This window comes from Rissa tridactyla, chromosome 1 (assembly GCF_028500815.1).
Source record: "Rissa tridactyla isolate bRisTri1 chromosome 1, bRisTri1.patW.cur.20221130, whole genome shotgun sequence".
NCBI classification, from domain to species: domain Eukaryota; kingdom Metazoa; phylum Chordata; class Aves; order Charadriiformes; family Laridae; genus Rissa; species Rissa tridactyla.
In genome coordinates, this window is record NC_071466.1 from 177,891,419 (window position 1) to 178,035,597 (window position 144,179).

At 40.6% G+C, this 144,179-nt stretch overlaps 1 protein-coding gene across 7 annotated transcripts; it reads left to right on the plus strand.

Moving 5' to 3' along the window:
* Positions 1–7,576: 7,576 nt before the first annotated feature.
* KCNC2 (potassium voltage-gated channel subfamily C member 2) lies at positions 7,577–110,184 on the plus strand. 7 transcript variants are annotated; one of them, XM_054216342.1, is made up of 4 exons: positions 7,577–8,209; positions 100,637–101,567; positions 103,980–104,147; positions 110,075–110,184. In XM_054216342.1, the coding sequence occupies exons 1-4, from the start codon at positions 7,577–7,579 to the stop codon at positions 110,182–110,184; spliced, it is 1,842 nt and encodes a 613-aa protein (XP_054072317.1). The 7 variants fall into 7 exon arrangements, with proteins under 7 accessions (XP_054072317.1, XP_054072344.1, XP_054072306.1 ...); XM_054216369.1 differs by lacking the exon at positions 110,075–110,184 and adding an exon at positions 108,935–108,996; XM_054216331.1 differs by lacking the exon at positions 110,075–110,184 and adding an exon at positions 108,095–108,231.
* Positions 110,185–144,179: the final 33,995 nt, after the last annotated feature.

Genomic DNA, 144,179 nt, shown 5'->3' on the forward strand with positions numbered 1-144,179 from the left:
CAGAAATGTTGGGAATAGCATTTCTCAAAATTTTCACAAGGCTTGCGCTCCTGTGCCAGGAAGCAGAAGCAAGGTCAGCGGAGCCTAGCTCATCTCTGCTGGCTCAGATAGCCGTGCTGTAAGAGAAGATACGTGGCTTGGGCATGTCCCCATTTTTCCATCTCTCTGTGCTTTCTGAGTACAAATGGAAAGATTTACCCCTTTTGAATGATAGATGCTTGTACCCAAGAGCTGAAACTAGTTTGGAGGTAATGCATTCATTTCCCTGTCCATAGGGACTCTGTAGGACTCTGTATGTTTGACTAGGTCATTCTGCCGTTCCAAGACTTTTTTTTTCTTTTTTTTCAGTCTCTGTAAATATATGGAGCACCTGGAAGAAGCTCAGTCCATGTATTTACATTCTACTTGAACTAAAGAGTAAACACCTGTTGAGGAGCTCGGTACTGTTCTCACTGTTTAATTAGTCTTCTTTACAAAGGCACTCTCTTGCGGCAGGCGACAGTCCCTCAGAAGCGGCATCGTGTGCTGGCAAGTTATGGATGCGAAAGACACATCACTGACCTTTAACTGGAATTGAAACAAATTTTCAGGGTAGATAAAAAATTCATTCCCACTATTTCAGCATTGGGCACTAAAAAAGAAAAAAAGTAAGTATGGACGGAACCCGAGGCAATGCCTCCTTTCATAAGCAGAATGTAATATTCTGTATCTCTTGAGAAAACGTGCATCCCACAAATGTGAATCAGCACCGACAAAGCTACTTGAATTACAGCTGAAGCAGGTGAGTAATCTTTCTTTCCACCATCTTGCATTGCTAATACCTCTGGCATTAGTAATCAGGGGAGGCAAAGAGCACTCCAGGGTCATGAATGAAAAAGGCAGTTGGCTAGAAGACTGTGGGATGGATGATGTTTGGGCAAAGGGCATGTGGGGTCCACTCCTGTTTTAAAGGAACAGTGCCCACTCTGGAATTGAAAGTGGAGGGTGACGGTTTCTAAGGGATTGCCCCCTGTCAGAGCGGGTGCTTCTGGGATTTTATGAGGCTGGTTGGAGGAGCTGATTGATTTGAGCAGCTCTGCTCACATTATACATGTAGCGTCATGGGCAAAGCATTCTTGAGTTGGGGAATTTTCCCTTGATTTATTGTCAACACAAATTTCTAAGCATGGATTGGTATCTTAAGAAAAAGAAAGCACAGACAATTTAAAAAAAACACTTACCGGAACACCTTTCCTCCCACTCCCTAGCCTTGGCTTCCCTTGTTTCCACCACCCTTTACACTCAGACCCTCCAAGCTTCTCTCCTGAGGCAATGGAGGAAGTTGGGGTCAGTTCATGAGGGCTTCTCTGCTGCTCTTCACTTCTGAGTGGGCTCTCCTCTCGTCCTTTGAGCTGCTCTGTGTTACTGCTCCAGCATTGTTCCTCCACAGGCTGCATTCCCTCTGGGATGTCCCTGCCCCACTGTGGGTCACCCATGGCCATGGTTCTTCAGGAATGTCCCTGCTCCAGCATGGGTTGCCCACAACCACAGTCCTTCAGAGGTACCTCCTCTGGCATGGAGCCCCTCCTCCCAAGAATGCGTCTCCAGCCGTGTCTCCTCCACTTTTCTAAACACGGCTTTTAACATGTCTTCTCGTTCCTCTGTTTCTCTTCCCATATCTCCTGTCCCTTGCAGCCACTGCCCCTTCCTTAACCACGCTGGAGGCATGCATCAGGGCTCCCGGCTGGCTGAGGCTTTGGAGGGCAAGAGGCTGCTCATGGCAGGTCGGAGCTGGCTGGAAATGGATGGGACTGGCATGAGGCAGCTCACGGATGCCTCCCCACAGGTCCTGTTGCCCAAACCCTGCTGTTTGCACCCAATACTCTTAGTGAATATGATTGCATTTGAAGGAATATGGTTTGCCACAGAGGCAATGCTAAGCAGGTTGCTGAACTTGCACATCCCAGCACTAAGGAGAGCTTTGGAGAACGGGGAAACGTGGAAAGAATTTGGGAGAGGAGGAGAAAAGACATGCGGAAAGATGTCTTCAGTGGAGCCGGGGATGTGGAACAGGACAGGCATGAGTTGCTCTCGGGGCAGGAATCTGAAGGGCTACCCCGTGGAAGGAGCACAGCTCCACCTCAGCCCCCAAAAAGAGTTGGCAGATTTTGCACTAGAACTGCCTGAATTTGGAAAAGACAAAGAAATGGTGTAGCTTGTGATACCGCATGCTTGTGAAGACGGACATTGCTTTGCAATCTTTTGAGCACCTGTGGGAGGACTGGAGAACCAAGAGGAGGACAAGAACATACAGGTTGGTGTGCTCCAAGAGTCTCAACCTACAGCAGAGGGAAACACGAGGATTTCTGAAGGAAAATGCAACCGCGTGACTCAGCTGAGACAGGAGCTGTGTGTGACACAGGGCTGCAGCTGGAGTTAACACACGGTAAAATGGTCCAGCCCCAGCTCTACAGTGATGTCGCTTCACATTCTCCTTCTCAACGCCCCTTTCTTTTGAAAAGAGAAACTTGAAGCCTAATTTAACGTAGATGAAACTGTACGCTTTACCCCCCTCTCCCCACCCTCATGGAAGGCCATAACTTAACCATGTAGCATGGGTTGTGCTGTGGATTAATAATTAGGCAATGCAATTAGCCCTCACCTGCTTTTTCTACTGTGTCATGTGTCTTCTCAGGAGATCCCAATCTTGGGTTCCCTAGTTTTTCTTTCCTTGGTAAATATAACGTACAAGGAACTTTTCCAGTTTTTCATTTTTTTTCGATGGGAGATACCACATTCCCCAGAATTTCACAAAGAACTGAAGATGTGGGGTGGGGGAAGGCAGATGAAGCACGCGTGGGGATGCAGCGCCTCATGCAGGACGCTCCTGCCTGCTACTTTGTGAGTGTAACAGTAGGCTGATTTCATGAGAACTTTCACATTTTGTCTATCTGTCTTGTCCAATCTTAGTTTTATTTATATTTTTCTACAGTAAGACCTTTCCTTAACAATTCTGTGTTATTGATCAAACGAAGCTTATATTTTAACTGCGCTAACGAAAACTGCAATCATGCTTTGGAATTTAAAAATAATTACAACTTTCTGCTGGCTTTGTTTCCAGCCTTGTCCAATTTAACTACATCATGGCTCCTTACAGTCATATTTCACAGGCATTTACTTAATCTATTAATTTTTTTTTTTCAATTTCAGAGTAAGATTCTGACTTATCATCAGTGTACTTCAGTATAATGTGGCTGTCGTGTTCTGCAAGATCTATAGTGAATTAGTACATGTAACTGTAAATAGTAGAGATGATTATAAATAATAAGGGAGAACAGAAAAATACGTGAAAGAAACAAGTAAAAGCTTAATAAAGTGTTAATGACAGTGGATTTTTAAAATAATTAGTTCATTTACTTAATCATCAACTAAGCTGATATAAATTGATGACATTTTGGCTGTGTTGCACTATCTTCAATTATAATTCTCCATTATAAAAATGATTTTTTAAATTTTTTTTTTTGTTTTCCCAATAACAACATCATATGAAAAATATGAAATGGTGACCTGCACTAGAAAAACTTGGTGGCTTCTGAAGCCTCTCACATCCTCCTCGGGAAGACAGATGGTGGCTGATCAGGTTAACCTTCCCAGGGACCCCTCAGTCAACAGGGACCGAGTTCCTCCAGAAGGTGATTAGAGCATGACTGTAACTGGGGGACACTACTTTTGTCCTCAGATTTGTTTTTCTTTTCCACAAGTCCTTCCTTTCATTTAGTCTTTTACTGTTAGGCAGCTGGTAACCCAATGACTTTGCATGGCAGTCCTCAAGCTTGCAAGAAGAACGATTGCTGCTGGTAAGTAAAATGTTCCTTTGGCTTGAGTTTCTGATAGCGGTCTTCACGTCTAATTTTATTGCTTTGTTGGTTAAAACAATAACGTAGGACCTTTCCTTTTGTAATACCTATCCAGCAGGGAAAATTGGTCGTGCATTGCTCAGTGTCACTCAGTTCCACAAAGAAACTTCCAAATCCTGAGCTACAGAAGTGTTTCCACTTAGCTTTTACATGAATGTGTTTGAGAGTACGTGTAAATAATTTTGGGTGTTTTTTTTTTCCATTTGCAGATGTATTTCATGGTAAGACTCACTGAGGAAGTGCATTTCTCTCTCTTATATATGTCTCATGCTTCCACTTTTATTGGAGGCACTGAGGAGTGAAAAAATTCAGGTCAGTCTCTTGTAGGGGGGAAATTAATTCATAAATGTTGCTACAGTTGCCTACGTAGAATATTGTCATTCAAGAAAATGTTGTCTCTGGAAAGTCAATGTCTAATATAATTTCATCCTTTATTGAGACGTCTGCCACATGCTGAAAATACAAGGAAGAGCGACACACAGAGAAATTAATAGCATTATATTTAGTAACAGACATGTTGTAGAGTATGGACATTTTGATGTGACTGAAGGACTGTTATATTCTGGAAGAGACCATTCCTTTTCTTACTAATTGGAAAAATTATTTCTGTGGCTTGTTTTTTCCATGCAATAAAAAACCCTGCGTGCTTAAGGAGTCTGAAGCGTAAACAGATTTCTCATGCCTTTTTCATGGTGCTGGCATTATGGGGTATGACTGTAAAGTTTTTTTGTTTATGAGATGCCATCCTTGTTACTCTTAGGCTTTTTAGGTTGGTGGGTGGGCTGCGTTTTTTTTTTTTCTGGGGGGGGGTGGATTTTAGGGGGGGTTGTGTTTGTTTTTGTTGATGCTTTGGTTTGGGTTTTTTTGTTTATGATGGTTTGTTTTGTTTTGTTTTGTTTTGTTTTTGTGGAGGAGAGTGCTTGTCCTGTGACTTGGGCACAGATGTGTGACTTGAGCAGACAGTGACAGTTCAGAGGGAAGTCCTGGTATTCTGTGATGATACCGTTTGTCTAGTGTTTTGGCAGCTACTGCCACCCCATGGTTTTCCATAATGGATGAATGCTGCAGAGCTTTAATACGTTGCATTTCTCCAGCAACCTCTCATAGGTCAGACAGAAGACAATGAATATTAATTTTGTCTTACTCCCTCCTTCTCTATGTCCCCTTTTTCAGAAAAATACCCTCTGCAAAGAAAAGCAAGTATGGCATGAGCTTTGGTTTAGGGTGGGTGAGTGCTTTCCACTGGATTTACAACTATGTAACTGAATATTAATTTTGGCTCCAGGGAGTTTTCACTAACTATATCTGCTTTAGCAGGATAAATTTTGCCTTTCTTTCTTTTCTCTCTCTCTCTCTTTTTTTTTTTTTTTTTTTTTTTTTAAGGAACTTCAAAACGTACATCTGGAGAAAGCTTTTGAAACCCATTTCTTAAAGTTGCTGCTGCTTTGGGAGCCTGTGTTTACATCATGGATGCCACATACAGACAGATCTGGGTTAAAGCAATCTGGTCAAAGCACAGTGTCCTCTGAGCATCGCTTCCAGCAGAGCTTTGCCCTCCCGATGCCAGCAAGTGCCCAGTCGAAGGCTCTGAGGGGACACTTCAGATACCATTATTCCACTCATTACCCTACTTCATGCCAGGGACTACCCTTGGTGTGGAGGAAGACTTGTCCTTTGAGGAAGTGGCAAGAGGGATCACCTCTCATTTTGTGTATCTTCTCCTTAGGGCTGGAAGATTCTTTCCCTTTGACCAACCCAGCTGAAACCAGGCATCAGTAAAAGAGGCTCTAGAAAATAACTCAGCTGGCTTGGAGACAGAGACTCTGGCACAAGCTTTGGGTTCCCTTATATATTACTGGGGTCTCCCAACTTCCATCCTCCCCTGCCGTCCCCAACCTCCAATGCATGAAGTGGACCAAGTATGACACCTACAGCACCATATCTATTTTTTCCAGCTGACACCAAAGTTGGACCCCCTCTCCTTGAACCCTCCAGCACCGCGCAAGCTGATGCTGCGGAGCCTGTACGACCCAGGTGCTGCAGTCACCGACCTGCCCGGTGAAGGACCCTCTCCGGGAGGCGGGGGGGGGCTGAGCAGCTCCTCTCCGCAGTCACCTGTAGCTCGGGGCTGATTTCCCTGCGTTCCTCCGCAGAAAAAATAGCTATTCTCAGCCCCGATCCCTTCCCGCGTCTTTTCCTTAAGTGAACCAAATTTACACGTAGCGGGAGCGGAGGTGGCGTTGCCTTTTTGAGATGGAGATGTGCTATTTGTTTTTGCTATCGCCTCCCTCCGCCCCACAGGGCTGGGAGCTGGGGGTCTGGGGGGGTGGGTGGGTGTCCGGAGGGAGGGCTCCCCTGCCCCCGCCCCGGGGAGGAGCTTCAGCCCCAAATGAGGTGCGTTTTCACCTTTGGGTTCGTCTTCCCGGCGAGGCGCTGGGATTCCGGCAGCACCGCTCCCCGAGGTGCCCCGACCCGCCGCCCATGGCTCTGCCCTCCGCCTGCCATGCTGGCTGGCAGCCCCCCTGTGGAAAAGCGGCGTCTCCCTCCTAAAATGAAGGCAGCGGGATCTCCGAGCGGGCGGCGGGAGCCGCTTTTACGCCTTTCGGGGAGTTGAGCACGGCAGGAGGTAAAACCTGAAGGCGAAAAAAAACCCACCCAAAACCCAACCAAACCAACAACCAAAAATCCCCCCCAACAACAAGTAGTTCTCGCCCGGCAGAGAGGCACCGAGAGCGGCCGGGAACCGGCGCCCGCCGCCGCGCACAACCGGAGCCCGCCGGGGAAGAGCGGAGCCGCTTTCTCTCCTCCGGCAAAGGTAGCGGAGGGGCGGCGGGGAGGAAGCGGGGGCTGCCGGGGTTGGGGCGGGGGTTGCGGGGGGAGCGTGGAGGAACCCACGGCATCCCGGCGCTGGGACCGCCGGCTCTTCCCCGAGATGCTCGCTGGGCTTCGCGATCTGCCTGAGAAAGTAGCGAGGCGAGCTCCGCACAGGCAGCTTTTCCAAGGGTGTGCCTGGGCTGCCGGGGGGCTTGGTATTTCTTCCCCAAAAAGCAATCCCTCCCTCCCAAAATAGAGGCGGGGGGAGGCGAAGGGGGAGGCAAGCCTCTGATCCTTCTGTTTCTTCCCCTCTCGTTAAGACGTTAGGATAATAAAAGATAGATGCCCATTAAATAATTAATCGCACACTTTCTATGCCATCAGCTCGGTTCAGGCAGCCCCGCGAGGGAGGAGGGGGGTGGGGACGGCGGCGGATCCGTACGCGGGAGAAGCAGCAGTGCCATTTCGGTAGCCTGCTTTCGGGGGCAGCGGGGAGAGAGCCTGGGGCTTTGCCCGGAGGGGAGGGAGGGGCAGGCGGGAGACCCCTCCACGGAGGGGCGCGGAGCCGGGGGCGGGGGGCGAGGCGGGCCGGGAGGGCTCTCCCGGTGGTGCGGGGTGTCGGGAGGTAGGGGGGGATGGAGGGGGCTGGGGTAGGCGGGGAATAGCCCCCCCCCACCTCCCCCCGGTGATGCTTGTGGGGGGGCTTCTCCTCGAGGTCTTCTTTCTGTTTGCGTTTAAGGCAGAAGCTCGTCCCCCACGGACCTGCCCGCGACCGGCTGTCCCCCCACCCCTCCCCCCTCCGCCCAACCATCCCCATCCCCGCTGCCGCCTCCCGCGCCCTCCCCAGTCATGTCCCACCCGGAGCGATGGGGAAGCTCGAGGACAACGAGAGGGTGATCCTCAACGTGGGGGGGACGCGGCACGAGACCTACCGCAGCACCCTGAAGACCCTGCCGGGGACCCGCCTGGCCCTGCTCGCCTGCGAGTCCCAGAGCGAGTCCCCGGGCGGCGAGGAGCCGCCGCCGCCGCCCCCCAACCCGCCGCCGCCGGCGGGCGGCTGCCCGGAGCCCGGCAGCGGCTGCAGCCCCCGGGGCAACGGCGGCGCCAGCGAATTTTTCTTCGACCGGCACCCGGGGGTCTTCGCCTATGTGCTCAACTACTACCGTACCGGCAAGCTGCACTGCCCCGCCGACGTCTGCGGGCCGCTCTTCGAGGAGGAGCTGGCCTTCTGGGGCATCGACGAGACCGACGTGGAGCCCTGCTGCTGGATGACCTACCGCCAGCACCGCGACGCCGAGGAGGCCCTCGACATCTTCGAGGCGCCCGACCTGCTGACGGGCGAGCCGCCCCTCGACGGCGACGACGACGAGCTGGCCGCCAAAAGGCTGGGCATCGAGGACGTGGGGGCGACCGCCGAGGGCAAGGGCGGGCGCTGGCGGCGGCTGCAGCCCCGCGTCTGGGCGCTCTTCGAGGACCCCTACTCCTCACGGGCCGCCAGGGTAAGCGCCGACGGACAGACGGCGCGCCCGCCCGGATGGCGGCTGGGGAGGCCGAGGGTCTGCTGGGGGGGCACACGCCATGGTCCCCCACCTGGGAGGCAGGAGTGCGGAGCATCATGGGAAGCTCGCCCTGCTCGGGGTGGGCATGCAGGGGCGATGCTGTGGTGGGCTGCTATGTGGGGGTGACGTCGGCCCCCGTGGGGCGGTGGTGCTTGTCCCCTCTGCAGGCAACATCAGGTGGTGAGGGGCTCCCGCTGTGCTGGCATCCCCCCATGGGGACATGGGGTGAGGTGGCCCTGAGGAGCCTGTGAGGGAGCCACGCTCGCCCCCCTGGCCTGGGTGGGGGTGCGGAGGTGCGCTCGCTGGGAGACCCTTCGTGTGTATGGGCAGGGACAGCCCCAGGTGTCCTCGTCCTTTCTGAGCACCTGCATGGAGGTATGTCTGGGAGGCCGTCATCCCTCCCCCATCTGTCAGAGGTCTCAGGTTTGGGGTGAGGGGGTGACAGCGATGCAGGAGAGCGACCTCAGCCCTTTGCCAGCTTCACTCTGTCTGCGCTGGGAGGTGATCCGGGTTCAACAAAGTAAGTGTGACAGGGGGTCACCCTAGCTCTTCCTCCATTGATTTCTCAGGGTGACCCTCGCTGGCTCTGTGACTAAGGGTATGGGCACAAGGCAGTAAATGATCATCCTAGGTTTCCCTTATTTAGATAGGGATTCTGGATTTTGATGCTGACTACTTTGTACGCTGATGATTTGGATTTTAGTTCTGTCTTTTAGTTGCTGTTGTCAGCGGCAATGCGGGTTGGCTTTCTAACCCAGGGCTTTGGAGCAAACAAATGTCTGTAATTCCTTTGAGAGAAATATACAGTGCTGCCTCAAATTTAACAACGAGAAAAGCAGCCACCAGCAAATCCTCCCTGCAATACAAGAAAAAAGAATTTAGATATTGGAAATGTTTGATTATAAAATGGTAATAGGTGTTTTCCAGCATATTTACCGGGGTTCCCATGAAGTATTCAGAGCTAAGCCTCATCCTACAGAAAGTGCAGTTGTGGTGGGTGTCATCTCCTGGTCAGTTCCACTGATTTCACTGCCAGTCTCATAGATGTGATTGTAAGTGCGTGGTTAAGTGACTTCCTGAATTGTACCCTGTGGCCTGATGCAGTTTCTGTGAAAGTTAGCAGCTCCTGTGAGCGTACTGAGGTAAGTTAAACAGAAAGTAAAAGTCCTCGTAGTTATTACTGTCACTTGCTGAGTGACAGCGTTGTTTCCGTTTTTGAAGGTTGCCCACTAATAGGTTTTCCCATGACACCTGGCTCCAGCTGATACTTGAAATATGGTTTTAATAAAGGAACGGTTCTGAAGAAAAACTACCAGAAGCGTCTATCTCTGCTCATCAATGACATACCCATGAGGCTGGCATCTTAGCTGTCTGAATCCTAAAGAAAATTTGTCTGTCAGTTACCCGACAAAACAGTCGTGTGCGTTGTGATTGCCCTGCAGGTTGTCTTTCACCTCCTGTTTGGTGGAAAGTTGCTGATAGCGTCCAATCTGTGGCTTTTACGATAGGGAATCTTTCCACTCCACTTTGCTGGGGAACTGAGGAGTGCGGAGTAAACGCTAAATGGAAGACAGCAGGAGAAATAGGAAGGTGGGCATGCTGATTGCAAATTGCGCCCTGGAATTGTAGCTGTCACTTGGGTTTTCAGTCCACTTGGGTCCACTCTTCGACTGAGCCTGTAGGCACTTGCTTTCCAAATTTTCCATCTGTGCTAGACCATCCTGAACTGTCAGTGGCTCCGGTAAAGATATTTCGAGTTTGGAAAATGAATGCCATAATTAACACTATAATAGAAAATTGCGACACGGCAATATTCATCTCTTCAAAGATAAGGTATTTACCTTTTTATACCTTAAAAACTGGTTTTGAACTCTATATCCTGATTTAAACCCCAGGCAGCCAGAGTAAGGCAGTGTCAGAGCAGTAACAACAGTGTCTAAATCAGTGTTTTCGTTTTCTTCAAGGCTGCTTCTTTCAGCTAGGGAGAGAATTTTGAGAATTGCTGGCAAGTTTTAAAGCATTAAGTAAATTTGTATTTAAGGACTAGCATGTACTTAGTAAGCACTCTTGAACACAGTAATTTAAGGTGATGGTAGCCTTGGTTTGGAACTGAAACATTACTGTCAATTCAATATTTTCCCACACCTGAAACAAAGACATTATTTTCTGAGTTTTCTGGCAAATACACTTTTGTTTTGTGTCAGCTGAAACGATGACTAACTCTAAAAACATTTGAGTGAAATCCTGGCCTTACTGAAATCAAGAGAAAACTCTGTGAACATCAATCTTTGCCTTATAGTGTTAGCTAATGACTCACACACCACTTAAATTACGGTGAGGCTGCTTAGTGGTAAACTTTCTTAATCGCTGTGGTAATTATTTTTTTAGCCTTGCCGCCTGATTTAACTTCAACAGTGTCTTTTCTGGGAAGTATGATGATGATAAAAATGGGATATTTTCTATTAATGAAATGGTACTTAATATTTGTGATTTTTCTTTATCCTAAACTGTGATCTCTAAAAATAGAAATTTATAGAAATTCAAATATAAGTTGCCATGGTAACCTATTGGGGGATAGTGCACGCACAAGATTATTCTAGCAAGACCATCCAGTGATGTTATATAAATAGTGGAACTAGTTTGATGACAAGAAGGTTTACTTTATTTGAGATTCTAAAAAAAATTTTCAACTTTTAGTATATGCAGTTTGATACTAGGATAGCGGCATCTACTAAACACGGTTTTTGTAAATATAAAATGTAATCCACGTACATACAATTGCTTTGAAACCTGCAATACTTTTCTGTGTTTCTCAAGTTCAAGAGTTACATCTGAATATTATTCCTGTTTTCATTTTATCGTTTTGGATTTCATAGACTGTAAAATGAAATTAAAGAGTACAGCGGTACTCCTTTCACTCCAGGCCTAATAGAGCAATCGTTCACAAACTGTTATTTGACAGAATGCTATTATGTAGACATGGAAAGATACTGGCATGAGATACTGTCATAGGAGGAGAAGCACTGGGCAACTACATCTTTCTGTGCGTTGGTTTAAGCATCTCAGAAACAGACACCTGACTCTTATCTGAATCAAACATGTATTGTGAGTTTTGCTAGTTAATACCTGTAAATGATTTTGATATCCTTTGTCAGCTCGTAAGTGCAAAATACTCATTATGCTTTGGTAAAGTGCAAAGATATATCTCAATAGTTTGTAAGAAAGTGCAAGAGGCGTAATAAGGCACTGAGTTTAAAAGAGTGTCTGCAGATGCCCAGCAGGACCTAGAATGTCAGCGCTAGTCTCATATACTATATTTCAAATTAATTAAGCTTTTAAGGCCTTTTACTTTTGAATAATAGTTGAAACATGATGCTGTTTAAAGAAGTAATTAATATTTGTCATTGATTTTTTTTTTTTCCCCCCCCTAAGGATTATGGATGACTCATGTACTTAGTGCAGGAACTTAGAAATGGCCCTGGGACTCACAAAGTTCATAGCTACATATCCTTGACTTTCCGAGAAGACACTAGATCAGTTGATGGTTCAGGGGACAGTGCCTGCAACGTTGGGTCACTCAGCAGCACGGGCATCAGAGTGGCCCAGGGCACCCTCGCCATTCTCAGCGGCTGAAGGCAAGTTACACAAACCCTTTGCCGTACGGTCTCTAGCTGTAGCAAAGATCGTAACTATGTGGTTTACAAGGGAAGGATAAAAACTAATTAGCAACTACTTGTAAAGTTTGCTGTAAGTATTCACTGAAATGCAAATAAAACCACAAAAGTCTTGCAGTCTAGGCATCAAGATACTTAGCCCCTTGCAAGTGTTCTTAAAAATACTGATCTTCATCATGACATGAGGAGCTGGATTTGAGCAGTGAGCGGTGTTGTTGGACGGAAATACGAAGTTCCCATCTGCTGCTTTACGTGAAGTTCCACTGTCAGAGACTCCTTTCAGTGTCCCGTAACATCTGCACCAGCTTCGAACAGTCGTGGGGCTGGCTGTAGGACGAATCAGCTGAAATGAGTGAGATGGGAGAGGGAGAAAATATGATTTCATAGATCCCCTCGAAAGACTTAAAGCTACAGAAATCATATCGGAGAGCATTTGTGTCACAGATAAGCCACCAAATAAAGACACAAGTTATGTTTTCTCCAGGTACCCAGATAATGTGTTGTGTACTCTGGTGAATGACTGGAGTGGGTTATATTTTTTGGTTATATTTTTCGGGCTTTGACTGTTTGTGATGCAAGACAGCTTTTATTTTTGGTGGAAGCGATGCTGCTGGGATAGCCTGAGATAACTGTGAATGGAGCAGTGAAGCGGTTAATCTCAGAATATAGGTTTGTAGATGAATAGCGAATAGCAAAGTTTATTTGCTTTCTTAACAAATAGAAAGGCCCCTTAATTTATAAGGGGTGTCTTTACTCTCTCTGTCTTTTATTCAACCAGGAAAGCAAGTATACTTTAGACTTCATCATGTAATAATTTTTGAGTTATGCAGATGTATTCTATCTGAAAATGATACAAAGCAAATAATAAAGGTTGATAAAGAAACTGCAAAGAGGGTATTGCTTTTGCCATGTTAGTAATCGAAGCACTGAATTTAAGTGGGGAAAAAAAGTCCATTAGATTAAATTGGTGAAAACTACTCATTCTGCTTGAAGCATTTAGCCTACAGGAGCTGTCGTTTTTAAAGAAACAGCAAGGTTTGTTCCTAATGACAAAAATCCTAATGCATGACTGTACAGATATTCATACGCTCTGTAGCTTCATGCGTACATGGGCTGACTAAATTGCATTGTAAGTAATTTCCTTCTGGCATGCTGGCTTTTAAAAGTCTTAATTGGAAACTGTAGTCTAATACATGACATATTCAACATATAAACTAGCGTGATCTACCTTAAATGTAGATAGTCTCTGGTGGTACTGACATATCGATGAGGTAAAATAAGCAAGATTGCTGCCTCCCGAACTTCTGCCTTTTCCTCTACAGCTGTTCTGCCTGATGCTGCTAGCGTTTCCATGGAAACAAGCCAGCTCTTGGCTTCCTCTTCCCATTGAAAACAGCCTTCTCGCTGTCACTTATTCATCTGGGAAAAGCATTCTGTCATGGCTCTGACATAAATGCCACAGAGATGATCGGTCCTATCATTTCAGAAATAGATGCTGCTACGTATGTGCACGTGCACGCAGCCAAATTAGGCTTCCAACGACTCTAAAATAATTTGGTTAATTGACTTGGGCTGAATTTGCTTTGGTGTAACTGGAAGTGGAAATCAGCTTAACGTACACAGCCCAAGATAGTAACGGTGTGAGAAGTATTTTTGGTTGAGAAATCTGGCAGACCACGTTCCCTCCCTTTATGTAGTTAATGTGCAAGGTACTATCTGTCACGTTTGTTTACGGTGGTAAAATTCTTAAATGGTTTACTTTGGGGGTGAGAACTTATCTTCAATTAAGATGGTGGTGAGAGGAATAGCTCTCAATTTCTGGTGAATATTGTATAGGTTTCAATGCTACCGTCAGGTGAGGTATCATGTTATCATGCCATTGCCACATGAAGCAGTCAGGACACGAAAAAAGCCACGGGAGAAAAATCATATCTTTGATGTCCCTATATTCTTAAAGTGTCTGGTACTTAGTCCAAGGTAAATGTATCAATAAATACCCTGCAAAGAAGTCAGCATTTTTGCTTGTTTTGGTGAATTTGTGTGGAGTCATTATCAAAGAAGTTCAGAACTCAGACTAATCCCAGACCCTTGATTAGTTTCCTTTGCTGTAGGAACTTTAAGGTGTTTTAAGGGAAGTTTGTGTAAAACTTTTTCTCCCTCAGTGATCAGTGGCAGAAAGTGACTGTTCTCTTCCTAAGAAGTTACCTTGCAATTGGGGTAGAAGGAGATCAGAGAAGAGGAAAGATATCCCTATATAATTTTTTAATTTTTGAATAGTGTCTTATGAAGTGCTGTCCAGTAGTTTTAAGATGGGAGAGACAAGTTCATCTCACTATGAAGTGCTGTTCATTTATTTCTCCAGAGGCTCTTCCTGCTCGTCCTGCGCTTCCGACTCTTGGCTCATCTTGGGGAAACATGGTTTCCTTCAGCTTCAACTGGAAAGAAAGGGTTTATGCTCTCTGTATTTAGCATCTGATGGGGATAGTATGTTCCTTTTCAACTCTCTTTACTAAACTCTTCTTTAGACCTCACTTTTGGCAATGTGATTTACATAAGCTTATCGATTCAGTGTAGAAACTTGTGGGGATTTCTCCGGTGTTTTTTTTTTAAATTGTTATTTTTTACTGCGACTAAAATAGGCAAATAAAATACATATGTGGTAATATTTGGAATATCAAACTATCAATTATCATTCTCCTTAGTATGTTTCTTATAGTGATACAGTTTCTTTACATACACTCATTCTTTCACAAGCATATACCCTTTCAGTATAAATTAGTAATTGCATAGGAATAAAAATTTGTTTTTAAAGCAATGCTAAGCAAGGCTATTCAAGAATTTTATGTGGAGACCAAATAGGGGAGATATGTCCACTCTTACTTACGTGTGCTGTTATTTCTCCTGGGGCAAGGGACGAAACATGAGGATACTTCACAGATCAAAAATAATTCAAAGTGGTGAACGCAATATGGGGTTGTGGAAATGTGTACAGACGTACTAATATAAACTCAGCATTGGTAATATTTATTAACATGATAAAAGGGATTTGAGTTGTAATGATGACCTCGTACATTTTCTTCCTTATCCTGCCATACACATGTATATGTTGTTACAAATAAATGGTAACGTTGTCAGAGAGAGATGTAAAAATAGCTGCAGAGAATGAACATGAAATCACACCTTTTTTTTTAATTCTACAAATGTGTTTAATTAACATCTTTGTTGGTACTTTATGATGACTAAAGCACTTTTGAAGGCAAAACTCCACTTCCATCTGTTAATCAGTAGTGTTAAAAATAGAATGCCATCTAATCACATGAAACACAATTTCTTGTGATTTGCTTTACAGAATTTTTGACTGAAGTGGTGACTTGAAGCTTAAAGACCAAATTATCCAATTATATATTATAACCATGTGTTGTTTCCTTCCCCCCCCGCTTGCCTTTAAGTTGAAGATTCTGAGATGGTGCTGTGGTTTTGGTCTTCTTACCAGTAGGTTAATTATGAGAGGGGTGTAATAATTCAGTCTTCTCTTATAACAGACAGCCTTTTGTAGTTTCTTAGTGTTTCTAGTTGAACCTTAGATATTGCGTCTTTGATGTGCTCCTGCAAAATGCTACAAACAGAGAACAATCTCTTACCCTAGTGCTAAATAATGTGGTAAAGTTCGTCTATATGCATTAAGTATACCACACTATATCGTCTAGTCTTATTTCTGAAATAAGTACAGTTTCTTAAGTGTTTACATTTTCATTAGTGTATAGCAGACAAATTTATTATTTTATTTTTTTTACTGTGCCTAGTCTTTGAAAAAGGGGAAGTATCCCTTAAAGTTTGTGGGTTTGGTTCTGGTGATTTGTAGAGTACTAGCTGTACGGCAGTAATCTTCCTTTTAACTGTTTAATGCTTATCCTAAGAGAAATAATTCTTCTTTAGGAATTACTTCCGCCACACTAAAATGCTTGCCTTGATAAAAGCACAAGGCTACTCCAGTTCTAGGGGGTAGTACGTGGGATTTCAGAGCAACGGAAATCTAGCGCTGAAACTCAATTGATGGCTGAGAAAATTCTTTTTCAGTGAATTGCACCAGAGAAGATGAAGTTCCGTAGGGTGAGAGAGGGGGCTGCGGAACAGTGCTGGGAAATGCTGCGTACGCGTTGTTGCGAGAACGAGGCGTGCGGGCTGAGTTCCTCAGGATTTTGCAAGGGCACGGAGTGAGGGCTTACCACCCCCAGCGGCATCCTGCTGGCGGGCGCTCTTAAGTAGAGGGAAGAATGATGTCTTCTAATCATATTTCTGTTGGCCTACTTCATTTCTCAGATCATAAACGTTCACAAAATATATTAGGTTTTTATCTGCTGTCTACTATAAGGTGGAGGGCAATCAAGTATGTAGTAATTAGTATTTTATATAAAGCCCATGCAATAACAGAATTCCTATTTTTTTTTTTTTTTAAAGTAGTGCTAAAAATTATTACAGGACAATGTAAAGGATGTTTTTAAAGTACACAAACGCATTGAGTTTAAACTTTCTTTAGTTCTTAGGTGATATCAAAGGAGATGTCCTCATGAGTCCTTATTTTTACATAGGTGTTCGAAAATTGTCTGTACTTTTCAAGCGAGCTGTCTGTTTTATCTTCTTCATTGGTACTTTGTAATCCTTTACTCATATGGATGGCAATTACTTCTAATAATTGGTTTCAGGAGTATCTTAATTTTCACAGGATAATGACTGTTAGGAGCTGAAAAAGTTGACATGCAGTGTTATGCAGCTTTTTTTTCTTTCTGACAGGAATTTTGCAAGTTTAATCCAGATATGGTTTGAAGAAGAACTTTATTTGTCTTCCTGGTTTCTGATCCCATTTGGGAAAGGAGTTCTCTTGCGTCTTCAGTTCTAGGTCTGATATCCACCTTCAGTTTTCTATTTGAATTTTTGGGTATAATTGCTGTGCAAGCACACCTGGATTTCATCTTGAACATTCTCGCATTAATCTGGGAATTTATTTAAACAAATTATAAAAAACTCAGTGGGAACTGAGTTTTGTTTCTCTACAGCTTCCTGAGGAGGGGAAGTGAGGAGGGAGGTGCTGATCTCTGCTCCCTGGGATCCAGGGATAGGACATGTGGGAATGGTTCAAAGCTGCACCAGGGGAGGTTTAGACTGGACATTAGGAAGCATTTCTTTACCAAGAGTGTGGTCAAACACCGCAACAGGCTTCCTAGAGAGGTGGTCGATGCCCCAAGCCTGTCAGTGTTTGAGGCATTTGGACAATGCCCTTAATGACATGGTTTAACCGTTGGTCAGCCCTGAGGTGGTCAGGCAGTCGGACTAGATGATCGCTATGATGATCCAAATGAAACAGTCTATTCTGTTCTAGATAAATAAGTTCTGGTCTTTCAACCTTCTTTTCCCTTACAATGGAAAATGAAGTCCTTTTACTTAATAATTATGTTGTTTCTTATTTTCATGGTTTAAAAAATAAAATGTATATAGTAAATGGCATATAATAAGTGACATCAACAGCTTTTGTTTGTGTAGGAATCAAGTGGAGTAGGATTTTGGCACAGGTATTGAATATCAGCTCTGCTGTATAACTCACTGTCTTTTCATTATCTAGTAATACTTTATGTTAAACAAATTGCTTTAAACACCTTAGGCATCTTCACCCTGTGGTAAGTAAGTTTTATTACTGGCTATATTCGAGGCTATTTGCATATAGTTTCGAATTTGAGGATTGAGACTTTTGACTGCAGGCCGGAGTTATTTTTCTGCTTGCCTAGGTGATACACCCGTGCAGCTTGGAGAAAGAAACGGCCATGTTCGTCATTTGTCTCCAAAACAGGCATGTGAAGCTGGTGTTGCAGTGACCCGTGAATGATCAACAAAATTGGTTTGATGCATTGCAGCTACAGGGTATCCTCAGTTAGTCATTGCGTGTTTAAAGTTGGTGCCTCGATAGCAGAACAAATGAGTCGGGGGAATTAAAAAGGAGAAAATATTTGACAAAAGAGAAAATTACATCTTGGTGAAAAATGAGCCGTTATGGACTGAAGCAAAGAATGTATTTTCAGTATTTTGGTTTATCACAACATAGCCAGCCAAACCTTAAAACTGGCAAAGGCATTTTGTGTTGCATGTTTGGGGTTTTTTTGAGTGATGTTCATTGCTTTAAGGCTGTAAGATGTTGGTTTTCTTTAAGCAGATAGACCTGCAGTTTATCCTTCTTGTTGCAGTTGCCACTTCCTTAATCTTAAGGCGAGAAGGGAGCTTTGATGTTTTCAAAATGCCTTCTCTAATGACTAGGTTTATCACGTTTTGGAAGTAGCTACTGTAGGCAGGTACAGTTTTGCAGCTGGTCTCCACCTCAGTCCAGAAGTCGTGACAGCTGCAAGTGTCTCCCAAAACTATCTCCGGAGGCTCTCGGAATTGGTTCTTAGTTATCTGTTTCTTCACTCTTCAGCTCCACAGCATTGCATTCAGTACCTTGCACTGTCACTGAGCCAATGACTGGCTATTGTAATAATACTTCTGAATCAATGCCTTTTCAATGCTTTTGTAATAAAATTAACCATTCTGCTATGGTTTGAAGTACAATGATAGCTATAGATGCCTCTCTACCGTTAATACTACCTTTAGTAGCCGTGTTAGCAGCTTTTCTTTGAAAGCGTGATGGCATGCATCACTTACTGAAATGAAAACCCATCAAAATTTCAATGATTTTGTATCCTCAACAATTTAAAGACATTTAAATTCAGTAGCAGAAATGTACCCATCAGTCTCAAGGGAAGTGCAGATGTAGCTCACGTTGGGTTTGTATTTCATTAGAGCAACCTACGTTCTGCTGCAATCCTGACAGATTCAGGAGATGAAGGCAATCCTCTTTGAAATAACGCCTACTTTTGTTCAAATATCAATAGCTAACTTTCTAAAATAGCGTGAGGAAAATTATTAAACTCCTGTCTTGTGCTGCTACCGTTTGTGTACTCCTTGAAGATAGAGATCAGGACGTGTGTATTAGTAATTATAATGAACAAACTTTGAAAATCCTACTTACTTTGTTTACTGGCATTGCAGTTTTAAAACAACAACTTAATCATTACAGTTTCCTAATCGTACTGGGAATAAAATGCAGCCTCCAGAAACCCAAGCCTTGTCTCTGGGTGGGAAAGTCGTGGCAATAGGGGAGGCTAAAGGAAAACGTATGACCTAAATTTTTCATTGCATTTCTACTGTTCAGATAAGTACAGTGTGACAACTGCGTGCACTGCAGAAGCAGGGGTGAAACGTGACTCTGAGGCAAGGGAGGAGAACGTTTGTGGTCCTAGTGCTTTCAAACGTCATCTGGAGTTTTTGTCCATATATATATATATATATATATATAAAAAATATGCATGCAAATATTCTTGTGTGTGTATTTATGTATGTATGTATATGCACACACATATACATACACACACACACACATTGTTTCTAAACAAATGTATATATTGGTGTTCCTAACCTGTAATTATTTCAGTGGATCTATGGTGGGAGTAAACTGGGACTGTGCAGTCATTTGGATTTATGCACTAATGAGTACAAGAGGAAATCCTCACAGTATATTGATAACTTTGTTGGCAGAGCAGAGTTGGAAGAGTGTATTCGGAGAAGGAGACGTATATCCCACACCTGAACAATACAGAAAAAACAAAACTTTGAATTCAGTAAGAAAACGTTCCTTTTGTGAATTGACTGAGGCAGCATCTCTGTGGGAGAAGACTCTTCAGTCACGTGACTAAAAATTGCTTTGCAGGACATGAACACAAGGAGACTGAATTAAGGTGGGGTCTGGCACAGATACAGTTTGTCGAAGTTTTTCCTCCAAAACTTACATTAGTATTTCTGAAATAAAAGTTTTCCAGAATTTAATACACCTGAAACAATGTAATTCTCCATCTTTCTCACAAATTGCTGAATGTTTGCGAAGACATTTGGCATTCGGCCTGTGCAGTTAAATTCTGGCACAACAGAGTAGAGAGTCTTAAAACGAGAAATATTGGTCAATCTTTACAGTTGGCTCTGCTACTGATTCAATCTGCAGTATATTGGAAAGATTGTTAAATATTTTCTGTGATGTCACATTGATTCTTGGTTGTGTTCTGTAGCTGCTTTTGAAGTGCAGATTGATGGTGAGGCTTAGCCACCAGATATGGGGGGAATGGTTGAGTTTGTGGGCTGTACTACTTCTAGGGGATACATTTTATCAGACTTTAAAAAAAAAAAAAAAAAGGGGGTGGGGGGGAAAGGTCAAGATCCCAAAGGAATACCCAGTGTGAGCAATAACTATGGTAGCACTTTTCTATTTTGTATTTCAGGAACTTTTGCATTGGTTAGTGAAAGCTAGTTGCTATTCTTTGCTGCTTTTTAATATGTTAATTAGTTGTGCTCATCTATATAGGTGATCAGTATTGGCTAAGCACACAGCAGTCTTGTAACTGAGTTACTGCAAATTTTGATAAGAGGTTTTTCCAAAGGAATGGGTAATACCTGTTCCTTAAGTCTGAAATAACCGGACCCACCTTTGTGTCCTGCTTCTCACATACAAGAACTCTAGTTGCGAGTTCTCCCTATAGAGATGAGTGAATCCTTCCTATATAGGTGAATGCATTTTCATGAGTAAGATGTTGTTTAACAGTTTATTGTGAAACGAAGCCAAACATTTTGCTAACTTGATCAGATGCCTGACTTTTTCTGTAAGGCGGGAGCCACGGAGAGCAGGAGCATTGCCATCAAAATCACTGAAGTGTTTTGAAGATGTGCCTTTACAGATGCCTGAGGGGCACCAACGATGTTAGTTCGATTCTTCCCTCTTCCCCCACAGACAGTCCCTCCCGGTTCAGCATTACATTACTTTTATGTATTGGGGAAGCTATGCTGTATTATCACAAGAAATTCATTAATAGTTTAACTGCTGTGTTTCTCTGCTGGAAAAAAACCAAACCATCTAGCTGTGTCTGGCCAAGATTTAAGGATGTGCTTGAAGCACGTGATAATGTCGGCTGAATTAATTCCAAAAGACGTCAGTTGACAAGTGTTAAGTCTGCTATGATTGTGGACAGGCAAGCAATTTCTTCATTCAGCTAATTGCTTTGGAACAAGGTGCAGGATAAACAAGTGAGCTCAGTTTCTTTTTCTACCTGAAGTGGGCATTGCCTAAAGCCTTGACAGGAGAAAGCTGCTTTTTTGGCATTTCTTCTGAGGCTTTTGAGGTTTGAAAAATTCTTTTCTGGTGTGTTAATAGCTGCATAAGGCAGGTCTGGGTTTCAGCGTGATTCCTCACACAGAGTAACGTCTGATCTTGAAACAACATATGAGATTTTATTTAGAATTGAATGCACGTTCCCAAGCAATAAACCAACTGTAAAGTGTTTGGCAAGAGAAAATTTATAGAATTATAGCTTTGTAAGTCTGCTGGATATGCTTTCTGTTCTGCATACCATGCTGGTGTTGTGCAAGGTTCTGAATTCGGCAAAGCTAGTTCTGACCCAGGAGTGTAGGACAGATCATGCTTCAAATTCACCATGTAACTTTGAAAAAACAAACCTTCCACTACAGGAGTTTAACATGAAAAGGTAGTTCTGTGCATTCCTAGTGGTAATTGCAAATTGTTGGCATGGGTGACTACTTGGGCCCTGAAAAAGCTGTGAGCTGGTAGCCATGATAATGAGCTGTGGTGCTTTTTAAACTGAATTAGGCACTAGATGTTAAGAAGGTGCTCCTTCGCTGTGGTGACATTTATTAGAGTGAAAACCCTAATATCTTTAAATATTTTCAGGACTTGCCAAGCTAAATACTCGCCCTGCTTTTTGTAAAGATTGGAGTTCATAGTGCAGTTCTTTCGAATCGAGGGTATTTGTGTTTAAAAGAAGGACACCGTGCTTCCTGCCATTAGTCTGGCAATCTCTGAATCGGGGAAGGATTTCCTAGAATATGCAGGGAATCCCGGACAAACTGAGCACTGTCAAATTGATAAGGTAAGTGTGCTAGAGGATTTGAGTGCTCCTATAAATACGAGACCAATATGAAAAAAATACATTAAGACCTTGAGGAGAGAGGATCTCAAAGGAATAATCTAATCGGGAGATGCTGAAGAAAAATGATATATTCGAAATGGCAATTGAATAAAAAGAAAGGCCAGGGAAGAGAAAATAGAAGGCCTGTTGGGGAGGGTTTTTTTTGTTTGAAGACCACAAAGTAAGGCTTGGGAAATTAGGGGCTGGTGTTGCCCTGAAATGTACGTTGTGTTGGTTATAGTTGCTTCTGGGTTTGTTTTTTTCTGCTGCCTAGGGAAGAAAAAATACATGTTAACAGTTTTGTATGGTGAAAATATTTGCATTTGTCACAGTCCTTGGGAATTCTTCAGCTGATTAGAATAAAGTATTGGTGGGGGGAAGGGAAAGGAGAAGGACAGGGAGAAGCCTCGATGCCCGTTTGTACAGAGCTATCCAGTCTTTTTAGGCATAATTATAAACTTGGTGGTTTACTTTTGAAAAGCAACATATAAAATATTTCAGTTTACCATGAATCTCTCTGGAGCTGTGTCTGAATGGCAAAAATTCAGTGTATGTCCGTAAGCTTCAGAATGTGATCCTGTACATGCATTTGCTTTTTATTTTTCTGGAGTCTGTAGTTCACAATCTTGACACTGTGCTTGTGCGTAACCTCTCTATCAAAAGCGGTGCTTGTTCAGCAGTATTTGTAGCTTTTTAGATAGGAGATTTTGACATTAAGTGCCTGGAAATATGTAACATATATGGCATTGAGGTGTAACTGTGTTAGACAAAACAGAGTTAAGTATATATACCCATATGTACCAATATTATGAATATAGGAATTATATATATATATATAAAATATATTATTTCATAGGAAAGTGAAAAATAGGTCATGTTAAAGAGAAGAGACTACAAACATAAGTGTTTAATATTTGAAATTCAGGAAAACCATGAAGTAGCATAGAGATTTTCTTTTTTCCTTTTATTTCTAGCTCATTAGTTTTTTTACGAAATAGCCTTGAATAGAATTATCCTAAGGGAGGCTATACTATACATTCTGAAATGACATACTCAAATTGAGGCTTTTTCGCCATCTCAAAACCTTCTTTAGGGCTGTTGTTGGAAGAACACAGGTACTGCGACAGTAAGAAAGTATGCTAATAAGGCTTTGAGGAACCTCAAATACCAAGTGATTCTTCTACTTTTTTTTAAACAAAGAGAATATTTTAAAGTTATTGGAGGCTAAGAAAAGTAGGTGAGCCGTAGTCCGTTGTGGGGTACTCTTCTGCAAAGGTTACGTTTATGTGAGATCAGCTAGTAGTAGGTTCTGTTCTTTTGGGAGAGAACCACAGCATACAGTGCCAAGGATGGCTAACATCTCGCTCTGCAGAGAAAGGGTGAAGACAACTCTAAATGGTCGGGTGGAACTTTTAAAAGACAATGCCAATTTTTTTTCTCCATTTCCTGGTGCAGGGACTCTCTTTCTTTTAATAAAGGAAAATATGAATGAAATAAAAGCTTAATAAACATGTTTCCCAAGCCCTTATTCTTCCTTTGATCTTATCTCATGCTTTTCTTTGGTCAAAAGGTAAAGTCTAGCAGAAACTGTTCAACAAACCCCTTTTTTAAAAAAAATTTCTCTGTAGAATGGAAAGGACTAATTTCTCTCTCAGCCGTTGTCTAGAATACAGGAATGTGATGAGAGTCCGAGGCTTGAGCTAATTCCTGATTTTCAGTGTCTTAAAAGTTATCCAAAGCTTTGTAGTACAGTCCTTTTAATTAGATTTTTTTTGTGTGTGTGTGGTAAACTTATATTATGGCACTAAAAATGTTTTTGTGGTATGTAGTGTTTACGATTTGTAATGTGTTTTTATGCTCACATCAACGAGGAATAGGTGGTTTGCTTCATCATTTACTTAACGTGCCTCTCTGTAATTCTCATGCTGGTTAAAGATGTCATGTTTGTAAGTCATCTAGAACCGAAAATCCTTTGCGTGGCTGTAGGAGTCTTACATTATTTTCAAGCGGAATTTCACAGGGAGCTGTTTCTGCTATGGATTAACACATGAAAAAGTGGAATCATTGTCCTTGACTGTGTCATCAATTTCCTGTCTTTAAAGATAGCACTGTTAATGCTATTAGCTAATGTTAGTTTGATATGACGAATAAGAGACAAAAATGAGCAGAAGAGCAAGTGACTTGAAAAAACATAAAATAGCGTGTTGCTTGACCTCTAGGATACATTTTTATTACTGAGTTTAGGAGACTTATTTTGTGTCCATTCAATTAAGATGAAGACTCAGAGAGGCAGAGGAAGAGCAATAAAAACTGAAAATGAAGCTTGGAGATTTGTGGTACCCCTTTTCCTGAATTATAAATGATGGAAATTAAAGTGTCAGACAGTCTTGATAAACTTCTTTGTCTGTGTTCGTAAACAGACCACTTTATGAAAATTGGAATTATTTTGGAACAAACAGGAAGAAATGGAACAACCAAACATAGGGAAATTGCTATGTGTGAATGCTGATTTTACCAACACCTTTCATCAGAGGTCCACTTTGGAATGTCTTATTGATAATTGTGTAGAAAGGAAAACTGTGCCTAGATATACACAGTCAGAGACAGTTCTAGTTCAGCAATAAATTTAGATTTTTCTTAACTTTTTTATTCAAGTATATGAATCATTATCATATTTTATATATACATTAATTCATAAATTTGTTAATTTTTGGAGCAAACTAATTTTCTTTTGGCCATTTCCTGTTTTTATCATTCACTTGTCTTTCCTCTTTATTTTTTTTCCTATTTATTTTTTCTTAGCACTTGAGGACTTCCTAAATTTAAGTAACCCATTGCTCCTCTGTAGAAAGATTGATCAGCAAGGCACCATTCCGTAAGTGTGGGTGGGTCTTTACATCTGTATAGCTAGTGGTGTATCTCATGAGCTTACATATCTGATCCTGCAAAACAGAATACGTGGGCAGAGTCCATACCTTTCTTGTTTTTCCCTTTTAGTGGGTAATGTTAAAAAAAAAAAAATATATAATCTCTATCGACTCACAGCTCAGCACTGTTGAATATAATGCACAATATTATTCTCTTCTCAAACATGGTTAGACTTGCAAACTTAAAACTGCAGGGAGAGCTGCCTCTACTTTTTTGTCCTATTTGCAGATCCATTATATCCCTATTACAAAATCCTCTGCACAATTTCTGCTTGAAAAGTTCTCAGATGTTGTGGTATATAATTTTTCAGCTCAGCAGTCAGGAGGTGCAATTCAGAGCACCTAAAATTAGGAATTTAAGTTCCCCATCATCTTAATAGTTAGAGATATAGGCCTAGATGATAAAAATAGCTGAGAGATGCATACATTTAGACAGCGTAAATCCCCTTTTGAGTGTTTTAAACATAATTCTGCTATACGTGTGACTGAAATAGGCCTTTGTGCTCTCTTATTTCATTGTGATACATTTGTTTTCACATAAGCTGTACTACTGAGAAATAAGCAATGTGAAAAGTGGAAAAAGAGTGAATCGTACTTATGGCCTAAATACAGACTTGGCACTGATTTAACTGAGTTGTTTGCTAAAGCTGATTTACCTAAATCAGCATAGCAAGCTTGTATGGCCACGGCTCGATTAGGTTAAGAGTGCCTAGTACACATTTAGCTTAGTTTGGCTTCCAAAACAATTTTCCCACACTTAACAGAATGCAGTAGAGGCTAGGTCTGATGTAAATAAGTCAATTTGCAAACCAGTTTAGTTAAACTGGTGCAATTTCTATGTGATATCTGTACAGGCCACTTGTGGTATTAAGGTGTTCAGATTCTTATGAGGTATTCTAGGAAACCACTGTTGTATGCCTAGAGCTATCGGTTTTGCTCCTGAATGCTTGATATGTCTGAAATATGCTTGCTTTCAGTATGCAATGCTTTTATTGAAATTAAAGTATTTGAGTGAAATCAGATTGAACTGAGACTCAGCTACTCAGACACTTGCTTCCGAGCCACTCGCTGCCTGCATTTAGTACTTTTCTGCTCCTACTTCTTGGCTTGGCCTCTTTCAGCGGTAAATCCTGTACAAGAACAGACTGTTGTTTCTATCTGTACACACGTATTTGATTTGTGCACGTTTTTGATTGCACGGCAGGAGCCCTGGTATCAGTTAGGGCGTCCCTAGTTGTTACTGCAATAGAGATAGTAATGAGTTCTCAATGCAATTCGCTGTCAAGTTTGTGACCTCATCAAAGTCAAGCGTAGTTTTAGAGAGCATGAATGTTGTGGGGTGTTTTTTGGGTTTGTTTTTTGGTTTTGTTTTTTTTTTTTAGAAAGTCAGTAAAATCATCTTAATTCCATTCTAGTGTGTCTTATTAATGTTAATGGAGAAGAACTGTGACAGCTGCCAGCATACCTTATTGCAATTTATAACATCACATAACGACCAAGTGATGGTTTTTTTTTCATTATTTACATTTGTCCTGAATTGCCTCCTTCTTTGACAGGCCACTCAAACACACGACAGAACTATTGCTTGCTCTTGGGACATGCTGTGGCTGCATGAGCCCTGGTGAGGCAGACCTCTCAGTCTGTTAGTTCAACATTAGTGATTTCTATTCCCCCCAGCACACCCCGGCTTCTGCCCTTCCAAGCTGGGGAGCAGAGGCTGGGATAGCACCGGAGGATCGACGTGAGGCTGGGACATCCTCAGAATCGGCAGAGAAATTCTTGTAGTACAAAGCGGGCTTGTGTTTTTTGCGGCGAGTTGCATGCAGAAGGATCCAAAGGGTGAAGTCTGTCTGTCCTCTGCTATGTGGGGCAGCGAGAGTAGAACTGAAGGAGCTGGGGTGGACAACTGCATGGATGGACCTGTGGAGGTCCATGCAGGTGCAGCCTTGTTTTTATCTTTCCGGCCTTTTTTGGTGATAGAATAAGAGGCACGCCAGAGCATCAGCAGCCTTAAAAGCTGTTTTTCTACATGAAACAATAGACGGCAATCACAATAAAAAGGGAGGCCAGCACGTTTTCACTTTAAAAGGTATGTAAATAGTCTCCTTTCAAAGGGAAAGTAAGAGGGGCTCAGCAGGAAGGCTCAGGCTGGGCTGCAGCAGGCACACACCTGCTCAGCAGCGCTGCAGTGATGTTCAAGTGGAGTCCTGCGTGTCTGTGCAGCGTCACGGGAGCTCTGTTTAGTTTCTTTTTACTTTATGAAGCTGGTCAGATTCCATAAGTTTAAATTCTAGTTTTGCTGTTTTAATTTTTGATAGAAGAAACTATTTGGACTGAATTTTGCCTATTTTCCTCCTCTTCATTAAACATCTTCCTTCTGCTGCTATACACCCCTATTCATTTTATGGAAATGAATGCCGCCCTCTCTGTTGAGTAGGGTAGGAGGTTATACGGTTGCAGCTTTTATATAATTTAATCAGTGTGTGTCTGCCCGCGGAACAGAAACCCCAAACCTAAAGATCTTTCTGTCATTCTATGTAATACACTCATACTTTCTTGGATCGGAAATATTTTCATACACGATATATAGCCTTTGAATGCAGAAATTATAGTGAAAGGCATCTGTTAGCACCCAGAATTATGGAATACTAAAATTCAGCATTTGGCAGTAACATCATCCTTATGTGTATATTTAAGATGCAAGATCGTAGTGCTGGGTGACACCGTTCACCTAGTCAGTGAGGGCTGTTGCTGCCTCCACAGTTTGTTCATCAGACTCCAACTCTAGACTTGCTGGTAGGTAGCTATTAGTTTGTCATGTCCTTATATTTCCTGGAAAACTTTGTAATTAATTCAGTAACTATAGATCAGGCAATCTGGTGTAATCAAAAGCAAGGATCCCAGTGTGGACTGTGAATTGCTTTCATTTGGGACTACTGTATTTTCTTTTGTGCTAAGAGTGTTTCCCTTTCTTTGGATTATATCTATTCTGCCTCTGTGGGAAGTGAAAATATTCTTGTAACTTTGAAAGTCGTTGAGGAGGATGTTATTTTTATAGGGTGTGTTTGAAAGAAGACAGATTCAGAGATTCAATGAAGGATAACATGGTGGTGCTGTAAAGACCGCCTTGCCTTCTTCATTGCATGCTAAGCTACCTTCTCAACGCTGCTGTGGGCATCACTGTGATTTGTATCCATCCAAGCCGACTTTTTGTTCAGGATGACTGATGTATGCATGTCGTGGTCTGAATGGACAGTTTACTGCAATGTAGGGTTCAGCAGTGGCAAAGAGGCTAGAGAAAATATAGACTTTCAAAGCCCAAGAACTGCCCTCCAAATATTACCAGAATAAACAAAGTGGTATGGAAAAACTGCTTCTGAAGGACAGCTGCCTGTTGCTGTTTTGTTTTTCCAGAAGCTGGAAGCCAACTCCATTTGCTCAACTGCAGTTAACTGGCTTCACCCATTTCAGAGGAAACTGTCTTCTAGTGCACTGCAGAGAGATTGATTGTTTGACTAAATGTCATTGGAAATGTCATAAATAGAAAAAAAACCCCTTGCTTTAAATTTCAAAGCAATAGGTCCTGGTAGTGTGACTCTAACCCAGTCATGCAATGTGAGGCTGCTGGGTATCGCTTCAATGTGGTTTTTTCGTACTTGTATTCTAATTTCCAGCAAATGAGAGAAGTTGTGAGAACCAGAAGTTTTGACACTTTACTGGCTGGTGGATGCTTATGTGGCGTGTTACCTCATACTGATGGATTTCTTTAATTAAGTTTGTTCCTAAATGTAGTAGGATTTATTACATTTTCAAATGTTTGTAGCTGCTGTAGGATCTGACTTAGCAGAGAAATTAATGTTTCATGATTTTTGACCTCTGAGGGCATACACACTTCCAAGGTTTGGCTGTTGCAGAGCTTAGGTTTAAATCTGGATCCAAAGTAATGTTTTGTTTCCTCTGGAGCTAGGCAAAGTAAACAATAATGTGAAGAAGCATGAACTTTCTCATTTACCTCAGTGACTGATGAAGCCAAGTTCTGACCATATGAGTGCCAACATCATTAACCCATTACGTGATGAACACATTAAAAAATTTTTTCTTATTTTTCTGGTTACTTATGTAATCTTGTAAAAAACAAAAAAAAACCAAACCAAAAAACTAAAACAACTCCGTTAACTTGAAAAGATTGTAGCTTAGGGACTAAGACTAAAACTAAATATTCAAATAGACTGATATCATAAAAGATAATTTTTTCATTAATTAGAAATGTGAAATTCTAACATTATGAAGACAATACTATAGAGCTTAAATGACTTTTGTGTTGTGGTGTGTAAGGTTTTGTGTTTTTTCTGTAAAACGTGGTCTCAGGGACAAAAGCTGTATGCTCAGCTGCAGTTGAGCAGCTGTATAAATATTTCTAAATGACTGTCTTTCAACAGTCCTGACACAAGCACAGAAAAAAATGTAAAATAAAAAAAATACCTGTTTGTATTAGCCTGGGCCCTAAACACACCACAGTATTCCTCCCTCCTGGTTTTACCCGAACCTCTGCCACTTGAGCTTTGCCAGTGCACTTCTGCTCTCCTCCTCCTGGTGCACCCCTTTCTGAGAGGCTCTCCAGTGGGCCCAGCAGCAGAGTCCCACCTCAGGGTGAGGCAGTGGATGTCATCCAGGGACAAGAACAGATGCTGCTGCTTTTCTTTCCAGGGTATTTGCATGAATGGGTGGGCCAGGCTCATTGCATCTTCCATGTGCTGCATCAATTCCTGTCGAGAATTATCTTCCCATTGGTCATCTTGATCAAGTTCTCAAGCGTTGCTAAACTGCTCTGAATTGATGACTGATAACAACATGTTTGGGGAAAGATGGAAAAATAAGGAAGAAGGTAATGACTTATTTTGATCAAGTCTTCTGGGTATGCAGGTATAGCTGTTTCCTTATAAGGTCTGTTCTTGTAAGCGTGCATTTGTTTTTATTATGGAACAAAGACAGAAAGATGTGGACTAATGGAGACAGTCCAGATCACCAAAGTAGTCAGAAATTTAGAAATGATGGCCTATGGGAAAGAATAAAGGACCCAAGGTTGTTTGTGTTAGGGAATAGGATAATGTAGAAAAATATAGGGGATTTCAAATAGGCTGCTACAAAGAAAAGAATAAGCTTTTCCAGTGTCCATACCAAAGAGACCAAAACCTAATAAGATTAAATTGGAGGTGGGAAGATTTATCATAGATTTAGTTTAGTTCAGTACTTTAGTTTGTCCAGAACAGATTCTGATGAGACTGAGCTACAGCCATAAGCATGAAACATCAAGCCTTACTTTGCTCCTGTTTCCTTGCATCTTTCCAAATTCTATGGAGTTGCAAGCAGTCTTTACGATTTAAAGTTCAACTTGTACTTCTGTAACTGGAGAGTTATAGATTAACAAGCAATTGCCTTGGATGAGATCATCCATACTTTATTCCCATCCACGCTTGTTTTATGTTTAATTGCAATACTACTTCGTAAGAGTTTTTAAAAGTGGTACAAATTTAGGAGATTCAGGAGATTATATATTTCTAGCCACAGAAATTTGGGAAATGTGTATTTGCCAGTAGATTGTGAACATAGACTTGTAGAACAAGAGACCTGTCTCAGATTATAGGTTAAGGTTTTCTGTAGTCCTGCTTAATTCTTTTTTTGCAGGCATTCTTACTCTGTGTTGTCATTGTATGTAGCTGCTAAAAGCACCAAGTGGCAAAAGTAGTTCCCTATGACAGGAGCGTTGGGAGCTAAGAGAATTGTTAAGTCAGGCAATGTAGACTGAAGCTATTTTGCAATCGTGCTTAAATCGCCGTGTAACAATAGCCATGATAGAGACCAGTAGCCCACCAGAAAGAGTTGGCTGGGAAGTTGGAAGATTTTTGCTCTACAGCCTCTATTTGCAGTCATGAATCTCTGCTCCACAGTTTCTGATCGTGAAGCAAGCGTTAGTTTTGGTTTTGTTTTGTTTTTTTTTTTTTTCACAAATAGACTCTGAAAGGTGATTAAGGAGATGCCAGATCCTACTGTATGGCCACATCAAATCCAGAGTCATCAGTTATGCTTTCTGTCACAGAAATCAAGATTTACAAGCCTCTTCTGCATAAGAGAAGATGCCAGACAATTTGTACCTCTGTATCTACACTCCATGCGAAAGACTTCTACTAGTTTATAAATAGTCCAATGCGGTATCTAAATAAGCACAGGGAAAATAGAAACATACATACTGTGTCCAAACCCTACCATTCTATGTGCTTGTGCCAAAAATACTTAATCTTTATTGAGAGGCCTATCTTTTTCTCATGGAAAATGGCAGCAAGACTTTACCTGAAACAAGATCTGAAAATAGGTTTTGAAAAACTTGAAAATAATAATAAAAAACTTCTGGAATACTCTCCAAAACCTTGAACCCAACCAGTTTTTATCTTCCATATATTTTATACTCATTCAGCTGTTTCTCCTGAATTTGTCATGAATTCTGATGATGTGCCTTTTCATGTTTGTGCTTGTGCAGATAAGTGCCTGTTCAATGCGCTTACATGCTTTTCTGAGTCAGGGCTGTAATATTTTCCAGTAGTGTGTGTGTTTCATATGTGGAAGTCCGTTCAAACGCATGAGAAGCAGCTGAAATGCTGGGCAGAATTTATTACTTGGCCAGTAATAATTTTGTCCAAACTGCAGCTTAGAGGCGGTATAGAAATTCTTCATAAATTTTGTTGTTGGATAATTCAGATGTGGGAAGGAGAAATAATGGGAAGGGGTAACATTTTTAAGGTGCTGAATTTTTTTTTTTATTAGCTATTAATTCTGAAACATCATTTTCAGTACAAGTCTCATTAAAAATTAGAAAAAAGGATAAGATGGGTTTAAATATTTTGATATTGAGCAAAAAAAAAAATAATCTTTCCCCTGGAAAAAAACAGGAAAATGTCCATTATGGACTGATCTATACTAACATTTAGTATTTCAGTGTGTTCCTCAAACTGAGAAGTCCATTATTTCTGTCGCTCAAGTGGCTGTCCCTGGTTAGACATTTAAGGCATTTTGGGGAAGTGATAAGAAAACAGGCAGAATTTGAAGCTCTCTGGAGGAGTCTTACAATAGCAGCATTAAAGGGCGAAACACCCTGGATGTCAAACACCCAAAGCAAAACTGACAGACTGCTCAGGTCGGAGAAGCTGGTGCCACATGCTCAGGCTGCCCGAGACGTGTCCCGGTCCGTCCGAGCCCTGTGCCCTCTGACAGCAGTTGTCTGGGGAAGGTTCATTAATTTCAGGATAATAGTTGTCCTGTGAGAGGAAAAATGGACGTCATGGTGCAGCATTTCAGCAGAAATAAAAGATGTGCAAAGAGTTAAAAAAGGAAACCAAAACCTGCTATGCTTGAAGGTCTTGATGAGTTCATTAAATCTCAGGCTCAAGTAGAGGCAAATTTAAAAAAAAATATAGGAGATGAGATTTGTAATACGAACATGAATATCTTCTATTAAAAACCTGTGTAGATAGAGGTAGTGAGTCTTTATGAACATTTGTTGGCTTTTTAACAGAGTTCATTGTGCAGAAATATGTCTCTTCTGCTCATTTTAAAGTTTGAACATTAGACTTAATTGATTCATAAGAAGGCGACATGGGTAATAGGCTGTTATTAATGTGCATAACTTACTAAGGTGAGCTTTGTTCTGCTGAATTAATAAGTGAATTGTAACAGAAATGGCCCGATTACCAGGAGAAACAGAACAGAATTTCTTTATAGACAAGGTATAAATAAATATTACCAATTTAGATTACTTTTAAATTTTATTGAAACAAAAAGAGCAAGTGGAGAAGAATGATAGAAGTTTCAATGTGTGAAATCGCAATGGTTAACTTCGTAGCAGCAACTATTCTGAACTGTAATGGAGTGTGACTGCATGCAGGCAAGGGAAGGACTTTTTTCTTAAAGGAAGAAAGAAGTATCATCCTTAGAAGCACACTGGGAAAAAACCAAAAAACCACTTTAAAAGGCGTCTCTGCCAAGGAAATCAGTTGCTTTTGCTCTGCTATTTGGAATGCCTACTCAAAATTTCTTCTTTTATGGTCCTGTGATTTGTGTTGTGATGCATCATTTTTACAATGTTAGTAAGATGGGCGTGTAAGTGTTGTTGTCCAGGTGATGTTGAGATGTTGTACGAGTGCGTAGGCTTGTCCCTGGCCCTGTGACTATCAGCTGTCCTGCAGGGGCCGAGTTACCTAGTGCCAGTGGTACCAGACTCCAGTGTCCAGTCCCACCTGGCTGGTGTGATGTCAACTTGCAGACCTGCGTGATTATTGCTCGTCTTCTAGAGAACATTGTAAACCTACTCACGTGAAGGAAGGGACTTTCCAATACATGGGAGAATTAGGAACTATGTCCTACATGCTCACTCTCTCTCTCTTTCTGCACGTAATAAGAAGGCTTTTGCACAGCACTCAGTTTTGACTTGGCTCCGTTGATGGACCTAATCAGTCCCAATCCCATTTGCAAGCTTTAAATGACTGTTTCGCTTTGAAAATTCAAAGTGAAATGAGAAATGCTGTTTCAATTAGATGTTAATTGCTGACCAAGATGAAAAAGTTATAAACTAGTCAGAAATTTAGACCAGGACTGTTTTTTGCAAAAGTAGTTACTGCAGGAAAATAAGTTTTTGAGGAGAAAAAGAATTTGTACTGCAGATATACAAGGAGCCCTTTGGCATGCTCATGACACAAAAGGTGTGTTGTATGAAGAAATAGCCACCAAAAAAAGTTCCCTAATTATATGCACTATTTTTCTAGTATTAACAGAATTTTTTCTGCAGTCCTCATGTGCACTACGCTCAGTGCTGTTTCCCAATCACTGTAGCGTGAGTTGAAATATGCGTTAACTCAGTTCAGCGATCTGTTTGACATGGTAATGAAGATGGACAGAGTCTGAGGTGAAGGCCTTTTGTGCAGGAACGTCAGCAGACACATATGCCCGCAGCGTAGGCTGGTTTTGTTAATAATATTTTTGCTCACAGGACTGTCAAGGTTAACTGTCTCCAGCAGATGTTTTACCAGGAGTGCTGAGTTCCTGATGCTGCTGGAAGGTTTTCATCTGAGAGACACAGCAGTGTGTTTCTCTGGCACTCATAAAGTTATAGAACAATTTCCTTTCAGATCAATGCTGCTAAAGGGAGAAAGAAATGCTAAAAATAATGAAAGCATGTATCTTGAATATTTGAGGTTAAAAAGTTCTTTGAATGATCAAAGCAGCAAATAATTTAATCAAAAAAAGGGGAAAAAAACCAACCTTGAAAATACCAAACCTGCCCTGGAGACTATGTGACTTGATATGCTGATTTCTCATATCAGCCCAGAGTTTGAGCAGTGCCGAGGTTATTTTGACAGCTGTGGAGAAATGGGCACCTTGGCTTCAGTGCAGTCATTCAGCTCGTGGTCTTCTGCCTGGGGCTTTGAAATGTGGGCTTTATGTCCTCTTTTCTTCACTGATTCCTCTGCCTTAGAAATTAATAATTGTCCAGGTAAATCTGGACACTGAATCCATTTGAATGTACAGTAGTGAGAGAGGTGAGGAGTGACCCACACAAGGACCTTTTGAACTGACTCTTCAAAATATGCATCATGAGGGGCTTTTTAGGGCAAGAAGAACCTCTTGATTGTGTTCCATGTTAAGGAGACTTATTTCTTCAGTGGAGGAAGGACTGTAGTACCTGTGGTGAGGAAAGAGGCACAAAGGATAGTTAGAAAATGCATGTATGTAGTTGAAAGGGCAAAGTGGGGCACCTCTGTTTTCCCTTCTGTCCATCCCAGGAGTAACAAGCAATTCCGGACAGGTTTATTAGGAGTAATAGACTCAATCTGCTTCATAGCATTTCTAGTACGATGATGAATTAGCTCTCTTTTTTGTTTGTTTGTTTGTTTTTTGTAGTAGAGATGATGTTTTGCTTTATACGTAATTTCAGCATGTGTCCAAGGTGGCCATTCTTTTGATTGTGACCTGTTGACATTAAAACTATTTAAAGAATACCAAGCAGTCTAATGGGCAAGCGGTAGAAGCGCTAGAGAAATCTTCCAATCCCAGGGAAACCAGGGCGGTCATCATGGGAATTGGTTATTTGAAGAAGCCTGCCAAGGTAAAGGCACTTCTAGCTTATCTAACTATTTGTGATAGAAAACAACTTGAAACAGTATTTTTTTTATGTTCGTCTCTCCTACATAAAAACTACTTGTCATGAAACAATAGAAACTAGAATAAGCTTTTAATAATTTTTCTGAACATCTGTTATATTTCAGACAGATAGAATAAGATGAAGAAAACAAAGAGAGATGTAAAAATGCATTTTTTAAAATTCACTCTGTGTTTATATCTATTTGGCTTTCTGTCAATAAAATATGTTTGTATGAATAACAGTTTTCTTACCCAGATTTTCAGTGACTTCAAAACAAATTGGCTGCTAATAATGGGAATGGAATTTGGCAAATGATTACCCCAGCTCGGCAATAGCATTTGTTAAATCTGTCTTCTTTTTCTTTTTGCTATAATATAATAGAGCTAGTAATCTGAATATATTTTCTCTTCAATGGAGAGTGATAACTACTATAATTATTAATGCAATGCCAGTCACTTAAACATGTGGTATTCAGTATGAATAATAGTCTTTCTTTTAGAACAATTTTCACTCCTACGGTAATAATTTCATTACTTACTTCATGTCATGTTATTATTAAATGCAGTATACCTAAATGCTCTTCAGAAAAGATATTGCTGACACTTTCAAATTAGTTTTAGGTCTAATTAAACTTCCACCATAACAGATCAGGCATTTGGGGATTTCCAAATTATTATTTTTTTTAATAGTAGATGAAGTGCCACTGGAACAGAGAGAGATAGAAATGCAAGTTGCTGTGACATGATATATTTGATCAATCACACGGAGCCTTTTTTCCTTGTGGAAATGTTAAATGCAGGGTGCCAAGTGTCTCAGGACACAAGTGAAAATGAAAACTGTGGCGTTTGAATGTGTCACTGGTCAGATGTGATGCCACAGAGGTTGATGAGGCAAATTAAGAACATCTGATGTGTTGAAGCCGATGGAAGTACTGGAGTAAAAGAGTAGGAGAAACCCTTTTTGTACATTTGCGATATTAATCACTGTCTTCAAGCCTAGAGCCTGTTAAATTTCCATTAGCAGGCAAGTAGTGTGATTAGGTCCAAACAGAGGAGTACTGAAGGCCTCCTGTTGACGTAGAGGTGAATGATCTTGATAGGCATTTTAAAATTAGTCTTAGGCTTGCGAAACATGACAAAAGAACACCACCCCCAGTGAAATTGCAGGACCGGTCACACTATGATTCGCATGTTTTATTTCTTTGTGTTCTGAATGCAGCATGCCTTCCTGATTTGTGGTAGTTGTATTTTTTAGCTCTGGATCAGACGTATATACTGAGAACAAATTTGCTTTTTTCAACACCGAAATGTTTGAGAAGGAAACATTTAAGGAGTGAAATTGTGCATCTAGCTGCATCCACGGCACTGGAGTTGAGAGAAGTGTGGACTGATTGTCTTTATCCTACATGCAATGAATAAAATTGCTGTCACGTGAGACTTCCTTTATTCCAAAAGAAGAATTAAATGATACTCTGGCTTCTTGTTGCTGTAGTTCTCCATGGCTCAGAGCTGTGGTTTTCAAAGGAGAAAAACTATGTGCCAAATTGTATTGCGTGCCAATAATGTTTCAACTTGTTAAACTGCTTTGCGAATCGTGGCTGACAGATGTGAATAGTCAAATATATCACCCATCCTGTAAATTGCTGTACACTGGTTTTAACGAATACTGGTGTAGCTCAGTGGAGCAACTTCTCTTTATACCACGATAGAAGCTCACTTCTTTTCATTACTGGATGCATCAGAAACCTGTTATTACTATTTCTTGATTTATTTCAGGATTTTTTTTTTCCCTCAGTAGTATTATGCTTTATTAAGTACCCTCAGCGTTGTATGTGAGAATTCCATGAGTGTATTTTTAATAAATATTCACATCCTTAGTTTTCTGCTTGTGGATCAGACATTGACAAGTACATGCTTCTTTTGACTATTCAGTGGAAAATTGGCTTGGGAGAATATTTTATTTCTGGGAGGGAAAATGAAATTATTGTTTTATATTACACCAAAATAAAGTGCATGAGAGACAGTTGATTAAGAGTTTGGCATGAGGTTCTGCTGGGCATATCTGGAAAGCTTTAGAAATTAATTTAATGTGGGATGGAAGCCAAAATGTAGTCTTGTTTATGGGACTGTGAACAATTCTAGGTTTCGTATCAACTTCGTGTTAAATGTCACTGTCACAGCTGATGGAAGTATTTCCTAGACCTGATTAGGATTTTGATTTCATGGTCTTTCTTCTTATTGTGATAGTTCTTTATACAATTTGATAATACAATAAGTCTTTTCCCATACTACTTATTTATTATTTTCTCCTAACTTATAGTTAGAAGTCTAAGCCACATTTCTCTTCATTTCTGTTGCATAACACAGCCCTATTTACGGTTCTGGCCCAGTCAAGAGCATGAAGGTGCTTCTAAGTCAGAGTTAAGCCAAAAGGCTTTGCTATTTAGGCTAGAAGAAGAGCTGAGGTGGTGGCATGCATAAAAAAGATAATAGGTCATCAGTGATACCAAGAAATTCCAGTAGAATGACAGAGGTAGGAATGGGCTTATGGAGACTGTGTAGCTCAAGCAAGACCATCTAGAGCTGGTTACTCAGCACTGCTTCCAGTTGGGTTTTGAATATCTCCAAGGATGGAGATTCCACAACCTCTCTGGGCAACCTGTGCCAGTGCTTGACCGTTCTTGCAGTAAACCATGTTTTTCTTGCATTTAAACATCATTTCCGGTATTCCGATTTGTGCCAGTTCCTCATGTCCTGTTCCTGGGCACGTCTGAGAAGAGTCTGGCTTCTGTCTTCTTTCTTTTTCACTGGTGCATGACTGAGCTGGGTCAGCCCCTAAACTTGGTTTGAATCATCATGATGTGCCTGCATCCAACTGTTTGTATGGAGAGGCTTAAAGCATTTAGGATACAGATCTTCCTAAGACTATATGGGAAAACAGTTTCTTACTATTCCACTTGTTGTCGTTTATTATTGTTACATTTTGATGAGTTTTCAGTATTTAAAATAAATTATCACTCATTTGGTTAAAAAAAGAAACAAACATTGACTGTACTGGAAGAAAGATGAATTTCTGGTTCAGAGGAAAGGCACCTTCTTACTGCAAATATTCTCTTCTGTTGTCTGCTAGAAGTCTTTAGCTCAGTAAATAAAATTAATATGCATTTATAAAACAATGTACTTCTACAGTGTCACTTTTGGCAGAAAAAACTGATAGCACAGAATGGCCCTTTAATAATGAGGGTCTAAATGACTGCATTTTCATTTAGAGGTAAATTTACTGTTAAAAACGTACAAGACAAGCAGCTGGTTTTATTTTCAGCCAGTGGGAGAGTGGTGTATTTTACTTTTCAGCAAGGAAGAAATACAGCACAGAAAAGAAAAAGTCCAGATGTTTACTTCACAATATGGGGAAGAAACTTATTAACCTTGCCTGCTGTGCCAAAGGGTGAGACCATTTTTCTCCCTTAAAATTTGTGTAGCCTTCATGGGTTCATAATTGCCTGCTCTCCGAACATCGCATGTGAAATCTCCTGTTTCACAGCGGCAAACATTTCAATAAATCTCCGTGAGCTGTGAGCACAGCACACTAGCGATAGAAACCTAGCTTGGATTAATAAGAAGTGTTTGTGTTTATAGTTTCTTCAGTGCTGAGACATTTCCCTGTTATGTAGACAATTTTAACAACAATCTGAAGCAGGCTGAACTCAGAGACTGCAAGTGGCTGTTGCCAAAGCTCATGTCTCTTGATGTCTTGTGTTTGGTGTCCTCTGTGACCTTCGGAAAATCGTATCATCCAGACAGCTTTTTTTTTTTTTTTGTGTGTGTGACATTATTAGCTCTACCACTACTTTTTTTAGGAACTTACTTTTAGGAACTTTATTGTTCCTAAACTGCTAAAACAGTGCTTGGAAGCTCATTTAGCTACCGCAGTGCTACTTGTGGCCTCAAACAATTCAGGATGTCTCAGCGCTTCCATTGTAAGTCGTGGTTTTCAGGATGTAACTATGCTAAATACGTTCTTTCTGCTCTGAAGTATGATCGACAAGGTATGTTAGCAACAAGATTTGATTTTAATTATTTTTTTTTTAATGGAAAACTCTTGAGAATGAGAGAGATTGGCTTTGGCCTGGGTTCAAAGTCTGTGTGCTTCTCATGGATCGCTGTGTTGCCTCGCCTCAGCCTTCCCAGCGTCGTCTCTCCTCTGGAAGGCTTTGCATTACGGTGAAAGGATAAAAGGCTGCTATGAGGGCTTTTCTCCTCTGAGTGCTTAGGTTAAGAGCAACAGCCTTAATTTGATTGGTACTAAATGCCAAATTTGAATCCAGTTTTGTGGAAAATAAACAGTTCTGTCATTATGAGATTTAAACAGAAGGTTTGCTGACTTGGCCAGTTCATGTTCTCTGCTAAAAGAAAAATATTTATTAATGAAATTGCTCTTCTCTACTCCAACAGCATCATGAATAAAATTCCTGTACTTTTTTTTTTTTTTTCCAGATAAATAGAAATCATGGCTTGATTATTACTTAAAGAGGAAAAAGGAAGTTAGGTAGAAGATCAGTTGCCAGTATCGTGGTCTGCTCATTTTAAGCCTGCAGTTTTGTGCAGAGGTATGGCGCTCTGTATAAATAATGTTTTGCTCCTCTAGTAGGACACACATGCCTTGAGGTGATTACTCCTTGAGAAGAACACATACACTTGGACTGTCCAAGAGTTAAGGCAATAGGACATTAGCTACTGCAGTGGTTATCCTGCGAGAAATCTGCAGGCTTTGCCTGTGGAGGATAAGTACAGTTCTTTTGGGAAGTAAAGATCCCCTCTCTTTAGCAGCTGTAGAATATATGACTAGATATCGTGGAGCACTGCCTTGGATTATAACCAATCTGATTGCTGAGCCTGAAAATCTCCTCCTTTATACTGCCCGGCGTTTGATTGTGCCTCTCTGTCAGGACTTTGGACTACAGCAAATCGCTCCTAAGGACAGAGGTACCAGAAGCAGATTGAAAGTTGTCCTTAGACTTCAAGATATGCACCCTTATGGCCAGTCAGGACTGGATGTGCCTGTGTGTATGTGCTCAGGGGAGAATGAAAGTTTTCTGCTTACAAAGAAATGTAAACAAAACTAGGCACTCCTTGAGTATCTGCTCATCTGGAAGATCTTTCATGAAGAGGACAGGCGAGAGTGGGAGTGCTCAAGGGCGTAATGCTCAGGAAGTGTGGGTGCAAGGAGAAAATTTATATCCTTGTCTTCCTTTCCTCGACCACTGTTTTTATGCATTTCAGCTCTTTTTTGGGCTCTGATGGCAAATCAGTGTCGATATAGGCAGGCTTTGCTGGAGCTAGGAGGACTCATGCTATCCAGCAACAAAGATGAAAAACTCATTTAAGGTAGAGCTTGGTAAATTTATGGATGAAACTGTGTGACAAAGTTGTTAGAAATTGAACCAACTAGTATGAGTCCATGGGTGTCTAGCTTGGTGGTATCCCCAAAGGAGATGTGGTTGGCATTGACAGCATCCATTTGTGCCATTTTTTGTATGAATCACAACCCATAGCTTACTGTGTTTGTCCCTTGACCTCCTGTTGTATCTCCTGTTTTCTCAGGAGATTTTAATTTTTTTTTTCTTGTTTTTGAAACATAAAAGAGTGGCTGCAAGGAGGTAGATAGGAGACACTGGTGGGATCTGATGATGCTATGAGATGTACCAGTGTGTCACTGATGGCGGATTTGTTGGTTATCATTTTAATTCCATTGCAGAATGGGGTCTGGGCCACTTCCTTGGAGCTTCAGGTCTCTTCTGTGACAAAAATGTAAGTTTTTTGCTTTGTGGGTGGGCATGTTTTGTTTTGTTTTAAATAGGGTGTGAGGCTTGTTAGCTGCAATTTGGGGGTCACTTCTTTAAAAAATAAAATAAAAATCTATTGGCTACTTGGCCTATGAGGGATTAGGCTTGATGACATTGGTAACGTGTTCTGTTCCTGTGAATGGGGGCTCAGCAAGTGACCCTGGCATTTTCAGCTTCTGAATTTTGATTTTTATGACCTAATTAACATTTTTAATATACTTCCTTATGAGTAGAGTATGTAATACAGAATATTGCTTTATGTAAATTGTTTTTTGAAAAATACCAAATAGAAAAATATATTATTCTTTTTAGTTATAAAAAAAGCAGCTTTCACTTGTAGGAAATATCTACAAAGATGATACGACAGGTACTTTTTCCATCAGTGTGGGTTATTTGTATTTTTCCTGTTGCACTTTTACCTTTTTATTTCAATGTATTTATCAGGCAGTAATAATTTTTGAAAGATGAAATATCTACCTTCGGTCTTGCATTTAAACAAAACAAAATATAAAAGCAACAGGCATCTGCTTCAACAGCTTTTTCATCAGCTACATTCTAGTTACTCATGAAACATATCCCTCAAAAAATGTTTTTAGTCCTGAGGTGGATCTCTCTCAAGAAGGTAAATCTCTATAAAATAAACTGATTTAATATTCAGTCCTTTTTAAACATTTGCAAATTTACTTTGTGCCAAGGTAGTGCACAAATATTGCACTTTCTCACTCAATAGCTCTTTTATTCAAACACATTAACAGATTTCTGTGTTTAATGAGAAATGGACTGGATGAGCATACGATCTGCTGGATCAAGCACTGGCTGGATGGACAGTCCCAAATAGTGGTGGTCAATGGAGTTAAATCCAGCTGGCGGCCGGTCACAAGTGGTGTCCCTCAGGGCTCAGTGTTGGGACCATTTCTGTTTAACATCTTTATTGATGACCTTGATAAGGACATAGAGTGTATCATCAGCAAGTTTGCAGATGACACCAAGTTAAGCGGGAGTGTTGATCTACATGAGGATAGGGAGGCTCTACAGAGAGACTTGGATAGATTGGACTGATGGGCCAACGTTAATGGTATGAGCTTCAACAGGGCCAAGTGCCAGGTCCTGCACTTGGGACACAACAGCCCCATGCATCGCTACAGGCTTGGGGAAGCGTGGCTGGAGAGCTGCCTGGCAGAAAAGGACCTGGGGGTTCTAATTGACAAGCGGCTGAACATGAGCCAGCAGTGTGCCCAGGTGGCCAAGAAAGCCAATGCCACCCTGGCTTGTATTAGAAATAGCGTGACCAGCAGAAGGAGGGAGGTGATTGTCCCCCTGTACTCAGCACTGGTGAGGCCGCACCTTGAGTATTGTGTCCAGTTCTGGGCACCTCAATACGAGAGAGATATCGAGGTGCTGGAGCGAGTGCAGAGGAGGGCAACGAAGCTGGTGAAGGGCCTCCAGAATAAACCTTATGAGGAGCGATTGAAGGAGCTGGGACTGTTTAGTTTGAGGAAGAGGAGGCTGAGGGGAGACCTCATCACTCTCTGCAACTACTTGAAAGGGCATTGTAGAGAGGTTGGTGCCGGTCTCTTCTCACAGGTAATTAGCGATAGAACAAGAGGGAATGGGTTCAAGCTGCAACAGGGTAGGTTTAGGCTGGACATTAGGTAAAAATTCTTCACAGAAAGAGTGGTCAGACACTGGAATAGGCTGCCCAGGGAGGTGGTGGAGTCACCATCCCTGAATGTGTTTAAGAGTCATTTAGATGTGGTGTTGGGGGATATGGTGTAGGGGAGAACTTTGTAGAGTGGGGTTGATGGTTGGACTCGATGATCCCAAGGGTCTTTTCCAACCTGAATGATTCTGTGATTCTCTTGCCACTACATAGGCTGCAGCTGTTATGAAGAGTTGACTTATGATTGCTTTTTCATGTACATCAGCGAAGGAATCATTTACCCAAATGGTATTTATCAATTTTCTGTGAGCTGTAAGAGTGTTTATCATATAAACACATTTTCTCTTTTCAAAAGACGTGAAAAAACTGCTTCAAAATTTTCTGAATGGAGCACTGGTCCAGGCTGTGTTTGCCATAGGAAGTAAATTCTGCTGTCTTCAGAAAGTTTGGAATATTACCTCATTACCTAGCATACTGTCTAACTTCCAACTGTAAAACTCCTGGAAACCGACATCTTTCACACTGTCAGAGATACAGGAGGCAGCGGGAAAGATGTCGGGCTCTTGGGCTGAACAAAAAGCATGCTGAGATCTGACCTGAATTCGCATGGGTTGTACATGCAAATGTCTTGAGAAGGGTCTTGAGGCTGGTCCTTCCTTGGGACAGAGACCAGGCTGGACATTGATAGGATGACCAGTTTATTGAAAGTACTTACCATATCTTGATATATTATATATGAATAGATATAGATGGTAAAGTGAGACTGTATTCCTTATACAATTGAAATTTTCGTCAGAAGTAAGATGAAGAAATTTAATTCTGTAAATTTTGCAGTCTAAAGGGTTGATAAACTTTTCTTCTCAGCTTGAATTTCCTCCCATTTTTTTTTTACATTACAATATTTATTCTCATTTAAAGAGATCCTTTCTTTAGTTTCATTTCGCTCTGCTGTCTGACACAAATTTTGCCTTTTTTTAGCACTGTTTCTGCCTGAATTGGAAAAAAGAGAAAATTCTCCAACCTTTTTGGCCTGTTTTCCATGTGATATAATGCCTTTTGTGAGAAGCATTGGAAAGGAACTTGGGTGCATAAAACTGTGAAATACATGAAAATCCTAAAAGCATCGTATAAAAAATTGAATGTCTAAATGTATAAAGCTCACACAGCATATCATCCTACTACATATTTAACAGTTTTTCCTGAGCGGTAGGCAGCTAGGGTTGGAAAGTTCATGAATATTTTATTCTGTGAGATAAAAAGTAACCATGTAGCAAACATACAAGACCTACATTTTTTATATTGTTTATTTCTTCTTTGTTGTTGTTTTGGTTTTCATATGGGTGAGTCAGCGTATCCTATCCTCTCCCACAAACCTTCTAGAATTATTCCCATCAATTTAGTAGTACTCATTGCTGAGGGCTGACCTCATCAGCTGGAGGTTCCCTGAGTGAAGAACTGAGCTAAGCAGCAGATCATGACTGTTTCTTTAGTCTTGGGTCAGTTTATGGGGGGGAAAAAAGGCAGGGGGGTTAGTTCTGAAATGGTAATGCGGAATGTCCAGTACTGTGTCCAGTTTTGCGCCACTCACCACAAAAAAGACATTGAGGTGCTGGAGCATGTCCGGAGAAGAGCAACAAAGCTGGTGAGGGGTCTGGAGCACAAGTCTTATGAGGAGTGGCTGAGGGAGCTGGGGTTGTTTGGCCTGGAGAAGAGGAGGCTGAGGGGAGACCTTATCACCCTCTACAACTACCTGAAAGGAGGTTGTAGAGAGGTGGGGGTTGGTCTCTTCTCCCAAGTAACAGGTGATAGGACAAGAGGAAACGGCCTCAAGTTGCGGCAGGGGTGGTTTAGATTGGATATTAGGAAAAATTTTTACACTGAAAGGGTTATTAAGCATTGGAACAGGCTGCCCAGGGAAGTGGTTGAGGCACCATCCCTGGAGGTATTTAAAAGATGGGTGGACATAGTGCTTAGAGATAGGGTTTAGTGATGTTTTTTGTCAGAAGTAGGTTGATGGTTGGACTAGGTGCTCTGAAAGGTCACTTCCAACCCAGGCAATTCTATGATTCTAATGTAAAAATTAGAATACAGTTTGAACCCTTTCTGCTGCTAGGAACTGTAATGTTCTGTAACCTTCTAAACTGAAGAGAAAAACAGAAACCTGGGATGTTGGCAAATGGGCTTTCTGACAGAGCAAGTAACTGAAGAGGAATCAGCCATCCTCTGTGACGTGTTTGTCCTAGTTCTGGTAGTGAGGCTGTTGTTCTGCTGGAGTGAAGATGTAAGAGAAATATGATTTATAGGTAGAAATAATACCTTTTCTTAGATCAGGAGGCATAGATGGGAGAAATGGGCTAGGCTTTGGCTGTATAAGCCCTTGTTCAGCTCAGAAAAAACGGAGATAGTACAGGTTGAAGGCAGTTGCTGTGAATGTAATTATGTAGATCATCTAGACAACTTGGAGAAAAGGATTCTTTTTACCTGTGGTGCAAAGCATGCTGTTGTGATGGATTATATTGTTTGATCTGGAGGAGGCAAGCCTTAGGCTGGTAAAACTTGCTAACATACAGATTTTCCTTCAAGTCTACTGGTGTGTTATGGGGAATGCATGATAATTTTTGTCTGGGCAATTATTTTGTCACCATGCTGGAATTTCTTTTACTGCTTGTTGACAGGCATCTGTTCGAATTATTATAATGCAGTTTTAAAGTACTGTTTTATGGCTTCCCCCCTGCCCCAAGGACTCTCGAGAACTGCTTTTGCCCTCTGCCCTTCATTGGTTTTTTTTTTATTTATTATTTTAAGTTTTTTTTAATTTTTTTTTTCATTCCCTCTCTCCCTCTTTCCCTCCCGCCCTCCCTCCTTCCTTAAATCTGCTTCGCTTACATCTCAATCTCATTTTTCTGTGTTAATCAGAGAGTTCTCTTTTCTGTGGCAAAACGTCAGGAAAGTTAACTGAACATGCCAGTACAAGTTCCCCAGATGTCATCACATGCATGGTATCTAGAACAGAAGTGGAGAAATGATCTTTATGCATTGTAGTTGGAGGCAGCGGAAAGGAAAGCCTTCAGCAGCTGCCAACATTTATTTAGTACAGATGCTGAAACTAGGCAATCATTCTGCAGCTGTACTTCTGAGGTGGCCAGGACATCTTCTGTGAAGGGCCAGCAACTGAATAACTGTCTCTTTTTTTTTAAAAATGGGAATGCTAGTGACTGGTAATCAAGTTCCAAAACGGTCCCTTGGAGCAGGAGACAGATGCAGTAGGACAGCCAAGAGCACCTGAGCAATTCATGGCTGGTGGGAAGGGACAGAAACCAATGGAAAAGAGTCAGTTTACACCAGCTGAAGATTTTTCATAAATCTGTGTTTTATTTCTGTAAATCCTGAAATGTGCAGTAGTATTCTAAGTGCGTTACCCCTGTAAATCAGAAGAAGGGATAAGGCAAAACACATAGAAAACATGTACAATATCCATATCTCCTCATTTGAAACTGAGGATTGGAATGCTATTTACTGTATGCTTAAGAAAAATTCAGGAGAGTTTGTGAATTGTGTGTAATAAAATGTGTCTAAAAAGAAGGCTGTACAAATGGGTCTGGGCTTGCCTCCCTTTGAAGGGACTTTTGCTTTGCAGATCTATCAATAAAGATGAGCATTGCACTTATGAAGATGTAAAGTTACTACATATTCTCATTTGCGCTTTTCCTTTACAGTTTTTTGTGTGCGTACCTTTTTTTTTTGAAAGGGTGGTCGTGAGGATTAAACGCTGTGACATAGCATCACAAGATGTACTGGAACTCCCCAAGTCCTCCTGCAGTTTTTCAAGTCCTGATGGCTTTTCTTTGTGCCCGTAAGCTTGAAACTATTGCGAATCTTCAAAGCCTTTAGGCTTTTCTCTCAGCATATGTTTGTACCAGTGGAGTACCACTGAGTATTCGCTCCTTCATTACATTCGTGCCCCCTCATCAACACCGGCTCTGAAGGTAAAGCAGATGGAATTTGTTTGCTTATGAATTATGCAAAATTATAGTTTATTAAGTTCCTGCATTTTAATAGACAAATGAGTTAATGGCTACGTGGGTGGGCTGGGTACTACACAGTGTGTAGCTCCGTAGATGGACTACAATTGCTTCAATTCGCTAACTATGCTTTCAAGTACACCTGTTCTCCATTGTGGTTTTCAGCTGGAAAATCTGCCATCTGGTTTGAACAAAAAAATGAATGGCTATAAATTTAGGTCAGAACACTTCCCGCCCCCCCACCCCCAGCTAAAAGAATGTACCTTTTTATGGAAGTCAATAAAAGAAACAACTATTTGTTGAGAAATATAAGGATAATTAGAAAGTAAAGAGTTTCATATTACGTGCTAATGGATGATGAAAGCTGAAAATGAGGGAAATGTGTGACGTGTATTGGCACCACTTTAAATTTTGCAGATTACATTTAATTAGGACCTGATTTGGCTTGAAATGGCTGTTTGTTTGTTGAAATTCCATTTTTTATGTTCTGAGGGACAGGCTATAAAGCTCCGATGATTCTTTTTTGATTTCAAGGGAATGAACCGGAAAATATTGGAAGCAGCAGATGACAGGTGTGTTATTTGGCCACTGCCAAACTTTATTTACACTTTTCACAGAGTGGAGATCGGCTTCTTATCTTACTTACTTTTATAGCTGGACAAAGTTTGATGTAAGATTCTTTAAAACAATCAAATTCCATTTTGGTTTTGAAAGACACTGCGCCAACCCAGTTTCATAATACTACCCCAAAAGCACAAGCAGCTATATTGCAGGGTATCTGGTAGTGTAGAAAAAGGCAATAATTAAGGTGGGAAAATTAATCATTTAAATTACTTAAAGTTTTCTTGTAAGTATGAAGAGTTAGTGGCCATGTAGGTGACTTACTAAAAAGAACCAATATGTAAAGAGAAATAGGAATAGTACGTATTAGCAAATTAATGTTCAACAGTTAATTAATTTTACAACTCCTCTTCTTGGTGTGGGAGGGTCAAAAACTAAGAAAATGAGCCAAAGTATGCCTTCTATACACTACTGCCAGTGCACTGACCTCAGCGTGATTGCAGAGCTGTAACAAATGCTGAAATGTGGCTGTGAGGAGGGAGCCTGAATGACAAACAGTTTCCTTCTCCGCTAAGGGCAAAGGCAGGTCCCCGTTCCTGCAGACATCAAAGACGACGTTACAGCTACCTGTGTGCTATCACCGGGATGGAGGTTATTATGACCAAAGGATACGAGCCGCAAAGAAGAATTATTTATCCATTTGTCATTCAGGTGTTACAAAATGCTTTAGGAAGATATTTAGGGCTAAGATGATGAGCTTTGCTTTGAAGTGAAATAAGGACTCTTACATGTTTGTTTTTTTTTTCCTGTGGGACTGGTAAGCTGTAGGGGGGGACAAGTAACAAGCATCTTGTTGGGGAAGAGTGATAACGCTGAGCCACTCTGGTGGCTTCCAAAATAGTCAAGGATATTTCTTCCCTAACTCTTAGGTCACTACATTCTGGTGATTACTGTTTCCTCTTGTTAGAGTGATTTTTTTTTTTTTTTTAGGTGTTGGTTTTGATTTTTGGTGGTTTGAAAACATTTTTTAATCCCCACCCCCCCCTTCAAAAGGGGAGTGTTTGGCTGCCAATACTGCGTGGTGCATAGATGATGGGCACTGGTGACAGCTGCTCACTCACGTTTGTCACCGTTATGTAAACCTCTGTCTGTCAGAAATGGGCACCGTCCGAATAAAAAAAGCAGAAGAGCTCTGCTGAATATCGACTGTTGGGCTGGGCTGAGCTATGGTGGGGCTTGGAAGGATTGTCTCGTCGTAGACTCAATGTCTTCCTTTTGCATTTGTTGCAGCCGTTGGCTTTCAGCCGAAATCGGTGTTCCGTGGCTGGGCGACGTGCGTGCCCCGCTTCTGGGACTGTGCTCCCCAGTAAACATTCAGCAGCGAAGAGCTAAACTAAATGATGTGAATTGTTTCAAATGTTGCCACTGACCGGGATGGCTTCTATATTGTGTTCGCTGTGAACGGCAGTGTGATATTTGGGAGAAAAGTTGAACTTGTCCAGCATTACAGCTCTAAAATTCTGCAGCCAACAGGCTTGGAAATCAGTAACGAAAGACTACTGTGGCCAGAATTGAAGGAAAAGAGTAATGGCTAATCTGAAATGGGACAAGAGAACTGTTGTCTGCTTTGCAATATAGTATTGTTTGGAAACGTTTCTCTGAAGATAGAGTATTTTTATCAAGTTAGTAAGAGATTATGTTTGAGAAAATTCCAGTTAGGTATATTAAAGAAACCTAATGACAGTTACAAATTGCTGTACAACCTCTTTGCTGTTCAGGTGCGTTTTTGCAAGTTTATCTCCTTATTTTTGTGTTACAGCTAAGTTAGCAGTAGTTTAAACCCAGCAGGGTAATATGCCACGTTGGCCAGTATACACTGATACTGTAGTGATCTCCAGCTGAGGCAGCTCCTACACCAGAAGGGATTTGTGTTGTTCACAGGCTTTATGTTGCTGTAACGTTCAAAATTTTCAGTCAGAATTATTGATAGAACGTGAGTCTTGATTTTAAAAAAAAAAGTTATTGAAAATTCCGTTTTTTTTAAAAATGCATTTCCTCATGTCCTGTAAATCAGAGTCATCACGGTGATGATGCCTGCCGCAACGCTGCTGCAGTGAGTGAAGAGGGCAGGAGAGCAGCGAGGACTAAAGGTTGCGTACTCTGGAGGTTTACCTCTCCGTGTTGGCAGTGACGCAATATGATAGATCCTGTTCTTGATCACAGGCCACTTAAAACGTGATTAGTGCATTTAGCCAAAACTTAAATATAAATAGAAAACAACCATCCACATAAAAATATTTGTTGTGTGAGATTTTTTCCCCTGGAGTAATAAATTAGCCACTAAGAGGTTTCATGCAGTTCTGTGATGTTTATTAGCTACTGTGCCACGCTGTACTTTAGAAAAAAAATTTACGCTTTTCAATTTTATGAAACAGTAGAAGAACATTTATTTGAACAGTTTGTGGCCAGACGTGACAGGTGCAGGAAACAGTTAAGTTTAATTTTTAGTGTGTTTTTAGCCTTACTTCATCAAATACCAGAATGCAAAATGTTATTCATTGCAGTTTACTCTTGGTCTCAGTTACCTGAGATGGCAGATTTTGCGTTAAGGAGTTTGGAAGCGCGAGGGCAGCAGTGCGAGGTCCGTAGAGTTGCTCCTCTGGAGTAGAACGGAACGAAAGTTTCATTATGGTGCACGCAATCAGGTAATTCCCAGTATCAATGCACAGCCCTTCCAATCTGTGTGCTGTGGTCAGTTCTGTACATGCACCAGCAAACAGCTACAGGTTTTTCCCCAAGCCTGGACTCCTCCTTAGCCTTCTCTCTGTTTTTTACAGTGACACGAAGTCTTCTCTGTTCGCTCCTGCATTGTTTCTGTTTTGTTGCCGAGCCTTTCTTCTGCTGCTTCTTAACCCACCTAGAAGATATAATTTTTCCATATTTTGCCTTCACTAGGAGGCAGAAGGCTAGAAGTCAGCTATGTTTTCTTTCACTACATTTTCTGTGGACCTCTTTTACTCTTTTCCAAACTCAAGAAATCAGCTTCAGGCATAAAGGCCACCTGTATTTTTGTCTCTTGGTGACTTGACTCTGACACTAACTGATCTACACCATCATATTGGGTGTGATGCATTTTTAAGTAATCTTGGCTGTTGTGTGTCTGTACTGTAATGCCTATGCTTTGCAGTCTCTTTAGTTGTACCTGGGGGGGGCTTAAGTTCATGCTCAGTCTCAAATGCTGTATTACCTTTGCTTACTTGGTTTGTTTCAAGGGATGTAGTCCTCTTATCTCGACATGAGAAAAGAGCCAAATTCCGAGTGGTTTTTCCCTGGTTGGCACTGTGTTTGTCCGCTTCATGGTGAACCTTCAACCAAAACATGAGCATGGCATTCAGACTTTGTAAGATCTCCATAAAGCGTCCAAAGTATTTCTAGCCTGTTCAAAGCCCTTTTCACTTGCTCTTCACAGGGGATTTAAGATAAAAAGGTGGAAGAAACAGCTGAAATAGATGTGTGAACCATTTGTGGTCTGCTAATGTAGTTGTCTGTCCTTGGGTGCCAAATATGCAAGTACCTTCACTCCAAGTGATTTTTGTCGCATTTATAGTTAGGAAAAAAATTGTATTTCCACTACTTTTCCAGTATTTAAAATGAATCCATAGTGTTTATTCTGTTCCAACACTTAACAGTGAAGCAGCACCTTCTTTTGTGTTGAGTTTATTTCTTTTCGTCTTACTCTTTTGCCTCTTAATTTTCACCTGTGAACTGATTTATAGGATTTGTTAAATCTTTCTGTAACATGGCACATTTGGTCTGATTCTAAGAATTTTTTTTAATTGTGCATTTGCTGCTGAGATAAAATAAGCAAGGGGAAAAATGGAAGACTGCTTTGCGGAAATGAACCTTATTACAGCTTTGAGGAAATGACACTGTAATTAAAGCTGAGACAGACATTTTATTCAAATCCCTTCTCTTCAGCTGTGCATAGCATATTGAAAATAATGTTGCAATAATTTATCATATTTAAACTCCTTAATGGACAGTTTGTGGAGAGAATTTGTACTTAATTCTGAGAGAGAAAATAGCATATTTCTGCTTCATATATTCAGACCTCTGTGAACTTTTGAACAAAGTAACTTGGAAAACTGTCTTTAAACTTCTATTTTGTGTCAAACTCCATGTATACTAGTTCCATGGATGTTCCTATGTGGTGGAATTCTGTCTTTTCCTCTTGAGAGTCAGAAAGTTGGAGTTTGGATTTTGACATTAATGCATTTGATGTTCTGTAATGATAAAGGATTTCTTTTTGTAAGAGGAGACATGGAAAGGGAACAAACAGGAAAAAAATTATAATATTGACACAATAGACTAGGTTTCAAGTTCTTACATTGCACCTGTGACTCTACTATCTGGAGACCTTCCGGATTTGGGAATTTGGAGGGGAAAAAAAGAAAAGAAAGAAAGATAAAAAGAGAATATAAGTAAATATGAGCATACTTGCTCTCATTTTTTCCCATCTCAGCCATGGTATGTATTATTGAGCTGGCAAAGTCATGAGATCAGACATTTTTGTTTAGTTTGCCAGCATGGGAATATTTGGAAAGAAGAGTTGTTGTCTTCTTTCTTTCCTTTGCAAGTCAGTTCTAGTAAGTCAGTTACGTGTCAATTCTCATAGCTTCTCCGTCCCTCTTTTAGAAATACCAATATATATTTTTCAATTAGAAAATAATAGACAGACAAAATATAAAATAGAAGGCTTGAAGATTCACCCAGACATGTTCCCGAATTAGGTCTTCCCCTTGTTCTGGCCAACAACACCTCAAATTATTTTTGTCTTTTCTCGTGGCAGCCTTCTTTTCATTTAACAAAGATGATAGTTTCTCTAAACACAGTGAGAATAAAAGAAACCCATAGCTGTAACCTGCAGTTATATCACCTGTTGTTTTTCATTACAAATCCCTTTCTCCAGTTGCTTACATCTTTGTCGAAATCACTTCATACCAGCATGTACTCATTTAATTTACAGTGCACAGAAGGGGAAGTTTATCAAGCAGATCTCTTTCCCTAGGAAAGGGGAACTGTATTTTTGAAAGGTTTATGCTTAAATGAGAAGAAAGTTATATGCATGAAAAATAGCAAATGTCTTCTATATGCAATAGTTGCAAAGATGCAAATATAAATCTTTGAATAATCTAGCTTTTTTTTTTTTTAAGAAATGTAAATTTTGTGACGGTAAGAGGTTGTTATTTTTAGATAGGAAAAGGAACAAATAGTATTTTCAATGTCCTTTGTTAGTGTTGGGTCAGGGTTCCCAACTATGGAATGCATGTAAGTACAGGTTATGAAACCCTCTTCAAAGTGGCTTGTAAGAGCTGCCTGAGCAGATAAGTGATATCTCATATTAAGTTTGAAAACCTTTGATACAAGCCACGTAGGCTGAACTAAAATCCTTTCAGGTGAGGAGAAGGGTGACTTTCAGCCCTCTCTTCTGAATCCATATAGAGGGTTTAATTCTGAGCTTTTGACTGTGAAAATTTGTGGAATATTGTCAAGCAGTGTAGGTAAAATAGGGGAATGACCTTTTTTTCCTGTGCTAAACTTTTTTTTTTTTCCTAAATGTATTTTTTGTTAGCAGAAGGAAAAAGGGCAAAAGAACCACTGCAAAATACTGCACAGCTAAAGATATCAACTATGAGGAACACTTTCCAAACAAATCTCCTCTCTACTTCAGATTTACACCACTCTTGCAAGAAGGGTCCTTTTCAAGGAGAGTTTCCACAGTGCACGTGTTGAGCTGGAGGGGAAGGCTGACCACATACCCGACTGGCAACTCTTAACAAGCTCAGATTGCGAAAGGGTAGCCTCTTGTCGTCATCGTGATCTGTATGAGGAAATTTGTTGTAGCTCAACAGGTTGTTCTAAAAAAGCCTATGCGTAGCAGCACATAACTTGTTTTCAGTTCTCAGCGTTGGAGATGCACTGAGATTTCTAAGATCGTTCTGAGATAACTATAAATAGCACTTTGCGCAAAGAAGGTCTATAATGCTTCAAAGGGATGCACAAAGCCTAGGGGGATGCTCAGACTGCTGTGTGTGACTGCAGAAGAAAGTCGTGAGGCTTGCACACTTCAGAAGTCAGGGCATGCAAAAGTTCAAGCAGCCCACGCAAATTCACCTCCCCCCTTTTGCTTGTTCATTACAGTGCATATAATTGCTCAATCAGTTTTATTTCTTCAGGACGTTTCCTTTAGCAGTTAAAAGATTTGATGATGTAAGTATGAATTAAGTTCTTAAATAATCTTTATTGGTATTGAGCTTTTTAGCCAAATAGAAATGCGAGCTTTTTAGCCAAATAGGAATGCAAGTGTTTTGTTTTATGGCTGCTGCTTTGCCTTTAAAATCCATGTCTCTTTTTACCATGACCTTGCCTATTAAAGATCTCTCTTGTCTATCAAAACAAGCCTCTGTTCTCAAATGCCTGTATGTCACATAATTCACTGGTGTTTTGGTCTATGGGTAACACTTTTACATGCTGTCATAGCTGAAAGAAAAATTACATATGAGCAGTAGCCTGTCTGCCAATATTTAAATAGAATCTATAAAAAAGATTTGATTTCCTACAGAGAATAAAGATATTTTTTTAAAAACATAGGGCTAAGTGATGGGGATGGAGTCTGAACTCCGCGTGTCAAGGGGTCCTCCACTCCCAACAAAATGACTCTGCTGTGGTGCGGATGCATACGAACTTAAACCCAGTGTAGTTTAAGCCCTCTCTGGAGCGTAGGAGGTGAGGTGGCAATATAGAAATTGGGACTGTTATAGGTTTAAGTTCATGAGTATCAGCTTTTTCTTTGTGTTACGGAGGCTGAGGTACACATAGCAGTTATGTCCAGCAATGGCTAATGCAATGTGTCATTTACCTTGTCTCACTTAGGCTCTAGCAAGGCTGCAATTAAGTCTTTGTATCATTGTTATTGTTGTTATTATTAAATAATAATAATCTGGTTTCCGTGTTTTCAGTGAGAACACCCAGCCTCATTTAATACACCAACCTTTTTCTTTGGTTTCAGTGCCATCAATCCACATGCAGAAGTGTTCTGGATTTGAAGACTGAGGTCGCTTTTCTCTAACAAAATAAAATTAGCCGTTATTAAATGTGACCTCAAAAAGAGGGAATGTACCACGCTGTCTTTATGCATATAGAGTCAGGTAGTTTCAATGTAACTGCTTCAAGTAGGTGCTTTTGGTTTTTGGACATTTCCATTTCTTGCAGAGTACTTCACGTAAAGTGATAGGCAATAAACTGGTTAAAAATATTACTGTAAAGAATTTCAAAAGGGTGAAATAGTCTAAACAAATTCATAATGACTGAATAGATTTTAGGCATAAGTGGCAGGTGAAATTCGATAGATTTGACATGTACTAATTGCCTCCAGCACTAGCTATTGCTGACTAACCAGTTAGTAAAGACATATACTAATGTCAAATCTGCAAATACAAGCTATATTAAAATCCTTGAATTTATTTATGTTCACGAACTCTTCTTTTCCCCTGCACACTGAGCCAATTTACTTCCAATGCCTTTATCATGGAATTGTCAGGTTTTGATGAGACTACTGCTCTTTCAGGCTCATATTTTTTTTTTTCATCAGATAATTCAGTGTTGTTTTTTTCCTGTCTCCCAAAACAGAGAAATGATAAAGTTAGTGATGAACTATAATGTTAACAGTGAATGAGAGATAAGGCAGAACATTTTGAAAATGCTGGAAATGATATTTTTGAAAAAGTATTTTAGAGGAAATGGCAAGCAAAGAAATTAGTCGGGCGTGGTCTTTATTTCCAGCTCTGTCAGAAGCTTTAGTAAATTTTTTAACCTTTTTGCCTGTCTTTGTTTCCACATCGGTAAAATGGCATGACAACGGTGTACAGGAAAGCTAAGCTAAGTCAAGGCTTCAAAGTGTTTAGAGACCTGTGGAGTTCTCAGATGGAAACAATTGCAACTTACTTCAGCATGAAAATTTACCTTATTTAAATTACTTGATTACCATGCTAATTAATTTTTTTTATCTAGAGCATAAGGCACAGTATTGGATTCCTCACATGTATCAGAATGATATCTTATTGAAAAATGGTGGAAAAGAGAGAAATTGATCTCATTCTCATGTCATATGAGAGAGACCAATTTGATAATCAGTTTTGTTTATTCCAGCTCTGAAATAGTTTTGAATTTCTGCTAGGAATGTGCAAGGACAATAATTCTCAGGCATTATCTAAAGAAAAGAAATGATCATAGCTTTTTCAAATAAGGCAAAATCTGAAAATAGTGATTACTTGAACTCAAAAAGTGTATTGGGAAACCCCTGAGCTCAACTAGATTGCACAGGTTTTTTGACGGATAGTCTGTCCCTTCCTGGCCATCCTACCTATTTGATTTTGGAAATGCTTTTAGAGTTCCCCAGAAGTCCTGTTTTTTGGCGGAGTAGAGAACTGAAATTCTTTGGAGGTACTGTTGTTGAGATGGTTGAAATTAAGTGTTTGGCTTTGAAATTTGAAACTGTTTTAATTTCATATTAGAGTGTGAGGTGGAAAGTGAATATCCTTCAATAGAACTGTCTTCAAGTAACTGTTTTATTGAAAAGGAACTTTATGTTTTAAAATATCCATCCTATTAAAACTGAGCATACTATTGTTTTTATTTACTCTGGATTAGAACATTAATTGTCCCATGGTGAAATAAGAGCCAGTCTGTGCAAATGAAACAAACAGCTAAAAATAAGTGAATAATGAATTAATGAGATGCATGTTACTTGCTAAACAGTCTCTAAGGGTTTATTGCCTTAGTAAAAAGAAAATGAAATGCTGTGTGTATATTCCTGGTGATGATGTGGAAAATCAGCCAGTAGGAAGATACTGTCTTTGCCATGAGTAACCTCCCAGGAAACAAATACAAAGGAGAAAACCTGGAGCCAAATCGGTTTTTCATCTAGGAAAAAATACTAAAAGTATCAGGATTAACTTTCTTATAATTAACTGATAAGCTTTTATTGCGTTAGGCAAATACTGTATATTTGAAAATTTTATCCCTAACATATGGTTTCTTATAGCTTCTAATTTTGCTACGCTAAGAAATACAGATCTGTAAAGCAGGCAAAAGGATGAAGTTATTTGAGATACAGATGGAAACTCTTTCAAAGTTTCTTTTCAAGTCTGCAAGAACCTGAGGCACCTGATTGCAAGGTGTAATATATGAGAGAGGAGTAAGCAACCTTTCAGAGCGCGGGCCTTCTGAACACAAAATCTTCATGTAGATTTCAAGAAGACGTAGTAACCAAATTGGTTACACCTTTTGATAATCTGCCTTTATACAAAAGAGGAAGGCTCCTCCATCCCTGGCAGTAACTTTGAATGAGTTTTAGGCTATATGATCCAAACCCCTTACAAAGTATAGAATAGGAATGAATCAGTACAGTGAATTGGCCCAGCCTCATGGCGATAAGCAGATTGTGCCAATCTTTTTATTTTTAAATGAGAAAAAAAGATGTAACTTTGAATGTCAGATGTAGGGGTTTCAGCCAGTAATCTCAGTCCTTCACGAAACATTCTTACATGAGTATAGTTTACTATATCTCAACATTGTCAACTCTTAAAGGGAAAAAAATGATCAAGTGTATCTGAGGCTTTTCCCTAGCCATTTATTTTATTAACATCTTACATGCTTTGCGTGTTGATTCTTACAGTTTTTGCATTGCAATTTCAAAAGCTATTTCAGTATACTGGCCAGATAAAGCAAGTGATTAATAGATGCAAAAAGCTGTCTTATCAGAGCTAAGTTGCTCACTGCAACTAAGACATAATCAAATAATGATTCGCAGTGTAAGTTATAGGCTAAAGATGGTGTTTGTGTAGCTCTCTGGCTTAATAAATGTGCAATATTTCATTGTCTGCGTTCCTTCAACTCTTAGAACTGTGGACATTTGTTTAATTTATGTAGAAAATAGTTGGACTAAATGATTTACTTTCCTCTTGCATCTTTAAAGCTAACTGTGCAAAAGAGGGAAATGTCTTAAAAGTTTATACTGGAAGAATTTGATTACCGTAAACCCCTGCATTAAAAATGTTTATTTCTGTCCTGTTTAGTAGAGACTTGAAAATCATGGACGTTTAATTTGGAGAAGAATCAAAACAAGTTAACTTCAAGTTGGCTTTTCAAAATGGGAATTTGAAAAGCTGTAGTTCCTGGAAAAAAAAAAAAAGAGTATTATTTGCACATAAAGATCTTTGTCTGACCAGAACGGTTTCTATTAGCTAGTAATATATGGTTTCTTATACTGGATTTCTTTTGAAAACAATTACTTCAGGGGAAAATCATGCAAGTTAAAATGCTTTGTAGAGACCTTTAGAATTATAGTTCTGAAGTGTACATGAAACCACACTGATTTTATATTGTGCTGCACTGAACTGTAGAAGACTATCCAGGCAGAAAGATTTGAAACACTATATGCACCAGCTAGTATGAATATGCACGGAAAGTTAGCTGAGTGATAATGTAAACTCATAGGCAGTTGCCTATAGCCACATTTTTTGATGTATCTCTAGAGAAATTCAGAAGTAATCCATCAGGGGAAGATTTTGAGCCTTCTCATTTTTTATTTTTTTTTTTGCTTTTTTTCCCCCACTGTTTAAACACCAAAATTTGAGAGGCAGGTATCTGGGTGACAGCTGTTGAAAATAGAATGCAAAAATTTATTATGAATGGGAGTGGGATTATTCTTAGCAATTTATGTCAGGTTTGTAAAACATCTTTCTCCCACTCATCCAGAACTATAACAGATTCACACTGAGCTTGAAAGACAAGTGCACTTTCAATTATCTATCTTTGTTTTTGTTCCTAATGGATTGAACAACACCGTGACCCTAACTCAATAAACAGGGGAATTGCCTGTGCTGGAGAACCAGTGATTTCACTGTGTTTCTATTAACTATTAAACCTGTAAAACCTTTCAGAAAGGACTTCCCCGAGAAAGTCCTCTGCTTACATTGAGTAGGGTCCCAATGGAGACCCATACAGGACCTGATTTAGTTGTGCTTAAACAGTAGGCCAAGCATGAACAGGCTTAGTATTAGAGTCTGTACTTAAGTGGAAAACAGCATTTAATCAGGTAGCCGGAAGTCTGAAGAACCTTACTGATTTTAGTCATGCTTCCTAGAAAACAAAATAAGCTGACTTTTGTCTGTAAGACCTTTTGATAGTTCATGTTTTACCCTCATTTCAACTTCCAGGAACTATCCCTGAAGCTCTACACTTGTTTATTTGGCAGAAGCAGGTATGTTCGTTGGAATATCACTTATCTAAACCTCTTGTAAATCTCTTCGTGATAGGGGTAGTGTGTTTTAATGATGATGATGCACATACACGCAGGTAGAAACATAATTTAGAAAAGCTGAAATTTCTCTTGTAGATTTTTAACTCCTCATTTCTCGTTTTACATGGCTTGTGGCTGGGGACTATGCAAAACTGCTTCCTGGAGTGATATAAATTGTCTAACATTCTGCGTGCGGGTCACTGGTATGTGTTAGTCTCTGTACATTGGCGGTTGCAATGCCAATCCCAGCCAGAAATATGAGAGTGACAGGGTAGTACAGATTTAGCATAAAGGTGGTGGAAATGGCCAATGAGTATACCATTCTTTTTGTCTAGCCTAATCCATCTGAACATTATTTGTCTGCATTTAGCTAGTGTCTGCACTCTTGTTGTAATTAGTGGAAGGAGTTACCGTAGGATAAGACAGATCAGTCTCCTGAGATGCTCATCTCTCTCCATAGACTATAGAAGAGTAATTCTACTTTTGGTTTCTCACCCAGCATATTCCTTTCCTGAAGTTAAGAATGGTGTTCAGCAAAAGTATTTGTGTTTGTCCTAACTTCCTGAACCAGATCTATATTCAAACAGCCAAGGGGATATATTAGCCCTACCTGGATTTATACTGTGAAAAATGTAAACATAGCGTATCTGCTTCCCTATTTTTGTTCTGATTTGAGCTCGGTTATTCTGGTACTTCAGGCTCTTTGACCCAGATCCATCCTGTCCCCCAGTGTACCCCTACCTGCAGGCCTATCCAGGCTAGAAGGTCAGTCACTCTGGTGTGTGAACGACTCCTGGAAGAACTTGACATGTTTTCCAGCTGAGGTGTAGAGTCTGTTCTTTCAAAATGAAGCCTATCCGCAGCAAGTAGGCTTTTTCCAGTTGCTTCTCAGCTGCCTGTTCTCCACACTAGTTGTCTGCGGGTCATTCCAGCCTCTGCTAACCCCCTTCGTCTTTGTTTAACACTATTTATTTGCTCTCTTCTCCTCTTGTAACTACATTGTTTACATAATGTACATTACAAATATTTTACAGATAATGGATGCTCCTAAGGTAACTGTAATGCTACTGCACTTCCTGGTACTGCAAAAAAACTACCAAAATCCTTGATTTTATTTGCTTTTATTGCCTTTTCTTGGATCAAGAGCCTTTCAGCAGGTTTACTTTTTTTTTTCTTTTTTTTTCCTCTTGGTGAGAACAAGAAACTCTTTTAAAATATATGAACATTAGGATCCTGGAGAAGCTGAAGTTACTGCAGCAGAGGAAAGAAGGGGTTTTGCATGCTGGGAGTATGATAATTACACTGTGGGGAAGATTTAAATAATTCTTCCTGGTGAGCTGGGTGGATGCCTCAGGCTATGTCAAGGCTGAACAATTTCTGCCTGAAGAAATCCTGGATCTGCCACATCCTCCCAGGACTCCCAGCTTTGCATGCCTGGCTTTCCTTCCTGGGGAAACCTTCTGGAGGAGGGAAGAGAGGGAAGTGTTGTGTATCCGAGTCATGACCACAGCACAGTTTCAGGACAAGTCAAAACAAATTCCTGGACCCATGAGCTCAGGAAAAACTCCCATCTCCAAGTTCAGCCACAGCTTTAATATGCAGGAGCCTTTTAATCAGGTGGAGAGGAATTCTTCTTTAATACACTATTAATCCTATAAACCAAACTAGATTATTTTTTTCTTCTGAAAAAAGTTTTAATTAGGATTTACTTTTATGAAACTTTTCTGAGGACTGATATTTAGCTGAACTGCAGTCTACTGAGAAAGGGGACAATTGAGTGCTCTCTTGAAGTCCCTTAAGCAAAAGTTAATTGTCTACACTTGATAAGGACAATAGGTGCTGGAGGGGAGATGCTGCCTGCAACCCTTATGGTAACAAACCTAAGATTGACTAGAACACAAGGAAGGTAACCCTTGGCTAAAGTTAGACTCAAAGTGAGAATCTGCCTGTGAGAATTGGAGCTTACAGCAAAAACACACGATGGTTGGGGATTTCTGCTAGCTAGAAAATCTTCCTAATAAGAAAACAAGGACTGGCAGGATAGCGCTACTTTTAGCAGGAATTCTGCTCCAAGGCTTGGACTTGGGCTATACGTGGAAGCTGTGACTTTCACTCTCTTTCTGTAGATTTTATTTTATTGAGCTGTAAATGTTACGTATGAATAACTATTTTAATGTTTCTGAGGCTGCCTACCATGCCAAATATTTAGTTCACCCTCAGATAAGGCTATAGACTATGTAAATTCCACAACACGGATTTATCACATCTAAATATCTAAACATTGATACTGAATTGAGAAGACCTGTTAAAAAGGTATGAATGCAGGCTTTATTATTTGCATTTCAGCTGCTTTTTTTCCTAAAACAACACTTAAAAGACAAATTTCGAGGAATTATTTCATTGAGGATTTATTAGCATCTATGTCCTTCTCTCTGCAGGCTTATCCAGTCTCGTGCCTTTTGAAAAATAATCAGCATTTTGGAGTAGAGTGTGAGTGCAAAAACAAGTACCAGTCAGAGGGCCTAAAAAGATGCAGGAATTGATGCAGCAGAAATATATATATAATTAATTTGGGAAGATACTTCAATGACAGTTTTACTCACAGCCTGTGAAAATGTCTGCTTTGGCTGTGTCGATGTTCCTGGTAGGAGGCATTAACAACATGAGGTTTCCATGGCCAACTGTTCTTTGGCCAGGGAGTTGAAAAATCACTAAGAAAATAAACAGGGTCTGAGTAACCTTATCTGAGTTTAGCGGCAATGTTTCTACTCCCTAGGCAAAATCCTGCAGGAATTAGCAAATAATTTCCTCCCCTCACCTCAGTCTAACACATGTGCTGTGGAAAAAGACAGGGCCATGAGCATTTCCATGTGTTAACAAGTATTTTCTGTTTCTTTTTGACAGAGCCATGCAGTTTATCCAACAAGAAACTAAGTTGGGTCTCTGACCTCCCACGTATATTTCCCCTCTTCAGTATGGCATAAGAGAGCAATAACTGACCTTCAGTCAATTATTTGCAGACTAATAAATGAATGTGGAAACCATTCCATGCTTACCTATTGATTTTGAGCGTTTCACCGTGAATTGTAATGCATAATGTCTGCATGTGTTCCTGTCTGCATTGGTCACGCGAAATGAATAAAGTTAAAAGTTTCAGTAAATTAATTCTTCAAACTGGTACTTTATTAAAATGTCTGTTGAATATTTTTTTTTTCTTTAAAGTCACATGAAGGAGAGACGCTTCCAGACAAAAGCTGGTTACTTCATGGGCTTTGGAGAAGTTCAGGATCAGCACTGAAGTTTATGGCACAGGACCCATGGCAAGTGAGGACTCGCAGAAAATTCACAAAAAAGCAAAAAAAAAAAAAAGTTGTAACCTTAGAGTAAAAATTGCACATGAGCGTCTCTTAGCAACACAGTCCATAAAAGTAAGGAAGCTAATGTTAATATCAGCACCCCAAGTGCCTATCACTCAGACGTCATGGCTGTATAGAGTAGTCCCGAGGGCAAATTAAAAGGCAAAATAGTTCCTGTCTTTATTACTTGGTGGCAGGAGAGTTGTGGAATTGCCCTCATTGTTGCGTTGGTTTGGTCCTGTCTGGAACACAGCAAGCCCCAGAAGGTCCATCTACTTGAAAATGAAAGGAAATGCTAATGCATCTGGTTTCTTTATCATCCATAGAATCCTCAGTTCCTTCTAGTAGGTACATTGCCTGGTGGCTACTGGTATTTGTATTGCATTTTCCTTTGAGGAGACAGAGAAGAACCTCTGCAGCTGATGAAGTTAAACCACCCTGGACCTAGATCACGCTTTGCCCTTTCCAGTGTTTCTGTGGGTGTGAGTTTTTCCCCTGAAGCCACTTCCAATTTATTCCTTCACGTCTCCTTCTTTTTGCACTTGTCTTTATGTACCTTTCACAAACACAAGACAACGTCTCCAGCAAAGCTTCCCACTTTTCCCAGCTTTTCTCTGTAGAACTGAGCACATCAAACAGTTTACGTGTTCCAGGACCATTATCTCATGCCCATCTGGGCTGCAATAGCTGAAGAAAATCTTCACTTTGGGCTGAGATGCCATGCCTCTAAGAATGCTTATTTGTCTCCGCTGTCTATGAAGGGAACCTAGATTTAGATGCCTACGGTACAGGCATCTACGTTTTATCGTTAATGCCTGCATAATGCTGCATATGCTAGTTGTCTTCTTTTGGGCTTCCATATAAATTAGCCCAATGATCCAAAGAAACTGGGGTATCAGCCATAAGAATAAAGGGTTAGAGTAGTTTTTCTGGATTTACTGTTCTAGTATCATTTGATTGGTGAGGTCTGACGGTGAAAAGGAAGTAACTGCTTGGCAGGACCTGTTGGTTAAATGCTCGTGTAAATGAGTTCTAGGAATTGGTTTCAGAATGAGCACAGAGAACCCAAATTATCATTTTTGTGTGTGTTAGCTGATTGAAACTGCAGGGAACGTTGTCCTTATCAATGAGTGAATGCTTGTGTGTGTGTATGTATATGCAAAAATCTATATAATACATATATTTAGAACACATAACTCATAATACTTTCATATATATTTTTTCATGTACGTATCTTTTAGAGGGAGAATCAACTACTGTGTAACTGTTTTATTTTCACATAATGCATGCAATCTACTGCCATTCTGCGTGACTAATAAATATTATGTACCTTTTAAGCATACAGCTACAGGGCTTAACAGATTAATTGCTGTAATGTAAAATGACTCCGCTGTCCCTGAAGATCATGCTCTGTCAAAATTGCAACTAATTAAGGCTCGTTGGCTATCCAAGTTGATGCAAGTAGGAATAACTATACACAAAGCTATATTTTTATAATGGATAAATTAAATAGCCTTTTCACTAAGCTTATTCAGAAATTTCTTACATGCTTTCATCAAATAGATAGTTGTATTCTTCATCTAAAATTTTGAAGCAATTAAGCCGTTACTGATTTCTTGGATTCAAATTATGTTCGAAACTCTCTGGGGCAGGGAGTTGTCGCTTCAATGTTTGCGAAATTCTGCTCTCATTGCAATTGAAGGCTTTGTTACTACTACAATTGAGTTAATAGCAGAAGATCGGAAACCTTTAATTGCATATATTTAGGATGTGCATTAAATAATGTATGGAGGGTTCAACTGTGTTTCTTCTGAATATGACAAATACTATCAGCGCTTTCTCAAAAATTGTCAGTTTCCTCTTTTTACTTCCACAGGTACTTCACTGACATGACATGTTAATTTGCATCTTCCTGTGTGATAGAAGGGGTTTAAAAACTGTAAGATTCATACATTTGCTTGTTTCTGAAGAAACGTCACTTTCATGCAGGCTTATTTTTCTTCCTTGTGTGAAACATTTCATAGTTATTAGGGAAATAGAAAACCCTTTTAAATGCAAGGAGAGTATATAATAAAAAAACCCAACCAACCAAAATGACTTAAAGTCTAGAAATCATTTAGGTAATGATCTACGTTTACATGTCTTTGTATTTGAATGAGTCCTCGTAGTTATGAAAAGAATTTGATGTTTAGATAGTTGAATAGTAGGTTCTGAAGTCTTCCGTACTGAGTCGGTGGCAATTCATAACTGTATTTAGAGGAACTGATAACTGCAGTATTTATGTGTATTTACAAGTCCTTATTGTCTGCTTAGCAGCAGTCAAATAGCAAAATGAACAGATGTTTATCCCAAGCTTCTTAAAAAGAGCTCAAGAAGAGGAGGAAATGACTTATTAAGCCCGACTAATGCTGTGTAAACTACCTCTCTCTTCAGCATAGATTCACATTTGCACGGTGAGGTGACGTGGTTCTTGTTAGGAATAAATATGCAAACCCGTTCCTTATTGCATCCTGGCTGTGGTACATTTACAGTGCTGGCCCTTGGCATAATCTCGGCGGTGTATGCCTGGTTTGGAGAGCTGCATGCATCTCTCTTATTTTCAGGCTTCCAGGTAACCTTTTCAGGTTATTTGGGGATATGGAAGGGGGAGGCAAAACTGGCTCCAGACTGATTGCTGTGGGGCTGCAGAGCGTCAGGAACCTTGCAGAAATGAATTGCTGCTGGTCTCAGCAACTCACACATTTTTTAAGGGACTCGGGGAAGGTTTTCCCACCCTCTTCAGCTCGGCCTCTACGGTCCAGGAGGCAAGGTGACTTTTGGGGACTGAGTCTCCTGACACATACCCCAGTCATTCTCTCCGGCTGGGTGACTTTTCCCAGCTGCTGATGCAGGCCTGTGATTAAAAGGCATTAGCTCAGAACGTATAGTTTGTTCTAGAGGTTTGTCTAATGCAATTTGTATAATGCATAATCATCCCTGTCTCGCTTATCTAATACGGGTGGAAAATAACTCAGGTTATGAAATTTGCAAGAGAGGCTTGTGACCGCAACATTTTGAAAATAAAAATGCTTGATGATTGTTTATGCTTTTGTTCTCCTTTATGCAAATTGGCTGATGATAAATGAATGCAGTATTTTTTTCTGTAGGCAAACTGAAAACATACAAGACATGAAATCCTCTACCCTGCGTAACTCTAGCTCCTCAGTAAACCTGGATGAATGTTTATAACTTTGGTTTCTTTTCTGCAGTTTTAGCGTGGAGAATGGCAGTAATTGTTACTGCTGAAATAAATCTGTCACTACCTAGTCATACCGCGTCAAATATACTGTTAAAGTTATGTTAGAACTACTGTGGATGTGGGTGCTTAGGTAGAAATTCCCCCCTCTACCTTTCAGTACATTTCACATCCAAGGAGCTCTGTCTCTGCACTGCCTCTCTGAATAATGCCACGACAGTGTCTTCCTCGGTTTGCTGGGTTTCTTCTGCCTTTATATTTTCTGGTACATCCCACCTCCTCCCTTGCTGAACAAGCCTTTAAATTCTGGGAAGTGCTGGGAATCAGGAAGCTCTCCAGCTCCCATGTGGCTAAGCTATGCTACGTGCTGTGGTGCGTGCCTCCTGCGCTCGCTGTGTGGCACTTGGACTGTAACTTCTGTGCCTGTCTGTCTCACTTCACAGAGCGGTGCTCTTGCTTCTGTCCTTTGATGTGGACACAAGCTTACCACCTGCAGGGTCTTTCACCAGATTTGCTGTTGCCTGTTGATCAAGGACTCCCTTGGTGACAATTTTTGATGCTGTCAAGCAAACAACAGCAACGGTGTGCTTGTATCTCTGGGACAATATAGGTAGATCATCAACAGGAATGCCAAACGCATCCTGTTTAAAAAAGCTGTGTTGTATCAAGTATTGACCATTTTTATCCATCTAGAGTAACAACTGGGTTGAAATGTGGTCAATGTTATGTCATTTTATAAAGAGTCTGTGTATAATTTCTGTCCTCACTTCCCTTGACAGTAACAAGAAAATCAGTGAAAATAAAGCTGGTTAATGCATTTGTCATGTATGCTATTCGGTGCTACTGATCGATGTGTATCATACAGATGCACTTTAACTGGCTGCGCTGAGATCAACTTCATCTTCTTGCAAACTGTTCTGTTCCACCCATGATGGTCTCCCATCTCATTTTTATGTAATAGGTGGTCTTGCTTCCTAATGTTTATGTTAATTTGTCCAAAACCTCACCAGGCCATAGTTGAAGCTCCCTGATCTTCAAAATCTTTTAAGAACTTGCACTTGTTCAAATTTTCAGTAAATCTAGCATGAGAAATAAGATTGTGTCATTAAGGGCTTTGGTGACGGGCAGAACACAAGAAGATGAAAGGGAGGGTGGACTGACTGTTGAAGTCCCACGGTAACGGGAACAGTTAGGATCCTTTTCAGGAGCACTGCCTTTGCCTTTGGAAGGTTTCTGATTTCTTAAGCTTTAACAGTACTGGAGATAAACACAATAGCCATTCAACTGTCAGGCCACTGGATGAGGCAGCGTTGTTTCATACTCCACTTGCTCCTGTGCACTGGATAAAACTCATACTGCAGATGGTGTTGCTGAATCTTTGGCAAAGTTCTGACTAACCATCCTCTTCCAGAAGTAATTCTTACAGGGAAAGGCCCATGATGCCACTAGTCGCTTATGTTGTCTGTTTTTCAGTTCCTTATCTGGTAGATACTGATTCCTCTGAACTTTCCAGGGAAGTTGTGGTAGAAGATGTGGGAAAAGAAGAGGTAAAAGGAGATAGATAGTAAGAAGAGCGTAGTCTTGTGAGGAGAAGAAAATAGTAGCTTTGTGACTACTATCTCTGGATGCATTATCTATACATTTGACTGTTTTGAAATAATATAAAGGGTATAGAGAAGCAAACCAATCACATTGCAAAAGCTGGACAATACAGAGACAGAAGGTTATACGAGATAACATCTACAGGAAGAAACAAGAAAAGCCATCAATCAGTTTCTGAATTAGCAATGTATTTTTCAGATCAAAATACTGATACTTTCATTAGAATCTAAGCGTTTTTTCTGCTTACTTGTGTGTGAATGTAAGTTAGAAGCAAAGTATTTTTAAACACCTTCCTCCAATTTTTCAACTACTGAGAAAGATCCTGTATTTCTTTTAAAGGACTATTTAAGTTATTTTCAAATGACAAGAGATAGAGTAGGGGAAAGAAGCTATAGCTATTTTTCCACTGAGGTTTTGGTAATTCTATTGAAGAAATCAGGCGGTGACACATGGAAAGGGAGCCCTGTATACAAATAAATCATTCTTGACATATCCCTTGGGCAGTTGGATTTCTTATGCTATGCAGTGCACTGGGATGTACTATTATTATTTCCCATGTGATTATATGTGTGCATATGCTGTCACTTTCCATTGCTGGAATAAGCTGTTTGAGCTGGATTGTTTCTGTGTTTAAATCTTCCCTCTTTATTCATCAAGGAAAAGTTGTTTTGATGCAAATTAAGGCCTTACTGAATTTGATTAGCAAGGAAAAATATAGTCTTTCTTTCTTCTGTCCCATCTCCAGTTGTACAGCTAAGGGAAGTCAACAACCTCTAAAGTGATACTGTAGATGCTGGGAAGTGGTATGAAGTAAAGTGGAAAAGGTGCCGCTTTAGCTGACCATTTCCAATTTGAAGGCTTCCAATTTGAATGTGTTGAGTGCTGGCAGCTAGCACTGAAACCCAAAGGAGCTGTGTGAGTGCTCATTCTCTCTCCACATCTAGACCTAAGGAAAGATGCCTTGCATGATGCACTGGGAAGATAACTGTCTTTTGTAAATCACCACGTGATGCCCTGTGTGATTTTCAGAGAGGTTTAGTTTGTGGCTTTCTGTCCTTCCATCTATGCCACTTAGAGCCTGGCAGTATGATGGTGGTGGTGCTTTCACTGTACTAAATCAGGACTAAGACCTCTGTGACTCTTGATCAAAATCATATGTGGTTCATCCTGGAGAGAAGAGTCTGATTACATTTGTTTGTTCATGCACCCTCCTCTCTCGTATCACTTTTGACAGTCATCATTTCTCACTGGCTGTAGGTGCTTGTTGTAGGGGCAAACAGTGTTTAGCATCTCTTGTCAGTACACAGAAAGTAACGTGCTCAATATTTTGCACAGGGAGTACTAATAATTCTATGGCAGATTGATTATTCCAGTAAACATTACCGAAATATGACTGTTTGTTTTTCTGTTGTTCACTGGGTGTTTCAGGATGTGCGTTGCTGTGGAAAGCCGTAGGGATTGTGCAGGTTGGCTGCAGTGAGAAAGGGGCAGGCTCCCCATGCAGCGACTCCTGGTGGCCCCGAGGCTTGCTGTATTATTTGCCACCCCTGACCGCTAAGGTGTGGGGTGGTGTCGTGGTTTTGAGAGGAGATTTCATCACCCAAATTCAGACATTTCATTAACCAACCACAGCCAAGGTTTTATCAGACAAAGCCATAGGTGTGATACCGGCCTGCTTTGTCACGAACCAGTCATTTCCCCTCCTGCGTTGCTGCTTTTGCTGTTTTGCCACAAAGCCTTGTGCAACCGTGCTGTGAATTGGATTTGGAAATGGATGACTTCAAAAGCATGTGAGCTAGGAAAATTTAAGCCAGAACTGCAGTGCTTCTTATGAAAGCACAGCCAAATTCAGAGAATAGTCTCCTGAGGAACCTTATGTAGTAAGTGAAGAGAGTGGTTCCTTGATAGTGCTCCTTTCGCAACAGAGGGAACTGGCTGGAAGTTGACTGGTGTTAACGTACCTTGTAGAATGACATTTTTGGAGGAGGCCTAACTCTGAATTGCCCTTCTTTGTAGATTTAAATATGGATTTTGTTTTAACAAGTCTTCCTATGCTCACAGAGTATGTAGGGTCATGTATTTTGTGCAAACCAAGTTATTATCAATGGCACAAATGCAAATTGGATTTTTTTTCTTGCAGTTACCCATTTTACATTCACTGGTGCCTGCTCTCTTTGTGCTTTATGAGAGGCTTATGAGAGGAAGTACTGCGGCTTAGAGCTATTTTGTGTTTCTCCTTTAGCAGCTCCCCATGCCTGAGACTTCTGAGATTTTCCTCTTCCCTTGGCACTTGTAATGGCTTTTTCTATCCACAATTAATAGTCACTGTGCTTTGGCTGCAGCTGCTTCGGAATTTCCTCACTGAGCCGGAGCTTTGGGCAGAGGAGCAGTGAGAAGCCGCAGCCTGAGGGGTTGCCTTCAAAACGCACCTAGCGCTTGACTGGTGTACTTCAATCGAGTTTACTTCAAAGTATCTCTGGCTGTTTCTAGCTGTGCGGGCGGTGTTAGTTATCCTGCTGTCAGATGTGCAGGCTGGATCCGACCCGTTCAAAACTCAGAAGGTTATTTCAGCCTTCTATTATTAAAGTGTTTAAAAATAAACCGTGGCTCTGAGCCGCTGTCCAAGGTGAGGGGATGGTGACGACGCCTTTCCCTGATGGAAGCACAGCGGAGAGCCCACGGATTCAGCTCTTCCCACGTTGTCAGAAGTGGGTGAAGAAAACTGAGTGGTTTCCTGTCTCTTTTCTTCCCCATAATCAATTATCAGACTTTTTGACATATTATGACATCAGTTGCTAGGAGGGAAGACTGCTTTTGACTGTATGCATTGCAGAGGGTACGTAGGATCTCCCTAGTAGGTGAAATTATGGGTCCATCCTGGTCAACGTTCATCAGTAACTTCAAATCAGACAGTAACATTTCTTCTGTCTTTCCTTTCTCTTAACCTTGGGATCTGTCCTAATATAGTAGAGGCAGAGAGAGAAAACTGTTTCACATAGAAAAGGTAACTGATTTAGGATTACAAGTATACCAGAACATATATGACAATTTTTCTTGGAAGTGCAGAATATGCATATACACATGTCTATGTACATATTGGTGATTTGAAATGATTTAGGATATGACGGTGTACATGCGGTCACTTCAAATGCATGTTATAGAATGTTCTACAGAGAGGATATGAGGAAAGAATAGAGGCATACCAGCACTTCTGAATGCTCACAATGGTATGCTGTGTTCCTGTTTTAACCCCTGTGGTTTTGTGTGTATCGATGCATTAACAAACAATTTAGAAGAAATTATTCAACTTTAAATATAATTCTACCAAATCCTTCTAAACAAAAAGGTGATTTTATTTTATGTCTAGCCTCAAACATGAGTCTTAAGGTGCATTATAGAAATGTATGTTTTGTATAACTCATTATTTCATTATTTCATAGTTTTATTATTTCATAATGAGTATCTCAGTGAGTCAACTGAAGTATGAAATTATGAAAAGCAACCAATGCAATACCAAAAAGAAAATGCACAATCAAAGCAAGTATTTAAACTTCTTCCTTTATTCTTTGTTTATATGGCAAATGGAGCAATAGATAAGTGATATATCCATAAAAGAGTCAAGTAGGATTGAAATCGTGTAAACACCATCTGTTGTCATTTGAAGCTCTCTCTAAATGGTATCTTGTATGTAACCTTCATAGTCAATGGCAGAAACATTTCCTTGCCTCCTTTTGATTTTTCTTTTTCATTTATGTTGTTCATCTAACTTCTTCAGTTTCAGTCCCTTACTGAAATGTATGTTCCCAGAACGGTGACTTCTCTGTCTCCGTGGTCTGTGTAAGGGATTCTGGTTACTGTCATGGTATCGTGCCCATGTCATGTCTATGCTGTAAAGCATCCAATGTGGAGTATAAACCTTACTGCTGAATTATAGTACTCAACTCAACCAATCTGAGGGCCAGACGGTAGCACGTCATGGGTATTCGTGTAGGCATTTTATGGGCTGAAGTGTGCCCCACGTCCTGTGTACTTTTTTCATGGGACATGCTTTTCACTCCCCGTGCCTCCAGACTGCTCATTGCTTGAACTTTCTAAGTGACAGTCACTCATGGATGGCTTGTCCTGTTAGTTAGATGTTACTGCTCCATGAGAGTGCCCCTTTTGCTGCAATTTTCCTTGTTCCTGGTTTTTCTGACCTTCTTTTACTCTTTGCAGCTCCCCGACCTACCAACCGTCCCTGTTTCATTGAGAAGACCTGCAAGGAGAGCATGGTTCTGGAGAGGACTGTGTAAAAACCAGGGATTTGCTGAATGTCAGGGGAACAGTTACTTTTCCCTCCCCTCCCTCCCCGCCCCGTATTTTAAGAAGGAGGTGCCTGAAGGTCAGGAGAAATAGCCTGTCTGACAACAAATAAATTTGCCCTTTTGCTCTGCAGAGGTGAAAAGGACTGAGGAGGTTCAGGGGGCTCTTTCTCTTGATCATCTTCTTAGCTTTGAACAGTGGAGTACAGAGACTCCTCAGCCCTCTTATTGAGTGGTGGCAGATGAAACAAGGGAAGGAATGCTGGTTTAGCATTACGTGATGAGTGTAAGAGGTGTAATGGATTTCTTCCTTTCCATTGTCTCCCTGCTGGTTTCGATGGTCAGTCAGTCAGCCACCTTCAACCCCACAAACCCTGAGAAAGGTGGGAATAGGATAGTAAAGGGTCTTAAAATGTAGTAGCTCTTCATGGGAAATGTTAGAGCTGAAAGTTTTTGATCTTCTTAGTTCATTTAGCATGCTCAAAAAGCCTTCTTGGTGTATAGTGTCTCAAAGGACAAGAACATGTTTGGCATATTTTCTGTTCCGCCGAGAGGAAGGCACCTAGCCTTCTAATGTCTATTGATTACTGTTAAATATTTGTTAGCAGGTAGAGACAATCTGTACAAGGGAGGTAAAGAAAAGCCTCCCTAGAAAGAGAAAGAAATGTCATGGAATTATGGTAAATCTATGGGAATTTTATTTTAAAGTTAACATGAAAATTAATGCCACTGAACTTATGAACTTTTCAACATCTGAAAGCAAAATTAAAAGTCATACCAACCAATGGTGCACCACTGCACTGCAAAAATATGCTCCCAAAATGAATTTGCTTCGAGTTCTCTACAGCCAGGCAGCATTATTGCGTTGCAAAATAAAAAGCACTGAACAGAAGCACTCTTGCTGTTATCTTCTGCCTGCTTTTTTTCCAATATTATTTCTAAGCACATTTTAGCACCATTAAAGATATAGATAATTAATCCCCATTTGTCACGTGAGGAGCAAGAAATGAAAGCCATAGCAGTTTAACTCACAAGTAAACCTGGCTGTCAAGACTCAGGCTGTTTTTTAACCTTATTATGTGAAGATCAGGGATGAAGGACAAGAAGAGTAAAGGAACTAAATACTTAAAGAATTCTGAGAACTCCCGAGGCATTAGTTCATAAGTCAGACATCCTTTCCCCTTGGGAGGCTTACCGACTGAATTAAATGAGAAAACAGAGTGCTTTCTTCCGTGGTGTACTCATACTTTTGAAACAATAAGAAAAGGACTTCATCAGGTACTGAATTTTGCTTCGATTTTCCTCTTTCAAGGCAAGCAGTATTTATTGTGGTTTTGTTTTGCGTTGCTTTGCTTTTTCTTGGATTGATAACTCCACAGAAAGATGCAGTTTGTGTATGTGTAGAGTAAGGCGGAAAGTATCACAAATCCTTTTTAATTGTATGAAAAACATCTAAATATTAGAGAAGTTAACTAATGCCTTTAAAGGCTGGCAAAAATATATTATTTTTACTCAAATTTTATTATTTGAATTCTCCTAATTCCTAATCGCTAATAATTTCTTAGCTTTGAAGTTTTAAATAGCTATCTACCATACAACGTTGGTTTCTTTTGAACTTTCATTATCGTCATTTTCTTCAATTTGTTCCAGAACAAAAAAGAGACTGTGGAGTCAAAAGGTGCACGTGCCAGGTAACAAGTCAAAATTCTCTTTCGTATGCTGTAAACATAGAGGTATAAATAGATGTAGTTATCAGCAATTCTGAAGGTCAGTATTTTGAAAAATAATTTTTTCAGTCCATAGGGACAATATTTCACCTAATGCCTATACCTGATGGTTATAAATCTGCTCATGTTAGTTTATATTGGTCTGCTATTTCTTACATAGGAAGAGTTCACCAAGCAATACAATAATAATCCATCTATTGCGGGTATATTAAAAAAGTTTTCCATTTGTGTGGGATTTTTTTGCCATTGTTAGTTCCATATAAAGTCCTACTTAACTGAAATAAGAAATGCAAAATACATCACAGTTAAATATATCTAGCTTAGGAAAATGTAGCAATGACAGCACATCAAGGAAATCGGAGGTTGATTGTGACTATTATTATTGACTCATTTATCAAATATTGTGAAGGGAAATATTAACATGCTACCTTAGTTGGTCTCAGTGTATCACAAGTATGTGTATATATTTTGAGAACCCTGTTCATAAAAACATTCAAAAGTGTGTTTTTTATGGGACTAGGGTATTGAGCTTTATGTTTTTCTCTGAATGAGTTTTTCTATGAAAACCTGAATAGCTTGGTTTCAGATACAGTAATTGTAATAGCAGCTATGTAGCGCTGTGTATTTTCAAAGAGTTGATATAATGGAGAAAACACAAAGAAGCTCTTTGAAAAGGGGAATATTTTTAGCTTTTTTCTTTTTCCTCATAAAAGTAATTTAATGGTCTATAGGTCCTTTTCTTATGTTTGAATTCAGTGGCATTTTACCTGGAGAACACAGGGGAGGATTAAGCTCTCTTAGTAGCCCAGTAGTCAAAGTGAGGAGTAACCAGATTAAACTGGGTTTGAGTAAACCAGAAAATGTGGTGGCAGTATTAGTCAGTTAGTTAGAGACGTTCTTCTGAAAAGTGACATAAATGACTAGCGAGGAAACTACACCTAGCTGTGGAGCCAGAGCGTGGGAAGGGAGGGAAACTACCACACTGACCTCCTCCAAGTAAACTCATTTGACCACATAAGGTATCTGTTTCTTAATTTTTAAAACATGCAAAGATGAAGAGGTGTGCTGTGATGATTTGCTAATGTTTGCAAAAATTGCAGTGTGGCCCAAGAAGAAAGTTTGTTATGTTGCAGTCACCCTTGCTGGGTGTCTGCAGCGGGTTGTCCCCTCTGAAGCTCCCACTCTCAGCCCTGAGGTCTTCTGAAAGGCTTCACACATGAGTGTGCACATTAAGACACCTTCCACGTTTCTAATGAAGGAATCGTTGCCTGAAAAGCCAGTCTTTCTGTTGGTGAGTCTCTGGGGAGACGTTCAAAACTCATGTTCTCTGAATCATGATGTCTGGTTTTGAACAGTAGCAAGCAAATCCAGGTTTGCCTCCGTTAAATAAAACTGTGCTAGTGTAACGGGAAATATCACCTGTCCCTGGGGTTATAAGCACTCTTTAAAACATACTACATAAAAGATGGTTTTCTCTTAAACTTTTCTTTGCACTGTTTCTCTAGAGGAAAATATTTCTTAATTTGTATTTAAAATACGAGGTTTTGTTCATTACAGTACTTTGTCACTCTAGTACAGAAGTTTGTTTGTAGGTTTTCTATTAACTGATTGTTTTTCTACCCCAGGTTGTATATCTGTGTTTTAAATAGAAAGGAGTAAGCAGCCAGTCATTCAACCAAATAGAGTGTATCTGAAGGTCAAATTAAGATAGCACATTTGTTTCATGACCTGATAAAATTGCAGTGTTATTCTTTTGATAAAAATTTCTTCTGATCCGGCTTAAACGATACATGGGAAAAAATTTATTTTAAAACCTACCCTTATATTACCATTCCCTTTAATGCCTGACTTGGCAAAATCCTTTCTTTTGACATAATTTTACAGCTACAAATGGCCTGAGATGCAACAAACAGAAACTATTCTGTTGTGCTTTGGGTTCTGAGACAAACATTTTAATTTGAAAGTAGAAAAAATGTAATGGACATTCAAGGACATCTAAAGAATGTGATACAGTCTGGTCATAATGAAATATTTCAGGGGGGAAATAATCTCACTTGGGATTTTCTTTTTTTTTTTCAGTGATATTTTAGAATGCTGTAAATGTTCAAAAATTCTAAATTTTCTCTTAAATGTAAAATGTCATATTCAACATTTCAGACTTTCCTCACATGATGTGAATTTTATATCTGTACTTCTCCTCCTCCTCTCCTCAAAATTAGGGTCAATTAAGCCTAACAGATCTAACCAGCATTGCTGTCACTATCAAATCTACTGCCTTATGAAATCAACTCTCTGTGTATGAAGTATCTGCAAGTTGTTTCGATGGTATTAGTATTCTGAGTGCATTAGGTATGAAGATGAGAGGCATCTGCTCAAATGTTGGTGTCCACACAGAAGTTCAGTCTCGCTGGTCTCCTTTCATAATCAGCGCAGGCAAATGCCCACTTTCATGTCCTGTGGTTCAGTTCTAAAGGAGACATCTTTATGGGTCAGATGAGTGCTACCTGAAAATTGCCTGACTCTCTCCAATGACTATAAAAAGAAGCTAGAAGGTAGGAATTCTGTGAGGACATGCTATAAATGTAAGAATGTGACTATTTTCTGGAGCACCAGTCAGCTTGAACAGAACTGAGCCCTTAAAATTCCCCAAATGGGGCTGTTCTGGGTAAGGAGAATATGCTCATCTCCTGATGCCCAGAAAATTATAAAGATAGACTAGGGTGTCAGCTGGTAATTTTGGGCACCCCCAAGCTCTGGTGACATATGAGGCGGCTTTTTTTGACCATGTTTTTGGTGGGTTTGGGGACTGTCACATGTGGTGTTTAAGACCTCTGAATTTGGCCTCGTGAACCTGGGAACCAAAAAAAAGTGGAGTCTTCTAGCTAAGAAGAAATAGAAAATGCAAAGGTACCAGTTCAGAAAAATGAGCAATTTTCACCACAAGCTTATTTCCCACTAACTTTGATGAGATTTTTTTAGTCCTACAATAACAAGATGTAGAAAACATCTTTTAATAAGACCTCTTTGAGATAACGTCCAGCTTGGTCAAGGATTTCGTAACACTTCCCATTCAAAGATGATGTGTGCATGACATTTACATTAAACAGCACATTTTCATAGTATTATACATGGTTTCAACTGCCCTATCTCAGCACTTAAGAAATATACATCAAAGAGTTTTAAATCCTACCAATCCTACCAGCTCTGTTTCCTTCTTTCTACTTAATTAAGTTAATCTTTCAAGGCAGGTTGACACATGTAGTCAATTGGTCACAGGGATTTTTAAGATCATATTTCATATTCTTCTAACAGGATAGTAACTGTGGTGAAATCTAGCTTGGGAAATTTTCTACCTGCACTGACAGTTTCTTCTTATTAAATTCAAAGTGCGTATATACTGATTGATTTCTGATTAAGTCCTTGTCTTCTGGAATGCTCCAGATAATTTATATAGACAGTTTCTTTTGCAGTCAAATATTAAGAGAGAATAATTCACTGTTACGTGCAATTATTAGCAGTAGTAGTGATTTGATCAGTAATATTGCCAGGATTTCAGACACTGGCAACATAAACTGCAATAAAAAGCTATTATAGTTCAGTTTGTTGTAATTTTCCTCACATTTAGCTGCTCTCAGGCATTATTAGTTGAGCTGTGAAATTTATAGTCAGCTAGAGTCACAAACAGCTACCTAGTATGGCGTGAAACCTACTTTTAGTGGCTGCTGGCATCTTGACTGGTGTGCTATTATGCTAAAAAAGTGGTATATAAACAGTTTACTGATGAAGAAAGAATCTTTAATTGGGAGTTTGACCAAGCCAACTAGATATTAAGGATAAGGTCATGTGCAGAAAATTGGTTCACTGACAAATGGCATGATCATCTGCAGAATGAAATCAGGGGCTTTGCATGACTGATTGCCAAAAGCGAGAATGCAGTAGGGGCTACAAGATAAAAGATTTAACGTCATCACAGTAAGATGGTGGTGGGTCAAATGCCACTCCTGACACACCGTTTTGAATCTGGGCTAACTTCTGAAATTGCTGAACCAGCTTGGGTTTCTGTTCCCCATGTTTTTCACTGCCGCAGAGCTATTTCTGCTCAACGCTTTCTGGAGGGCACATAGCTATCTGTGTGTTTATCACCACTTGTTCCTGCATCCCTGTAGGAGAAGCATCCAAGGGAGATGAGCCAGGGGAGGTGGGAGGGATTGTGACTAGGACTGTTTCCTGACCCTTGGCTTGCAGAACCACCATAAGCAAGCCTTCCAGCTGGCACCAGGGGAACAGCTAAGATGAAGGACAGATGTAGGACTGTTATGTTCGGTGGAATTAGTCCAGGCTTGCAGTTACTCAGGTGGCCTGTTGTTGACAATGGCATGGCTGTTGTTGCTATGAGAAACCGACCACACATTGGCAAGAGGGAAAGATCGCAGATTAAATATTTATGTCATGTTTATTTACCTTTTCATTAGGAATGCAAACAAATTAATTGCCTATGGCATGGTCAGGTTAAAGATAAGATGATGTGGTTTTTTATGGTTCCTAGCGAAAATATGGTCTCTCTCTAGATGTATTCTTAAAACGTCCTAAATAGAGGAACTATCATGCTTTGGAAGTTGCAAAGGAGCCAGTAGCAATGTCATATTTTCAGCTATGTATACTTGCCAGGGAGGGATCCTGTCTTCTAAACAGCAGCTCTTTCTCTCTGTCCTTTGTTGCCGAGTGTACAAGAACAATTCCCAAAGCTGTTGCCCTGACAGAAGGAAACACTTGTTTCATTTCATGTTTTCCAGCTATGGTAATTGCGATAAGCTCCTTCCTCACAAATTTTCCGTATTAACTCACCACCTGTGGACATGCCTATGCAATGGAACAAGCCTCTGATCTGATGTATGGGCAGTTAGTGGTCTGAGTCTAAACTACACATCGCATCCTAGTCTTTCTGTGAGAGGTGGGGTAGATGTTATGGAAATCTGTGTTTTGACTGTGGCATGAGTGACTGCCAAAACATGTGAGTGGTATTATGTTAAACTGGTGCTGATGATCCCAGTAAATGTTCTGCCCGTGCCCCATTTTTCCCAAACCAGGCTGTCTACCTGAGGAATCAGGATGCTCCTCCTAGAGGAAGCACCGTAAATAATCATCTGACTGAAGGTCAGCTCTAAGAAAATGAATTACAGTTATTTGTGGTGTTTTTCTAAGCTGCTGTGCTAAGAACAGCTCAGTTTGACTTGAGGGCCAGAGCTCATGGACTGCTGGTGACACCCAGGCTAGTCCGTTTAAAGGTGCACTGCAGCTCCCACTTGTAGACATGTTCCCTCAGGTAGACTGAATCCTATTTTTCTGTTTCATTCCAATATCTAGCCTTGTCCAAATTACATGTCTCGGAGAAATAGGAAATCTGAAGTGCTCTTTCAGTACTGCATCGTGGCAGCAAGCCTCTGAACTAAATCAAACTGCCCTATTTGTAGGTAGCTTATTTGAAAAAAAAAATTAACAGGATGGTGAATTGAAAAAAATGATTAGTTTTTCTGTATCAAGTATGTGAGCCTTCCTTTCCCTCCCTTCTAACCTGGGAATTCCTCCTGTCTCCTCTGTGAGCTAGTTAGCGCACGTACGATAAGCAGCTCTCAAATCTAGCCTGAGGTTTAAAGTAAATTCATGCTGAAGATCAAAATGAAGCTTCTAATCAGATGAATGCCATTAATTCAAAAAATTTCTGCTGGCATTTCATCGACTTGGGTTGCATCTAGGATAAGAATATTATCAGAGGTTGAATAAGGCTGTATTTACTTTTTCTCTTGTACTCAGCTACATTATTTGGTGTAATTATTAGTACTATTCTTAGAAATTAGGAGTCCCTTTATGAAACTCAAGGTTGGAAATAGCAACAACTGTTTTCAGTCTCCTATAGGTCATTCCAGCTGGTAATCTTATAAATGACAGTGCCATAGCCTTAGAGTGCTTTGAGGAGAGCCGGGTAAATTTTATTTTACCAGCCTTCTCCGTTACACCAACCTGTCCACATGTGCCATTTAGCAGAGCACACATCAAATAAATGTACACTCTCATGTACACTGTCGATGTTTTGAACTTCTTTTCAAGCTTACTTCTGAGGTGAGCATGTAAGAGAATATTAATTAATGATTCCAGACCAGCATCTTGCTGCACGTCTGCGTGTCTTACAAGCCTGCACTGGATACATTTGTTGGGCACCTATAAATTACACGAACCTTTCCAGATTTACTGTGAATAAAAGGAAGATCTTAAGGTCCCTGTCACGAGCCAAATCTTGGATCATGTAATAATGGATTTCAGAGTTTGTTTTAGTCTTTCTCCATAAATTTACTACACCGAGTAGCTGCAGAACAATACAGCAGCAGTCTGTGCACATTGAGTGAGCTTACACACACGCGGAGTCAGCATTAGATTACCAAAATCGATGTGTTTGTTCCTGGGTCAGCAAGATTCTGAAACACGTGCCCCATTGAAACCTCTGTGTCGTCACATTGACTTCAAAAGAATCGCACAGTCACTGTCTCCAACGGTCTGACATTGCCAGGCTTTGTCTAGGTTACTTTTTTTGGCTTGCTCTTCCATTTCGCCAGTTCTATGACATTGGGTTTGTTTATGGTCTCAAGTCTAATAGCATGAAACTCCATGGAGTCGTACGAAGTTATTCTGTTATTATACCAGCGCAGCTGCATTCATAATCAAGTCTTGTTTGGCAATGATCAGCCGCTGAAGGAGTACAAGCCGCTTATATTTTTGGAAGAGTGTTGCTAAAACCAGCTAGCACTGCAGGCAGCCTGGATCTGAATGAAGTGAGGGAAAGAGGTCTTCGCCTGCGCAGGCTGTTACTGCTCTGTCACATAGGTGGGTCCATGAGTGCCACACTAAGTCTTATCTAATGGCCTCCCTAGTGCATCTTGTAAATGCGCATTCGACTGATAAATATTCTTCTTCTGCTTTTGCATGTTGCTTGCCTTATTGCCTTCTATTATATTTAATGGGCCTAAATTTTCAGATGGTCTGCTTCTGATCTCCTTGTGCATCTGTTGATATATGTAAATCTTATATGACCATATTTTGCATGACCCAATTTTATGCATTGTCATTTCTGCAGCCAAAAAAACCCCAAATGATTTAATATTTGGCTCTATTTACACATAATTTTGGCTTATTTTGCTTTCATAAGGGAATTTTTTTACCTACCCTGTAATCTCTTCTTGGAAAGTACAAGAACCTCATGTGCCAAACCAGTTATGGCAATGTCACATTGTGGCCTTTTTTAGCCTCTTGCAATGTGTGTATTTCAATAGCACAGAACTGCGGAAAGCAAATATAGTCATGTTTTCACATAGTACTTCTATCAGATAAGTAAAATAAAATATGAAAAATACTTTAACTCAACCAGTACAGGTAGTGACTTTCTGTTTTCCTGTTCTGGTTCTAGGTTCTGGTTCTAGGGTGGGCACAGGCCTATCTACAAATGTACAAAAATCTTTCCAGGCCAGCTTTTTTCATCCTCAGTTTCTAACATCTGAGGATTTGGATCATTAGTCAATGGTAGATAAAAAGGGATTTAATAATAGTCATTCAATTACTTTTTCTGGTCATATCCAACATAATTTTTCATACATTTGAAATAAACTGTTAATGAATATGAAGCTGTGAAACTTAGATTTTCATAGTGTTGCTCATCACTTCATATCTCAAGCATTATTTCACTTGCTAGCCTGCTAGTAGTCAAAGTGTTTAATGAAATCCCTACAGGAGACATGAGGAATAAAACTTTTTTGTCTTTTAAACATAGGCCTCTACCCAGTGAGCAAAACTGCATCTCCGCTGGCCTGACACATACTTCAGTTGGGGACATAAGTGTCCTGTTGTGGTTTAACCCCAGCTGGCAACCAAGCACCACGCAGCCGCTCACTCAGAACCTAGAGAAAAGGAGGCTGAGGGGAGACCTTATTGCTCTCTACAGCTATGTGAAAGAAGGTTGTAGAGAGGTGGGGATTGGTCTCTTCTCCCAAGTAACAGGTGATAGGACAAGAGGAAACGGCCTCAAGTTGTGGCAGGCGTGGTTTAGATTGGATATTAGGAGAATTTTTTACACTGAAAGGGTTATTAAGCATTGGAACAGGCTGCCCAGGGAAGTGGTTGAGGCACCATCCCTGGAGGTATTTAAAAGACAGGTAGACGTAGTGCTTAGAGATATAGTTTAGTGATGTTTTTTGTCAGAAGTAGGTTGATGGTTGGACTAGGTGCTCTGGAAGGTCCCTTCCAACCTCGGCAATTCTGTGATTCTACATGTTCCCAGGCTATAGTGTGTATCTGTACCCCAGAATGCCTGTTGAGATTCTACTGAAATTTTATGACTGAAATCTGAAAAAATTGAATAGATAAATTACTATTTTTATTTCAGAGACCCTCCCATCTTAGCACTCCAACTATCTGTACCTGAAGGATTACCTACTCGTTTACTTTATGAATAACCTACAGTGAACTTATGAACAAGAAAGGCCCCAGGATAAGGAGACTAACATAATAGCAGCTGTTCAAAAAGCCCTCTTAATATTGGTATTGATTTAACCCCATGTAACACAGAGAATTTTCTGAACCCCAGAAAATTTTTAACGGTTGGGCCAAAAAAGGAAGATATAACTGGCAGTGCGGGTAACTGTAAGAACTGCACCAGGACATTATATAATAATAAAAAAACCCCAGTAATTAAATGTTAATCAAGTGAAAAAATTTCCAGAAAGCTATGACAGCAAGGCATGAGTTGTGGAAGCACTAGCATAAAGTTTGCTATATATCCCATACAGAAACGGAGATAAAAGCCCAGGAGTGTCAGATGAAACAGTGTGTACAAACTGAGATTTCTACTGGTTTTATTTTCCATAAAGCTAAAGAGCTTTGTCAGATTCCCACATTCATGTTTCCTACAGGGAGCCTAGGCAAACAGCCCTTGCCGGACTAGCCCTATGTTCTGCTTATCTCTCCTTCTATCAAGTATTCTCAGTTCCCACTGCAGGAGGCGCTTAGTATTTCACAGGATTGAGCCTGAAAAACTCCATATATTTGGCTCTGGTTGAGCTCCAGCCACTCTTTTTATTACTTTTTTTTTTTTTTTTGATAGAAATAGTATTGGTGCCGGCTGTGCAAAATGAAAAAAAACCAACCCACCCTTGCTTTGTCTCGTTGTGTGTCTGATTTCTTCTGTAGAGAAGCTCTTGTATTCACTGAGTGCGTGGCCAGGCCATTTGTCTGAAGGCCAGTTTTTGTTCTGGGTTGGCAGTGTAGTATTTTTGTAAGCTTCCCCCCCTGCTATCACTGCAGCTGCACCTGGCAAGAGGAAGCAACCCACAATCTAAAAAGCTCATCAGAACAATAATGTCTGCTTCTCTCTTGACAGGTTAATTAATTGCATGCCATTATATTTTGTGTGTGGTTTTGGATGGTTTTGATACTTTTCCTTAAAGTGCGTTTCCCAGTAGGGTCTGTAAAGACTGGTGCATTGTCTGCCCGTCCGTCACTTCAGATGGCGCTTGATGCAGAAAGAAGAGATGGAGAGGAAAAGAAAGAGAGAGTATGTTGGGGTGTTACAGTTAGAAAATGTTATCCACTAGGAACTGGGATAAAATCGTGGGTATGGCTGACTGGAAAACAAAAAATTTGGTTTCTTGAAAATTTGGGGGTTGTAAGTCTGTTGCATAGCCCTTTGGAAGGCAAAGAAAGGTGGACTCCACATCAGTCCAAGGCTGTATTTTAGGGCACACACTGACTCCTTAGAGACTTTAACATGGTCTATTCACCTCCTCTGTCAGCATCCTAACCCCCAGCTACCGGCTGTTTTGGTGGGAAGCCTCTTTAATGGGAGGGAGACAGGGGAGAGCAGAAATTAAATTATCTCCTGGAGATACTGGGATTTCTAATGAAAATTTCGCGAACAGTTTTTCTGTGAATAACTGCAGCTTTTCACCTCTTGGATTGCATTCTTTTAGAAATTAAAGTAGCAGCATGCAAATGATGTGCTAGAACTAAGGGAGTTGACCAGACATTATGATTTTTCAAACTGGAACATTTCCAGAGGTTGTATAACACCTCTTTATGTCCTCCCACCCAGAAATATATTGAGACTTACGGGATGAAGAAGTTTGACAGTTTTCAGTGTTCTTGGAAGAGCCACTGCCACAGAAAGTTTTAAAAGACATAAGTGCCATATTCATGTATCAAGACTATCTTGGATAAACAGAGTAACATATCAATGTCCTCATTCTGCATATAGGAAGATATTATTAGAAATGTGTTATTCATATGCAAGTGTGTAGGTTTGGAGGGCATCTGTCATATGGTCTGAGACATGAGCTTTGTCTCCATGCAGGAATTTGCCAATGAAAGTGCCATGGACTATGTGGTCCTTCCAAATGCTCTCAGTAATGTGCAAATGTTCCGGAATTGCTAATGACTGTTATCGGTCACTGCTTTAGTGTACTGCTGTATGTGGTAGCAGCGCAGAAAGTGTGCCCTGGCATCGAGGGTTCGGCTTCACATGAATGCAACAAGTGAATGTGGGCATATTTGTACCAAGGGAAGAAAAACAAACAAAACCAAAGCACAATGGACTTACCCAAACACCCTAACTTATAACTGGATGTCAATTACTGTATAGGAATTTTTCATTCCATCTAGCAATGACAAAGAAATGAGGTCTGAAGGTCTGGGCAGCAACCAGACTCCCTGCAACATGTAGGAGACAGGTTATTTCTATCTGAACTTCCATGACTTTCATCTCTGTTGTATATGACAAGCTAGAAACAGTCCTTTTTTTTGGCACTGGGACATCTAGGGCAGTGTTGTGGCCTGGAAGCTGCCCACCCTTGCCATGGTGAGATGGAATTGAGCTCAGTATCAGGAAGCACTACAGGCACCTGGGATCCAAAATCCCAGAGCACACAATATAGATGGTATCATGGATCATCCTGGAGTACTTGAGCTGGCTGGATGAAAAATACACTGTACAGGTGAGTTTATTATTAATTTTAATTTAGCAAGTAATATCTCTTTTCATTGTTTTCCTCTAGAGAAAAGGTGAACTGGATTTGTAGACAGTAGTCTCTACCGCAGTTGTGAAATAAGATGACTGAAGTTTCTTGCAATGCTAAAAATCCCCTGTGTAGCCATATTCTTCCACTTGTTGAGTGGACACGCTGCTCCCAACCTTGCTACCTTGAGTCCTGCAGCACACCCATCCCACATTCCCTGTCTTTCCCTAGGGACCAAACTCATAAGTGCACTGTGAGATATGCACCAAAGGTCTGGGAAGCCTGCCATAGGCAGGCTTGACAGAACTGGGTTTTCAGAGAATTGGGTTTGTTCAGCCTTCAGAAAAGAAGGCTTAGGGGACACCTTATCACTATGTTCCAGTATTTAAAGATTGGCTACAGAAAAGAAGGAGACTCCCTTTTTACAAGGAGTCACATGGAAATGACGAGAGGTAATGGGTACAAGTTATTCCTGGGGAGATTCCGATTGGACACAATAGGAAAAATTTTCACAGTGCGAACAATCAGCCATTGGAATAAACTCCCCAGGAAAGTGCTAGATTCCCCAATATTGGACACTTTTAAGATTCAGCTGGACAGGGTGCTGGACCATCTTGTCTAGACCGTGTTTTTGCCAAGAAAAGTTGGACCAAATCCTTGAGGTCCCTTCCGACCTGGTATTCTATGACTCTATGAAGTATAAGCAATCTGTATTTGAACTGAAAATAGCATATATTATAAACATAGCATTGTAGTGGTGCATATCCTTTACTAAAGGAAGAAGCCGCCTTTTATTCCTGAAATGGGACAGAAAGAAGACCTCTCTCTGCCATGTCCTGCAAACCAGAAAGAATTCTCTGGTGCATTTAAGTTAGCTTCTGTTTCCCCCAGCCTTTCAGGTTTGTCAGTCTCTTAATGTGTCTCTGCTCTTGCTTGGCAAAGCAATCCTACACACTGCAAGGGATAACTTTATATTAGACTGTTTTAGTGATCAGCATCTCTCCTAGAAACTTCAGTCCAACAACACCCCCCCTCAAAAAAACCCCAAACCACTGACCCCTGTTTGAATAAAGGTTGATGTTTTAATGCAGTTGTTATAATTCTGAACATCTTAAGGGACAGAGAGTCTCAATGGTTAAGAATCATTTGTGAGTAACAGTGATTTTGTTAGGAATTAGGAGGCTGTAGAGAACACAGTCACCACTAGCATCCTGGTAATTTTTTGGTTTTGTTTTCAGTTTCCCCAAGAGTTACCAGGGCAGATTTCATTAGACGCCAAGGAAATGGGCTTTCATTCAAATCCTGAAGAAGCAAACCATCTGTAAAATTCGTGATGAAATGGCTTATCTTCATATTCTACATCTTGAACTGCAGAATGGTAAGAGAAGGGTGAGTAGGTGAACTGATGAAAAAGAGCTGAAGAAAAAAGGTGAAAATGAAGGCTGAGCCTGACACTAGACTTCTCTGCTTGTATGCTGTTAAATAAAGTTGTTTTTCTTGGCATGCATCATTTTGTCGATGTTGTATGACTGTCAGTGATATGTAAACAAAGAGAATTTATTACCCTTCAAATCAGGACTGCAAAGCCCTAAATACAAAAACACAGAGTTCCCCAAAGCCCAGTTTGCTACTTCATAAATGCCACCAGTGACCAATGTCTGTTGGTGTGTCACATGCATATTTCAGCAGCGACAACACTTGTAAATCCATGTACAAGGTCTTGTTTAAGAGAAGTATGCAGACAGACATAACCAGTCTTGAAAGGAATGCACCAGCAGTAAATATCCCATGTGGACCTTAAACTGGAAATGGAAACTGCAAAATGTGCCCCCATGCAGCATTGCGTGTGCCCTGGTTTGGGGTTGAGCGGAGCCACCTTCCTTTTCAGTGAGAGAGGAACCTTCTCTTACTTGTTGCTGTGGCAACCAGGGACAGCTGACCCTGTTGTTTACCCCATGGAGGGGTCACCCCAGTGGGGAGGAGGGGACAGGTCAGGTGACCCAAAATGACCAGCAGGGTGTTCCATCCCATCTGCCACGCTGGGATGGAACTGTATAAAAGTTGTATAGGAGTATATAAAAGGAGTACAAAAGCTGAGGGATTAAAGGAGTCAGGATGGCTCCTCTTCTTCAGCTCTACTCCGATGGTTGCTTCTTCAATGTCTCTTTCTTCAGTGACTGACATCTGAGAAGGACCCTGTCAGTTTGTCTACCTTGGATCCCGGTCAGCGTGTTCCAGTTCCCATTTGTCACTGAGTCCAGTCTGGAACTTTTCCAGTGCCTGCCGGTGACATCTTCCTAGGAACTTGATCCGGATTTGTACATATTTTTATATATTGTATCTATTTCATTATTTCCTTTTCATTTTATTATTAGTATGTCATTAAACTAGTTTAGTTTTTTTTCTAAACTCACAAATCTCTTTATCTCTCTTCTTCCTCTCCTTGGACCGACGGGTGGAGGAGAGCCTCTGTCGTCTCGTCATTGGCCAACCCAGCCCAAATCAGGACAGCGTGCCACTCCTTTTGCAGATTCCATTCACAAACAGTCTCTAAGAAGCATAGTCCTCCTGGTAGCTGCAGCAGTGGCAATTCATTCCCCTGGAGTTCCCACTCTGTGCGTAATCACCAGCAAGATCTCAAGTCATGTCGAAGAACCCCTTTACTGCGTGATTTCCTGGCTCTGGTCTTCACCACAGAAACTCCCTCTAGAGAATCGTGTTCCCTTGATGCAAAGTTTCCTCTGCATGCTACAAACATTGCCTTTCATTGCTTTGAGGATCATTATAAAGATACCAGCCCAAATTGTAACCAGTCTAGAATTACTTTCCTTCAGGTAGCCTGAAATCCTAGTTGCAGGGGCAAGAACAGCCTCTGTAAACTCAATGGCACTTTGATTCTGACATATAAGTGATAATATAAATGTTGATATTGCTGGCTGCTTTACTGCAGATGAATTTTAGCCATCCAAGACATCCAAATGTTTATGCTAAGATTATGTTTCTTCCCACACCCCTTTGTGCGGAGAATTTAATCAAAAAGATCCTGGAATGGGTCCACTGTGTATATTCTACTATTGATTTTTCGTAAGTAAGCTATTAGTGTAAGTTAAAAAATAAATAAATGGGGTTTAGAATCACAAGGGAAAGGATATTTATTTTCTGACTAACTGTTATACCTCTGAAAGAGAGGTAGTTGTTCTACAAAGCAAAAGTGCAGCAGACAGACGGTAGCTTTCCCTGGCAAGTTGGGAAGGCTGCTTCTGAAGCCTGCTGGGTTGGGATGAACACTCTTGTCCATCTCAGCACCTGGTTCTGAAGATATATTGGCTATGGTGAACCAACAGGTTTGACACAGGAATTCATTCCTCAGTTCTCCTGAGGTCACAAGGCAAGTCCCACATGATTCCCCTCTGCTGCTCGCAACCTCCCGCTTGTTGGTAACAAGCTCTTGGATAAAGAAGTCTTCAGCAGGATGATGGTCTGTGCACAACATCCCTGGTATTTGTCATTGTGCTAATTAGTCCTACCCTGAGTATAACGATTAGTGTCAGTCTCTAGGGCAAACTGGTGATAAATCTCTAAGGAATGTTTAAGCTAAATAATGTTGGCAATGCAGATGCTTTTAAATAATAGGAATGCATTTGAAATGGTGCTGTATGCGGCTTCAATGCTAATGCTTGAAATGGCAATAGCTTAGAACATAATCTGTGTATTAAATAAATGTGTAAATTGGATTTGGAAATATTCATGGGGACAGAGGGCTGGAGGAGGCTCTTGGGTCTTTCAGTCCAATTCTCTGTTATCACAGGCCCTATATCATATAATCCCTCTCAGAAACTTGCGTAATCTTTTTCATATGCTTAAACATGCGTCTCTCAGGATCTAGAGGAGGGACTTGAACTATCTTTCATCTCAGTTCAAGTGTCTGCTTTGAACAGGGCAGGGATGAAATCTGAATGTCACAGTTGTCTGAGTATCCTAATAACTGTCGTACTGGTGGCTTTTCTCTTTCTTATGTTCCTTTTCTCAGTTCTATTGAACTGTCATTTCTGCATCCCTGGAGACAGGGAATTTTGATCTATCAAAAACTGCAAGTAAGCTACATATAGTTTTTTACCTATCTTTAGGAAAACCTTCAACAAGATTCTGGGCAACTTGTTGACCAATGCAATTTTTTTTTGCACCATGGAGTCAAAAGATGTATCTGAAAAAACAATGTGTATGTATGAACTAGTGTCGTCTGGGGTGACATGCTCAGTTCCTGAGAGTCCGGATAAGCCTAGCCGACTACTGTTGCAATGAATAATTCACTGTCTCTAAATTTAGCTTTGATCTATGTGATTGTGTTGTGAGCTTGAAACATACTCACATACATCATGCACAGGAGCTTTAACCGCCTTCCCCTTCCTCCTTTCATAAAAACGCCCTTCTGACCTCAAACTGTTCTCTTAAGTGCATCACTCTTTCAGCTGTACCAGTGTTAGGGTGCAGAGTTCATAAATTTAGGTACCTCAAAGACTTTTTTAAGACCTTTACAGACTTTTCAGAGGCTTCTGTGAGATCATGGAGGAATTCCAAGGACACCGTCTTGTCTGACCTAGGAAGAGGTTAAAGCTGAGATAGTGATTTTATTGTATAGACTATCCAGTGATTTGCCTATGGAGAAGCATAAGCTTTTCTCTAAAGAGGAACTGTTTTAATTTTATTAGATGGTAGATTTGTTTAATTAAGGTCAGCATTTATCCTATGCTCTCTACCACTTTGCTGGCATCTAGCTGATGTGGGGGAGGAAGCCTTCAGCCTCAAAATGAGGCCAGGTTTGGAGGAAGAAATAATATCTTTCATTAGACCATTAATTTGGTTCGAAAAAGCAGATGAGTTTGCAGGCATGTGTGTCCTTCATATTCAAATATAAAAGTCATAGAAACCACACAGGGAGAGCATACTGGCATAAAAATCCTGATAAGGTGATGAGTGGAAGTGGAAAAGATACTTCACAGTGGCTGGACCAAGTAACCATGGTTCCTGGTACCAGCATTGGAGCAGAAGGAAGGCAAAGGTGCTTTTGGAGAGGGGAAACAGGGAGGTGGTTGTGGTTTATGTCAGAGAAGAAGGGCTTGAAGATCCTCCAGAAATGTGGAGGGAGGTAGAAAGATACAGAGATTGAGACTAGGAGGAAAATAGGGTTGGCTGAGCAAATGGGCTGGGACAAAGAGCCAGGGACAGCCTGTAAAGTGAAGGCTGAGGCTGGAGGAGGACCCTGAAAGAGGGGAGGCACATCAGCTCTGGAGAGAGAGCTGCGTATGAAAATAAGGAGTGATTGGAGATACAGGACACGGATATAAAAATCAAGTTAAGAACAGGTTGCTCGGAAGAAGAGAGGAGGAAAGTCTGGGATCCAAGTGTAAACCTGAGGAGTAGTGATGGGGTTCAGAAAAGGAGTGAAGGACAGGGAAGAGACAATACCATGGCAGGGGCACACTGGAGTCTGAAAAGGAGAATGGAGCAAGCTATGGGCACATGGGTGAAAAAAAGATCTGTGCTCCCTAGAAGCTTTTCATGTCAGAACCAGGGAGCTTGAGATCGCCAAGTCTCGTCACTGTGTGCTCTACATGAGTCATAAACTACTCCCGTTGTTGGCTACCCTGCAAGTGTAAATGGCAGAGGAGTTTTGTCCACTGGATTGCAGTTGTGACAGTGCCTGTAAGAAGCCATACGATGAAGTTTCTGGGTTCATAATTTGCTTTTATTAAATCTAGATTACTCCACAGAATCTGCTGCATTGGAAGCTCATCATTAAGACCACCATACCAAGCAACTGAGATTTAGACAATACCATAGTTTGGGTAGCCTATTCATTGTGGTTTTGCTTTCCTGTAACTGATTTGCAATCATGAAACAAGGGTACCAGTTAATATCAACCGTGTTGTATTACTGTGGTGTAGGTATGAAAAATTAAACCAGTGCTGCTTAATTAGTATAAGGAAGAAAGAGCTTCCAGTTAAAAGAGACCTGGTAATCAGCTGTTTGAAGGCTCTGCCTACACTTTTGAATATCTTGGAGATGGCTCTGTCCCTTCAATTTTTAAGAAGTAGTTTGGCAATTTCTATTCTAGCTCTTGCAGTAGAAGTCTTATTATGTTGTACAGGAAAGACACAGGCCTGGAAAAGTTATAAGTAATTCCAGTATGTTTTGGTTAGGTTTGGGATGGCAAAACAACGTTAGATGGTTTGGTTATAAGGTTATAAGGCTTCTCTGGTGAAAGATAAGATGGGCTCTATTACATATCTTAATGGATGTCAAGCCTCAAAGTATTAAAGTTTTCTAAGTTCACCCAAGTGTAATTCTGAATTAGACCATCAGATTTGTTTTGAGTGAGAGAAAAAGTAGACAAGTGAGCCCGAGTGCTTAAGTGAGACAGAGATGATAGGGATGAAAATGTTTCTGTAATTTTAATGGATTTGAGATTTATGTACTAGGCAAACTACAGTATAATAGAATTTTCATGAATTTGTCTTCTTAAGAATTTGTCTCTTTTCTCCATTTGTCTGTATGGGTATGAAAGTCTATTAATAATAAATAACATTATACTGAAGATTTTTTTTCCAGTTTTGACCCATTGAGCCAAGTGAAATCTTTTCATGATAAATCAAGTGCAGAAAGATACTGCTGGTGTTGTACTTGCCAGGTCCCAGAGCCTAATCTCTGCTGTAATGGTGTGAATGGTAGGTAGCCTAGGGAAGGGAAACAAAGCGTGCAGAGAGGCTAATTCAACTCAGCATGGAGATTTGGGATTGGCTAAAATGGGTGCTTCAAAAATCTGCCTTCTTCAACCCCCCAAAGATTTTAGTTTCTTTTTGGAATATGTTCGTAGCAATAGGAAGCCTCTAAATGTCTGATACAAGACCCAGAATATGTACTGAGAATTCTCACTGTTTTCCTCACCTTTGCCTTGACTCCAGGAAGAACATCCTTTGCATTCTTGCAGCCTCCAGAAATATTTTGCCTGTTTCAGTGCATAGATTTATACCGATGTTTAATGAATGAGCAGCTGTGGTTTGCTTATCAGGCTGTGTAACCATGCAGACCTTTACAGTAAAGCCAGGTCAAAGTGAACCTTGCTGATGCTTTTTTAAAAACTGATAGCTAGAATATAAATGTGAAGTCTAGTGAAAAAAAATAAATCAGCACAGCTGGCTGTAAAACCTAAAACATTGCTGGGATAGTCACAGCTCAGGAAGATCACAAGTAAAACAAGCTTGATAAATTCAAGTGGATGGGAAAAGGAAGCTTTTGGAGGCAGCTTAATTGCTTTTCAGGCAGTTCTGCTGAGTCTTCAGGAGTGAAAAACAGGTGGTGGGATGTATGTTGTGTGCCAGTGTGACATGTGTGACAGCCACTCAATGGGACAACAAAGTCAGATGATTTTGATTTCCCTAGTGGGAAACCATGCTGGTCATTTAGGAAATAAATCTTTCTTGGACATAAGGCAACCAGGGACGAGTACAAGGGAATGGCAGCAGATCAGTTCTGTCCTGGGAACCCCCACTGCATGAAGTGTAGCACTGCCACAGAAACACAATGTCACATCTGGCCTGTATCAGGAATGGCGTGGCCAGCAGGACTAGGGAAGTGGTCGTCCCCCTGTACTCGGCACTGGTGAGGCCCCACCTCGAGTACTGTGTCCAGTTTTGGGCCCCTTCCTTACTACAAGAAAGACATTGAGGTGCTGGAGTGGGTCCAGAGAAGGGCAACGAAGCTGGTGAAGGGTCTAGAGAACAAGTCTTATGAGGAGTAGCTGAGGGAGCTGGGGTTGTTTAGCCTGGAGAAAAGGAGGCTGAGGGGAGACCTTATCACTCTCTACAACTACCTGAAAGGAGGTTGTAGCGAGGTGGGGGTTGGTCTCTTCTCCCAGGTAACAAGTGATAGGATGAGAGGAAATGGCCTCAAGTTCTGCCAGGGGAGGTTTAGGATGGATATTAGGAATAATTTCTTCACGGAAGGGGTTATCAAACAGTGGAACAGGCTGCCCAGGGAAGCGGTTGAGTAACCGTCCCTGAAGGTATTTAAAAAACATGTAGATGTAGTGCTGAGGGACATGGTTTAGTGGAGAACTTGCCAGTGCTAGGTTAATAGTTGGACATGGTGGTCTGAAAGGTCTTTTCCAACCTAAATGATTCTATGATCTTTCCAGTTGCTCAGCAGAGACAAAATTTTCCATGCTGAGCAGCAGAACGTGTGTCTATATCAGAGTAGGTTTGTAAATCAGTTTTGAATCCTTTGGGAAGATATACGTCACTTAAATGCAATTAAAATGCAGCAAAATTTGTAACTCTGGTTTTCTTTATGGTCTGCTTTAAAATGTAGATGTGCCTAAGATTTGTTGAGTCAGATATGTTAAACTGGTTAAGCTGGTGTCAGACTGCTGATTTACCTGACAGCTGAGTTAGAGCGACTTAATTGTGGACCTGGATTTCTGAATATGAAAAGAGGCATTCATAACCTTTTTATTTGTGCTCCAGCTGGTACAGAAAGACAACTGCTTTGTAAAACTATAACAAATGGGAAAAGAATGAGCAAGCAAGAGAACATTTGTGTTCCCACTACTACGTACAGATGGTAGCCAGTCTGAACTGTGAATACTCCAGCACTATAAATCTATGCATAGCATATTACTTATAGGCTGTTCTTAAACAGTATATCAATGAAAGTATATTGATATATAGATTTTTTCATTCGAATATGACTATGCACAGAATCATAGCAGCAGAATGTTAACCATTAAACTGAATGTGAAACAACGTTAGCAGGAGAGAGTACAAATGAGGAGGAACTGTGCTGGGTATTTGAAAACAGGAGACTTATTTTTCACAGGATGAAAACTAAAATACTGGCCAGAACTCTACCTACTGTGGCTTGATGTTTGAGAAGTTATAATGGCTATAGCTTCTCAGTTAGGATGCCATGGTTGGGCTATTAAATCTTTCTGTAAACATTTAGAAAAGAGTTTAATGCTGACATTCCACCTTATCTCCCAAAAGGAGGATGAGTTACAGACTCTTAGAGACAATATATTGGTCTTCTTTTAGTGCCTGATACTTCATATATCATACTTTTGGTTTTCCCTTGAAGATTTATTTAAAATTATGTGTGTGTATCCATTCCTTAATCTTTGGAGAATGATAATGAGAGATTATGATTTATGAGTGTTGAAGCAAACTGATAGCGTATTTGCCTTGAGTTTATATTTCAAATGCCAGTAGTTTGGTTAGTAGCTTCTGGTGGTATTTGGTTTCTCACTCAGTATACCCAGATGCAATGCACCGAAAATGCATAAAAACAGCACAAAAACATATGTGACTCTTCCTTTTTTTTTCTTCTTCTTTTTTTTTTTTTTTTTTTCCTGTGAAATGATTATTTTCCAAGGGAGCTTATAGCTAAGGAAGAATAGCAACTTTGAGGAACAGACTCATAAAGAGACTCGTGATCTGTTTGGTGAGATATTTGGGTTTGTGTAAAATGAACGTTAATGTTTAAATTTCACCCCAGAGAACATTAAACCATACAGAGAGGTAAGGTCATCACAAGAGCTCATTCTGAAATCACATTATGATTTTAGCAGTCTCCTGATTGATAGCATGACAAAATTAAACAGAGGAAAAAAGAAATCTATCATGTTAAAACAAGAAATGAGGACAATCTGTCAAATCTAAATCCTGAGACAACTCTCTTTAAAGCTGGAAGTGGTATCTAATTCTGTGATTTCATTCCAACGTTAGTTGCTACTCATTAGAGTGAAGCATGCCATGTACTTTACAAATACAGTTTCTTTTTCTCCTTAAGTCGAGTCATAGTTTCATTGAATGCCCAAATCCCTCAAATTTATTGCAATTTTTATGGGATTTTTTTTTCAGACTTTGGTTTTATATGACTAAGCAGTTATAAAACTAGATTAAAAAATCAGCATTGCAAGTTAATTGTGACTGACTGGAAACACTACGTGACATTGGCTTTATTCCCTGTTTGATTGAGTCTCAGTCTTGCAGAACCAGAGGGATTCCATAAAGTAACTAGGTGTTTGAATTCCTGGAAGAATAAAAAAGTCTTGTGGAGAATATTACGGGGCAAATTTATGGAAGATTTACAGGAACAAAACCCCTACTTTCCTGAACCTTGACAGAAAAAAAAGTCAGTATCAGATTATAATGTTTATGATGGGAATATTTAATTTTGCTATAATCACTTATAACTGTATTATTCTAAGAAATAGTGTTGATCAATGAGTCTTAGAGTGCATATGAAGAAAAACTGTAAAATACCATTTTGTAATGAATATATCTGACTAAATTTTTGCAGTCAATGATATTGTATACATTTAATGCATAGAATAGCTCATTTATGTGGTCAGAGGGTTAGTAGAAGAAGGAAACTGAATCAGTTATTTTTTCAAATTCTTTGTATCATATTCTGAACTATGAAAAGATGAAGCTTAAACTAAGAAATGTGAACAATGGAAATAATTTGTAAATCTCCAAGTACGGAAGTTTATTTTTGATTTTTCAAAATGAGTATGATATTAAGAAAAAAAAATACTGCTTCCCTTTCAAGTATTTTGTTATCCAACAGAAAAGTGACACTGTTTTGAGGGTTCTGTTCAGCACAAATGCTCTGGTGGGAAAGCAAAGAACTGATGACTCTGGAAACTCCCCCACTCATGTTTTGGTCAGGAAAAGTTAAGAGTCATTCAGTAAACTCTTCTCTTTTGTAATGAAAGTAGGATTTTAGTTTGAATAGCAGACAAGCTGTCAAAGCTGGTTTAAGAAGTAAAACGCAATCTCATTTCTGTGCCCATCTCCCTGTAGTTGTATTTTTATTCTAAGTGTGATGGGAAGGATTATTGGGTTTTTTAAAAATAGTTTTAAATTCCAGCAACATGCAGGTATCAAGTTTCATAATGTGCCTGTGAAGATATTTGTTTAAAGTAACATTGTCGACTTTTTTCTTTAAAGGCAATTCTGTACCTGCATCAGAGAATATTAAATGTTGTATTTCCAAGGGCTTATCAAATATTCATTAGTTTTCTTTTTCTGTAGTCAAGTGTGTCAAGGGCAAGCCTTCTAAGTCCTGGAATGAAACGCTAATGAACTAACGGAACCTTAAAAGCTGCTGTTGAATACTCATGTTAGAAAATATACATTACACAGTGGGGGGAGTTGAAGGAGGAGGTGTTGAGCTTCAGCCCCAGAACAAGTTGTATCTAGATAGGATACAGACTCTTCCTGGGAAAATACTGAAATGTTGTGAGAGATTTTATTCAAAACAACTTTGAAACAATAAGTAAGGGTGACTGTGACTACCCACAATTAACCGTGCATTAACTTCTTCACTGACTATGATCCGTCCCTCTTGGAATACTAAATAATATGTAGAAATAGCCAGTTACAAGGGCGCGGGATGGACAGACAAAGCATATCTTGAATATGGAGTAGTACGAGTCTGATTTTATGAATATGAATAGCACACCTGAGTGTGAGGATCAGTTTCTGTTGCTGTTTTATTTGGGCTGTGTCTAAGCTGATAAACCTGAGAATGACTGAAGTCAGGCCCTGGCTCCATCACAGGACAACATCAAGTTGTGCAACCAGTCCCACGCCTGGGTTTGTGTTGGAGAGGAATCTTGGGCAGGCTTGAGCCAAAGCATCCTCTTACCAAGTGCCTTTTCCTACTGTGAAATCCAGACATGGCCTACGAGACTGTTGTCAGGTCATTTGCAGGTTTTTAAAGTGACCTTAATTTCTTCAAGGTGCTTTAGGAGCGATATGCGAGGTAAAACATGGCATTGGATGCACATAAGTTCTGATAATTCACAGACTGCTCAATTTGCAGTTCTAGAATTGGTTGTACTTTTTGAAATTGCTTTAAACTCTAGCAACTCAGTTCCCCATGGGACACTGAATTCAAAATAGGAATCATTAAATTTTCTATTTCCAACAAGTTATCTGCAGGCATCTGATATTCACTTTAGATTTATGTGCTTCATCAAAAATCAAGTTGTAGATGATTAATCCACTTACTGTGAACATTAGTAGGACTCAGCAACAGTGCTTGGCTGGTGATCCCATCAACTGCAGAAGCTGGGAGCTGGAATCTGTACCAACATTGCCTGAAATGTGATGCCGACGCACATGAACAAAATTGGGTGCACACTGCCTTCAAAATGTGAGCAGAGGGAATCAGCAGCCTACTGAGAGCTTTAACTACTTAATGAGGAATGTTCTGCATGCTGTGTGTTACATACTGAACATTTTCGTAACTTTTAACTGCTCTCTTCTGGCAAAAATGGACTTAACTTTTTATTCATTCAACTTGTATTAATTTCAATTCTGAAGAAGGCTGGTTTGGTGGCCCTGGAGTGTCTATACAACCATTCTGTCATGTAGAACTAAGTGTTGTCCCTCAGGGGGAAAAGAGAAAACCTAAATGAAGAAAGATAGCTTTATCTGGTCCATTGAAACAAACAAGAAACAACTATTTTTTTTTAAGCTTTTGAGAAATGAGAAAAGGATCCTGATAATTTTGGTCTTATTTGAAGATTTTTCTTCAATGTTTTCCCAAAGAATTTCAAGCCATGTGCTTGGTCCACAATCTTTGGTTTAAAAAAAGGGGTCAGTGAAGCTGTTCAGCTGTGTAACAAGGCTGAATTTGTCTTGCAGCTAGTCAAAACCTAAGTTTTCATAACTTCTTGCAGTGAAAGGTTGCTAATGTTTCAAACAAAAAATTGTCTCTTCATGTGACCTTCCTAAAATGATCATAAGGCTAACTCCTTTTAGATTTATGTGTTTCATAAAAAAATCCCAACCAAACCCCAAAAAGCTTGGCCCAATTAATGCCCAATTATTGTGGACAGTAGCAGGACTAAGGAAGAGAACTTTGTTGATCCCATCCACTGGAGAATCTGGGAGTTTGGATCTGTACCGACTTTGTCTGAAACGTGGTGCTTGCCCACATGAACAAAAATGGATGTGTTTTTAGGTGGTCATTGCCTTCAAAATGAGACAAGATGGAATTGTGATGAAGCAGAAGGATAGCATAAAGTGAGGGTAGCACATGACTTAATTTCATCTCTATCATGACAACCGTTTGTGAAAAACGTGCTAGAGTCTGGTCAATCCATTGCCTAGTATTATGTAATATAATATTAAGGAAGTATCTTTCTTAATGTAAAGTAAATCCCTAAGCATTTTTTCTTTGACTGATAAAATGTTCCTTCTTGCATGGGCCATTGTATTTTCTTCTTGCATGTTCTCTGAACCCTCTGACTATTACAGTAACGTTGTAGGTCTTCTTATGTATGAGGTTTCATCATGCTAGGTGATGTGCAAGCTCTGTCCAGAATGTCCTGATCCAATGAGTTTACAGTTTAAAACAAAACTCAACAAGAGATAAAAGGAATGAGTGTCTTTGCTCAAAATCAGTGATGTATATGCTATTGTGTGCACGGCAAAATGTGTATATCTCATTGTTTTACATTGCTATGAATGGAAATTGCAGGATTATCAAGAAATTTGTCACCAGATTAATGTTTTTTTCTTGCCTTTGTTTGCTCTAACCTCCGAAAGATGATTTCTTTAGGATAACAGAGTAGGATACTCAGGGAATTTTGGAAATGACTGAATGTTTTTTTTCCTTTAAGGGTAATAAAGCGCTGTTGAATGTAGGTGCACAGTTAAAAATTTAGATCTGCTTTGCCGAGTGCCAAGTGCACTGTGGCCTTTCACAGTGTCGGAGTGGAACAAAACAGTAATAAATAGCTTGTCAGGCCATTCTACCTCTAGTTAATCCCTTGGTATTTGCCATTTTTTTAGAAAGGATCTGAACCAGAATGGATTCCCTTTCTGAAATACAGCCCAGAAACAGGTGCTAATTATTTACGTACTATTAGATTCAGTGCACTGTGAAATGCACATTTAATCCTTATTACATCTAAGTTGTTGGTGAATTTTAGTTTGGCTAGGTTGAATGTAATTTTCTGTTCTTTTCAGGCAGAAAATATTCACAGTTGCCTGAAATCACCAAAGTGTTGCTATTAAAGAGGTTGCCCAATATTTTATCTATTAAAAGTTCTCATCCAGGTTGCAAAATGCAGTGCTGATTTAGCTGCAGTGATCCTCGGCCTCCACAGATTTGTTTGTTTTTTTCCCTCCTTCACTGTGTAGAAAGATGCTGGAGGATGCTCTAGGACATTCTAGGAGCATCCCAAGAGTCATTCTTAGCCCACTGGTGGCTTAGAGTCTGATAAATTCTCTGTCCATGTTACAGAGAGGTTTTCCAAAGATTTGCTGAGATTAATTCACTTAGGTAATATAAATCTGGTCGGATTTGCTGACTTCAGGTGTCTCACACAAGGCCGAGGCTTTTTGGTGTATGTTGGTGTCAGGTGCCAGGAAGAAATGAGCTATGAACGTCTAGCAGCAATTTTGTAGTTAAGGCAAAAGCAGAAAAGCCTGTTCGGTAAAAATCAGCCAGCCAGTGTAAGATTGTTTGCTTAGCTCATGACCAGAAGTTCAGACCGGATGATAAGTGTTCAGTGCAGTCCCTGAGTCAGTCCTTTCTGAAAGATAACAGATTTAGAACATTTGTAATTGTGGGGCTTGCTGTAATAACTTTGTTTCATTGATTGAAGAAAGGAAGCCATAAACAAGATGCACATATCAGATATAGGTAGACATATGGGTTTTTTTTGATAGACAGATATATCTTGTGAGTCTGAATATAATAAATTTGCCAGGCCTGCATTGCAAATTTATACTTGTTTCTCAGAAAAAAAAGCAATTCTCTCTACTGGTTGTAGAGACAACGTTTTGTTGTCTAACTAATGTTCTTGGTTAGAAAAATGCAACCATTCAGTATTGTACCAGCCCAAATGATCTCCAGTGGCACACAATACTCAGTCAGTGTGATAATACTAAACTCGATCATACCCAAAGTACACAAAATCAGTTTTGCTGCAATGTTGCAGCTTGGATTAAAGTGACAGAAGGGAGGAATTCTTGCTTATGGCTGCTGTTCTGTCTCCCTTGTAACTAGATTTTTTCAGTGAGATTCAAGGTTTTGGTGTTGCAACGTATCAGCATCCTGCTGCCACGTTTTCTCTTGACTGTTCCACTGGGACCCGGACTGTAAGCTGCCTTTTCCAGTAGGCTGGTTGTAGAGGATATGATATTTTTTTCTTCTTGCTGGGCTGCTTCAAGGTATTCAGTTTCAGGTTGGGGATTAACATAAAAAGAGCCATTCCCTGAGTGACTTGTAAGTAGTATTTAGGGAAACATAAAATATATTAGGTTTATTTACTGAAATAAATAATATTAAAAAGGATGAAGAGCATTCCTCTTGCTATTTGGTTTACTAGCAAGTGACAGTTTAAAATTATAAAAATCGAAAGGCAAAAAGAGTTAGTAATTTGCTGCCATTTTGAAAGAAATATGTTTCTTTCTTGATATTATGCAATGGTACAATTTCAAGATAGGCACTAGATATTTTCAAAAACCTCCTTAGACATCTTTTTGCCTCTTTGGGCCTCTAGCACCTTAGAAAATTTTCAAGTCTTCAGAGAGTTTTTTTCAGGATAATACTGGCTATAAAATGTCTATTAAGCTGAAAATCCAGAATAACAAACACATTGATAACATGTTACAAACCCCAGCTCAGGGAGGCATTTAAGCACATCATCTATTCATGTACTATGCCGTTGCCGTTGGAGTGCTATCATGGTGGTAATGTATGGTCGCTTAAAAGTAGCTAACCATTGTAGCAAAGGAGCAACTACCCTCAAAACACCTTTTCACTTGGCATGTTTTACTGAGCGTAAGAAAGTTTATTACCCCTTCCAGCTCTTTGGCTTGGTGTTAATTTTTATGAGATCGTGTCCTGGACGTTCTGTTTTATTCAATGCTTGACAGTGATGAATGAGTCGCAGATCAGGCAGTAAATGTTTTTTATGTCTTTAACAATCCTCCATGAGGGCTGTCTCCACGTTATTTAGCTGTATTTTATCTGTTCATGTGCCCCTACCAGAACTGGATTTGTGTTTCCTTATTTGTTCATATTGTCCTGGATTTGTAACTTTGGTAGCAGGATTGTGGATCCTAACACACCGGCCAAGCTCTGCCACTGCAGTGAGAGAGGTTCAGCTAGGTTTACTCTGAGTCCTCCCTGAGAGTACGAGTGATTGATGACTGCAAACTAAAGAGGTGGTTCAACCAACTCCACCTGTAACACGGAAGGCATTTTCTGCCAGTGAATATCCTGTGTTTGTCAGCCATTGAAAATCCAAAGGAAACCTGATGTTTGGATCTGTTCCTAGGACCATCTGAGGTGCCCTTCAGGCCAGATGTGAACCATAATCTCAAGACCATTAGGGTCAGCCTTGTTTTCCACTATGTGAGAGGTGGACAGCCTTAAATTTTGCTGTGGTTGGGTATGGGGGCTGTTTTTAGGGTCCCTTCACAACCAAATGGAATTCAGATGATTTAGCGAGGATTTAAGAATTCATTGCCACTTTCTGGATGAGTTGTACCCTGTCATGGTGTCCATCACCAAGGATTTTCCTGCTCCCAGACTCCTGGCCTACATGTGAGAGCTGTCTGCTGCTCTCCTGTGGCCTAGATGCAAAGTTTTATCCATACAAATTTGTGAATCATTTGGGGATGATCAGTAAAAGATGTATAATGATCACTGACGCTGTTAGTATTAGCATGAGGAGCTGTGTGGTTCTGATGTCTCTTTTCCCTCTTTTTGTTTCAGTTCATCGCCTTTGCCTCTTTATTCTTCATCCTAGTTTCAATCACAACCTTTTGCCTGGAAACGCATGAGGCTTTCAATACTATTATAAACAAAACTGAGCAGGTTGTCAATGGGACAGAAACTGTGCTACAGTATGAAATTGAGACAGATCCTGCCCTGACATATGTGGAAGGAGTCTGCGTGGTGTGGTTTACATTTGAATTTTTAGTACGTGTTGTTTTTTCCCCCAACAAACTCGAATTCATCAAAAACCTCTTGAATATCATTGACTTTGTGGCCATTCTGCCGTTTTACCTGGAAGTGGGCCTGAGCGGGCTCTCCTCCAAAGCTGCTAAGGACGTGCTTGGATTCCTCAGGGTGGTAAGGTTCGTGAGGATCCTGCGAATCTTCAAGCTCACCCGGCACTTTGTGGGACTCCGCGTGCTGGGCCACACTCTGCGAGCCAGCACCAACGAATTTTTGCTGCTGATAATATTCCTGGCACTCGGTGTTTTGATATTTGCCACCATGATCTACTACGCAGAGAGGGTGGGAGCCCAGCCTAATGACCCATCAGCGAGTGAGCACACGCAGTTCAAAAATATCCCTATCGGCTTCTGGTGGGCTGTAGTCACCATGACCACCCTGGGATATGGGGATATGTATCCACGAACTTGGTCAGGCATGCTGGTGGGAGCCCTGTGTGCCCTGGCGGGGGTGCTCACCATAGCCATGCCCGTGCCTGTGATTGTTAACAATTTTGGGATGTACTATTCCCTGGCCATGGCAAAGCAGAAACTGCCGAGGAAACGGAAGAAGCACATCCCTCCTGCTCCTCAAGCCAGCTCACCCACCTTCTGCAAGACAGACTTGAACATGGCCTGCAATAGCACACAGGGGGACATCTGCCTGGGCAAGGACAACCAGCTGATGGAGCACAATAGATCATCAGGTAGGACCCCAATAGAAATGCATGTCCTCTGAAAACACTTTATAGACCAGTATGTTTGGTAGGGGTCAGAAAGCAGCCAGTCTTTCTGCCAGGAGAAGACATAGCTCCCACCCTTCTCCCCTCCAGTGTTTGCGTGTGTCAGTCTCATAGAGGACAAAATAGTTATAGCGATGTTCCCAAACCTCTATGTAGCTGGTCTATACAGTTTTGCTTGCTCTGTTGAGAATGCTTTCCTGCTGATGATATCAACCTTTTCTTTTGCCTGTTGTTTGTTGCGTCGTATGGATGTTTCTTGTTTTTCTGCATGACTGTGACTATTTGAGCAGCCACCGTGTCCCACCCTGTTGGACTCCATGGTGTTTTGCCTCAGTGTCTGTCTCTTGTGTCAGCTTTGCCTGTGCCACATCGTGGCCTGTTAAGCAAGATCCTACAAAGAAGTAGTCATTTAAAAGGAGCAGGTGCTTTACATCAAAAGCCCAGCACTCAAAGGAAATAAGAAGAAACTCTCTTTCTAGCTTTCTTTCCATTTGGCATTCTGCTTCCCTGGCTAGAAGAACCTCCTTTGTCTGTGTTAGATGAGACATTGCATGATATTTACTATTAATTGAATGCTAGTAGTATAGCTGATGTAAAGTTTGTCAAGAAAAATGAAAATGACAGCCCTTAGCTACATCGTCATTATAGTGTTGATTTTTATGATTTATATTATCTCACTTGTTAGAGTTCCAAATGATGGATAAAGAGTATTTTGTGCTAATCGCTGTGAAAATGCATATCAAATGACAGCCTCTGCCCCTCCAAACCACTGCCCCATATTCCGTATCTCTTCAAATTAAAGAGTAAATATATATCTCTCAGTATAATTAACACAACTTTTTTAGCAGCAAGGATTTTTTTGGTTGTTTTTTGAATGTTTTTATTCTTGAACCAAGCACAATCCGATTACGAAGCTCACATACCAGTCATTAGAGGCCTGTTTGACAGCTGCTAAAGAATAGTAAGAGCAAAACCACTCATGACTGGTGTCACTTAGTAGTTGAAATTTAGTATTTAAAAAGAAGAGTCTGGAAAATCGGTCTCTGAACAATATCCATCTTTGGTCTGTTGCTCTGTTACTGAATGGCATTTATGTTCAAAGAAACTCGGTTTCAGTCTCCGAGTAAGTGTTCACAGACAAAGTTAACACAGCTTTTTGAACATCCGAAATATATTTAAGAGGATGGAAACCCTTGAAAGGACTCACACTGAGGGTGGAATATAGTTAGTTTTACAGTGCTTTGACTGATACCCGCTTTCAGACAACATCTTTAAAGTGTTAATGATAACAGCTTTTTCATGCCATCAGGGCCTACTAAAGGTATTCTGGAATGGAGGACGCTCAGTGTGATCAGAGCAAAGAGACACTTCTCTGTGTCTGCAGCTTTATTTACAAGGTGCTATAGTCCTTGAAGTTAGAGAGAAAGCAGATATGCAAAAAGGACACATTTTAAAGTATTAACTTTCTCTTCAGTAGTGCCACCGCTCACATTGTGCACTGTAGCTTTATTTCTGGTAGAGAATGCTATTAGAGTCACTAGGAATTCTGTGCGAAACTTCAAGGCTGGAATATAGCCCTTTGCACTACCCATTCAGAAAAACCCATGCTCAGGTTTAAATGCAAGTCAGTAACATGCCATTACCTGTTATGTACTGTATTGAGCAGAGATTTTTTTTTCTTGAAGTGTGGCGTGAATCTGAAATAGTAGGTAATTTTAAAAGAGAGTCCTTTGGGAGTGCCAAATCAGGAGAGGTGAGTTTTTCTGTTTGACAAAATAAACTACACAGACCAAAGACAGCATTTAATGTTGGGTACTTATGATGACCGGCAGTGCAAGTGTGATGAGTATAGAAATGAAAGCTAAGTAAGTGTGTTACTAAACAGATTTGAGTGCCAAATATTGGAAATTTAACCCTTCTGGGGGAGGGGTTGCACTAAAAATATGCTAAACAACATATTCTAAGCAAAAATGACTAACACAACTTCTTCTTTACCAAAAAGAATAGCCACAGTAGTAAATGCTTGTTTGAAATATCCAAGGCTGACTGTACTCTGAAAAGTTAAAATCTATAATAGGCTGAGCCTTGATTTGATTATTTCTTATTTCGTGTTAGTTTAGTAGAACTTTATATGGGATTTTAAAGAACAGGAAAAGTCAAAAGATCATTTGTTCTCGAATAAAATAAAAAAAAAAACCAATCGCTTTTGGCCATTTTGTACTCATTAATGGTGAATTGCATTCTTGTTTTCTTCTAATGATTTACCTTATAACTATTTTTGAGTGATGGGAATATCCGGCATTCAGCATAAGCTCTTTGTGATGTCTCATTTCCTCATTCATTATTGTCTGTAAATGGGCATGGTGCTTTAACCAGTGTTATCAGGTGAAGACAGTGCAGGAAGTGAGCAGCCACTCTCACCTGGTGAAAGGCTCCCTCCCATCAGACGCTCTAGTACCAGAGACAAAAACAGAAGAGGGGGAACATGTTTCCTACTGACAACAGGTGATTACACGTGTGCTACTGATGGAGGGATCAGGAAAGGTATGGACTTCTTTCATTAGATCATAAAAGATTACTCAGCAATGTGCTTGTGAAAAGCAAGCTTAGAGTAAAATGTTGTGCACAATGCTCTAAGAGGAAAGACTGTACTCACAATGTATCTTTTTTCTTTATTCCTAGTCATTCTTTTCTTGTTTTCCTTTTAGAAACACTCATCTCCTTTAATCTTCACAAAATGTGCTTGATGTTGGACCCTCATTTCACTTTTGTCTTCATTTGTCTGTTACCTTTAATGGAAAAGCCTGCAAGTCAGACCTCGCTCATCCAACCACTCATCACTCAATACCATTTGTCATTCTAAAAGACAAATTAATTATTTAATAACTTTCATCTGCACTTAATAACTTAGCAAAAATTACAGCTAAATAAATTACACTTAAAAGGTTGAAATGTCAGAAGTAAGCAACATCTTTGTTCTGAACACAACAAAGCACATCATATGAGATGCTATTTAGATTTTATTTCAAGGAAAATTTGAGTTCATAATGCCACAAAATGCTTCCTCTTTGAAGCACACCGCTTATACTAAAAGGTGACTGTCTACCCCAACCAGAATTCAACTAAATAACACAATAAACAATGTTTGATCTTGCAAGGTGCTAAAAATGCCTTTCTAGTTATTCAGCCTCTTCAAATCTGATTACTCACTGTTCGGTAGGATGGGGTTCCCCAGGCAGAGTTTGCAAAACCTTCTGTCATTTTCTGTATCACCCAGGTGACTAAAGGTGGGGCTGTCCCATCAGGCCACAGCTGGCTGTGGCTGGAAGCCTAGCCTCAGGGTATAGACCCCAAATCAGCAATGCCAGCGGTAGTCTTGCTGTTTCCTTAGATTAGAATTGCTTTGGTTTCTTGGCAAATTGTTATCATTCCAACAGGTTTCATGTTCCTGAGTGCTGATGTGCAGTTGTTCACCTCAGAGTTCATCTGCAGTAGCCATATGGCACTGGACAAACATTTTTGGCTGAGATTTTTCTGGTTCTTGTGTTTGTTTTTTTTTAAACTTGCTTTGTGCACAGCAAACGTGGCTATTCCAGCAAGCCATAGACGCTAAAGAACTTCTCTTGGATTATTCTGCAAATGCTTGTTTTACATTTCAAAAGGATGAGATCAGTAGGTTGAACCTGTGAAGGCAGATATGCAACCAGAGTTTGATGTGTATGGTATTTGTAAAGAGTACGATTGTCTCTGTGTTTTACATATTCCTATATATAATGTTTAGACTAAATGGGACTTCATTGCAAACATGTTTTTGCACGGATTTAGGGCATTTTCCACTGTGTGTATATTTCTCACTGTCTTCTCAACAACTGGGATTATTTACAATATCTCTCATGGTAAGGGTCCAGTCTTTAGAGGAGGTCAGGAACACCTGAATAAGGCAGATTGCCATGGCATCTTGCAAGATAAGGTTCTTGACTTTTAGAAATGTTAGTATAAACATTTGAGTGCTGTTCATTTGTCAGCAACTGTAATTGGAACAGATCAGAAATAATAAAAGAAGTTACCCATTAGCTACTAAAGATGTATTCATATAACAGTAAAACATATTTTGTAGTGAGACCGCATGAATATTTTCATTTCAAAATCCAGATTCAAGAGAAAATTTTTCCATAGTTTTTGCTAGAAAATGGGGCTTGAGTTCAGAACTGACAGTTCTGCTCTTTGATTGGTTCTGATGATAACCTTAGTCTAGGCTGAAATGTTTTGGCCACTGGCTTTGAAGTTTATTTTGTATAGAGCAGGGAAGTTAGCTCATAAGCAGAAAACATCCTCAAGTAGCATCCAAATGGTTTTGAATACTTGGATTTAATTCACACATCAAGTCTATTGCTTTTTCATTTTATTTTTTCCCTTTCTTTCTTTTGGTACATCCTTCTTGTTTGGTTCGTTCCTGCGTTGGTTCTTGGTTGCGTTCAATGATTGTTTATTCTGAGCTTTTTTCCATTAGCATCTTATCTCCATCTCTAAGGTGATACCGATTCAGAGCTGATCCAAACCCCACTGAAATACACAGAAAGCACTGATTGTGGATCATGCTTCTATCTCTATTCATCTTGTGTGGTTTTCATTTTTGAGGAGTTCCTGTTTTCTTTATCATCTTTACTATCTTCCTCTATCAGTTCTTTGCTTTTATCATTAGAAAAGTATCAGGAAAAATATTTTTAAGAAATAGTTTCCTAGTTTCTGTGTAAAAAAAAAAAAAAAAAAAAAAAAAAAAAGCTACCTGATTCTGATTCTTTTGATTTTTTTTGGTAAGCTTTATGTTTACAGGGGAGGTTAAATATTCACACTAGCAGTGTGCTTCCCTTCTATTCCCCTCTCAAACATGATTCTTTCTAATCTTTGTAAATACTGATAGAAACTCAGAAACTGGAGGCTGTTTTTGAAATGTATCAGAAGTCTGTGACGCATCACAGTCTACCCTGCCCTTGCAATCTGGAGATAACATTGTACAAACTTTTAGCAGACGTGAGGTTATACATTTGCTGTAAGTACAGTTTTACAGTATGCAATTCTCAGTAGGTAAGAAATATGTTAATTGTTGTTAGGGGACAACCTAAGATACGATTTTTCCTGAAGATGTTAACAACCGTCTGTTAGCTGTCTGTTATCTGGAGATCTGGAATTTGAGCCACTAACTGTTTCAATAAGAAACAAAAATGTCTGGTGACATCCTATGTAATGTTTAGCTGTATTGTCGTTGACATTTTATAGTTTCTATGGGAAAAGTCTCAGTATTTCCCTGTAAGCAATTTATACCTGAGTGTCTTAACCTGCCAAATGCTTAGACACATACTTGTCTTCAAGAAGATAGGTAGTGCCATTGAAATGAATGGGGCTTCTCGTGCTTGCGGTGAAGCACGTATCTATGTACTTGAGAAGCGAGGTCCTGTCTGGCTTCATCTTTGTTGTATTTCCTTTCCGATACCTCTCTCCAGACCGATGGGCTGATCCTTTTCTTCATAAGTGGGATTATTCAGGTGGTATTGAAAATACTTGAGCATGAAGATAGTGAGGCAGTGAATGGCAAGGCTTTCCCGACATTTTACAGCGTAGCATCTACACGGTGAGAACAATCTAGATGTAGCAAAAAGTCGGTAGCTAGAGCCCACAGTGTATGTGAACAAAAATGTCTGCAAGTGCAATGTTCCCTCCAAATTGTGAAGCATTATGTGGTTGCCTTGTTTAATGATTAATTATTTACTATTTGCTTATGTGGATTAATACCGTTTATTTCATTTGAGTCAGCTGGAGAATGAGCACAAATATGCTGTTTTAAATCTGCCAATCGGAAGGCATTTGCAAATACATCAAACTCTGCTCTCTTATTATACTTTAATATTAGACACAAAGTCTTAGGGTTAATATTTCTGAAGATGGAACTTCTTTCCCACAGTATCATTCAGTCCTCTGCAGAAGTGATTTACAGATACTGTGTACAGTTTTATTTGTGTTTTGTATTATTTATTTATTTTTAAAGAAAAATCATCCTTTATTATTCATTTTAAGGGTTTAGCAGAGATTATATAATTCTACCAGGTTTTATAGTCTGTCTTAATGGGGTTTTAATTATGGTTAGCCAGGTAGCTCAACCAGTAACCCTGTTGGGGTCCTTTATCTTGCACACTGTGCAACCCTGCTGAAGCCAGAAGAGCGGCACTGAGCACAAGATGGGATGTGGAAGAGCAGATCAGACCTCTTGTGTGATGGTCTGTTTAATTTTCTGGGGAAGAATAGCTGCATTAATTTGTAACTAATTTTATTTATTAATATATTTTGTTAGTAATGTGTCTCAGCATTGAGTTCTTTTGCAGGCAGATTCCCTCTGAGTCCCAGATAGCTCTTTGGATTACATTACATTGTATTGTTTGTCTTTGTCTATTTTCTTGGCTGAATTCAACTGATGTCTGTGCATTTTCTCATACAAGGCTACGAAAAATCTCGAAGCTTAAACAACATAGCTGGCTTGACAGGCAATGCTCTGCGACTGTCTCCAGTAACATCACCCTACAGCTCACCTTGTCCTCTAAGGCGCTCTCGGTCTCCCATCCCTTCCATCTTGTAAACCAGATGGCATCAATCGGCTACATAGTATTAATTCAAATACTGTTTACCACATATGGGAAATAAATGTAGCATTAACTATAGGCTCCACAAATATGGTATAACTCCTGCATGATATAACTGTCAGTAGTAAGAAATGCCCCTTGGGTAGCTGAAGATTTCTATCTTGGTTACCTAAGGTAGCGCTTCTCCTTTTATCTACGATATTGTCCTACTTTCCTGTGGCAATAAAAGGACAGGTAGTGGATGCCGTTGGCCAGTATATTCAATAAATAAGTGTATTTTCAGGGAGATCTACTTAAAATAACGTGCTTCCAACTAATTATCAGTCACTCCATTGAACCTCCATTTCTTGTGACTCTAATCCATTCTGAAGATGTCTGGAATCGTGTCTTGGTTGCGCACAATGTGACTTGGGTCTGCTCATTTGCATGGACCATCCTGTCTCCATCACCTGACAAGCAGTGTTGCCGATTGTGGAGACCACAGAAGGCTCTGGATGTGTGTTCTCGCATTGTACCATCCTGCTGAAATGAAAGCACTGATAAACCGGTCTGCATGTGGGATTGTTTTTCTTTGTTTAACATTTTCCTTTATTTTTTAATGATCTACTTGTTTATAAATGGCTTTACTTTGTGATTAACTTACTTTGGTACTGGATTGCTGTATCAGAGTTCTGAATGTCTCCGGTTGTTTGCACACAGATAACTGCAAAGAGGTTGTCATTACTGGTTACACGCAAGCAGAAGCCAGATCTCTTTCTTAATGGCTTGGGGAAGGCACAAAACATGCAAGAAAGGTAAACGCCATCCAGACTTGCAATTTTAAGCTAGCAAGTGCTGCTTGGTACTGTAGTCATTTCTCTACTCCAGGGTTCTTCAACATTTTCAGAGGCTGAGTACCAAGTAAAATTGAGACCATTATTGGGGGCTTTTTTGTACCACTGTAAGAGGGTTTTAGTTTTCAAGTTGGGTTTTTGACCAGCCTTATACCTCTGGCTCATGAGCTTCAAAAATTTCCTCAGTCAATGTTTTCTGAGGTGCTTTGTCCTATATGTTGTTTGTCTGTCTGTTTTGCAACCTGTCTACTGTATTCTCCATCTGTCTCCATAAAGCACAGAGATACTGTTAAAATGCCCCCCTCTTTTAAGGTTAACTAAGGATGTTTTTCTCCTTTTCTCTTTTTTTCATATGGACTATACTGATGTGTATAGATACAAATATATGTATTTTTCAAGTGCAAGTTAGTATCATCTAGACTAATTCACATGAGCACTCTGAAGATTTTTTGAGTGGGGTTTAGTAGTGGCTTTACAGTACTGACCGGTTGCCTATTGCATCAATCTTCCTCCTAGCAACCAGCGTTCATTACAGTTTTGAAACTGTATCTCCTCTAGTGGCTTTTTCATTCAATATTAACCTCTGTTTATGCAACAGGACAAATGCAATGGCAGATTTTATGTTCTGGGCTGGTGAGGAAAAATTACCCTAAACTGCAGAGTTTTAGGACTACACGGGGAAGACCGTAACAACCCAAATCTTAAGGGATCCTTGAGATTGTTGAATAATCCCTGATTGTCATGTTTTATTTTTTGTTAGGAAAAGAAATATAACTTATTGTTGATCATGTGACATGTTCTTCTGTATATAGCCTAGCCCAATAGCATGACCTGCATGTCAGAGTTCTTGTACAATAATGTATTTATCAAAGTATACATTTCTGATATTTAGAGATGTACATTGATTTAGTTTTGGTAAAATATTGTCAATAGAGAGATTAACTGCAAACAGCTTTTAGCAAAGGAATTAATATTATATCTGGTGCTGCTGTTATATTAACTACAGTGTTGTACAGAATTTATCATGGATTTTTGACTGCTGAAAAAGGGACAATGGAATTTAGCCATACCAAGGACTGTACTGGAAAGAGACTGCTGCTGCTGAATGGGCCCTGATAAACAACTCACGCCTTGAGGAGGTCACTGAGACTTTACACGGGAAGTAGAGCTTGTTAAAGAAGATTAAAGACTGCTCGTAATTACTGCTGCCAGAGGAAGGGGTGACTAGTCACTGTTGATGAGTCAGCTGTAAATAAAACATGTGTGCATGGAATATCAGTTTTTATCTATATCAAGGAAAGCTGAATTCAAGTCATCATTGCTAAGGCTCCATGCAAAGACCCACACCCCTGTGTGTATTATTCCTGGTTCCTGCAGTAAATTGTGCTGTGGATCATACAAAGACACACACTTAATAATGATAGTGATGTAAACTGCATCTGTCTTGACTTCTGTCATAATAATGGTATATTTTGCAAAGGTCACCAATACGAACAGAGTAGGTTTGCATAAGTCCTTGCTTTCTCAGTTTGCCATGACCTATATTTGTATGAATTCTAGTGTACATGCCAAGTCTTAAATTTACTTTTCACTTTGATAATAGAAATATGACTGCAGACAAACATCACTGACTTTGTTCACAGCACACAGTCTTCTTTCATTGTTACCTCAAAGTATAAGTATTATGAAAAATAAAATTCTGGCAGCAAGACTATTTTGGGTTTGTTTTGTGTTTTTTGTTTTTTTTTTTTTTAATTCAGTGTTGCAAACCCAACATCAATAAGTATAAAAGTTGTATTAAAATTATATCCTACAAATGTATATTTTACATAAAAGAGATATTCTTTGATCAGTTACTTTCTGTGATTTTTGTGGTAAATGGATCTAGTCTATTCTATGTTTATGAGGCATTGTAGTGCTACGATGTGGTAATTATGTTCTTTCCATCCTATTCAGTGGGAAATTCTCCAGAATCTGTTTTGTCACCCTGGTGTCCCAATTGTAGGGACCTGTCCCAGTTGTGAAACTCTGTATCGTGGAACTTCTGTGAACATGTCAAGGTGCATGCACAATCCTGGTGAAAACCAGTGGAAATGTAATACCTGAATTGGAGAATAAAAGGCAAAAGACCTGGGGAGGAATTTGGAACATATCTTCTGAAGTGGCTCATGCGCTTTCTTTAGCTGTATCGGTCCCCTGCCTGCCACTGGCCATCCCAATTCTCAAACCAGTTTTCTGGGGTTCTTGAGGAGCTAATTCAAAGAGTAGCATGAGCTGGGTTCCAAAGAAATTTAAAATCTTCCTTCTTGTTAATGACCCCACGCCTTGTGTGGAAGTTGTGATTGGGCTAGATATTATCAGAGTCAAGGCAGTTTTATTGCATCCTCGTGTGAAGTCACCCTAAAAAGGAGGTGATAAATGGTTACTTAAAACTTCTAATCCAATACTGTATTTGAGGCAACCAGTGAAATCCCTGAATACGAACGGAGTGTCTGAGAGGGGTGAGGGAGCTAGTACAGCTGTACACATGATCTGAGAGACTATTACCACAGTATTTTGGAAAAGGTGCTGGAATGTAAGAAAGATTCCAGAAAACAGGATCAAGAGGTGTTCAAGTTTTGGAAAATGTGTTATAGAGACATACCACGAAAGCTCAATGTGCTGAGTTTGCCCAAAGGTTAAGAATTGACTGGACTGTGACCTGTGAGCAGTACCCACGTGAGGAAGAGGTGTGGTGGTTAGCCAGGACAAGGCTCACAGCCAGCTCCAGTCAGGCAGCTCTGATGTCTGCCCCCAGGCACCAGTGAGGAGCCCCAGGTGGGATGCAGACAAGGTGGTGAATTGTGTTGGGCAAGACCGTAGAAAACACTGACAGCCAGATGGTGCCTGATATCTTCTACTGTCTCTGGATGATAAGGAGCTTAAACCTGGATGGACCTCCACTGACACAGGACCTTGAGTCCAGAATATCCTGACTGCAGCTACTTGGTTTTCCCCTAGAGAAGCAAGCCCATGTTTAAATGTTTTCTTTTAAAACACACCTGGAAGACAAGCTGATGGTGAGTCCGCTGACTATTCGTGTGTCTTGGGACTACAACCCAAATCTGACTGTTCTAAGAGGAAGTGTTGGCTCAACCAGCAGCCCTCAAAGACTGCCCCCCGTTCATCCCCTGCTTCTGGGCTCAAGAAGGAGTGAGTGGGACGTAGGCCACCAACATTTGTCTTTCTCACACTGAGGAAGGCTTTGAACCTAGACTTTGCTCTTCAGTGTAATGCAGTTCTTATGTCTCAGATACTATGTAAAGGATGGACAGCACATTTGCATTCACTTCTTTTGGCCATCCTTCAAAAATAAGTAGGTACAACGATCTTTTGTAAAGGGAGTCCTCAATGTGATGTGCTGATGCAGAGCAGATCTATCCAGGCCTCCAGAGGCCTTCAGCCCTGCAGGAGGAAGACTTTTGCTGGAGAAAGGAGTTCTAGGTCAAGCAGGAGGATGTTGTGTGTGTATGGGTATCCAGTGGATCAAATACTCACCAAGGGGCAGCTGAGGGAATTTCTGGGCCTGCTTTAGGAGGCCAAAAACTCATTTAATCCTTGTATAAGTAAGACTTGAGGGTTAGAAGTCAAAACTAGGTAGAGTTAAACAAGCAATGGGTTTAGAAGTAATGCACCCATTAAGATAATTTACAAGCTGTTGCTTGTTTGACTTTTAAAGTTGTAAAATCAAAATGTCCAAAATTAGCATCTTTTTGAAAGATAAGCCAGTGCAACAGCAGGGTTGGTGCAGAGGTCAAAAGCTGTGACGTATTTTGCAGATGAGCAGATTATGGGACCTTCAGATTTTGAACACAGTTATTGTTCTTATGGGGCCTCATTCAGCATGGAGAAAACATTGCATTCCAGCAAACATTGAGACACTGTATTACGAGTGTTATAGGTGCGTACTGTAAACTGGTTCCAGAATTGCTGAGAAGCATGCGGCTAATGATAATTAATATTATGCTGTGTGTTGGGGGCTTTTTCATGTGTGAAACAATTACCATTCCTAAAATTCCTCTTACAAAAGATCCAGATTAAATTAAAACTGTTAAAAACTGTGGAAGCCTCTGTTCAGATGGGTTACAGAAAACTAGAGGGGGAAGGGACCAATCTGACATGAGCAAACTTGCCAACATATTTAATGTGAAGAGATGAATTTTAAGAGTCATGAATGAATTAAACTATATGAAAGAGGAGGGCATTTTATCATCAGAATAAATCACGCCGAAGTCAGATAAAGGAAATTGGAATGGAAAACTGCTACTAGATAGAGAAAATGAATATATTAATATGCTGTATTACAAGCAGTGGCTTGAACAATTCCATAATAGAGCCTTTGAATACTAACCGAGTGAGAAGAAATTACCAAAAAAACTGCAAAGGTCTCTATCAAGTTAAAGTTATAGGAAATATTAATATTTTCATAATACATTATTTTCCCCTAGGAAATACTTGTCATTTATTTAATTTCTAAAGAGACAAGTTATTTTAAATAATGTTGGTTTTTAAAGTCGAAACTTGGCTCATGAGCAGATACTGAGATCTTAGTGTTGGGTGTTGGGTACCTAGCTGGTGTGCCATAACCAGCATTTCCCTCTGAACTGAATCATAGAATTGTAGGGGTTGGAAGGGACCTTCATAGATCATCTAGTCCAACCCCCTGCCAAAGTAGGTTCACCTAGAGCAGGCTGGACAGGAATGCATCTAGATGGGTTTTGAATATCTCCAGAGAAGGAGACTCCACAACCTCCCTGGGCAGCCTGAATATCCCTGGGACATGTTGAAATGGCAGAGGTGTCTGATTCCTGGTCCTAGAGATGCAGGTCTGTCACACGCCGGCTCCATGGGAGCTCCGAGGTGGGCTCCAGCCAGGTGTGAGCAGTGCAGAGCTCCTGGCTCCACGGCACAGCCTGTGGAAGCACCCCGAGCTGCGGTCAATATGTGCCTTCTCATTGCCTTCTGCCAAAATACTCGTGCTTCTTCCACCCTCTGCAACCTCCTCCCCAAAACCCAGCCTTCTGTCGCTTGCATTTTTCTCTCATGAGCATGTTGATGAACAGCTGACAGATTTCAGATTCATACTTTCACAGCTTTGCATTCACAGATGGCAATATTCTAGCATATTTAAAAAAAAGAAATCGGAGGTGGACACTTTTTGAAAATTTGGCACCAAAATGTTATGCCTTTCATTTAACATCTCCTGTATTATTTTCACGTGGAAGACTAGAGATCAGTTTAAAACCAGGGCCACAGATAGGTCATACCGAAGCTTTCAGGATGTCTTCATTTTATATTCTGTATCTGGTTAGAGCATCACTGCATTTTACTATCACATGAGGCTCTCCGTTTTCGCTGCAGATGGGATTTGGAGATAAGATGCTAGGGCAAGTCAGAGAGTACTATTTTAAGTTAAATGCTTTCTCTGTAGAATGGTTGTGCCTCCTATAGGACTGTAAATATGAATTGTAATATGAAGAAAAAGCTACTGCTTGGGAAATACTGAGGCTGTAATAGATGGCTGTAATCCATCTTTGTCTTGCAGAATGGTACAGGCACCCTTTCTTTAAAACATGGAAAGCAGACGATTTCATGACAGCCTCCTCAGACCTGCATAAGATAATGAACTACCAAAATAAGAAAGTGGAAGGTGTTTCCTTTGACCTTAAGATAGCTTATTTGCAAAAGCAGCAAGATCAGATTTATTTAAGAAGCTTCGCCTTTGCAGTGAAACAATGCAAAACTCCATCAATCTGAAGAATAGTAAACCGTAGCCACATTATCCTATTAGGCTGATGCTAAATATAGAATGGATTTTCAGTTTCTTACAGGGATTTCCTTGCTTTGTGACTAAATACAGCACCAGGGTTTTGTGAAAATCTTATTTTCTTCATGCTTATGACTGTTAGTACAATGCAGTGTTTGGCGCACTGAAAGTCTTAAAACGATGCCATTTTTTAGTAGTACTTTTTGCATTTTGCCGGCATGAAAAATCAGGTTTCTTCTGAACTGAAACAGTGGAGAGGGGAGTAGAGGGAGCACTGAAGGACACGGTTTTCTTGAACTCTTGAGGGAATCCGCTGCATGTAACTGCGACCACACAGAAATAAAAATAGGCAGCTTTCCCTATGTCAGTGTCTTGACATTGACTGTAACTTTTCCAGTTCTGAAACTCCTCTTCATAGTTTTGGTTGGAAATGACAGCAATAAAATTTATTTAGTTACTGCTGTTTATATCCTCTGCTTAACCCTTGGTAAGTTTGCTTAAAATCTGTGAATAATGGAGCAATTATAGAGCTTAACAGCACTAGGACTGAGCTCAGAGAAGAACTTACGTGTGAACTTAATAGGTCCATCTGTAATTATTGAAGAGTTTTCTCGGTAGAGGACATTACCTGAACAAGATCCCAGTGTGAAATGGCCTCACCGAAATTAATGGCAAAACTGTCCTTGGCTTACTTAAGCAAGACAAGGTCTCAGGAGGCAACTGGACATTTCCAGGACATTTATCACCAACATCTTAGTATTCAAACATATTTCAGCTGAAATAATAACAGTAGTAGTAATAATAATAGTAATAGTGATGATGATGATGTGATTTATTGCGGTGGTCACTGATTCTGGTTTGAGTACAAGTATCCATAAGGATATGCAGCTGCAGCTTTTATCTGTGCCCCATTCCCCTTTTCTCCATCCTCCACCGGCTGTTGCAGCTGCAGCAGAAGGGCCCGTGCAAGTGCCGGGGGCTTCACATTGAAACTGGAAGGTCCAGCCTCCCCACCGGTGCAGGGGTGAGGAGTAGAAGGCGATTGTCACCTCCGCATCCAACTCACCCACAGGGTGCGTGGTGACGCCTCTGTCCCATGCATGCCTGGTGCCTTCTCCAAGCAAACCACTTCTCTTTCTCCAGAGCCACTACACAAAGTGATTTTACCCATATCTTAGATATACCTCTTTCAGTATGGATCAAGTATCTCTGTGAGAGCCTGTAGACAGAAAAAGGACCCGTCTCCTTCCTGGCATGGGAGCAGAGGCTCAGTGCAGAGGCAACATGTCCCTGCTCCAGCACCTGCTTCTCCTGGTGCTTTACTCGCTCTTGCAGATGTGCAGTACCAAGGCTACTTCATGAACATTTCCCCTCCACTGCCCCAGAAGTAGTTTCTTTTTCAGCACTTTTCTCGGAAGAGGACGGAGTGTGCAGTCAGAGCCTGCCTGGGTGGGAGGTGGCTCGTGCTCAGGTGTACGTGGGACTGACATGTCCCCACACTGACGCCCAAGATTCCTTCTCTTTTTTTTTGTTGCAAGAAATACATCTCTGACTGAAACCATCCTGAAACCATCAGGTGTACTTCAAAAACACTTCTTGGAAGAGCATTTGGCTATCTGAGAAGCTGTAAGCAGAGTTCATGTTATGTGTTTGTTTTTTTTTTATCCTTCTGCAATTCCTGAATCCACTATCTGGATTATACCCCTTGTTTTCTTTGCACATACCTTCACTACTCTCTGCGTTCTGCAGCTTTCCTAGCTTCAGTCCTGCCCATCCTGTATTCAGGACTTACCCACATGCCTCCTTTGTCTGCCTTTTCATTACAGCAAAGCTGGAGCCTGCACAAGAGCTGCTGGGAAGGGGAAAGGTAAGTGAATTTGGACCTCAGTCGCAAGGGTAGAGGAGTACAGGACTGAATCTCCTCATGAAGCTGACTAAAACTTGTTGGAGATGTTGCCTTATGCAGTTGGGTCCAGCCCAGCTTGGAATGAATTTGCAATTCTCTGCAGCTCCTTTTGTATGGCCACCACAGTTGGGAACATTAAATTTTGGAGCCACAAAGTGCTGTCTGAAAGCAGCACAGCTGTCAGTGAAGAGCAGTTTGCAACTGGAATATGGCCAGTGCCAGGGACACCGCAGAGGGACATGCCAAAAACCGGACAGAGATGATTGCTTAGAAATCAAATTCAGAAATTAGATTTTCCAACCACATATTCACTGAACTATTGATTTACCAATCAATATAATAGTACTGAGGAGAATGATTGGAGTGCTGAATATATCATAATTTATCAAAAATGACAAATACTGATGTGATTTTTTCTGCCCTTTTTTAAGGCTTACTGTAATACCAAATTTCCTTCCGACCTGAAGATAAATACAATGAAAATAGGTGCATTAGCTAAATTAATGTCAGGGAATAAACATCCCTTAAAGATAACTATAAGAATTTACTTTAAGAAATGTTTTTATGTGCTAGTCCTAGACAAAAGCTGTTCATTAAGTTTTATTCATAGTCCTCAGTACCCTTCAAATATGGAATAATTTCTAGACTTCTGCCGCCTATTACTGGGAAGCCTGTTGTATTTATCGGTATTTGAATCTTTGGGCAGTAACTGGTAAGTTTTTGATTCAGTCATTCCTGTGCTGCCTTTGTCTATTTAAAAATACTAGAAGAACCATGTTAGGTGCTTTCCCTAAGTTTTCAGGTGAGATGTTTTGTACCAACTGGCAGGGCAGATAGATGTATGCTTAGTGCCAGAGATGCTCCAGGTTAATGGTCTGTAGTTCACAGCAGGTCCTCGAGGTGATCTTTGGGGCTGGCTTTGCCTCTCCATAAAGTTTCATCATGCACAGCTGAGAGAGGCTCAGCATCTGTCTATGGCTGGCACTGGGATTTAATTCCCTGCTTCCCTAAAAAGCCCGTCCCGGCCTGCTCAGCAGCATGGACATTCCTTGCAGGGCACGTCTCCGGTGTTACACCTGCATCGCTGACACCCTTTTGGGTCTTGGATGTGATTTCACCCCTGCAGCTGGATGTGTTGTTTGGGACCCAGCGGCATTGCGTGGGGTAAGCGCAAGAACATTCAAACCTTAGCACTAAACTGTGCAATCCCTGAGAGAAGTTTTAGGGAGTCAGCTGGAAACTGCTGCCTGCCCAAGAAGCGGTGTTATGCGACAGCCACAGCGCTGCTGCAGCACGCGTCTGTATCCTCTTCTGAGGATTCAATGAGGGTTTTTTTCTCCTGTGCGGTGGTGGGCTTCACTCGCAGAGCTGCCGGCAGCGAAGCAGAGATGCACGGTGAGTGCCAAACACATCGCAGCCCTCTCCTCCTTCCCCTCCACCTCCGCAGCTTTGCAGGACAGTCGCATTGTCCCAAAAATGTTTGAATAATGCCACATCTCAGTGTTTTACAATATCGTGTGCTCAATATAAACTATAAATTGTACCGTGTGGCACAAGGCGGCAAGGCAGGGGATCTTCTCCAAATCTCTCTGCAGGAGTGCGCCTTCAGGAGCTCAGCTGTAAGTGATAATGACACAGATTTTTTTTTTTTTCAGAGACAGAACAGGACTTTGTGGTTTTGCCCATTGGCTAGGTGGGTGGACTGTAGGAACAGGAGGGTCGCACCTGTCCCTGAGAGGTGGGATAGGGGACAAATGTGCACCGAGTAGTCCCAGTGTCCATGCACTGGCCTGCCTGTGCCACAATCCAAGGGACCTGTTGGACGTGGACCACACTGTGAGTGGTCTAAATCAGTCTCAGTGACCAAATCCTGCTGGTCCTCATCCGGGGCACAGGTATGGGATGCTCCAGAGGGGTGCAGCATCCCCGCTGCCCGCATGTCCCCTCCGGCTCACAGCCAGAGGCATCAGGCCCTTTGCCACAAAGCTGTACCTCGCTTCTCCGCGCTCCCCACGTTTTCTCTTTTAGGGCTTGGTCAGGCTTCTACAGACCAAGGGAAAGCACAGAGCATCCCCCAGGGTGGGGGCACAGAGAAAGATTTACTCCTTGGGTACGCTGGGTATGGGGAGATCCCCCTCTCTTGGGCACCATGCAGCCGCCAGCTCCTCTCCTTCCTGCCCCATCTTCCCCCCCCACCCCCCAGCCCATGCATCCCCAGCAGCTGGAAAATGAGAAACCGCTGTGCATTTCTGGCCCTGGTGAGGATTTTTCTTCCTTCCCCGATGCTCTATGTAATAATGCAGTGTCACTGTGAAGGTGACATCAAGTACATTTGTCACCACAACCAGCCCAAAACAGTGTGGTCAAGCATAAGGCAAGGTTTGTTAAATGGCTCCGTGGGCCAGATCTGGACTATAGATCCATAGAGATGCAGTTATTATGCATTTTGCACAAGGGATTGTACTGGTTTTGGCTGGGATAGAGTTAATTTTCTTCATAACAGCTCATATGGGCTATTTTTTGGATTTGTGACCAAAACAGTGTTGATGATAAAAATATTTGAGCTATTGCTGAGCAGCGCTTACACAGGGTCAAGTCCTTTTCTGTTTCTCGCGCTGCCCTGCCAGTGAGCAGGCTGGGGGTGGTCAAGAAATTGGGAGAGGACACAGCCAGGACACCCAACCCCAACTGACCAAAGGGGTGTTCCAGACCATATGATGTTGTGCTCAGCAGAAAAAGGTTGCGGGGAGAGGTTGCTGGGGCTGCCGTTGCTCAGGGACTGGCTGGGCATCAGTGGTCTGGTGGTGAGCAATTTTTTTGGGGGGTTTTGTACCATTTGCTTTTCTTGATTTTGCTTTTTTTTTTTTTTTTTAAATTATTATTTTACTTATTAACCTGTCTCAACCCATGAGATTTCCCACTTTTACATGATCTCTCAGAACCTGCTTTTGGTTGTGTTTGAGGTGATAGCAAGTCTTGTTTGTTTCCTTGGATGTTTCTGCCTCCAATTAGTCAGGCTTGAACATCCAATTTAGGTTCTACATAGGAAATTCCTTTTTTTTCCTTTTTTTTTTTTGCAACATCATTTTCTCTTTCAAGACCAACTTGAGGCAATTTCAAGGAGACATCAAAAGATGGCAGCTGTAGATGAAATGCGAGTGCCAGCTCACAGTTTCACAGCTGCATGTGGTCTTTAGCCTCATCAGGATTACAAGGCCACCAGTGTTTCCAAATTAATTTTACGTAACTTCAAATGGGTTTCTGTTAAAAAGCATACTGAAATAATACAAGGAACCACCTTCCCCCCTCGAAGGATTCAGACAAAAAATAAACAAGGGAGGAATTCTGTCCTTTCGTTTGCACTGTGGATCTCAGGTAACGGGTTTTGTGGACAACAGACTGATTGTCAAACGTGCGAGGAAGGAGCCCAGGAGCTCTCCCTCCTACCAGGGTTTGCCTTCATGTTTCTTTTGCTTCAGAAGTCCCCTCTCCCCAGAGAAAGGCAGTGCCTGGCTATAGCAGGGGTTTTGAGCGTGGGCGCTCTGGTTCTACAAGCTTTTGCCCTGCTGCAGGTCCACACAAGCTCACTCGGGTGAAAAGGTCAGGCTATTCTGTTCTTTAGCTGGGGAAAAAGAAACAGCACAGAGCAATGGATAAAAGCTGAGAGCCTAGCGATTAGGACCCTGGGATTCACTGAAATCAGTGGGGTTTAAGCTCCTAAATACTTCTGGATCTGGCAGATTGAATGGATCTGCTCTGGACATGGGAAGCAGAGCTCTGTTAGTCCAACCATTAAATTGTTACATTGTCTTAGCTTAAATGCTGAGTGTTCTTTCTTTCTTTCTTTCTTTCTTTCTTTCTTTCTTTCTTTCTTTCTTTCTTTCTTTCTTTCTTTCTTTCTTTCTTTCTTTCTTTCTCTCTCTCTCTCTCTCTCTCTCTTTCTCTCTTTCTCTCTTTCTCCCTCCCTCCCTCCCTCCCTCCCTCCCTCCCTTCCTTCCTTCCTTCCTTCCTTCCTTCCTTCCTTCCTTCCTTCCTTCCTTCCTTCCTTCCTCCCTCCCTCCCTCCCTCCCTCCCTCCCTTCTGTTTTGTTTTTTTTTTTTTTTTTAAATGGGATAATATTGCTCATCCAATTCTCAGCCTCGCATTGACCCTGGGGGTAAAGAGGGTAAGATGCTGTTGGAAAAAGCCCTTCCTTGTATGCACACCAAACACAACTGCTGTGAAGAAGCTGCTATTCTCTTTGGTGGCAGGTGACTCGGGAGGGTGGCTGATAACCTCTCTGACATTGCCACACGCCGAGCTGTGGAGGAGAAGGCTGCAGCGGGGCTGTGAGCGCTGAGGCACTGCCAGGACTCAGGAGCTCCAGGCACCACTAATTCCTCTGTCGTGCTGCACTAGCACGCAATAAAATAGCACTCCATTGCCCCAAAAAGAAAATTTTTTCCATCTCATCAGACAATGCATCAAGTAGTGCTTATAAGTGTGAGTGCAGTAAGCAATGCATATGCAAATGAACCGAACATTTCAGAGCTTAGCACTGAATTTTTAGAGCTATCTGGGCTAGTGTGGTGTGCCATGGATTTCCATTGCATCGTACACGGCTGCCCGGAAAGCAGAAGGAAGCCACAACCCTGCCTGGCAGCAGGCACCACCAAATCATGCTGCTCGGTGCCCCACGCCAGCAAAGCCATGGCAGGGGACATCCCCTCCCTCTGGGGACAGGCGTTTGCAGTTCAGGATGTGCGCTCTCAAGGCGCTGGCTCTTGGGCAGCATCCCCACAGACTCCAGTCCCTTGGCATATGGGCACTTCACAACCTGCCACAAGCTTTAATTTGGACAAACTCATTCTGCCTTTGGAAGCCCTCCTCAGTGGATTCAAATGGATTTACCAGCACTTTCTTTTTTTTTTTTTTCCTGGGGAAAAAGGAACAAGGACAAAGAAAAGCTATACTTGCAAAATAGTACTGCATAGCTTTGAACACTGTTCAACATAATGGTTGTCCAAAAATTATGTTGACAAGGAAATCTGAGAAAAAAAATAACTTAAGGAAGCAGAATTCATGTAATCTAATGGATGCCCATTAGTGCACTTCCTTAGTTTTCATCTCCTGAGTCTTTAATCACAAAGATTCCTATTTACTGTTTCTAAACAATCAAAATGCAATAAGAACAAAAATAACCCTTTTCAATAATCATCCTAAATGCCTGATATTGTGTTTTTGTGATCTTGATCACACCGAGTTCATTGGTTTCCCATCCAAATGAAAACTAGAAAGATAATTCAGTTTTAATTTCTTTTAATATTTGACAATATCAAAATATGTCTTTCTTTTGTGGAATACAGAGACTGCTATACACTGGAGAGACACAGATTTCCCCAACACTAATTTTTAACTGCCAGCATGTAAAGAAATGATAACGTAATGTATTACTGGGCAATAATGAAAGAGCCTCTGGCAGCACTGTGTTGTGTGGGTGGTGTCCAGAGTTAAGGGTTCTCAACCTTTTTGCTTTCCTCCCTAGTGTATCAAGCACTTAGTGAAAGCCATTATAAGTTGGTATTAACACAAACTATTTTTAACACACTGCGATAGCAAGCTGAAAGTAGTACGCTGCATAAAAAGTCTCCAATGAACTTCCATTTCAACAAAGTCATTTTCAGATGCCATATTTATTAGCCCTTTTCATTGAGATTGTGTTCAGGTATCATTAATATCTCTAAATATTCTGGGCAAGCTGTTTGCAACATGGTAGCTTTGATTCATCGTTCAGGAGATATGCACCATTCATGTTCCATGAAGAGGAACATCTCAGTGCCCCAAACATTGGTCCTGTTTCAACCATGCAGATGTTAACACGCTCCTGCTTGTCACGCCAACTCTCTGCAGAGCCCGAGCCGGCGTAGACAAGGAGTGCTGCAGAGAGCAGAGCTCTTCTGCTGCAAATGTATGACACACACATATATTTTTGCAATAACCCCCCTCACCCCCCCAGTAGTCATTGAAATATTCAAACAACGCTAACTGGTATAAACACTATTCGAACACTCCAAACTGACACAAATACTGAATGTCTCATTTGTTCCTCTATTCACAGCATAGCCAGCCTTTTTCAGGAAAGACTTTTCTTCCTGCTATGTAGCACAGTTTCAAAAAAGGATTTGAAATGTGCTGGTGAAAGGGGTATGAGCACTACGAGAGCAGACAGTGTTTGCCCACCGCAAACCGACAGGAGGGATGAAAGATGCGGGGGATGCTCAGCAGGGCAAGACAAAGAGCTCAAAGCAGCTGTACGTGGGGCTGCTCCCCAGTCAGGACATTATGGAGTGGTGTCAACAAACCTGCCTCTATACACTGGGAAAAAACAAAAAACAAAAAAACTCACCCCTCCATCCATGAAAGAGATGAGAAGGATTCGATTTTCTTGTCAAGCTTGCCCAAAGCCCAGTGCAGCTTGTTCTCGGAAATTTATAAACAGTATGTCATGCATATTGGCTACATTAAAACAGTTTGAAGGAAAGAAAACCTGATGGCTCATGGCCACTGTGGAGATTTGACACTGGCCCACCGACTACAAAACTTGGGGACTGGGATAACATGCATCAGATCCAGCTCCACCCATACAGCATCCTTGCCTTTGAAGTGGGATGCCCGTGGTTCACTTCCCTCTTCAGCCTCTAACTGTGGATGTGAGAAGATCCAGATTGCTGCTGTCATACTCATGGTCAGAGCAAGGTTGCAGGAGCTACAACTAAGAAATAAAATACAAGGACAATAACACTTCTACAGTTTGTGGATTTTTATGTCTCACTCTGCCCCTCAGCATGGAGACCTTGTACAACTGTAACTCTCTTGGCCATCAGAAGGCGGCTGTAAATGGCTTTGACTGAATCAGACTGAGGGGCTGCAAATGCTGCCTATTGCTTTATACACAGTCTTTGAGTTTCTGCCCACATTTCAATTATTCCTCAGCAGCAGCAAGGCAGTTTAGGTATGTGACTTTTCCGGAAGACTCACATGGAAGTGCGCACTGGCTTGCAGATTGGCCTCAAGCACATTTTTGTTCTTTTCCTCAAAACAGCATCAAAATGGCATGGCAGCTGCTCTCACATTTTCAAACTGGAGTGGCCCAGTGAAATTTTCTTTCGACATTGGAAAGACATGAAGAGGACTAATGCAAGGTGAAGTAAATAGCTATTACTTGTAATAGAAGACCGGAGCTGAAGATTAAGAAAAATAGAATTGCAGGAAAAAGCATTAGTGGGTACTGTCATGTGCAGACATCAGAAGCCACCACTGGTTAATATACAGTATGCCAAGCCCAGGCATCTTTGAAGAATGAACGCAACTTTGTGCAGAACAGAAAAAAAACAGCAAAGATGCAAGAGAAAGATAACATGCTGAGTCTTAGAGTTTTACTGTAAACCACTCATCCAAAGTCTGCCTCTGCCCCTGAAAAGATTAATGTCCTAGAAATGTAACTATCAAAGAAATCTACATTACCTGTACAGCTCTGAAAGTGAAAAACAGTAAAGGAGTAAATGAAAAGATAATAATTCGGGACTAAAAATTCAGCTTGAAAGTTTAGCATTTCTTACTGCTTTTGAGGATATAAACAGATACAGAAAATGATTTCCCTGAATAGATCTGGGGGGAAAATTTATATATATATATAAAAAAATATAAATATAAATATAAAAAAATGTATTTAACATCTATGGATGAAATCTTAGGCATACATTCTGGAACAAATTCTTATTCTCCTCTTCCTGCTCCAGAAATTTTCATATTGATAACATTTGTGAATACTATCTAACATAAGAAAACAGATCCGAATGTGGGTTATTTTGAGTGTGGAGCCCATGGGGTCATGTTTAATCTGTCTCTGGTTATCTGTGATTGATTATAACAACCATATCCTTCAGCTAACTGGCATTTCCTGAATAAATATTACTATGTGTGAATTAAAAGTTCTTTTATCCACAGTCATGTGCATCTTCAACTTTGCATTTTGTTTCAAAGGTCAGTGCAGGAAATACTCACTGTCCTAAAACTTGCTTGTTCTTATTGTGATGATTGAAATAGCGCATTGAATTCACATTATAGTCTGCACAAAAATGGATTTCACTCAAATTAAACTGAGGTGCCAGTAAGATTCAATGACGGAAGTGTTTGTTTAAAGCAAATCCAAAAAACTCTTATGGGTATGACTCTAATAAATGCATTAAAAAATAAGTGATGACTCGTGTATAATATTTGACAGCAGACATCCAGATCTAGAAAGGAGATTCTGATAGTTTTTAAAAATATATCTAAACAGAAGTATTTTTTTTTCACCAGGTTAAATAAACCAATGCTTACTTTGCTCCAGGCAGCAAGTTTTTCACTTTTCTGTGCCACCAACAAGGGCAGTTTCACTTGAATTGTCTTGTATTTTGGCACATGTGACAAAACTTTAGACTTTCCGTAATGCCACAGTTCGTCTGAGGTCATTCTAAAATGTCTCTGGTTCCCTTCTGAAATTTTTCAATCCCTGAATGACCCTCACACAGCCTTTTGAATGCATTTTTCTGTAAGAATTTAGGAATGATGCACCATTCTGTTTCTAAGAAAAAAAAAAATTAAAAAATCCACCGCTGAGGTCTCTGCCTCTCACAGATGCAAGGGGCTGAGAATATGCCCATGGTAGCATTTAATGGGGGTGATAATTGCTTTAATTTCCTTCTTCCAGGCCTCATCCTCACTTGTTGTCTGAGCTCTGGCACCCTTTTAATCGGACATTACAGACAGAGTTGCGCTGGTCCTTGCTTGCTGCACTTGAAGTGTGGGTGTCTGTGACCACTGAGCCCCTCTCGGGCTTCCCACTCACATCTGTCTGGAGGTGCAGAAGTTGGTTCTACACTTCGGAAGCTGCAATGCTTCAGTCATTTTCTGGTAATACCGGTCTCCTAGAAAGTGCCTCAGCATTTTTAATATAATCAGCAAAGGCCTTCATTATCTGTATGCTTAAGAACCTGGGAGGATGCTGATCCAGTTTTACTCGCAGTGTTGTGAAAGTTGCCCACTTCTCCATGGGGAGCATAGAGTATATGCACAAAGCACATGTTGGTGTTAAAGGGACTGTCTGACACTCACGAGATCTAATAAAATCAGCCAGCATGGTTTGATCAGCATGTCCGGGGGACCTGCATAATGCGGTTACATTTCCTCCGTCACCTGATACAATTTTTACAGCCTCTTACTATCACTTCTTGTGCCATCATCATTGTCTTCTGCTGTTACAAAACTTCAGGACTCTTTCAGTTTCTTGAGGTTTGGTTGGATTGTCATCTCAAGTCCACGGAAAGCCTCTGCCTGGCAATTGCTCTTATGCTGGCGATCGAGGCAAGAAGGTCAGCCCCAAAAGGCTCGGTTCTCTATTTAGAGTCTTTGAAATCCTTCCTTACCTGGACAATGCCCACTTGAGTGAAGGCACCAGAGATTTTATCTTTTAGGGTAATTTTAACCTCTAAGTTTTTCCACTAACAATTTTATCTTTGTCCACACCAGTCCTGACACTATGTTGTTCATCAGTTACTCACAGCCGAGGCATCTGGAAGTTGTCTGCTTCATCCTTTATCTTAAAATTTTGGCATGTCCATCATTTAACTGGCTCTGACTTGAGGCAACCTGTTTCTGAGAGTGAGTGTGTAAGTCCTTTACACAGCGCATGTTTCTGCCAGAAACGCTCCGTCATGATTGCAAACCCCCTAGATGAATGTCAGGGCTAATATCTAAAATCTTCATTCTGAGACATGATCCCTTTCCAGCAGAGTAGTTAGGTACACTTGAATGCAGGCACTTATGCAAGACCCATTGACTTTAGATGCATTTAAAACACGTCTTTAAGTGTCTTAGTGAATCACCATTATGATGAAAATCTGGTCTGGAAAATAATGCCCTTTGAGCAGATAAAGATCTTGTAAGGTATTTCTGTGAGATATTGCTTAAAGATTGCTTCCTTTTCTAATTCTTCAATAAGGTGACTCAGCTCCTTCTGATCATTCACAAAAATGTGCTGGAAATGTTTAATCAGTTCAGGAAAATTCTGGCAGCTTCAAACTGAATCTCTCTTCCAAGGGCGACTGTCGCTTCTGCTTACTAATAATCAGACATCAGAAAAAAGAAAAGAAAAAGCCAAGCATAAATTAACCTGGAAATAGCAGCATTAAATGTTTAATGGCTCTGAAGCCTGCACATCTTCGGGTTATTCATTAATGTAAGTATATGTACTGTCATGTCCAACAAGACTTTTCCTTGGCGAATCTCATACCTTTATCCATGGATTATAAAACCCACCACTCTGTGGTGTTGTTCCATACCCCTTTCTGGTCTCCCCTTTAGCTCAATGTACAAAAGGACTTGGGTACTCACCTGACTTTCCCCCTCCGCCATTAGCTCTTACATGCAATCCCCAGAGCCTCCAAGACACTTCTTACTGGTGCCTAACTCCAAAGGGATCTAATTTTCCAGCACCAGCAGTAAATCCTCACAGCTGCCTCAGGAATGCCAGCAGCTTTCCCTGTCTCGGGTGGATCAACAGCCGGGAGGTTGCAGCCCTTCCCCAATTTTGCAACAATGGCTTCATATGCTTAGGTTTGGGGATGGAGGTACAGTTATCAAATTTTGAGGACAATAAGATGTCTCTGTGCACGTGGAAGTGGGTCACCCATGTCCTTGAGCCCCCATTCCCTCAGCTTTCCCTAAGATTCCTTGTCCCCAGATTATGCTTTCTAAAGCATGGCCTCGCAACCTCCGTATACTTTGATCTTAAACCCTTGACATGGGTGTAGCATAGAGAAAAGCTGATAAGGTAATATTTTAGCAACGACATTAATCAAATATTTATAAACTACAATATAATTCCTTAGAATATCACAGAGCTATTTCACACAAATGGAGCATTGGTAAATTTTTAAAACACTCAGGCCACTCTGAACTACAAATTTAATAGGAACACCTGAGTGACAGCTGGCTTTCATGAACAGAAATTCAGCTCAGAGAAAAGAAGTGATCAGCAGGCTGGCCTATTTTGGGGAATGGCTGGCGGTCTGGCACAGGGGATTCACAGGCATGGAAAGCATGTCACTCGCAGAGAGCCATAAGGGAAACTCACAGTGTCTCAGGTTTGCCGCTGTGATCACTGATCCATCTCTTTCCTGATAAACTTCATTTTTACAGCATGTAAGAGCTGCTGCTGTGCTTTCTCCACCTTGAGCAGACTGCCCTTCTGAATTAAATCCTCTTCATGGAATATGGTCTCTTAAAATTTAGTCTTCTTCCAGCATTTATCAAATATCTGTTGACCAAGACCTGCTTTCCTGTATATCCCTTCTCAGTCCACTGCAGCAAAGAACATGTGATCACCTTGCTGATAGCATCTTCTCCTTCTTTCCTCCCTTCTCAGTTTGACTTCCTATCTGTTCATGATGCCTTGCCTCAGGTGAGATCTTGGCTCGAGTTGTGCAGGGGAGGTCTTTGTCCTGGGAGGTTTGTGTCCTGCAGGCAGGTACAACCTGGCTGCCTTTCGGTGGGCTCCCCCATGCAGAAGGAAATACAGGCGTCTTGTTTGCAGGATCAGGCTCTTAGGGTGCAAACTCCTGTTCTCTTCTCTGTTTTTTGGGGCTTTCCGCATGCTTTGTGACACCCCAGGATACACCGCGGAGATGGCAACACAGGTCTTTAGGAGGGGAGATGTGGCCTGATGCACAGGAAGCCTGCAAGTCAGAGTACTCGAATTGTCTTCCCAGGTTTGCTTCTGACTTGCTGGGAGAGGTTAGGCTGAGCCTGTTCCCCAGTTTTTATAGCTGCATTAATATTGTAATATGCGCTGAGGTCTTTATTAAAGTGAGTTTTATGAATGTCAGAATGATGATTATTTGGCTCAGCCGCATTCTTCTGAAATGCTTACTCACATGAAAAATTTTTTTTTCTCTTTTCAGAGGTTTGAAAGATAATTTGGCTAGATTGTTCCTTTCAAGTAAAGCAATCTCACATTTGCCATGGCTGGATGCGAAGTTGTTCAGTAGTATCATTGCATTCCTAGCTTGCTATTCATGTTCTCAAAGAACTTCAAAAGGGATGCTTTGATGTACTTATGGACTTCTTCCAGCTGGTGTATAGCACATAGTGTCTGTGCTTTTGCAGCAAATCATAACTTGACTTCTGGGATTTTTAGTATTTTACTGACTGCCTGAGGAAGTATACTGAGGGGTGCCTTTTGAACGACATACAGGAGCTGGATAACAAGATGACAGTCATAAATGAAGTATTTACATCAACAGCAAAATACTCTGTGCTCCTGGAAAGTGCTAACCACTTCTAAAATCTACACTTCCCTGTAGCTCCTCTTTAGATTTCCGCAAAGAGAAATGACAGTGTGTGGCATCTGAGTTGCTTCTGCCTTCATTGTCCCCTGTTTCTCAGCTTCCCAAAGAGGCTTGTTGAAATCCCAGTGATCAGCATATGGATCTGAGCTTAACAGTCTCGCTGGCTCTGCAAGCCCAGTGGCACAGTCGTTATCCTCACCAGGTGGTAACAGGGTTATTAAAACTCCTCTCTGCAGGGAAGGAAACCAAGGAGCTTTAGAAAGAGTTTTGCCTGGTGAGAAAGTTTAACTTTCCAGCCAAAACTGTCTGTTGCTGGCTCATCAGATGGAAGATAGTTGAGGACTGGTATTAGCTTGATGCATTCTGGCAGTTGCTGTGTCCCCATAGGGTGATCCTCTGCTGTCTGAAAGAGGGATGCAGGCAAGGTGCTAACAATGCCCTGCATCTTTTCTGGGGTCGCATACGGAATGATCAAACTGGGGACACTGTGTCCTCACTGCAGGATCCCTCTCCTGTGTATTTTTCCCATTATCCCATGGCCGTTGGGTAACCTAAGGCTAAACCCCAACATGTGAGCAGCACGTGGTCGACTCGCCGCTCCATCAGTCCTGCACTGCAGCCAGTCACAGGGTACCGCTGCCACAGCTCAGCATGCAGATGAGATTAGGCCATAGGACTTGTAGCTAATTGCTAGACTTTAATCTTTGTTTTGAACCTGGGCCCAGGATATCCACAAAATGTCCTGACTTGCTGGGATCAAGACCAAAGCTGATAAAAGCCAAGTGACAACTGGCACTTTCTCTGTTGCAGAGATGAGGTTTGTCTGTCATGAGCATGGACCTTTTTTGATGGGTGAGCCAAACCCATGAAACTAATTGTGCAGGAACTGTGGACTTGCAGTAATTTCACCATCACATACTCTGATGGTAAAAGTCATTGCTTGGACTGGCTCAAATACAAATATGTTAAAAGAAAACGTGCATTAGACCAAACTAAATGAAAACCCTTTCAAAACTGAATGTTCTACATGGTCCAGACTTCTACCTCTGGGGCAAAGCTGAGAAGCTAAACAGTGTGTGACTGATTTTTAGGTCTGTTGCTCAATGCACTATGGGTCTGTTACTCAGATGCTATGATGATCAACACGTTATAAAAGCTGACACAGAATAGACTGAGTATGAAAAAATTCAGACATCATGTTGAATTTGCGATTCAGATTGAAGTGCATTAATAATAAATTGAACACATGTATTATATATGGAGGTTCCTCTTGAAACATTTCTTGAGGGCAGCTGAATTTTAGTGCCACGGCAGAATGATAATAGTTTTAGAGGAAATGTAGATTACTGTCATTTCTCTTGTAAATTGTGTTGAGCAATAATTATGAACAACGACAGGCCTCACACGGTGTATATCACAGGAAACTCAACCTACTGTTAAACTCTGCATTCCCACCTCCGGCCACAGAGTCAGACCTTACCAATCTCTTTGGTGAGGGAAGAATAAAAAATAAGCTTCAGGTTACAGGTCCAAAAAATCACAAGGATTATGCCCAAAGATTTTAAAGGAAAATCTGTTGATGCCGGAATTAAAGACCTCTAACTGAAGTCACATTGTTCCCAGAAACCCAACCCACTCATCTTATAAAAAATGCACGAAATAATGGAAGCTTTCTGAATACTCATAAATGAGCTTAAGAATGATGGGTTGCAAGTCATATCCAGAGGGATTTCTCAAAATCCCTCCCTCCTCCATGAGAAGGCAGGGAGAGGTAGAACAGGGACACAGTCACAACAGCACGTGTCCTGATCCCCTCTGACCCTTCAAATTTCCCTCTGTTCAAAACCCTCCGTACAACCCCTTTCCTGTTACAGAGTGACAGAGGTGATTTAACGGGCTCTGTCTGGCCCAATTATACGGATGAATTTTTGTTTTCATAAATGGTCCCCATATGCAGGAGCTGAATGCAGGACTAGAGGCAGGATGATGCCTTCTCCTCCATTTGGTGCTCTCTCTAGCTGGAGGTTTGACCTGCCTTTGTCCTTGCTTGGATTCCTGCATTGATTACATGGGGATTATGTGTCCAAACTCTTTTCCTTGAACCTGCATTGACTAAAACATGTTTTGTATATTTGCTTTTTTTTTTTTTTTTTTTTTTTTTTAATGAAACCTGTGATCCTGATGAAATCTCAGGATTCAGAATCAGAGATCAAGGACTGAGCATGAGTCTTGGATTTTCAGATGTGCTTTAGTGCATAAATTCTTAGAGGGTCTGGGACATAACATATATGCCAATAACATGCCCTGCTTTCATGGTTATCTATTTCCAGGTCTTCTACTGCTAACAGATAGTAAGGACAGTCAGGGAAGAAAACATCACTTCCAAATTAAGGAAAGTGAGTGAGTTATCTGAAAACCAAACCAAAAAATGTGCTGAACCTTTGCAGAGTTTTTCAGGAGAAAACCACTCAACCTAGAGCTGGGGGACACCATCAGTATCAACATCTTTTGGCTCTGCCTCAGCCCTGGTTGTCCAACTGCAGGTGAAACAGCCCTAGTTCCTGTGTTCAGTACTCTGCCATGGAGCTAAGCCTTCATGTCAGGATGGGCAAAAATGGTAATATAGGTCCTATGCTGCATTTCTTCCAGTGTTTCAAAGACTTAGGCACGGGGGTAGGCAGTGGCATGCTGACTCAGGAACAGGGGATGGAAAGGAGCCACATCAACTTATCGAATGCGGAACAGAAAAAACCCAACCTCCTACAGACACTACAGAGATTTTTATCTTTTCATTTGAAAAAGAAGAAGTGGGAGTTAAAAGCATTAGGCTTGAAAAGCAGACTTTTATAGCTCAGCAGAAGGTATAGACCTCTTGAACCAAAAGACCAGGAGAGAGAGCCTTTATCTGAGAAGAAAATGTGGAGACTTTGTAAGTGAAGTCCTAGCAAGCTATTGGCACAGCTTCTAATAGCTTCTAAGAGGTCCTATTAACCTTTGGAAGAAGTATTTGCAAGAAGCTTGAAATTTCTCTCAAAATACAGCAGCCATATTTGACTGTTAGCTAGCAAATCAGGAGAATAGATTAAACAAAGTCCAAGTATGTGGTTCAGTAAAGACAAAAGGGCAGCAAGAGTTAGTCAAGGCAGAAGAAAGCTGGGTTCCATGTGACATTTGTATATGAGCAGGGTGCTGGGACTCCCATGACACTTCATTGAGAGCTAGTCGGCAGTTAGTGGAGCCTAGAGAATGATTCTGTACTTTCAAAAGGAAACTAAGGGTATGATTCAGATGTCATTTACAATACCTTTGAGGAACCTAGACATCTCCATGGGGCTGTCAGATATATCACAGGATCTACCAGGGGGCCTCTGGTCTCCTGTAGTGGCTGCACGAGGCAAGGCAGATACCCAAGGGCATCTCAGATGGCACCAGAAGGCTAAGCTGAAGCAGTTAAATCCATCTGAAAAGGTGGCCTGCAGCCTAGGCTCCACTGACTGTCTTTTCTTCACTGGCTACATTGGGAGCTAAGGCACCCAACTGACGTATAGGCACTTGCACTTATGTGCCTGGCGCTGCATCTTGCCAGAAAAGCCTGTGTGGGAAAGGGAGGGGATTTGTCCTTACCCAAGAGGCTGCCTACAACCTAAAATATGCACCAGAATTTGCAGTGTTAATAGAAAAAAAAAACAAACCAAAAAAAAAACCCTCAGGGAGCTGGAGGTGCACTGTGCTGCCCATGCCAGGGCAGAGCTGGGGGCAGAGCATGTGGGGCAGGCGGTACTTTGTGTGTATGCCAAAACCATGGGGCACCTGGGGCACAGGAAGAGCAAAAAGGCCCAAGTCATGGAGTTACTGCTTTTAATCAAGCTTCTGCCTCCTCAGCTGGAAGTTATGACTCTCCCAGCCCTGGCAATCCTCAGTGCCAGCTAGTTAAGCTGTTTTATCAGGGATGGCAACAGGTGGTGGGCAGAGCATGGACAGATACAGTGTTTCAGGTGACGGGTGTGGATTTCCAGCCAAGGGGTGGTAATTTGTAACATTGCTAACTCTCTTTTTCACGTTTGGCTAGCCAAATCTGGGATGCTCAGTAGCCTGGGTCATCCTTGGGCTGCTCAGTTACACAGCCCAGGTAACTTATGCCTTCATTTTCTATGTCTGTAAAAATAGAGATATTGATCCTGGTATCCTTAGTAAATTGCTTTAAGGTGTCATGAGGAAAAGTTTTATGTAAAATTCAGGGGGAAGAGAAGAGCTAATACCAGTTAGCGCTAGGTAAAATGCAAAATTACAAAAAACCTGCAAAAAATTGTTGGGCTACTACCTCGTGAGAGCACTGCCAGGAATCCTCAGCTTCACTGTCTTCCAGATGTCAGCATGGGGATGCATTAGATAATAGCATAACTTCTGTAGCCATTTGATTTAGGAAACCATAAACTAATGTTATTTGAATTTCTTTACAAGTGTGAGAAGTTGGACTTAAAATTGAGCTTCTTACTAGATCTATAGTTTCTAATTTCACAGCAAGACTATTGGGACCACTTAAAGAAGCAAAGTCACAGAAAAAACTCATTTTTTTCATGTCTAGATGGGGAGCCCTCACTCATCTGGGTGCCATAAGGGAGAAGACAGACTGTAATGATAAACAGTCCATGTTAAAATTTTATGTTATGAAGGAGGAGTATCACACATTATTTCATTGGCAAGTCACAGCAAGCCAGCAGGTTTCAAAAGAAAAATTATGTTATCTGGTTGAAAACAAATCAGTGGAACTTCTCAGAGTTTATATCTTTCAAGAGGGAATCATAACTATATATAAAAAAAGGGAAAAACTAGGCTTAGTAAAATGAATGACTTTTAACTTCTGAAAAACTCAATAAGGTTTTTGTAGCTGACAGCCACTATCGGTTTCCAAGCACACATCATAGAAAGCGCTGTTGGAGGGGTCACAAACCATATGAATATGTGATTCCTATACATTTTGGTTACACTATTAGGGAACACGAGGATGCAATGGATATATTAATATTTCAGGAGGTTGTCTTTCCATCAAGCTTATCTGTCCAGTGAAATTCCAATTGGGAGAATTTGTTCTCTTGCATCAGCCTCCAACTATATGGCCCAGTTTTAAACTAGGTACCATTATCCACAACTGGGAGCTGTTTCAGCATGAAGAGAAGCCAAGCCACAGCCTGTCTGGGCTAAGGTTTGTAGGGTGGAACACCCATGAGATGTGGGCAAGCAGAGCCGTAGTCACTGTGGTGGTCACCGCGCTGGCCAACTGTCCTGGCCAGAGGGCTGTTCTCTGTTTGGGGTGTGCAGGGCTCCCCTCTCACAGCCTCCTTCCTATTGCAGAGAGCGCAGAGTTGAAGTTCTTCACTTGTACTTCTGTACTTACACTCCTTTTTGCATAGCCCCTTACGTTAAGGCCAGTCTGTTATCCAGCTGCTGACCTTTTTGCCGGCTTTGGTAAACACATACATAAGCTGTAGCAATTTGTCTGGGAGAGGAAATCCCAAGTTTGCTCGAGTGAAAAGAAGCATTTATGAGGGCTGAAGAGAAAGTGGGGAGGGAGTTGGGGGTGTTTCTTGTACAGCTTATAGTTGCAACCTACTGAAAATGCACTGGCTTTGAGAACGTCCTAAGTCTAAATTGGAGTGGCTACAAAGTAAATCTTTCCCTTCCTTACTCTTCAAGCATTCATCATGCTTATGAACTCCCAGCAAAAAGTCTATGACAAGAAGGAATATGACAGATTGCTTCTGCAGTTTACCAAATTTCAAGTCATGCTGTGAAATTATACCTCTGCATTTTAAACCTGTGTCAGACTTGGGCAGGTTTCTGGTGGCTGCGTTGTGGTTCTTGAAACGTGACAGTGTTGCAGAACTGTTCTTCTGTATGACAGAATATAAGAGAGTTTCCAGTTCTTACGCTGAACTTTCTAACCCTAATTTTTGTATTACTTTTCATCTCACTATTATGCTGATTGTTATAGTTAAGCATTCCTTTCACCTGTTTCCTCATTCCCTTAGTAAGTTTTACTTAGCCTCTATCTAAAATCAAAATAATAATAATACATGATAATAATAGCGTTCACACAGCAATGAAATTCTACTAATTACAGCCATTTTTCAGTTTGTGTATTTTCAGCAGCCGCTTAAGTTGCATTTTATTGGTATCTATTAGAGAAAGTGATTCCCATTATTGAAGGACATCATCACATTCAATTTCAGCAAAATTTAAGTGTGCATTTCTAAAGTAAAGGGCACCATAAATATGTTGCTTTCAAAAAAAAAAAAAACCAAAACCCAAACATGTCACCAAACTTGAACTTTGAAAAGCAAGCAAGTAAACCAATTCATAATTATGAATTAAATAATACTAGAAGAATAAGAAAGAAAGTGTAATGTCTAGCCCACTTATGAAGACTTTCCTTAGAGGCAACGGAGAGAGATACGCACCTCCTGTGAGAAATTCATGCCATCCCTAAGATAAGAGTCTAATCGAAATGCAATGACCTGCTTTCAGATGTCATTGTATTGAATTTAGAGAGCAGAAATGCATACCTTAGACCAGATGCCTGACTTTCAGATGGTGACAGTTAGGTGTCCAACCTTATCAACCATCATTACAGTTAATTACATTTGTGGGAAACACTTCAAAGCAGAGTCAGCCACTGACTGCTTATGGCAGTGATGCTGAAGACATGCAGATATTGGCAAAGAGTTTCTCGTGCCCACTACATGCAACTATTTGATCCTATCAATCATGGATGTCAATCTATCCGTATTGATGAGCTCTTGATACCTTTCTGTGTCTTATTTTCAGCTCCCACAGAGAGCTGATTGGAGCAAAACGTCTCTTGTCCTGCTGCACTGGGAGATCAGTCTTACCAAGCTGACTCAAAACAACAATATAAATACCTAAGGAGGGATTAAATATTTTCTAATAAACTTTTTTGAATCATTCCGTCAATGTTTGTTTGGAACAAGAAGAGAAAGATGCCTTTATGGTAGCAGAAATAGCTTTGTTGTCCAGCACCGAAGGGGAGCTTGGAGCAGTGAAATTGCTCAGCGCAGGTTCAGACACCAACATTTCCACTGCTTCCTTTATCAGCATTCAGAGATGCAGACTTGTTTACCTCCATGTAGTTATGATGGTACAGTACATAGCATTAAACAGGAATCTCATTAGCTGGAGGAGCATCTATAACCACGTTATTCTCAGAAATGAGCCGCCTTCTCAATATTGTTTTCTGTACCCTTAAGCAAGCTAATGATGAGCAGGTCAGCACCAGGATAAACAAACCTCATGCAAATTCTGGTACCCTGCTTTTATTTCTGTGCATGCTTTCATTCTTCTCTTTGGGCTTACGACAACATCAACACAGCAAAGGGAAGAGGTGCTTTCTGACACTTGCACCCTACAGCTGCTTGTGCCTGTCCCTCTGATGGTGCTTTTTGTGCCTGCACCACATGGTCCGTGGTCACGTGAGCATTTGTCAATCATTTCTGTGCGAAGTCTGGTGGCCTGAGCTGTCCTCTGAGGTGTTTGACTTTGCTAAAGGAATGATCATATATCTTTTCTACTGCCTACTGTCCTAGTGGAATAAAACATATGGCAGAGAGGAGCGATAACATCTTAAATCATCGTTGTCTATTGCTATGTGAACGTATGTCCAAGCCCTGGGGTTGACTCTACCAGATATTCAGAATTCAATGATCAGAATCCCAACAATTTTAAGGATGTCTTAAAAATGAGGACTTAGAAATATTAGATGTGTTAATTTCTAATTGTTCCCTAGCTATTTAAGCACTCAAATTTTCCAGGTTTTCTTTGCAACTAGGAAGGCTAGATGATAAAGTGGAGATTGTGCTTGTTTGCATGATTTCAGAAGCCAGAGTAAGCAGAAAACAGCCAAAATATTAAGATGCAGTATTATGCTGCAACAAAGAGAGAGGTTCTGTATATTTACCTGTATGTTTAGGTTGATAAATGGTAATTGATGACATGTCAGTGCTTTTTATATTGTGAGCTGAAGTGTGTTTCCTTGCAAGAGAGTATTTTAAATTTGGATTCCTGAAATATAGCATTTTCTCACATCTTTAATGTGCCAATCAGAAAAACTCATCAGGGATGTATGTATTTTTCCTGAAGTTCATTATGTTCCAGGGTGATCTGCAAATATTTAACTGATGGTTGCCTGGTCTTTTGTTGAAGGTGCTTCTGACACTCTTTGGTGAAATTTCTCTTTTCTTTGAGACGGTCTGAAATCCTGAGATCATGGAAGAACATTTCTAGGTAAGTCCTTCTTCCTCAAAAAGTGATTTGAGAAGTTTGTCTCATGTTGTGCAGCTTTTTGAAGTGCAAGAGTGTCATCATCCTAGGGTTCAGCTTCCATCTTCTTTCTCTCCTCTGGAACCAACGTGTCCAACCAGAGTGCTCTCCACAAAGTTAACTCTCTTCCCTGCCATCATCAAAACAATTTCTAACAACACAAGAGGTTTCTGATACGCCTCATCTGCCAGAAACAAGATGAGTGACAACCACAGCAGTAGTCTCTAAAGGAACAACTCCAAAAGCCATCATTGAATCTGTTTTTAACTCTAACATACATATTCATTAAGTATTGATCCATGATATTTAAGTTACTTTTTTTCCTATGTTCATAACTGAAGCCTCTTTCTTATAAATACAACTTCTTTTCTTACTCTTTTAACTCAAAACTCTTCTGTACTGGCAGTACCACCACTTGAGAAAAGATTGTCATTGGGATGTACAAAGGCATCTTGATAGTGTAGGTCTTTTGAGTGGTGTAAAAAAACAGACTTAGGCACACAGTTTTCAAATGCAGGGATAACCCCAAATTATTTATTTTTTTGTTTCTGAGCGACATATGTACTGGTAAAACGGAGAACAAATGAGTGTTTAATTCTGAAGCACCTTGAATCCATATAGTGCTCCAGGTTTTTCAGTATTCAAGCAGAAGAATAGACAACAAGTAACAGGCTAATGAAGACATTATTTGAATACTAATATTAATATAATAAAACAAAATGTAAAGGGTTAATCTGCACCATTCATACATTTGATGAAAATAATAAGTTAAAATGCCCTTCCTGATGGTGACTTTAAGCCAATATTATTAACACAAGACTGATGTCTGGTGTTCATATGCAGCAATTATGTTCAGTTAATTGAAACTACTTTGAAAGGATTTTTCAATTTTAGTCTATATTTTTCTTCAGATCATGCATCATCATTTTCTGTTTTGCCGCTATAATTTTCCCACTATTTTCTTTTCACCCTTGGCTGACAAGCTGGAAATGTGCATTCCCCAGTGAATGACAGAACTTGTGTTAACCAATGAATGGAAATTGACTGCAGGCCGCCCTTGTAGAATGGCACAGATTAATACTCTTGCATTTTTTGAGTAGTAAAGCACTTTCTAGTGTGGAAACAAATGGCAGAAGCAGCCTTTATTTGTCTAAAGCAAAGCCGCAGGCAGTAGGGCTTCTAAATGCAAATGCTTATTTTGGATCCTAGAAGATCAGTCTAATTGAGGAAGGAGCAACTTCATCAGATCACCCACTTTTTTTCTCTTGAGCAAATTGTATTTTCAAGTCTCTTTCTGAAGAGTGAACCCTAGGCTGTACAAGGGTGGTATAGCCCTCATCTCAGAAAGTGGATCAGAGAGAGCTCTCCTTATGGATTCACTGTTATCCACAACTGCAGGAGGGAAACGAAACCTAGAGAATCAGTAATATAAAAAATAAAGTGCACTAATATAGCTTTTGCTAAACAATGACAAGCTGTTGGGAAGACTTACCTACAGAGTAAATGAGCCTTGGCGAGGGAAAAGGAAATAATCTAAGACAAAAAAGGAAGAATAAAGCAAAAAGAAATGCTCAAAATGATATGGAAGCGTGGTAAAACTCCTGTGGATTTTGATGAGAGTAGATGGGTTTTCCTAGAGACAGACATGGAGGACAACAGTCTTGAAGATGAAAGGACAATAGCTTCAAAATAAATAAAATCAAAAGACTGAGATAATTAAGAGAAACAAAGTCTACACGGGCAAAAAAGCAAGGCAGTGTCAGGAAAGAATCAGCATCGGCTTTCTACTGAAATCCAGTATTCATATGTAAGAGCCTGTGTTTTCAAAACTGAAAGGAAAACTTCTTCTGAATACTACCAAACAAGTGGTTATGCCTGAGGGCTCAAGAGTTCTCAATTTCAAATTTTTATGTTAGCAGCAAAATTGAAGAGAATACATAGAGAAAATACCCTTTTATTTTACTGCTTTTCACAATTGTCAGTTCTTGTGAGATTTCTGTTCCTCTGTAAAAGGAAATCAAAATGACCTGAGAAGTGTCTAGAATTCTTTATCAATATAGTATCAATAATAATAACAATAATTATTCTTAATAATACTGATAAGGGAGTGGTTGATTCTGCAATCTCTGTAGGACAGCACTTGTAGAAACTGACGGATAATAAAGATGAGCTGTAGCAGAGGTAACATTTCTGCACTTTAATTAATAAATCACTTGATGCAGTGCAGCTCAAGGACCATATTGTTATATGCATGATGAGATGTGTCAGACCTTTGATATTTTGTCATTGTGCCCTGTTCTTATATAGAATGGATTATTCTTCTGTGGAATTTAATGTTGCTTGTCAGCTAATAAAACACTATTATATCATTTTCTCTATGGGTATCAAATGCATTGCTGTAATTAAAATGTGATCTCTGTGGACGAGTTTATGCAGAATGGATTTTAATGTCAGGTAGAATGGCAATGCCCAAGTCAGAAAGAATTTTAAATAAAACATAAAAATGTATTTTATTTATTCCATGGCTATTCTCTGCAACAAAATCTGTGAAGTCTGATAATCTATAGTGGTCTTTCTTCATCCACTTAATTGACTGGATAGTTAGAATAGGTTGTCATCAAACCTACCCACCAATTCCCACCGCCAGCTGGCTTCCTTCCAGGAGGCTACTGATTTCTGCTACCTGCAAATACGGTTAGACTTGCCAGAAAAAAAGTCCCATTAGCAGAGAATTGTCTGATTCTTCAGTACAGCTGGTGTGGTAGGAGAAGGCAGTAAGCAGGCTCGAAATATCCTCCTACTTCTTGACTACCTGCATCTTTCAACAGCTTTTGAATCCTGAACCCTTTGAGGTCACAAAACTTTTGTCCAGGGCAACGTTGACAGACTCTTGCCCCAGGTTTGAGATTTGAAGTTGGCTACAAAAATTCTTGGCACTTCCCAAACCATACACAGAGTGGGAAAATAGACCCACAGGGTGAACGATCATTTAAATCAGTAAAAATGAATTTCTGATTTGTGTTTCGTTTGCCCCATTCAGAGCAAGAATACTCTGCCTGTGTAATGGGGGATATCTGTGTTCATCCAGCCCACAAATGCATGTCTGGTCTGGTGCTGGGAGAGGGGCCATGATGTTGGCTGGAGAATGGTCTCCATGGCTCTCTTGGCCAAAAGGTTTTAACCGAAGAAATGCCTCCCAAATTCCATACTGTTGGTTCAGACACGGTAGGTGCTTTAATCAGTGAAAGGTTATGCTTACTGTAACCATCAGTGTTGTCAGACTCTAACTATGCTGAGGATAAATGCTTCAAAAAAGAAAACAATTCTCATGGCAAAATCAGGCAATGCAACCAGAACTTTGACATAGTTTGCACTGCTGTTCAACAACCTGGCTGGTGGCAGTACGGTATCGTATCATTAAATTAGATTGGGCATGTATCTTTTGATATTTTGCAACATTGTCAGAAATATCTTTCATTTCCAAAAAGAGAACCTTGCACAAAATTGCATTGCCTCTTTACAGGCAGACGATATCAAGCTTTACATTGCTCCAGGTAGTAACAGCAAGATATGAACTCACTTTTTTTCTTTAACTATACCAGATGAAAACACCCTAGAGTAAACGGGGAAAATCTTTCCTTTTTGACAGAGAATGGAATGGAATTATTTTGTTTTAATGAAAAAATGTCGTTTAATTGCTGTGTCTGGGTTTTTTCCCTCTATAACGTTATATATGTTGTCTTGAATGTAATTAACTCTAACTGAAATAAAGTGCTTTGATTTGAAATGTTATTAAATGAACTTGCCACCTAACCAAGCTTTTAAACGAAATAAAATAACCCATAAGTTTAATTATACTTGACATGGAAGGAGTTGGTATTGCTCGTTAAAATTCTACTGCCAAAAGTCTTTGGTTTGTTAATTTTAAGTGGTTTTAAGCAGATAAAATGCAACGTAAAAAAATGTGATGTCTAGAAGAAGCTAATGTTATTAAAAACTTTAGGCTTAGTACATTTACTGGAAGGAAGGAGGCAATCAAGTACTGATGAACTGTTTGAAGCAGGTTGTTGGTTCCAGTTTACAAACCCAAGCTGGAATGCCAAGGGAGAGGTGATTAAATTTGTGTATGTGATTTGTGTACATTTCTAAATGCTCATGAATCTCTTTGAATTGCAATTTCTTACTAAGATCCAATAAGAAAAAATCCCTTAGTTGATGCTTGCATTAATTATTTGCAGTGCTATAATAGAGTTAAAAGTGTGGGAAGAAGCCTGTTATAAAGGATTTATGACTTCTTTCTGTCTTCACTGAGTGAAAAAAATCCAGTCTGTAGTGTCAGTTTTCCTTAAAGATGGACAGGACGGTAACGGAGCTTTAATGAATGAAGGCACCAGCAGACATTGGCAATGTAAATGAAGTGATGAGAAGGAAAATTCAAATTTGCAAGGCAGATCAATACAGTGCTGTGTGAATCTTCTACACAGTTGTTCCTTCTCCTGGAAATTAAGGTCACTGTCTAACAAGCTGCAATAGTAATTGTTCTGGAGAACTGCAGAGTGAAGCTGCTTGGTTCCAGCCGTATTTTCTAACTCTGAATGAAGTGCTTTCTTCTCCCAGGAGTAGTGAACATCAGAACAGATTAAAAGTTTCATTTGAAGCATCTGTGCTTCTACAAGCAACCTGGAAAATTATGTGTGTTTTTTTTCTTTGAGACCTTGGGCTGATGTAGCAACACCAGGGAGCCAGTGTACCAGAGCCCAGACTGGTACACTAAAAATGCTGCCCTAATGCACCCTGGGGCCCAACTTCTCTTTTGTGTTTCAAAGCTTCTCCATCTTTTATATCCTTACCAAAACGATTGACTCCTTCAGATAATCACACCTGCCTCCTTTAGCTCCCCCTGTCTTTCCATGGAAATCTGGAGGCTTTTCAGTCAGACAATTCTATTTTTGTGCATAACATGTTAAGGAAAAGGGTATTTTTAACTATCGCCAAAATTGCAGCGGCAGTATTATGAAGTACATGGGGTTTGGGTGAAGCTATTTAATTGTCAGTTGTTTGTCATTCCAGGGTTGTTTAAGTGTTGTCTTATGGTTTGTTTGCAAGAGAAAGTGTTGCGTGCAGGTGGAGGGAGGAGGCAGGTATGTTGTGCTGAAGTCCTGTGGAGATTATGTGCAGAAGGTAAAAATCACAATGTAATTGCCACTGCTGGACACAAAACAATTTTCCTCTTTTATAAAATGAAGTAATCAGTTCTTTGAAGTCTTTTTACATTACATTTTCATGGAATCACAGAATGGTTGAGTTTGGAAAGGACCTCTGGAGGGCATCTTGTCAAATCCGCTGCTCAAGCAGGGTCACCTAGAGCTGGTTGACTAGGACCATCTCCAGATTTTTACTATCTCCAAGGATGAAGACACCACAACCTCTTTGGGCAACCTGTTCCAGTGCTTAGTCACTCTCACAGTAAAAATGTTTCTGATGTTCAGAGGGGATGTCCTGTGTTTCAGTTTGTGCCCATTGCTTCTGGTGTCACTGGGCAAAACTGAAAAATCCTGGCTCTGCCTTCTTTGCAGCCTTCCCTCAGCTATTTTTATATGTTGATAAGATCCCCTTGAGCCTTCTTGTCTTCAGGCTGAACAGTCCCAGCTCTCTTAGCCTTTCCTCAGAGGAGCGACGCTTCAGTTCTTTAATCATCTTTGTGGTCCTTTGTTGGACTATGTCCAGTGGCTCCTTGTCTCTCATGTACTGAGGAGCCCAGAACTGGACCCAGTACTTCAAGTTTGGCCTCACAAGTGCTTAGTAAAAGGGAAGGATCACGTCTTTCAATTTGCTGGCACCTCTCCTCTTAATGAAGCCCAGGACACCATTAACCACCTCTGCCGGAAGGACACATTGCTGGCTCATCTTCAATTTGGTGTCCACCAGGAACCCCACATACTTTTCTGCAAAACTGCTTTACAGCTGGGTGGAAAGAAGCACATTTTGCAGAAATCCAAACACTTCCTTAGCAAAAAGACTTGGCTGGCTTATATGCTGCCAAGGGGAAATGAGAGCTGCCCCACTACTGTCTGCTCTCAATGAGAATGACCTCCTGGAAACAGAGACACGCAGTTGTCTGCGACAGCAGGGCAGGGTGACACAGAGAGCCCTTTCAGGTCTCTGTCCAATACATTTCCACCACAACAAGATCAATAACAAAAGATTTGCCTGCTGATTAATTGTTGCAAGCTTTTTCTATTAAGTGAGGGTTTCTGCTGGCCTCTTCTTTGATCGGTAGCAGCCCTCAGATCAGGCTGAGCACAAGCTCGCTTTTGCTTCTAGCTCATTACTGCTTTAATAGTAATCTCTTTCCTTAGCACAACCCCTGTGCTCTTTTGCTTACCCACATACTTTAATTTTCACCGTACTTCATGGTTACACTCTGTGTAACTCATAGAAATGAATGTTATTTTGCTTTAGATTCCTTTGAAGATAGAAATATCAACCCCCTTTGAAGGTTATCATTACTACGGACATTTATTTGTAAAATGTTAGATATATTTAAGTCATCCATCATCATGACAACCTGTTTGTATCAGTCAGAAAAGGCAAGGAAATAAAGGCTTTAGTTGCAACTGTTACTCACCTGACTCCTAGCACTCAGAACCTCTTCCTGAAGGTATCTCCTCTCACCAATCCTTCAGAGCACAGGATT

Coding starts and splice junctions, on each gene's coding strand:
- KCNC2 (XM_054216331.1), top strand. CDS start 7,577: ATGGGGAAGCTCGAGGACAACGAGAGGGTGATCCTCAACGTGGGGGGG. Junction 8,210..100,636: donor ACTCCTCACGGGCCGCCAGG/GTAAGCGCCGAC, acceptor TTTTTGTTTCAG/TTCATCGCCTTTGCCTCTTT. Junction 104,148..108,094: donor TGATGGAGGGATCAGGAAAG/GTATGGACTTCT, acceptor TTCTCATACAAG/GCTACGAAAAATCTCGAAGC.